Source organism: Myotis myotis, unplaced genomic scaffold (genome assembly GCF_014108235.1).
Source record: "Myotis myotis isolate mMyoMyo1 unplaced genomic scaffold, mMyoMyo1.p scaffold_m19_p_2, whole genome shotgun sequence".
NCBI classification, from domain to species: domain Eukaryota; kingdom Metazoa; phylum Chordata; class Mammalia; order Chiroptera; family Vespertilionidae; genus Myotis; species Myotis myotis.
In genome coordinates, this window is record NW_023416324.1 from 40,223,711 (window position 1) to 40,367,889 (window position 144,179).

At 44.9% G+C, this 144,179-nt stretch overlaps 1 protein-coding gene across 1 annotated transcript; it reads right to left on the reverse strand.

Annotated features, from left to right (window-relative positions):
* Positions 1-33,508: 33,508 nt before the first annotated feature.
* Positions 33,509-36,239, reverse strand: JUN (Jun proto-oncogene, AP-1 transcription factor subunit). Its single transcript, XM_036349447.1, has one exon. It carries the CDS (start codon positions 35,265-35,267, stop codon positions 34,263-34,265), a length of 1,005 nt encoding a protein of 334 aa, XP_036205340.1. The 5' UTR covers positions 35,268-36,239; the 3' UTR covers positions 33,509-34,262.
* Between the last annotated feature and the right edge of the window lie 107,940 nt (positions 36,240-144,179).

Sequence of the window (144,179 nt, forward strand, 5' to 3'; positions counted from 1 at the left end):
GCCAGGATACTGGGGTGTTATTTTCCAGACTCGGGAATTTCCTGAAAAGAGTTAAGAATATCTTTCCTGCCCCAAGCACCTTGGGAACCCGTACTCAGAGAAAGCACCCTGCTGGAGCAGAACCACTCCGCAAACTCTTGGCCCACCTTCTCCCCAGCCCCTCATCACACCCGTTCAGATTTGACAACTCTGTAGGAAACCAATTTGCTGTTAATCACAAGGGAGTTTTATTTACTCTGTTGAAAGAATTGAGAAGCAGTCATTTTTATTAGTGCCACAGCTGGTTCTTCCATCACAGAGGAAATACAATTATCCATCTTCCTATGGCTGAATGCAGACAGCTACAACCTCATTATTCATTTTGGTAGGAAGCAGGCCTTTCCAATGAATAGGGGGAAAAACACACTGACCCTTCATTTGTACAGGGAACAAATCTTAGTTTCTGGAATGACACCACCACTGCCACCATAGAAAAAAAGGCTTTTTATTTTTGATTACATAATGGGGTGCTATAGCATTAGAGGCCTAGCCACAGCAGGCATTACAGTAGAGTAGAAAGAGTGTGGGCTTTGGCTTCAGGCCAGTCTGGGTCAAAACCCTGGTTCCTCTTATCAGCTCAGGGTACAGAGCATGTTAATTCCTCTAAGCCTCCATTTTCTTATCTGTAAATTGGAAATAGTAATAGAAGCGCTTCCCTGGGTAGCAGCAAGCATTCCAGATTAAATTCCTACATGTATAGATGACATGACTAGATCCTCCTAACTCTCCAGATTCATTTCCAGAGTCTGCATCTCCACCGTGGCCATGCTGACCGACTACCAGTTCCCAACACGTCTCCGTACTCCCTGCCTCTGCACACGTGTCCCCTCTGCCTGAGTCACACACGCTCACTTCCCTTGTTCATCAGGCAAACTTCTTTTCTTAAGGGTGGCAGCTGCTCTGTGAAGCCTTCCCCTCTCAACCCTCCCCCACCCCCAGACAGACACAGCATCTTTCTGTTTCCAACACCCTTTGTGAATTCCCCACTGTAGGATGTTGCCACACATGGCAATGGACTTGTCTGCTTAGGAGTCTGTAAGCGCCTTAAAGAGCAAGAACTTTCACTTCTGTACATCTAATGTTGGCACAGTGCTGGGCAACATTGATGATCAATAAATGGTTTAGTGAATGAATGAATGAATGAATGAATGAAGACTTAGGTACAGTACCCATGGTCCTACATGGATGTGGCAGACATTGTTGATTGCTTAAAGGTATACAACTTTCATCTTCCCAACATGCCTGTTCCCAGCTGTTAGGGACTTTAGGAGAGCATGTCACTTAGTTTGGCTGATGAGAAGTTGGAGGAAGTCTGTTGGGGTGCTTGTGTTTCTGTTACCTGTTCTCAGGCATCCTAACTGGATCTTGGTACAGGGTGTTCAATTCTAAAGGCCGATTTGCCTTTACAGAGCCTTATCCCTTTGCACAATGAGCATGTGGCCTTTGTAGTCAGGCAAACTGGGGTTTGAATTTAACCTCCATTTCTTTGCTTCCCATAACAGAGATGATGTGGTATGATGGTTAAGAATACTGATCTGGGAGGCAGACAGTCTGGATTCAAGTGCTAACTCCATTTTAACTTATTTGACCTTGAGCTAAAAACCTAATCTTCCAATGTCTTAGTTTTTTCATCTCTAAAATCAGTACAGTGCTTTGGCCCATGTGGCTCAGTTGGTTGGACATCATCCCATGCACCAAAATGTTGCCAGTTCAAATCTGGATCAGGATACACGCTCCGGTTTGGGGCTCAATCCCTGGTAGGAGTCATGTAGGAGGCAGCCAGTCCACGTTTCACTCTCTCTTTCCCTCTCACTTCTTCTGTCTCTCAAAATCAATAAAAAGTCTTTAAAAACAAAATAAAATAAAATCAGTATAGTAATAGTACCTCCCTTATAGGGTCAAATAGGCTAATGAAAATAAAATACTTGGAATGGATTCTGACATGTACTTAGACTGTATTAATGTTAGCACTATTTTTACTAACAATACTAGTTGTGTAACCTCAGAGGCAATTTCATATGCTCTGTAGATTTGGTGTGCACATCTATAAAGAGGGGGTTAGGAATGCCTGCCTTGCAGATTGTGGTGAAGATGGCAATGAATGAATGAATGAATGAACGAATGAATGAACACATGAAGACTTAGGTACAGCACCTATCGTCCTACATGGATGCGGCAGACATTGTTGATTGCTTAAAGGTATATAATTTTCCACCTTCCCAACGTGCCTGCTCTGGAGCACTGGAGACAGCAGCTGGTACGAGGCCACAGCTGTGCAGAGGGAAGAAAGGCTGGGAAGGTGCCAAACCCTGGGACCTGGTATATCTGGACAGATGGTGCTCCCATCTTTGCTCCTTGTGACCCCCACTCCCTTCCTATGACACCTGAAGAGCTGTCCCTCCTCCTGGGGAAGGCCAATTGCTGTCCCTGAGCTCTGGACCCCTTCCTTTCTTGCTGTCTCAGAGACCTCGTGCTATAGATTCAGCCCCTGTCCCTTCAGCCTTTCCCTCTCTGCTTACTCCTTCCCAAAAGCATTTAAATGGGCTCTAGTCTCTCCCACTTTAAAACAAAGACCTCTAGATACCACACACAAAATCAGCTTTAATTCCAACTCTCCCCCTAGTGCCCTTCTTTCTCTTTACTACCTTTTACAGCCAAACTCTGTTGCAGTACTTATCTATTTAATACATCTTTACTTCCTCACCGCCCACTCACTCTACCTGATGGTGTGGCCTTGAAAATGTAGGTTGAGTACTTGGAGTCTGAAAGAAGCAAGGTAAAAGACACAAGGGCAAGAGTTGTTTTCAGCCTGAAAAGGGGGGTGGGCAGGGCTAGAGACAAGGGGACAGGGAGGGAAGGGGAGGTGATAGAGTTCCCCGGTTAAGAGACTGGTGAACCAGGAATGGGACCGCCCTGGCCCCTGCTGGCCTTCACTGTGTATGTATGATTGGGGCTCACAGCATGTTAGGTGAACTCACAGTTCTCTAGGCTCATGACCTGCATGCAGCTCCCTCCCAAATCATGAGCCCTTCACCTAGAAGCACCTGATTTCTAATCAAGCCTAGTCCAGCCAGTGCCAATCCCCTTGCCCCAGGGGAGGGGGTGTCCCATGACTTTGGTGCAGTCCAAGCAATGCCAACCAAGAAGAGAAGACTGTGGAAAAGGTAAAATACATATGTAGATGCGTGCTTTTAAACTTTCCCTGCATTTTCCCCTCCTGTTTCATAATCATCCAGCGCTCTGCTGTTGTGCATCTGGGAAATCACACAGGAGGTTCTGAAATGCCATAGCTGACAGCCCAGAAGATTGTAGCTAGCGTTTGCTAAGCAAACACTACAAAGCTCTGCCACATCCAAGAGCTTATTTTCTTTTCTTAACAAATATATGAGTCAACAAGAGCCCTTGCCAACCCCATTTACAGACAAAGAGACTGAGGTTCAGTGCGAATCAGTGTCAGCAGCATTTACCATTTGCAGGGCTTACCATGGGCCGGGTGACCTGGCTGAGCACTTTGAAGACATTATCTCATTCAGTTCTCACAGCCACAGCGTTATGCACGGGTATTATTGCCACTTTTACAGATGAAAAGCATAGGATTTGGTAGAGACAGGCTCCCTACTGATCAGATGGGTGACCTTCTTAAGCTCTGTCAAATATCAGGGCTAGACTGGATGGGCTGAAAGGTTTACCATCTATAACATATCAGGGCTATCGGAGCTCCAGTGGCGCAATCGGTTAGCGCGCGGTACTTATAAAACATATCAGGGCTAGATTGAATGGCCTGAAAAGTCCATTCCAGATTGAACTCCCTTTGCCTACTAATTGCTAAGCATCAACTCATAACTCTCAACTCTTAGTGTCAGCTTTCTAGATGGGAACAACAAAAAACAAGCCATTTCCATGTTAGGAGTGGAAATGAAGTGGGTAGAGAAAGAACAGGATGGTCTGTAGATGGCATTCCTTTTCCTTTTCATTAGGTTGTTTTTGTGGGCTGTTTAGAACACTTTCCAGATGCTTCTAAATTTTAAAAGCTAGGATGTTGGAATCTGAAAGAAGATCCAGATTCAGTATTGGCCATAGCCAATGTTCATCAACATTCCTGAGCCTTGGTTCCCTCATTTACAAAAGTGGGTGCTCCCAGGATTTTTGAGATGTTTACACAGAGAAGAGTGTGTGAAGCTGATTGACACAAACTAGGTGCCCAATAAATGATAATAAGTATTGTTTGTTTTTTGTTATTTTTTAAAAATTTATCTTTATTGTTGAAAGTATTACAGATGACCCCTTTTCTTTCCCTATATTTTATATATTTAATTTATTTTAAATAAATCTTTATTGTTTAAGTATTACATATAACCCCTTAATTATTGTTTGTTTTAAAAAATGTTGTTTAATCCATTGCACAAATAGAGTGATGCAGGAAGACCCTAGGAAATATTTACAGGTTTCGGATTTGGGATTTGCAAGAATGCAAAATATTTACCTTACTTCACTGAACCCTGTGTTCCTCTCGAAGTGCATGATTCTGTTCAGACTTCTAGTTTGCTGAACAATTGCAGAAGCAAGCTCGGTGAAGGTGGGTGGAATCAGGGTGTGTTTTCAGCAACAAGTGAGGAGAGGCGCTGAGCAGGTGGTTTTGAGAAGGAGGCCCAGGGAGTGACAGCAGAGGGGGAGTGATGCCGAAATGTTAATATTAGAGTACACAGAATAATTCACAGCTGCCAGGTCACCCAACTTGAGAGTTGCTTCAGAACAGTCAACTCTTCCATGTTGTTGCTAAGAGACGGAGAGGTGGAGAGGTGTTCGTGCCTCTCAAGAAAGGGAGGGAAGAAACAGGAACAGAGGCGAACGTTAGAGTTTGGAAATGATGTTATGAGCTCCTATTCATTGAATGCTAGTGACTTTGGCGATGTGTCATATTAAAGAAGTGTGTGCATGGTTTCTGGCCCTGGAAAGACAGCAAGAGTCAAAGTCCCTGACCTTGTGGAGCTTCTGTTAGGGTCAGTCCTGTTGAGGGGACGGCTGGAGGCCCTAGGAGGGGAGTAATCTGCCTACGGTCTCAAGGCAAGCCATTGGCAGCACTGATTTTATAAGCTGGGCCTCCTAAATTCTAGAATAAGACTTTTTCTGTCCACTACATTTACAAAAGAGATTCATCCACAGCAGATTTTAATGTTAGCTGAGACTTTGGCACTTTCACTGGATAAATAAAGGTCCTCACTGGAGAGATTTCTGGAAATGAGTCCAAAAATAGATGTGCCTGTCATTTCAAGTGTCCCTCTGAAAAATTTTACATTTATTCAGAGGCCCTATCCTGCATTATTAAACCCAGGTGAACAAGACTGCTGAGTGTGAATGGGGGTGGTAAGATTTAGGTATCTTATAACCGCTGAATATTACCAAGACTTGGAGAGCCAGAGATCTGGGTCATGAATCAGTTTCTGTCCCTTCCTACCCATGACATTCACCTCCCTGGGCCTCAGTTTTCCCACCTGTAAAATGAAGGATTCAATTAGAATGATCTCAAACTTCTTCTCAAGATCTAACTTCCATAATAATCACCCAACAATGTCATGCAGTAAACAAGGCCCAAAGGACCTAAACTGTAATTCCAGAAGGTGGCCATCATTTGAGGAAGGAGTCTTGAGTGTTAATCACCCCTTCCTTTGTGTCCCCTTAATCCTGTTGTGGGCTGCTGCTGCAGGGCGTGTCCCCTGGTGCCGAGCGAACAGCTGTCTCTGTGTTTACAACTCCTGAAATGTCTGTGCTCCTGGTGGCAAGGACTGGGTCCTACTCCTCTCTGTGTTGCTCCCCAGTGCCTAGAAACATGCCTGGCAAGGGTAGGCATTCCATCCATGTTTGTAGAAGTGTCTTTAATTGGGAAAGGGCAAGTTTGGGAAGAGATGTCAATAAAAGCTGCTGAGAAGAAGCACTTCAAAGGTTGCTGAGCTAGAGACTTGGGCTGGGGTCACAGCCAGAAAGTATCAGAGCTGAAGTCCAAACCCTGGACTGTGTGACTGCCAGGCCAATGCTGTTAACCCCTTCATGACCTTGCACTCATTCACTCACTTATTCAAAATGGCAGTGTCCCTGTCATTGGATGGTAAATGCGTAAGCTCTGGAGTCAGGCTGCTAGGGGCCCTGTGTCTTGATAGCTGTGTAACTTTGAGCAGAGATCTTAACCTTTCTTTGTTTTTAAAATACATTTTTATTGATTTCAGAGAGGAAGGGAGAGGGAGAGAGGGAGAGACAAATCAATGATGAGAGAGAATCATTGATCGGCTACCTCCGGCACACCCCCTGCTGGATTTGAGCCCATAACCCAGACATGTGCTCTGACTGGGAATCGAACTGTGACCTCCTGGTTCATAGGTTGATGCTCAACCACTGAGCCACACAAGTTGGGCATCTTAACCGTTCTGTACCTCTTTTTCCTCATCTGTACAAAAGGAATAATTTTGGTACTTCCCTCCAAGACTGTTGAAGGAAAATAGGTGAGGTAATATATATAATGCATGTGGCACAAAGCCTGGCATATAACAAGTACTTACTAAATGCTAAATGTTGCCTTTGCTTATGCTGTTTTGTTATTATTATTATTATTATTATTAGTAGTAGTAGTAGTAGCAGTAGTTGCCATACACTGGGCTAGGAGCTGGCAGATAAGCAGATACAGACTTTGTTCACATGGAATTCCCTGCCTGAATCGCTGAAATTCATTAGAGACCAGAGGTGGTCCCTGATACACAAACTAGAGATCAGAGTGGTCTTGGTGAGAGTAAGTTGTATATTAACCCAACTAGTGGGGAAACCATCCAGGACTCACAAAATGTCAGCAGAAAAAGAGGGAACTGCAGCTGGCATTGCTGCTGTGAAGGGCTAGGTGGTAAGAGAGCAAACTTTTATAATGACAAGATCTTCAGTCTTTCTCCATTTCCATGAAGAAGCCCTGAGCTGATGGGGACTTAGCCACAACCGTTCGATTGTTACAATAAGATAATGCCAACCCCTCGGCCTTAAAATAAAACCGTGTCAGAGATAGAAGGGGTCCTCACCATCAATACATTCACTGTTTTTTAGATGCATAACTGGAAGCCAGGGGCCATACTGACCATCTAGATGTCCCTGATCTGGTGGCTGGAGTCAGCTCCGGATTGGCCTCCACCCTCCCCAAGAGCAGTCCCACCTCAGCTCTTCTTACAGTTCTCAGCACGTGGAAAGCTCCACCGGTTTCAAAACCAACGAAACAGAAGCACAGACCGCCTAGATACGAGAGGACAGAAAGCACATTCATCTCATTTAATTCTTATTCATTCTCCCAAGCCTGGCTCAGCTGTCACCTCCTCTATATTTTCCCCAGTCGTTTGGACAGTTAGCTGTCCTGATTTCCGTGTTCTATCGCTGTCACATTTCCTCCCATCAGTCTCATTGCAGTGGGACTGTCTTTGGAGGCCTTTCTTCCCCACCAGAACATGATGACTTTAATGGCAGGGACTGTGTCTCACATGTTTCTAGAGCGAAGGAATAAATACATAATGAATGAATGAGAATTCCATACTTGTTCAGGGTCAATCAGGGAAATGGCACCCAAGAACGGCCCCCAACAAACTTCTCAAGTGATCTCAGGGTTAAACACTGAGGTGCGGGAGGTTATTAGAGACTTGCTCAAGGTCACACAGTTAAAAAGCAATGAAGGTAGGGCTTCCTCCCTCTCTCCCTTTCTTTATTCCATTTAACACCTAATAGGGTGTCTGGCTCCACGCTGGGGTATTACACACAGGTGGCTTTCCATAAAATCTCTCAGAACAAAAGGAATTTTGAAGTAGCTAAGAGCATGGGAGTCTGACAGATGTAGGTTCAAATGCCATGGGACCAGTGACTACTGGTGTCATCTGAGGCAACGTACCCTCTCAGAAGCTCAGTTTGTGTACAGTGGGAGTGACAGCCTTCCCAGCACTGCTCGTGCAGGCTGTTTCTGGGGGGTCATGGGAAGGCTGTAAGATTAACCTAAGTGAGCAATAGGATGAGCGTTTCCCACACGCCCAGTCTCTCATTGTCCTGCTTACTTGTTTTGCTACTCAGAGCAATGGGTTCTTTTCCTTCCTTATCTCTTTTGAAAGGCCTAGCTAACACACGCACTAGGTCATATATGTATTCTGCACGTACAACGTGCATGTGCATTCTCACTAGACCTGGGGGATGTGTTTCCATCAGCTCGTGCTGGTTTGTATTTCTGCCCTTTGCGCTGCCGCAGCATGAGCCGAAGCTGGGCCTCTGCGGCTCTCCATCGCACGACTGCTGTCTGCCAGCACCCAGACCCTTCTTGGGGCTGGCACTGAATGCGGCCAGCAGAGGCTGCACAGAGGCTCAGAGGACTGGCTTCCGGCGAGCTGCTGTGAGTCACAGGCGGTGGATGCACAGGATGGAGAGCTGGCACATGCCACCAGCAGATGCCCCGCAGAAACTCTAGCTGTTTTGCAGCCGGGAGAGAAGCAGGAGCTCTGGCGCCCAGGGGCAGCACCGCTGCTTTCTGAAGAGGAAGCTGCGGGCCGTGGGCTCCGCCTCGTGCACAGTGGCTTCACCCAGACCTGAATGACCCTTTCATTACTCACAGGAAGTGAGTTTGGACACTTCACACAGGAAGATGACTCGTTCCTCCGGCTTGTTCCTCCAAGGAAATGATTGGAAGTGTTTAAATATTCCATTTCTTAGTCTGCTTTTCCTCTGGCAAATCCCTCCGTTTGAACGGGAGCCTTTATTTGCAAATTGATCCGGTGGTAGCATCCTCTGAACACTTCGGAGGTTTTTCATCTGTCCATGCAGGTTGCAGTCCTTCATGGGCCACTCCCACTCCCTGTGTGCTCTGCAGCACTGCTGTCGGGAGGTCGGACTCGTCACAGCTGTGGGGACGACACAATGAGCGTGCTGCTTTTACGATTGGAAATAAACACAATGAAACAATCACAACTCATAGTTGTTATGGGTCAAGCTTGATACAGGCGTTATGGGTCCCTAGCATGCCTGAATGAGCAGGAGGATGAAACCCGGACACATCAGGATGAGGGATAGACCTCTCTGTCTCACTCAAGTCAGCTTAGGAGCTGGACAACCTAGGAGATCCAGCATAGCAACCAAGGGGTTGAGGAGTTTTCCTCTCACCCTCAAAGGTAGATGTGGGAACTCCTACTTGCATTCTTTGGAACCAAGTGGGGATTTGTCCCCTTTGGGGAAGATCTTCTCATGTGTAATACGTGTCCCAGCAGCAAGGACAGACTCCAGAACCCAGCCTCCAGGGAGGAAAGTCAGACATGGTTCCAGGCCAACAACCAATGTCTGGGACAATGGCAGGCTGTGGGCTCAGGGAAGGCACACTTGGGCCAAAGCTAGTCTATGAGATTGGGGAAGCAGCATGGTGTCATGGGGAGCACATGACTGTAGACTGGGAGGCTGTAGCTTTTAATCTCAGTGTTGGTACCTATAAGCTGTGTGATCTTGGGTAGGCACTTCACTTCTTGGGGCACACCTGAAAAATAGTTCCTAGAGAGGTGGCATCGTGACCTAGATCATAGTTGGACAGACTTGGGTTTGAGGCCCTGGTTCATCACTTATGAACCATAAGTTACTACACCTCCGTACTTACCTCCTATAAACTTGTCTTCCCACCTGTTGAAAGGAGATAAGAGTGCTTATCTCAGAGATCTGGTGTGAAGATTAATCAAAATACAACACAGAACATATTTAGCATCAGGCTCAGAACACATAAAGCATGCCATAAATCAGGGGAGGGGAACGTCCGGCCCACAGGCCATATAACACCTGCGAAATCACTTGGTCTGACCCTGCCAAAGCATTAGAGGTGAGTTAATTAAATGTTTGACCAAATATAGCGGGCTAATTTTTTAGTTGATAATTTTTGTATGGCCCATGAATGATTTTATTAATATCCAAATGTTCTTTGGCAGAAAAAAGTTTTCCCACCCCTGCCATAAATGGTAGCTGCTAATTGGTCTTGGGATGTCAGGTCCTGGTCTGGTTGGCAGTGAAGGCATAGGAAATTGGACCAGGTGGCGTGTGCTTGGTGAGCAGTGGCAGTTTAGGGGATACCCTCCTAGAGTGTCCCATTGTTTTCCAGGCAGCTTGATGTTGGTGCCATGCACTAGGCCTGGCACTGCTTGGTCCTGGCCAGGTGGCCAGATTCTGTGCTGAGAGCATCTTTTGTCAATGGCCTGTTGACTGCATATACAGTATTTTGGGGGGCATACGATAATTTTATATTGATTTTAGAAAAACCTTCTCAGTCTAAGAGAAAAAATAAATTATTTATTCAAATCTTCATGGCTCTTTTACTTTATTTTCTATTCTCTTCCACTGCTTTATCAGTCTAATATTTCTCAATTCCAAATTGTTGTAATATTTATAGCTTCATAATTTATTCTAATATCTGGTGTACATACCTACCTTTTTTGTCCTTTTTCAGCTTTTCCTTGGCTTCTCTTGCATAATCATTGTTTTCTTGAAAAAATTATACATATGATAGGTGCTTTTATAGAAATATGAGAAACACAGATGAGTATATAATTTAAAAACATGAATAATAATATCATCCAAAAGTTACTGATATTAATTTCTTGGAGTACTTCATTCCAATCTCTTCCTATGTACACACACACACACACACACACACACACACATCTTTTTTCTAACAACATTTAGATCATGTTATACTAGCACATATATGATCTGAAATCTGTATACTCATTGACTAGTTAGTATGTTCATTGCCTTATATGCTGTGTTTTATTTAATCATTCATCTATTTTTGAATATGCAAGTTATTTGTAATTTTCCACTCACACTATTCATATTCTTTTCTGTCTGAATGTGAATGAATCTTTTGCATGTTCCTCTAGCAAGCTGATCAATACGTGGTTTAAAATATTTCTTAGCACCTTGGTGTTGGGTTTGTGATGTCCACATCAGCTCATCAATATCTGCTCAAAGACTCCTTCACCCTCAAAGTGCCATTCCGACTTGCCCTGGGGGTAAAGGAGACACTCTTATTGTGGAGGAAGTTGGCATTGTGGTTAAGAGCATGAGCTTTGAAATCAGACAGAACTGTGTGAATTTGGAGAAGTTGTCTAAACACTGTTTCCTTGTCTATGAAATGTGGATACCAATAGCTACTCAGAGGGTTATATTGGGGATTAAATGGGTTTATACTTGTAAAGCCCTTAGCATTATGCCCAGCACATAGTAAGATGTTCAGGAAATGATATCACACACTCTGCCCCCTCCAACTACTCAACCACAGCTGCCCTCCCTTGACAGTATAAATTTTGCTACTTTTCAAATCCAGAACGGAGGCTGCTGAAAACCGAGTCCTATCTCCAGCAGCTTTGCTACAGAAGGTGTGGTCCCCAGACAAGGGGCATTTGCATCACCTTAGACAGTGGTTCTCAACCTGTGGGTCGCGACCCCTTTGGTGGTCGAACAACCCTTTCACAGGGGTCGCCTAAGACCATCCTGCATGTCAGATATTTACATTACGATTCAGAACAGTAGCAACATTACAGTTATGAAGTAGCAACAAAAATAATTTTATGGTTGGGTCACAACATGAGGAACTGTATTTAAAGGGCCAGAAGGTTGAGAACCACTGCCTTAGAATCTCAGAATCTGCAGAATTTCAGGCCCCACCCAAGATCTATGTGGTTATCATTTGTATTTGAGAAAGAACTCCAGGTGATTTGTATGTACAGTAAAGTTTGAGAAGCTATTGCTATAGGTATCCAGGGAGCTTCTGGTGGTTGTGCGTGGGTGGTAGGGGTGCAAGCATATGACATCTCTAGTCTAGAATTTGCATCTTTTTGTCTCAAACCCGCACTCAGTGGCAGCATTCTCTTCACTGAAGCCCCATTGAACTTGACACCATGGGGTGGTGGAAGAAGCTTTGTCTTCAGACTTGGAGCTGGCTTTCAATCCCAGCTTGGTTACATGGAGGACCTAATAAGCCCAGAGGTCATGAGACACATCATTTCAACTTGCTAAGCCCAGTTTCTTTGCCTGTAAAATGTGAATGATAAACCTTTCTTAAGGTGTTACTAGAGACAACCAGTGATAAAGTATTTAAGAAGCCTGGCACCTCGTAGGAGACATGAGAAATATTTTGACTCCAAAGACTTGAATTTGAATTTTAGCTTCAGAACCCACTGGGCCAGTCATTTTCTTATCTGTAAAACGGATGTGTAGGTCAAATAACCTCTGAAATCTCTCTCTGCTCCCAAACTTGGTAGCTCTAAAGCATATTTCAGTACACATATTTGAATCCTAATGTTAACTCTTTGTTAGAAAGTGATGAGGCTCCTACCATCCTGAAAAATTATCTAAACTACCTTTTAATTAGAGAACCTGAAAAGAGGGATGGATTTGCTATGTATCAATGCATGTATTTGACTGGTATAAACAAGAGACTCAATAAAAGTGTTGGCAGTTATTGAACTGAATTTCACTTTTAGACAATTACATGGTGGGTACTGAGCTCTCCAAAGCTGCATTTCAAACCTCTGAAGTATTTGGGTCAAATATCTGGTTCTGGAAGTTCTCTGATTTGAATTAGAAAGTTATTGAGATCATATGGATTGAAAATGCTTGACTGAGGGAAGGGAAACTAAGGGAAGGGAAACAAAAATCTGGCTTTTCACAATCAAGTCTTAATAAAAGATAGACAAGGAATTAAAGTAATTGAGAGTATCCTAAGTAATCTCTTCCCCAGCGTTTTAGAAGAGAAAGAGAATATAGGATCAGGAAACTCAGAAATACATCAAACTAACAGTCCGTGTGTGTGTGTGTGTGTGTGTGTGTGTGTGTGTGTGTGTGTGAGAGAGAGAGAGAGAGAGAGAGAGAGAGAGAGCTAATTCAACATTATTTATCATTCATTTGTGCATTCATTCATCTGCCAAATTTTATTTGAGCACTACCATAGGTAAATACTGTGCTAGGTTTTGGGGAGTAGAGGATCAGAGTGGGAATAAATTAGACAATTACAATGTGCTTTAAGAGCTAAGGCATATACCCGAATAACTCCAGTGCAAGATAACAACTATCATCAGAAAGGGAATGGTGAAATGCTCTGAACATATAAGGGGCAGAGAGATTATTTCTGGAGACAGGCACCCATTAAAAATGACTTCCTAGCAGATGTAGCATATAATCTGGGCCTTGAATGATGCTATTTTATCTATTGATTCAACAAATATTTGCTAGAAACCAGTTAACCGAAATGCCTCATAGAAGATGCATTGGGAATTGGCTGGTTAGGAGGGAACTGTTTATCAATTGCTAGTTTTCTAGGATTTGCTCTTCTTCCTCTTCTTTTTCCACAACTAGTTTGGGGAAGTTAAACTCACAGATCACATGGGTGGTTGCCAGGCATGGTCATTGTTAGAGGTTGATTTGTCCAAGCCAGACAAAACTGCATTTATATATGTTTACTTATCTTTTTCAAAGAGGAAGAGAGAGATTGAAACATCAATGATGAGAGAGAATCATTGAACGGCTGCCTTCTGCACATCCCACACCGGAGATTGAGCCTGCATCCCAGGCATGTGCCCTGACTGGGAATTGAACTGTTACCTCCTGGTTCATAGGTTGACGCTCAATTGGGCCAAACCTGCATTTTTCAATATATATTTATCAGCTACAGGACAGTATGCTAAGCAGCCAGAAGTACAGTATGTGCCCAGGCACCGTGTCATGCACCTTACAGCCTGGGTGGAGAGAGAGACAGTGTCAGATGATCTGATAGATACATGAGGAATTGTATCTGATGAGTACCACACAGGGAGGAAGGCCCTTATCACTGAGGGACTTATCATAAATAAGGGGTTCTGGCCAGTCAGGGGGATCAGGGAAGGCCTTGCTGAGGCACAATGCTTGAGAGTCAGACACCTGAAGTATGAATAGGAGTTAATAGCAAAAGGGCAGGGCCAGTGCTCTAGTAGCAGGAACAGCATATGCACGGCTGTTGTCCAGAGGAGCTGGGAGAAGAGAGCTGAAGGGAAGGCCATGCAAAATGAAGCTGGAGGCACAGGGAGGGGACTGATGGGCAGAGAAGGCTTACTCAAGGAATTTCTTCTTCATCTTAAGAGTCATGGAAAACCACTGAGAATATCAAGCAGGAAAGGGGATGACTACATTTTGAAAAGATCCTTCAATTTGCTAGCTCTCCGAGTTAAGCTAGTTGTGTTCATATACCCTCTGGCTGTGATGATGGGAATACACACAAGGCAGGACATTGTAGAGGGGAGAGGAGTAAGCCAGTTAGGAAGTTAGAGTTTCAAAGTTTCAAAGAAGGGAGGTAGGTTCTTTCTACTAGGGTTGTGGGGGTGGTGGTGATGGAGAACAATGGAAAAACCGAGAGATAAATAGGTTCTAAAACAATAGCATGGTGGGTAGATAAGAAAGATAAACGTAAAAAAAGGGTCAAGAATATCTCCTAGGTTCCTTTTGGCCAACATAATGGGATGGAGAAAGTACAATTCACTCAAATGAATCAATGGTTGGCCTAGTCCCAGGGCTGACACATATGAGCTGTATACTGCACAGGGCACCTGACTGAGTGAGGGGGAGGCAGGAGCTGAAAGTCTGTCCATGCTCTGTCCTCTAAGCCACTCATTTCAGTTCGGGGTTATGTCTACCCAAGTTGGAGAAGCACCTTCATATAATTTACATAAGAGGAGAGAGAATGTACAATGTTAAAAATGTATTTCTGAAATGCTTTATTCTTTGAATCAATACATGTTATATTAAGTATAGAATTTCCTTAAAAATTAACAAATAATTCTAAGTTTCACTGTTGGGACATTGATACATTTGGCTAGATAAAAAACAAAGACAAAGAGATCTTTAACTCAGCATGGCAGGCATCTAGAAAGCCTGGCTGGTGTGCCACAGATGGTGGGGCCGGAGGTGGTAAGGCCAGGAACAGAGTACCTGCATGGTGGAGGCAGGGGATGGAGAAGTTGGTGAGAAAATGAAAGCGTGCAATGAACACCAAAGCCAGTTTATTTATCCTGCGGTGTCTGTATCTGGCCTTTCCTGGACTCCTGACCCACAGGGAGGGATCCCGCTTGCGGCTCACCCTTCCTGTTATTTTGATTCTTTTGTTGGATGCCTTTGATGAAAGTAGATATGGAAACCCAGATTGCCAGAGAGCAGAAGCAGTTTAAGAACCAGCTGGCTCTACTCTCTCATTATACAGCTGAGAACGGGCGGCCCAGGGACATGAAATGCTTTGTCTCAGGTCCCCACCCTGGGACTGGATCCCTAGATTCCCGATTCACCACATCTTGCTGGCCTCCCCTCTAATAAAAAAAAATAGACTGAGCTTTCACAGACAGTGAGGTACACCTGAAAGAGCCCAGGTATTGGACTGGGTCAACCTGGATTTGGGTCCCCACTTACCATCTCTTTGCTGTGTGATCTTGGGCCAGCTACTTAATCTCTCTGAACTTCATTTTCTCCACCGGTAAGATGGAGGTAAAACCACTCACTTTGAAGGGGGCTGTGAGAATTCACATGAAGCCTCTGGGACAGTGTTTATTCACAAGACATGATCCAAACCCCAGTCTCCACTTCTGTTGCCTTTTCCAGCCCCTGTCTCATCACCTGACCTTTCTCCGTGCCTGAGATTTTGGCAGGGATCTGCAAAAAAATGTATTTTTTGGAAGGTCTTTGTGCATACATTCAGCATACCAAATAAACACAATACTGAGAAATGACTACATTTCCCTAACCTTGACTTGGGGGTTCTGGTCCGTAAGATGCAAATGGCGATTAAACTCTGGCTCCTAAACTAGCATTCTCCCACCCCCACCCCATTCCACCCCACCCCATGACAACTCCGAATGGATTTCAGGAAGTTTCATGTGAAAATAACACTGAAACCAGAAGCAAAAGGAATAGGAAAGGCTTCTGCAGGAAGCATAATATAAAAGCCAATTTTGAAAAAGGTGGAAGCTCAGAGGGAGGGTTTTGTGCTTTCTTTCAGAATGGTTTTTGATGGCACATGGCTCCTTTCCTCTGTTCCCTGACTTTGAGAGGCTGACAAATAGCAGTCTTATTTGGAATACCTATTGTGACTCCTGAGGTTTTATGCAGAGCAGAAAGGATCGCTTTGAACGCTTTCTCTTGGACAAGTGGAGGCTGTGTTCCTGCTACAAATGATTCACCCATAGAAACAATATGTAAACAAGACTGCCTGCCTGGAGAGCGGAAGGGAGGGCAAGGTGTTTCAGAAGGGCTGTTCACTCCCCTGCCAGGCAATGATAAAAGCTAGCTCTCCAAATGAGGACTTAGAAAATTTTTCAATCTTACATCTCATAGTCAACATCAAAGACTAAGACCAGTTACTTTCTCAGGGGGAGGATGTATCAATAGGTTGAGTCAATCGGAAGCCTGGTCCTGTCAGTGTGATGTGAAGGAGTGGCCTCTGGAAGCTGTTGTGGAGATGAGCAGAGTGAGGCAAGAGAAGCACCCTCCATGCAAAACTTAAGGAGGCATCTACTCTCAGAGTCATATAGTGCCAAGTCAACGCTTGCACAACCTTGAGAGTGAGTGCCTCCTTAAATTTTGCACCCCTGCATGTTTCTCTTGACTCACTCTAGTTCCAGCTCAGGAACTGAGTTAGAATCAGGGCTCCATCACTTATTGGTAGTGTAACCTTGGGGAGGATCCTATGGAATTAGACTGGCTATAATAGAACCCCCCCCCCCCCAAACAAGAGTGATCTTACCCGAGAGGAACTTATTTCTCTATTATATAAAAATCTAAAACAATGTAGGCCAGGGCTAACATAATTTCTCTTCTTCATAAAGTCATCAGAACCTGAGTTTTTTCTAGCACATTGTCCTGCCATTCCCGAGGTTTGGTTCTCATGATCCAAAATAGCAACATCTCAGGTCCCTGATAGAGGCATTATGTTCCAGGTGGCAGGATGGAGGAAGGTACCTGGACCATGTGAATCTATTACTAATTTTTTAATTAACAAAATTACAATTATAAAAATATAGATCAGACTAAAAAATAATACAAAAATAAAATCTTTGATTTTTGGATTGTTAAATCATCCATGATTATTATTTCTGTAAATCCCATTCCAAATTCCCAACTTAAGCATCAAGTTTATGATATGTGAGCCACCGTCTTACTCCCCACAGTTGTGAATGTTACCAGGAGGAAACATTCTTATAAATCCTCATGAAGTGTTCTTGAAGCCACAGCTTTGGGAATGGGAGAATTATCCAGAGTGGGGAGGTAGACATCTGTGTTTTGCCACTCCCCATTCTGGTAGTCACACCCCAATTTAGCTATGGGGAACTACCAGGTCCTATTGATCATGGATGTGGAAGAAATTGTCAATCAGACCATGCATGGGGAGTGGTAGAAATGTAACTCAAGCTAAGACAATATCTTCCCTCTCTCCCAGGATTTGTCTCTTGGAGAGAAAAAGCATAGAAATATGATTGAGGCATGCATTTCAGACAAAGTCCCTCAGTTGCTCTGGACTCTGTCCCTTTTGGAGCCTGACTGGTTAGCTTTTCCTTTAAATCTTATTCATGATGTCCCATATTTTTAGTTAGAGTCCGTTTCTGTTGCTGGCAGCCAACAGGAATTGACCTAAGTAGGTATGCATTTTTCTGCCTAAAGACTTGGAATTTTACAGGTTGGTCTCCTACCTTATTAACTCTCACTGTTTCTTCTCCAGCATCTACCCTGTTTCTGAGCCAGGACTAAAGAGGAATATGAAGAGTCTCAGTCTTCTACTGGGTGGGACTTAGAATTAAGTCATTTCTCTCCTATCTGGGTTTTAGTGACTAATAAGCCTGGTTTTGTTCTGAAGACTGAGACCAACAAGATGGTGAGTGAGTTGTACACAGGATACCAGAGAGGAAGTCCCAAGGGTCATGATAGCCAAGCTCTAGAGTCCCCATCTCCTTAGTACTGGCCACCGTTGGCATCCCTGACTCTGTTGGCTGCCTGTCATTTGCTTCCATCCATGTTGTTATTCCTTTCTCTCTGTACCTCTCTCTTTGGCCTGCAGAGACTAAAATACCACATGCCCAAGTCTTCGGCCTGACACTAAAATCTTAGAATTATGTCTAATATTGTAATTCTATCTTGGAATTTATTTTGAGTCTTGGCTGGTTGAGTTGTCCAATACTAAAAATGGCTCCTCAGCATCTGACTCCTATTTGGTCTTTGGCTAAAACAAAAAATTCAGAATTAATTTTCATCACTGGGTTTGTAGTATTTTTCTCTTTTCTTTCCTGAGCTCGGTGAAGAAAAAAGTGAGATGTGGCCATAATACTGTATCTGAATCATTCATCTTGGTGGGTTGGAACAACTTGCTCACAAGAAAAACTCATGTATTCAATAGCTGTTATGTTCCAGGGGCCCAGTAGATTCTGGGAATGCAAAGAGAATTTTACTGCACAGCCCTTACTTTGAAGGAGTACCCTATCTAATAACCTGTATAAATAAATAAAACGCATAAGAGTGTGATGAGCCCATGGAGAATTAGTGTGTATCAGACACGGTGGTGACACAAGTGAGGAGGCTGTTTTTTTCCACCTAAAGTGGTCCCCATTCCCATGTGAATGAGTTTTAGTGCCATGATGGGAGGAGGTTTTCAAAGACTGCTGAATATTGAATGTTGTACTAAGCATTTTGCATCAATCAACTATTCTTCCCTCCTTTACAACTATTACATTGATTCCAGGGATGAGTAAACTATTGTCCAGTGAAGGAAACAGACTTGCCCAGGGCCACACATGTAGGATTTTGACTAAGAACGTCAAAATTTCCCAGCATACCAAGCTGGTCCCTCTGGTAAGGCAGATGGGTTTATTCTGACAACGTAAGCCTCATTGTCGAATCCACTGAATTTTCTGCGCCAAGCCCTCAGCAGCTCGGGGCCAGTGTGGGTTTCTTGGAGATTTGGTGCTGATTCTCAAGGCCTCCCTACCTGCTGAGCCGTATTCTTCATTCTGAAATCAGAGATGCCCTGTACATAGCATCTGGTGCTCGCTTCCTGGCCTCGGGCTAGTGGAGCAAGTACATTTCCAGTGCATATGGTTTCCTATTCTGTTAAACAAAAAGAAAAAAGTGTTTATCCTTGGTCCCCTCTGAAGGCAGAAGACACCCATACTTTTGTCCCAGCTGCATCTGTTGGTTGGGCTTTTTCTAATCCTTCCAGTGGTTCTCAACCTTCCTAATGCTGCGACCCTTTAATACAGTTCCTCATGTTGTGGTGACCCCCAACCATAACATTATTTTCGTTGCTACTTCATAACTGTAATTTTGCTACTGTTATGAATAGTAATGTAAATATCTGATATGCAGGATGTATTTTCAGGGGTCGCGACCCACAGGTTGAGAACTGCTGCAAGCGAGGAGCACCGCGTCTGCCCTCTGGCGCCATCTAGTGGCACTGTTCAAGCCTGGATGAGCCCCCTGCAGAGAAACTCCGATGTATTTATGCGGTAATTAACTGGATGAATCCTGCCCCTTCATTAGCAGATTGTTTTTTTCTTCATGGACTAGAGAGTGACCGCTTAGTAAATAAAGTAGGTCGCAAATATATTGCTTTCAAGAGACCAGCACTTTTCTCACCCTACCATGGTGACATTCCTTCATCTTCAGGTTTTTTTCTTGCTTCTACAAATATTTAGTTTGTTATTATATAGAGATCATGGCATGGGGCACCCAGTCGCACACCTGAGCAAACAGAGGGGCTGAACGATTTGCCAGCATAATGAAAAACATTAGTTTTGAGTTCATTACTGTGATTCCACAACAGGCACCAAATCTCTCTTAAGACCCGCGGAGGACGTCTTCAAAGAGACGCTGGTCCAGGTCTGTGCTTGGGGAGCATGAAACTTCTCTGAGTTGTTGCAAAAGAATAACTCCCGTCTGGAGACCCAGATCTGTCAGATCAAAACCAGGCCTGGCCTCCAGACTTTGAAACAAGTCGCAACAGTGAACCTTACTCATCCATTTTCAAAATACGGCCTGTTCTCTTTACAAAACGGAGCAAAGCCTCTCAAATTGGCGCTGGCTGCAGTATTGGATATATTAGGGAGGATCCTGACTCCTTCCAGGTTTGTGCTGGTCTGTTTTAAATCCAAATGGCTTGGCTGAGCATGGTTTTCAGTGTGTGTGTGTGTGTGTGTGTGTGTGTGTGTGTGCGCACGCGCGCGCGCTCATGTGTGTGTTTCATTTGAAATGGAATTCAAAACAGCAGGGGCATGAAGCCTAGATATGGATGGGAGAGAAAATCAAGAGGTGTCTGGAGTTTCTGATTCACCTTTCTGATCCACATTAAGGAACCGGAATCAGCATTCATTTTAAGCCTACTATGTGTGAAAGTACCATGTGGGGAGGGTGATATTGCTTAGCATTGGAAGTTTACAAGATTTCCAGTGCTGTTGGTTTCCTTCAGAGGTGGATTGATGGAATGATTGGGAGCCGAACTTGAGAGCTAAATTCTTCTCCTGTCTGTTGCAGTCACGAGGCCTTGGCCATTTTCTGTAATCACTCTGAGTCTCAGTGTCCACACCTGGGAACAGGTCTGCGATAGTTGCCTGAAAAAACTATCGTGAGGCTGAAACAAGGTAATGCAGAAGGCAGTACCACCATCACAAGAGCTTCATCGATAGCTAATGTCATGATCCGTCTCTTGAAGCAGGGATCAGAGCTTGGGTCCTAAGAACAGTGTATGACCTTCATAAAAAGCCTGGGTTCTCTTTCTTCACTGTCACATAAGCTCTCAGATTGCTGAAGACGGAGGGTTTGGGTATTATATTCAGAAACGCCCCTTATACTGTACATCATCTGAATCCACCTGCCCCATGGCCTCCTCCTTCTCCATCCCTTTCCCCAGATCATTCTAACCACACTGGTATTCTCACTACTTTTATATATATATATATACACACAAACATACACTAGAAGCCCGGTGCACAAAAATTTGTGCACTCAGGGGGGTCCCTCAGCCTGGCCTGTGCCCTCTCACAGTCTGGGACCCCTCGGGGGATGTCCTCCTGCTGGCTTAGGCCTGCTCCCTGGGGGAGTGGGCCTAAGCTGGCAATCAGACATCCCTCTGGCAGCCCGGGAGCCCTCGGGGGATGTCTACTTGCCAGCAGGGAGCAGGCCTAAGCTGCAGTTGGACATCCTTAGCGCTGTGGAGGAGGCAGGAGAGGCTCCCACCACCACCACTGTACTGGCAGCCATCAGCCTGGCTTGTGGCTGAGCAGAGCTCCCCATGTGGGAGCGCACTGACCACCAGGAGGCAGCTCCTGCATTGAGCATCTGCCCCCTGGTGGGCAGTGTGTGTCATAGTGACCAGTCATTCCCAGTCGTTCTTCTGTTAGGGTCAATTTGAATATTATCCTTTTATTATATAGGATAGAGGCCTGGTGCATGGGTGGAGGCTGGCTGGTTTGCCCTGAAGGGTGTCCTGGATCAGGATGGGGATCCCGCTGGAGTGCCTGGCCAGCCTGGGTGAGGGGCTGAGGGCCGTCTGCAGGCTGGCCAAGTCCCCCAGCGGGGACCCTCACCCATGAGGGTGTGGCCATCCTGGGTGAGGGGCTGATGGCTGTTTGCAGGCTGGCCACAGCCCCCAGCCACCCAAACTCCCTGTGGAGGCTGGCTGGAAGCAGGTATCTGGGATTTATTTATCTTCTATAATTGAAACTTTGTTGCCTTTAGTGGAGGCTACAGCCGGCCAGGGCAGGCAGGAAGCTTGGCTTCCTTCATCACTGGGGCAACCAAGCCTCCTGCTTGCTCCAGCTCCGTGCTGCCGGCCGCCATCTTGGTTGGGTTAATTTGCATATAGTCGCTCTGATTGGCTGGTGGGCGTGTCTTATGAGTGTAGCGGAGGTACGGTCAATTTGCATGTTTCTCTTTTATTAGATAAGATATATATTTAATTGATTTCAGAGAGAAAGGAAGAGAGAAGTAGAAACATCAATGATGATAGAGAATCACTGATCGCTGCCTCCTGCATGCTCCGCACTGGAGATCGAGCCCCCAACTCAGGCATGTGCCCTGACGGGAATCAAACTGGGACTTCCTGATTCATAGGTCGATGCTCAACCACTGAGCCATGCTGGTTGCTCACTACTTCTAAAACAAGCTCTTTCCCAAGACAGGAATGCTTTCCCTATCCACCCCCATAAGCCCAGCTAATTCCTTCGGACTTGGTTTCAAGGTCACTGCCTTGGGAGGCCTTCCCTAATGGCCAGACTGCTCCCTTCCCCCCACTGAATGCTCTGCTAGCGCCTTCACAGGATCTGCAGTGATTCAGCTAGTACTTCTTTGCAGCACTTTGCAAAGTATTGGGCTAGATAAAATAACTGTGGTAATCTGTTTAATAATCTGTTTAATGGCACTTTTCCTTACCTGAACATAAGTGGGCAGGGTCTCCATTCATCTTGCCCATGAATAGTTGACACTTGACTGATGGACTCTGAGTCCTACTTGCCTTAGTCCCCCAATGTCCTTTCTCCCTGGAACGCCATCACCTATTTTTCTGTCAGACTGCCACTCATCTCTTTTAAGATACAATTCCAAATCATCTCCTTAGTGAAGCCATTGTTGAACTTCCTCAAGTGGGCTACTTGCTCCCAAGGTGCATTGTATTTGCCTCTGTCATGGTAATTAATATATTGAATGCCATCACTTTTTAAAGTAGGACCCAATGTTTTACATAGCTTCTCACCTCCTGTGCTTAGGGGCTGCCTGACACAGAGGAGGCATTCAATAAACATGGAGTAAATGAACAGAGAAACAGTGCCTTCTGAGAGTGATAATCAATCAATCCCAACTTACTATCTTAAGGTAGAAAGATGGTAAGACTATTTATGCCAAGAATTGGCCACCATGTTACTTCCTAAAAATGTTTTAAGTTGCACAGCGGATACTCATCAACCTTTCTTGCTATTTCATACTTGCAACACTGGATTCACTTCTTATACTAATAAACAGTTCTAGGAATTTTTGGAGATCTTGCCCACATCATTGGCTCCCAGGTAAAAAAAATCTTTGATTTGGTATGTGGGGGGAGAAGAATTCAGTCATGATAACAGTCTCTTTTCCATTTCTACTGCTTCAACAATTGAATTGTGGAGATACTGCTGCAGATCCTGGTCAAATGCAGTTCAATGAGCAGGTGAGTGGAGAAAATCATAGGCCAGAGTGTGTGTACTTGGGCTTCTTGACATTTCAAAGTCTTGCCTGGAGAATCTTCAACTCTCTATTTAATTGGCCTAGATAAGTCCCCCCACTCCCACCCCCACCACTACCTTTTTTTTTTTTTTTACAAAATCCATCAGAATAGCAAGTAATATTAATAAATAACTATTTTTACAGAGGATTTTTACATATGTCATATTGTTTAAAACAATCCTCCTGTGCATTTTCCACCCAGGGAAGTATGTTCTTGATTATTTATACCTGGAGCCCCAACCCATTAGAAGAGAGTGGACCTTGATTTCCAGGACCTGGGTTTTTGAAGGGTAGTAGATGCCCCTCTATCCTGGCCTGTAAAATTTGATAAAAGTGCCCTAACCAGTTTGGCTCAGTGGATAGAGCATCGGCCTGTGGACTGAAGGGTCCCAGGTTCGATTCCGGTCAAGTGCATGTACCTTGGTTGCAGGCACATCCCCAGTACGGGGTGTGCAGGAGGCAGCTGATCAAGGTTTCTCGCTCATCGATGTTTCTAACTCTCTATCCCTCTCCCTTCCTCTCTGTAAAAAATCAATAAAATATATTTTAAAAAATTGATAAAAGTAACAATAATAATCACAGAAGAGATGGGCCCTAGTCTATTTATTTTCTTTTGACCTCCAGCATCTACTCCTTCATGAATCCTTATTTCACTTTGAAGATCGCCTCCTTCCTCACTCTTTTCTCTGGCCATGTGGTTTAATGGGACTCCAAAACCCTAGTTTCAGAGCTGGGCAGTTGACCTATACCTAAGCCAATCAGCATATCCCACACCATCCCTAAGCCATGGTGATTGGCTCAGGGATGGATATGAGACCCAAGCAGGTCAGTGAAACACCATACTGGGAGGATGTGAGGAACTGCTGAAACCATCCCACTTCTTGCTATGGACAGAGAGTGGAGCTGCTGGACACTATCACATGGAGACTGGGGATGATGCTAACGCTCCCCACAGCAAGCTGAGTGATGGAGAGAAATCATAGCCTGAGGATGCCATTGGAGCCCCCCTACAGCTCTCTCTTATCCTCCCCACCATTCCCACTAGAGCTACCTCTACTGATGGGTTTTCACTTACATAAAATTCCTTTTTACTTAAACTGAATTTTCTGTCTTTGGCAACCATGAATCCTAACTGATACATCAATGGTTTTCCAGCACTAGGCTAAGCCCTGTCACATATATTAGCTTATTAAATACTTACATCAACCCTATGGGATAGGCATTGCTATCTCCATTTCTTAGCTAAGGAGTCTGAGCCTTAGAGAAAGGAATGAAACTGAGGCTCACAGGTAGGAGATTTGGAGTTGGGATTTAAAATTCGGTCTCAGCCACTGTTCTCTTTCCTGAACATGGGAACATGGCTAGAAAGTGGCCGCGTGTTCCTTCTCGGGATGCCACATCTTCTCAGGCACATCCATTTCTTCTCTACCCTACCTAACACTCCTAAGCCATTCCTTCATTTTACTCTCCTCCTCTTCTTCTCCCTTCCCCTCTCACACGTTGACTTCAAAACTCCAAAAAGATACACATTAGCTCCTCCACCCAGCAGGCTCTGGGAGCTCAGACTAAGTCATTCCCTGCCCAAGGCCGGCGGCTGGCTGAGATGACCCCTGCCTAGTCCTGCTGGTGGCTTTGGCGTGGAAGTCACTGTCCTCGTCTGGGTGTGAGTGACTGCTTCTTCCTCTTCTGGCCCCGAGCCATTCTCAGAGCTTCATTCACAGCACCCAGGGCAGCCGGCAGATAGGCACCCTAGGCGGATCAGGCGTTCCACTGCCCAGGCCTTTGTGTGCAGCTGGCTCTGTTTGAAATCCTGCCTCTCTCTGACTTCACTTCCTGAATGTGCTGACAGGCTCCCGAGCCAAGCCAAACAGGTTCCCAATGCCGTGCCTGCGGAGCAGTCCCCTGTGACTGCAGCTGGGGAAACAAAACTTCTCTCCAGCCCTCAGAGAGGACCTGCCAGCCCTTATGTGACCAAGAAGCAGGTCCTGGGAGACCTCCTTGAATCTTAATGGGAACCGCTTTCCTTTCAGCTAGGGTGTGTGTGTGTGTGTGTGTGTGTGTGTGTGTGTGTGTGTGTGTGTGTATTCACTGACTCACTGGCCCGGGGTGGGGGGATTCCTGAGCATTTTTTCTTAAATTAACAAGTCTACAGTGGAAAATGGCAAATCATTGCTTGCCTGCTCTTTGCAGGGGCTTTACATATATGATCCTCCTGACAGCTTTCTAAGACCCATGGTCGGCCTCATTTTTACAAAGGGAAGAATTGAAGCTTAGCAATATTAAGGGACTTGTTCCATGCTCCCTAGCTAGGAGCTGCAGAGCCGGATTTAACGTGTCCGGGCACTTGGCTCCAAAATCCGTGCATTTGCTCTAAGTCCTAATACCTTGATTCTCTTTTGTAACATGTAATACCTCGATTTTTCACGTGGTCAGAAGGGTAGCGAGGAACAATGGATAGGGCAGAAACTCTGGTGTCTTCCCAGTTCTGTGAAGTTCGGCAAGTTCGTTTTCTTCTCTGAATCTCAGTTACCTCATAGGCAACATGGGATGATAATAGTGCCTATGGCAGGGAGGTTGTGAGGCTCAACTGAGATATAAATTCACATGGCTACATCTCAGGAGCAAAATCATAAATGTACAGAAAGACCTAGACTCAGCACCAGCTTCCACCACTTATTCTGTGGCCTTGAACAAGATCTGAACCTCCATTTTCTCATATATAAAGCACAGCCCTAACATTTACCTTGTCAGTCCTAGCATAGTTCCTGCTATATCATAGTAACTTACTAAATGGTGTCTATTATGAATATTATACAGGTATTAGTTTTCATTATACTTGTGGCAGATACTGTTGGTTCCTACTGGAGCAGTTACAGGAAAGGCTAGGTAATGCTGCAACAACAAGCATCCCTTGAATCTCCATGTCTTAAAACAGGTGTAAATTTTTGCTCATGAATGTGCTGGGGGTGGTGAGGGACTAGGATGTACACCAACATCATTTAGGGACCCAGATTGTTGGATATTCCATTTCTGCCTTTACAGTTGTCAAGACTAAGGAAAGGAAACATGTTGAATCTTATACTCATTCTTTTTAAAAAAATCTTTATTGTTGAAAGTATTACATATGTCCCTCTTTTTCCTCCATTAACTCCCTCTAGCCAGCCCCAACCCCCTACCCCAGGCTTTCACCACCTAATTGTCCATGTCCATGAGTTATGCATATATACATACAAGGTCTTTGTTTGATTACCTCCCACCCACCCACTTTCTCCCTCTTTCCCTCTGAGATTCCACACTCTGTTCCATGCTTCCATGTCTCTGGATCCTCTTTGTTTATCAGTTTATTTTGTTAATTAGATTCCACATATGCTTACACTCAATTCTTAAGGCTTTCACCTGGGTGTGATGTAAGTCACTACTGTTCCCATTTCATTGGCTGACACAAATCACCAGGCTTCTCACCCAATGTCAAGGACTGTAGGAGACAGGTAAATACAACCCTACTTTGTGCCCAAGAGGAGAGCTGGAAATATTTGGTGTAGAGCACAAATGACTCTTCACCAACCTAAAAGCCATCCTCCCCGCCACTTCTTTCTCCTATCAGAGGCTTGATCTTTATTTATTTTTAAAATTTACTTTTGGTATTCACTCTCTTCTGTGCCTAGACAAAGGTGAGCCTAAGAGATGAATCATGGCTGTAGACCAATTATGGTGATTTCATTTTTTTCTTTTTTTATTTTGCCAGGGATGAGTTTAGGTATAAGCATGTGACCTGCTCATGGACAATGGGACCCAAAGGGAAGTCCACTGTGGTTGAGGTGGGAAGCTTCTAGGAAAGGTTTCTCTTGCTAATAAAAAGAGAAAGACTAAACATCCTTGAATTTCTAGTGATTATTTTGTTTATGATGCCAAGAACTGAGACAGTTATTTTGAGTCCCCACAAGGAACATCCTTGACCCAAGAATGGTGAACTGAAAAGATGGAAACCCCCGGGCCCATGATGATGTCATTTAGCCACTATATTTGCCCCTGACCTGTTTCATGTCTGAAATCCTTGTTTAAATTGTGTCTTCTATTACTATTTTCTGTAAACATCCTAACTTGTGGTGTGATCAATTATTTAGCAGCCCAGGTGCCTGTTAACCTTTTTCTAGACTTGAGGAAGGTCAGGCAAAGATGCTCTGTCTCAGTATGAATCTAGAATGAATCAATGCACTATGAAAGAGATTTGCTGATGCACAGACAGTCCTTAGGAGATTTGAGAAATACCCAAATTCTGTCTACATAGCCAGAAGGTAGTATCTTAATCAATGATCTCAAAACCCAATTTTCTGGAGCAGTAATGGTACAAAAATCAGGCAATGTTTTTTTTTAGTGGATATACATGAAGAAAGTTTATATAACAAGAAACTGTCAGGGCTTCTTCAGGGAGGAGGAGTTTGTAGCAGGACAAGGAGAGTTCATTCTGTGTTGCTGCGGTGTGGATGAAACATCCCAGGAGACTATCTGATTACCTTTGCTCAGATGCTGTGCACATCAAAGAACCTTCTGATGACTAATTCAGTTCCTCAGGGTACTTGATGTAGAACTAGGGTTGTGTTCTGGGTAAAGAGCACAGGATCACCAGGACATCTGCTTCCTGGAATAACATAGGAGAAGTATATGGCTGATGTCTGAGGAACTGATTGCAGCCTCACCAGTGACAAAGGCACTTAAAACTTACTGGAAGCCTCAGCTTCTGTTCCTGTGAAACACAATTATAACAATGAGTATCCTCAGAGTAGTGGGGGATAGAAGAAGCGAGAGCACTTTGGAAATGACAAGAGTATGAACTGGTGAGTGCAAATCTCATGCTCATCAATCTCCCCTTTGCTCACTCCACTCTAGGAATGCAGACCTTCTCTTAACTCCTAGGCTATCCCAAAGTCTTTCCCAAGCTTCCCCTCATGCTGACCCTCCACCTGTAATTCAATACCATACTCTTCTCTTCCCTGATGAACTCTTAGTCATCTAGTAAGTCTCAGTGCAAGTAATTCTCCAGAAAGACCCTCCCTTTTTTTCTTGCCATCAAACCAGTTTAGGTAGTTTTTCTCTTTCTTAGTGCCTAGTTTATCTTCTTAATTGTGCACTTGACCCTTGAACAACATGAGGGTTAGGGATACAGATCCCCCACGCAGTCAAAAATAATGTATAACTTTTGACTCCCCAAAACTTTAGTCCTAATCGCCTACTGTTGACTGGAAGCCTCACTGATAATATAAACAGTTGATTCACACATATTTTTTATGTTCCACGTATTATATACTATTCTGACAATGAAGTAAGCTAGATAAAAGAAAATGTTATTAAGAAAAGCATAAGGAAGAGAACATACATTTACAGTATTTATTGAAAAAATCTGTGTATAAGTGGATCCTCACACTTCAAAGCTGTGTTGTTCAAAGGCCAACTGTACTTATCAAAATGTAGAATCTCACATTTATTAGCATGTTTCCTTGTTTAGGGTGCCTCTTAGCAAATTATAAACTCCATGAGGGGAGGCATCTTGTGGATTTCTCCACTGCATCTCTAGTGCTTGGCACGAAATAGGAATTCAGTATTGCTTGCTCAATAAAATGAGTGTTATATGAATGTAAAGTGTTATAATTCAATCCTCCCAACATAAATAAAACCACCATCTCTTAGTTTATACATCAAAGAATTTGTATAGTTTGGGCCAGTTCAATCCACTGAACTTAATCAATCCTAGGTGATTAGATAAAATTAGGTTTTGGTCCTGCAGTGGGGAGGACCAACTCTGTACTGTGACCATCAAACCAGTTTAGGTAATTTAGGTAGTCACAAGCCTCTTCCTTTTACATCTGTGCATTTGAGGATACTGACGCTGAGCAGGGGAGCTCTGGACCATTTGGTAAGATGACTTTCCTTCCTTCATGTGCCAGATTGACACAGTAGAGAGGAAAACTTAAACATGGACAAGCAGCCTAGGTGAAAAGTGAACTTCTGATATCCCTCCTGAGGCCTAACTTCTCAGAAAGTTGTGTAGGAAGAACTGTGGTATGACCTAGCTTTGGATTAAGCCACCTTCTTCCCATTTCTCCCCAACTCTAGAACTACTTTAAATACCACAGGCACTTTAAATTAAACTAAAAACCTCTCTTTGGTATTACACACCTTCCCTAGCCTTTTCCCCACCAGTCCATAATCCAAATGGTTGCGAGCATGACTCTTAAGTTGAGAGAGTCATATTCCTGCTCTGCTTCTACTCCTACATTTCTCCATCACTTACGGGATAACATCCAAACTCTTAACAAGCTGACCCTTAATGTTTTTAAATACACCTGTTGATTTTATTTTCCCACAGTATTATTTTGTATTGGTTTCAGGTTAGATAATCATATACTTTACAAAGTGTTCCACTTGATATTTCCATTACCCACTTGGCACCATCCATACTTATCGCAATATTATTGACTAGATTCCCTATGCTGTACTTTACATCCCCGTGACTATTTTGTAAGTACCAATTTGTATTTCTTAATCTCTTCACCTCTTTCACCAAGTCCCTCAACCCCCCCTCCCCTCTGACAACCACCAGTCTGCTCTCTGTATCTATTTCAAGTTTGTTTGTTCATTTATTTTGTCTTAACCCTTAAACTTCCTCATTTCATCTCCCTTCATTTTCCCTCTCATATCTTCATTCCCAGCCTCCACAAGAAGCTTACAAGTCTCTAAACACACCATGTTTTTTTATGCCCCCGTGCCTTTGCACACAAGTTCCTCCTCCTACCTCTCCTGCCTGGTGAGTCCCACTGGGTCAGCCCAAATGTTACCTCTCCCATGAAGTCTTTCCTGATAATTGGCTCCTCCTCCCATCACTGGCACTTCCTTCTGCTTTATCTGCACACTCCTCCCCACTAGACCATGAGTTCCTTAAACTTAGGGATTGTGTCTTGCTCGTCATTGAATACCCACAGTTAGCACAGGGCCTCAAGGAGACCCAGGCCCAGGGAATGCCCTTCTTTGGGATGTCAGAAGTCCAACCAAATAACTAGGCCAGATTCCAGAGTAAGCAAGGGATAGTTTTACTTTCTGGGGCCAGCCCAGCTTCTAAGGCTCTTCCCTCTTCCATGACATTTCACATGACCAACTTAGAAGTAGGTGGTGGAGGCAAGGGACTGGGTGGACTAAAAGGCTTCGTCTTTTTCCTTGGCTCATCTTATGCACATATTCTCTAACAATAAAAGAACCTGGGCAATAGATACATTATCACAATCATTGTCGCTATCAAGCAAATATTGGGTACTGACTTCTGGACCCCTGAAATACATTAACTTTATAGACATAAAGTCCTCTCTGGCAATACCAATGAAGTGGTTGCTTTTAACAAAGCCACATCTGGAACTATTTTTTTGGTGCCTGCCAATGACCACTTATTATTCTTTCCCATCTCTACCTCCAAGCCCAATGTTTCAGGCAGACCCCTTTTATATAAGAAGGTGCCCACTTGCATTAGTGGGGAGTGAAGGGACTATGTGACTGGGAGAATGAATGTGCTGAGAGCTTAACTCTATTAAGATCACTCACTGAGAACTAGGCTTTGGAACTTGGTGATTGCCCAGATTTGGCTTTTCTGGGGGTCTTCAATCCATCTGGAACTGCGTACCTGGAAACAAATGAGGTATATTTCGCCCGAAGAAATTAAGACCTGGAATTATTTTGGAGGAGGATGTAAGCCCCATTGTTCATTCAGTCATCACACATTTACATCCTGTATATGTCAGGCAGTCTACTAGGAGTCTGGGTCCACAGATGAGGAGGATAGGGTTCTAGCCAGGAGATACAGAGGTTCATAATGTGCTATCATAGAAATTTTGTTAAAGTGTTATGGGTGCTCTATGGGGAATATTCATTCCCCCTGAAGATGGAATTAGCAAAAAAGTCTTTACAGAGAAGGTGCCACTTATGCCCACCCTTGAAAAATGGGTTGGATTCATCAGTGGAACCAGAAGGAAAAGTGTATCAGGCAGAGCAATGAGCACAAGCAGAAGCATGGAGAGGTGAAAAGGCATGGGATTCAGATGCACACAAAGATATGCTTCTTAGAGTGAATGTGTAGCTTGGGAATTATTAACTTCTTTTGAGTCATGGAACTCTGTGAGAACCAAATAAAAGCTAACGATCTCTCCCCCCAGGAGGTGAGTGTGTGAGAGCATGTGTGCACATTCAAACACACACACACATACACACACACACACACACACACACACACACACACACGCGCGTTTATAGGCATTTTCATTGCGTTCATGAACCCTCTGCTCCAATGGACACAAGGGGTTAAAATTTCCTAGTGGAAATATTCATATATTTGCATATAAAACAAATTAAAAGAGGATTGATGGCTTTATGTACTACTAACTTCGTTTTCTCCAACTATTAGTGTTATCCAAACAATAACACTGAATGCCAAAATAAAATTAACTTTGAGTGTCTATAGGTAATTAGCGGATTTTCTGTCTCCAAAGTTTATAGATCACCACAACTATTTTTTCTAACCTTTTTTTTTTTAGAATTTCAGGGATATACAGTTGGAACGTTATTTGAAATAAACAAGTGTGGAGATAAGCCTGAGTTTCAGGCTTTTTTTTTTTTTAAACCCTGGAGTCTAAAGCAAACGGGGGAGTGGTATGGCTTTTCTGTACTGCACTGTTGTCTGGGCTTAGTCTACCTTTGCAGGTAATTAATTCTCCAGCCTGCTTATTTTTTCTAGTTGGCTCTTGTTTAGCTTCCACAGAGCCCCACCCCAAAGTGCTTTATTGTCCCTCTGCTGACTATTTCTACATATGGTCAAAATCAACTCACCTTCCGGGTTGCTGACATCGGCAAATTCACTGTTTGGCAAACCCTGCTCTGCTCCCAGTAACCCTTTGTTAAAAAGTGTTATTAAGAATGGGGTGGATCTGATAGCTAACAAGCCTGTGCAGTCTCTTCCACCTCTAGATATACTAAGGAGAATCTCTTTGTGTCTCTGGATTTACAGCCATGGGCAGGAAATTAGTACTCCCAGACCTGTTGGGTACTAGAGCACTGCTAATGAGCAAACAGCCCTGCCTCAATTAGTGGTTTGTGAAATAAATATTCCTGGATATCAAATTGCTTTTGCTGCTTGATAATGACACTGGCTCTTGGGATGAAAAACAACTATGCAAAAATTATTCCCTTGTTGAGTGCTGCCTTGTTGATCTAAGTTATATCTGTAGACAGAATTCACGTTTGCCATTTCCCCAGAGTCAAGGTTTGATTTACACATGTAATCATCGTGATGCTGTTTGCGTTTTCTCTTGCAAATGTTTCCCATAGTATATAGATTACCATCTTTTGAGACTGATGCCAAAATAATTAAACAGGTTGATTATTTTAGAAATAAACTACGAAGTAAACTATAGGAGAATCCAAAATGGTCAACTGCTATACTGATAATTTGTCTAGGCATAGATGTTTATGAGAGAAAGAATTAATGTAACTGTTTCATCCATATTGCAATTCTGTGTTGACTCTTACTAAGTTCTTCAGATGGTAGTAATGTTAACCCCTGCAACTGAAAAGAAAAGCTTCAATACAGGGCTTGGGAAGAAAAAAAGTAGTAAAGGGAAAGCAATTCAAGATCTGTTACTGGTATTTGAATACGTTTATTGTGACAAGAATGCTGTTATAAATATTCATAAGCAACGACCATCTTTTTAATCTAGGAATTCTTAAAGTGAAGATTCCAAATTGGAAGGATACATCTTTTGTAAAAATCTGCCAGCTTTCCTGCTTTGAGAATAAGCATCTATTGTTAAATTTTTACTAACATTATAAATGGTCACAGCACATGCCACTTGATAATCCAAACTTTAAAGTGTTGGACTTCCCAGTGGGCTGTCCCTCTTCACCACAGCCTCCCCTCCCTCAGCCCCCTTAAAGGCCACACTATCATTTGTAAGCAACTTTACCTAGACAGTGGGGGAGGGAAGAGCTTAACTTGCTGAGAGCATCAGCCAGTTATTTCTCAAGCCCAGTAGAGAATAGTTTTTACTGCTTGTTAGTAAGACGCACTGAGAGTGATTTTAATGGACACTCTTAACTCCATCTAGATAGGGAATCTATAGATAATTCAGAAAAGAGGTGGGGGGAGGGGTACTTTTTCAATATTTTATTTTCTTAAATATCCTTTCTGGAATTTTCAGAAACAAAACATAAAAAAATTATATACTTTATTACAAATGGTAAACTCAGAGTGCTCCAAATCTCTTATTTACAAACAACACTGGGCAGGACGCCCAAACAAACAAACATGAAATAACTTACAAAGACATGAAGCTGTTTATTGACAGTAATCAGCTTTCATCAAATTAAAAAATATTTTTATGTACATACACAGTTAAGGAAGGCAGGCCAGAAAGAGTTCATCTGTAGGCTCAGCCTCATTTTCACAAACCTCCCTCCCGCCTCCCCCCCTCGACCCCTCCCGCTTTGTATTCTTAAGGAGCACTACAGAAGCAATCTACAGTCTCTATGGCAGCTTGCAACCCCTCCCCCTCCCCCTTTTAATACTGAATGAGATCGAATGTTAGGTCCATGCAGTTCTTGGTCAATGTTAAAGAAAAGTCTAAGGTTCTGTTTGCGCTGGGACAGCCAGTCCGCAAAGCGGGGCAGCCCGCAGGCGGCCGCTCCCTGGCTCCACGCCAAGGGAGGGCGCGCCAAGTCCTTCCCACTCGTGCACACTGGGGGCGCCGTCAGGACGCAACCCAGTCCAACTTGGATACCCTTGGCTTTAGTCCTCGGACACTTCTTTTCTCTCTCTCTCTCTCTTTCTCGCAACTTGTCAAGTTCTCAAGTCTGTGTTATTTTTCTTTCCTCTCCGTTGTCCCTCAGCCCCCGACAGTCTCTCCTCAAAACGTTTGCAACTGCTGCGTTAGCATGAGTTGGCACCCACTATTAACGTGGTTCATGACTTTCTGTTTAAGCTGTGCCACCTGTTCCCTGAGCATGTTGGCTGTAGACGCCAGCTCCGAGTTCTGCGCTTTCAAGGTTTTCACTTTTTCCTCCAGCCGGGCAATTCTCTCCAGCTTCCTTTTCCGGCACTTGGAGGCAGCGATGCGGTTCCTCATGCGCTTCCTCTCCGCCTTGATCCGCTCCTGGGACTCCATGTCGATGGGGGAGAGGGGCGGTGTTTCCCCGGGCATTTCGGGCACCGTCTGCGGCTCCTCCTTCAGGGCCTGCAGCCGTGGGTGCTGCACCGGGATCTGCTGGGGCAGGTGGTGCGGCGGTTGCGGTGGCGGCTGCTGCTGCTGGGGCTGCGCGGCGAACGCCAGGCCAGTCGCGCCGTAGGAGGGCGCCCCGCCGCCGCCGCTCAGCGCGCCCGGGTTGAAGTTGCTGAGGTTGGCGTAGACGGGCGGCTCGCTGTGCAGGCTGGCGCTGAAGCCGCCGCCGCCGCTGCCGCCCGCCACCGAAGCCACGGCCGGAGCCACCAGGCCTGCCCCGCTGACCGGCTGCGCCGCGGACGTGACGCTGGGCAGCGTGTTCTGGCTGTGCAGTTCGGCCAGGGCGCGCACGAAGCCCTCGGCGAAGCCCTCCTGCTCGTCCGTCACGTTCTTGGGGCACAGGAACTGGGTGGGGGTCGGCGTGGTGGTGATGTGCCCATTGCTGGACTGGATGATCAGGCGCTCCAGCTCGGGCGACGCCAGTTTAAGCAGCCCCACATCGGGCGAGGTGAGGAGGTCCGAGTTCTTGGCCCGCAGGTGCGGCTTCAGGCTGCCCACCGGATCGGCCAGGTTCAGGGTCATGCTCTGTTTCAGGATCTTGGGGTTACTGTAGCCATAGGCACCGCTCTCGGACTGGAGGAACGAGGCGTTGAGGGCATCGTCGTAGAAGGTCGTTTCCATCTTTGCAGTCATAGAACAGTCCGTCACTTCACGTGGGGTTCGTTTGGGCTGCACGCAGAAGTTTCGGGGCCGCAACAGCGCGCTGGCAAGCGGGGGGCACCCGCTCCTCCCGGGGCCTTTGGCGAGGAAAGTTTCTCTAAGAGCGCGCGCGCCCGCGGGCCGCCCTCCCCTCGGCGCCCTCCTCACCGGTCCGCTCCGGGGAGCGCTGGGTTAAGACGCCGCCCGCACTCTCACTTGTCCGCTCGCGCGCGCCGCCGGCTTTGAAAAGTCGCGGTCACTCCCGGAGCGCTCCTCCGCCCGGCGGCTTCTCGGCGCCCGCGAACAGACTCGCTCTCCGGAGGCAGCGGGTCTCCCGGAGGCGGCGCTCGGCGCGGACCCTGCAGATGGCCGGCCGACGGCGAGTCTCCGCCGCCCGGACTCCGACGACTGTCCCCTCCTCCGCGGCGAGAGGGAGGGGGCGTCCGGCGGCCGCGCTCGCGCTCCCCCAAGTTCAGCAACCGGTGCGAACGTAGCTGAGCGCTCGTCCCTCCGCGCGCTCCTCGCCGCCGTCTGCTTTCCTTGGTCGCCGCCGAAGCTGCGGGTGGAGAAAAGCTTTGCAAAAGTTCGCTCCGGGACCCAGGGGCCGCTGGTCCCCCGCCCTCCGGGCCAGGAAAGTTCTTGGCCGCGGCAGCGGCTCGCCGGACTTCTCCGGGCGACAGTCGCCGCTCTCCGCGCTGTCAGCGGCGCCCGGGCAGCGGGACGCTCCTCCAGGGGGCGGTTGGAGAAGGGGCTCTTCGGGCGCTCCCCAAAACACCAACCCAGGAGCCACAGGCGCTAGCTCTGGGCAGTTGGAGAGAAACTGGAAAAGGAAATAAGATCTGCAGCTCGGACTGGTGCCGTCCTGACAGTGTCTGCCTGTCTCCCGGAGTCCCAGCACCTCCACTCGCGCCTCGCAGCGACCGCCACACTCAGTGCAACTCTGAGTCCTTATCCAGCCCGAGCTCAACACTTATCTGCTACCAGTCAACCCCTAAAAATAGCCCATGATGTCACCCCAAGGCCTTCGCATTGGCTCGCGTCGCTCTCAAGGGGGCGGGCCCGCCCGTCGCCATGGAGACCCCACCCTAGAAGATTCTTCTCCGGACCCGCGGAGGCTCACGGGATGAGGTAATGCTCTGCTGCCCTCCTACAGTTGGGCCCTTCTTTCTCCTCACCCCCCGCCCCCCTCCTGCGCGGCTCGCGTCCCACTCCTCGCCCTCCCCTCCCCGGCGCGTCTTTCCCGGCCCGCCCGGTGCATTGTGGGCTGACGTCTTGGGGTTTGACTGTCTAGTGACGGCTTCAACCGCGAACCGGGCAGACGCGCGGGCGCTCGCAGCCTCAGACGGAGGCGGGCTCCAGTTGGGGGCTCGGGGCGGGAATGTGGAGGCTGCGGGGACCCGGCCAGATGTCTGGGACCGAGGGTGCGGGACGTGTGGTATCTCCCAACTTCGCGGGGCTCGCTGCCATCTGTGGGCACTTGGCCGCCGCGCGCGCGAGGCGGGGAGGCCGAGCGCCGGAGTCCTTCCCCCCGCCCCGCACTTCCGGGGGGCGGGGCGCCGCCCTTAAGGTGGCCTTGTTAAGTCCCCCGTCGGGGGGAATGAAAGTGGGCTTAAGTTTAGGGGCGGCCCCCCACGTTGAGGACGCTAGGAAGTTTGTCTCCCGGTCAAGTTCACGGGCGCCGTCCGCCCGGCTGTCTGGCTGCGCTGGGAAGCCCAGTGATTTGCTTTGCTCGAAATGAGGTGCCCGGCCAAGTCCCCGCTGTACCCCCACTTCGCCCTCCGGACCACGGGAGAAAGGGTGTGGGGCCACAGCTTCGTCTCGGAAGCGGCTTGTTTGTTTTGTTTGATTTGGGGGGAGGGGGGCAACTCTGCGTCCAATTGAGAACCCCAGCGTACAGGGAATCCGAAACTTGGAGAACCCCGGTGATAGTCTACCCCCTGCCCTCGCATAACAAGAACACGCACACCCCACATCGCTGAAACGACCGCGCGCGCGCACACACACACACACACACACACACACACACACACACGCACACTCCTCCCGCCTAGAGTTGCTTCCCGGAAAATAAGTCCGAGACACTGGCCGAAAGTCACGCAGCAAGGACTCTGCTCCGGGCCGGTGCCGGGCCCATATCTGGCGTAGCCTGTAGGAAGCGCTAGACACATATAAGTGGCTCCTTTTTTGCGGTGGCGCTTTTATCCTCCCCGATCCCGCGCCCCTTAAGGACAAAGTGTCTGGTGGAAAGAATACTGAAGTCGGGAATCGTGGATTCTGTCGTGGCCAGCCCTGCCACGGGGTGAAGCGAGCTTCTCTGAGCTGCAGTTCCTTTCCCGGCAAGAGGAACCCCGGAGAGCCACCTCAGTGGGCTGAGCTCCTGTAGCATCATCACCTTCAGGGCCGAGAGGTGGTTGCCAAAGGGGCCCCTTCCCCGAGTTTCCCAGAGCCTCCGTGGAATGCCAGCATCTGAGTGTGACTAGGCAGGAACAGGTGTACATACTCTGTGAGGAGCAGTGAGGGGGAGGAAGGGGAGGGAGGAAAGGGTCAGAAGTCAGCTCTTTCCCAGGCAGAAGGCCTAATACTGGGGCTTGCAGGTGGGCCTGCAGCAGTTTATGCTCCTGGGTTCTATTTCTGGCTTTTCAGAACTTGGGGGAATTCAGCCTTGGGTTCAGAGCCCAGAGCTTTAAGGGTTTTGTGGCTTTGAGAGGTCAGACTCAACAGCCCAACAAGCAGCCGGGGGTAGGGAAATCTTGACTTTTCTTCACTCCAGGCACTCACCTCTCATTCTCTCATGCAGCAGAGGAAAACTGAGTGGCTACTATGAGCCAGGTACTATGCTGGGTGTGGGGTTGGGGGTACGGATACAGTGATGACGACAAGACCAGTTACTTTCCTCAAGGAGAGAACATTCTCCATACTGTTGCCCTGAGTCATTTTCTTTAGTAATCAGGGGAGCTGGTATTCTTAATAATGTTTATGATGAGAGTCATAAAAACAAATTTCATGTATTAAAAATCTATCAGCCAGGCATTTGCCTCAGCAGTTTAAATAGGTGGTTTCTCCCATAGTCACAGAGCTATGCATGTTATTTGGGTGGATTTAACATGTGGGGAGCTAGGCCCAGAGAGGTTAAATATCTTGCTCTGTCCACACAGGCGGCTGGAAATTGGCCTCACGTTTGTGTTACAGTCCCTGTAGCTTCTCTGCTCTGGGAGACTTTCTTACAACATTGCAGAGGAAATAGAGCTTATCAGCGGTTCTCAACCTGTGGGTCGCGACCCCTTTGGCGGTCGAACGACCCTTTCACAGGGGTCGCCTAAGACCATCCTGCATATCAGATATTTACATTACGATTCATAACAGTAGCAACATTGCAGTTACGAAAATAATTTTATGGTTGGGTCACAACATGAGGAACTGTATTTAAAGGGCCAGAAGGCTGAGAACCACTGGCTTAGATGGTGGGACAGAAGACATTTGCCTTGCCTTGTCTTCTGTAACTCCTTTCAGAGCTCCTGTGTTTAGAAAATTCAAGACTTAGGACTTTGTGTAAATATATATCTTTTGCCTAAGGGTTCTGTGTGTTCCTCTCTGCCTTATGTGGTTTAGTAGGCTGATTTTCTCCTTATGTTGAGAAATAGCATATTTCATCCAAAAAATAGCAGATCTGTTTATGTTAATGCCCCTGCTTGGAAGCCTTCATTGGCTTCTCCTTCCCACCAGGAGAGATTTTGGACACCTTTGCCTAGGAGAAGGGGCGGTTCACAGCCTAGCTCCTGCTCTCAGGCCTCCTCTCTCACTCCCTTACCAGTCAGGAAAGGCTGAGCTATGCTCCCCTAACGAACAACCCCAACATCTCAGTGGCTTACCCCAGGGAAGTTCATTTCTTACAGATGCTGTGTCCACTGTGGGCCTGCGGGGAGTACTGTTTGCTGTGGTCACTTGAGGATTCCAGTTGAAGAAGGTTTCATCTTAAAGCATGTGTATTACTGTCTTGGCTGGGTGGTGGTGGGGGTGCGGTGGTGGAGAGGAGATGGGAAATTATTCACTGGCTCTCAGAATATCCACCTGGAAGTGACACACTGCATTCTGCTCGTGTATTATTGGCCAAAGCAAGTCATGTCGCCATGCCTGTCTTTGAATCTCTGTAATCCTGCCAGGTGTCTTGAAAGAGCCAGGAAGATTTGTGGAACAATACCAATGATTCTAACAGCATTTCTTTCTGTTCACCAAGTGTTTGGCTTAGTGTCCTCCCTCAGGCAGCATTCCTGCCTTCTTTCCTCAAGGGGGACAACACTAAAGACCCATTTAGTCACAGAATGCCAAGCTCACTTTCCAGATTCTGGCGGATGCGTATTAGACCCTGTATCAGCTCCAGATGTGACTTTGTCTACCCTGCACTCCCTCAGTATAGAACAGTGGGACAGAGACAGGATAACTGAACGGACACCCATTTGGGAAGAGAAGAAATAGGAGACCACAGGTAGACACTAGTCCACTGAGCAGACATGTTGAGGACCCCCAGCTAGCACCCCAGTTAGACCCTGATTCTGCTCCCCCATTGGAGCTGCCCCATCTATTGTTTTCCATGACCCCTGGCTTTGCCCAGGAGAGACAATTTCTCTTCTATATCTAGAGCAGGAATAGGAAAACACGTTTTAAAATAAGCTTTTAAACCAGCGGTTCTAAACCTGTGGGTCTTGACCCCTTTGGCGGTCGAATGACCCTTTCACAGGGATCACCTAAGACCATCCTGCATATCAGATATTTACATTACGATTCATAACAGTAGCAACATTACAGTTATGAAGTAGCAACGAAAATAATTTTATGGTTGGGTCACAACATGAGGAACTGTATTTAAAGGGCCAGAAGGTTGAGAACCACTGTTTTAAACATTGGGGTGATATATAGAGTGATATTAAGTCTCCAATATAGTGTCCTTTAATCCAGGCTGATGTGCTTTTGGCAGTAGAACTCTCACATAAATGTAGGCTTCTTATCGATTTGATTCCAGCCTTTCACTTCGAATAGCCTGGCCAGCTCTTTTGTAGACATAGTCCTATGGTCTGCCATATTGCTTTGCTTTCTTGCTCTCATGCCTGCTGATCTCTCTGTCTCTCATTCATTCTCCTGCCCTCCTACCCCCTAACTTGGTTTTGAGTGCTTTGGACTTATTGGCCTTTGGTGTAAGGGACACTTTTCCTCCCTTTTCCAGAGCCATTTTGTTCAATTGAAAGCATATGCTGGGTAACACAATTTATCCAGAGATTTTAACAATAGGGTGAATATACTTGACCCATACTTCAAGGCTGATTTTACCTGGCCTTTTCTTGTTGAAAACACTTCTTAATTGTATATTTTACTAGTTGAGATTGAGAAATAGTAGCCTCTTCTAGCCCTACAAATCTCTGAATTTCTAGATGGTCTCTCCTGTCTTTCATTCCTGCTTGCAAACTGGCCAATTCTTCTCTGAGCTCATTTCTTTCCTTTTTTTTTGTAATAAGTTTCCAAATGCATCCAACAGCAACCAGCACATGCTACTAACATTTTGTTTTATGGTCTCTTATTCTGAATTCATTAGATTAATGATATGCCTTCTAATTCTCACAAGTGATATATTCACCAAATAGATCGCTATCGTTTTAGCCTCTGTTAACAGTGTTCTTAATTACTGTCCTCTAAACAAATGTTTAATTTTATTGTTATCACATTACCCCATGTCTAGGTGCCAGTTTTTTAAAAATATATTTTATTGATTTTTTACAGAGAGGAAGGGAGAGAGATAGAGAGTTAGAAACATCAATGAGAGAGAAATATCGATCAGCTGCCTCCTGCACACCTCCTACTGGGGATGTGCCTGCAACCAAGGTACATGCCCTTGACCGGAATCGAACTTGGGACCTTTCAGTCCGCAGGCCGACGCTCTATCCATTGAGCCAAACCGGTTACTCCTAGGTGCCAGTTTTTATATCAGGATAGGGCAGGTTTGCCACAATAACAAACAATCCTAAAATTTTAGTGGCTTAACAAAAACAAACCATAAACTTTATTTCTTGCTCATACTACATGTTCAAAGTCAAAGGGACTCTGCACAGTGTACTCACTCAGAAACCAAGTCTGAGGAAGGTTTCATCTAGATAAATGCTTTCATAACATCCCAACCATTTCAATGGGGGAAAGAAAGCATGGCGAATTCACATTGGCTTTAAAAGCTTCCTCCCAGAAATAAGACACATTACTTATATTTATACGTTATTGGTCAAAAACTAGTCATGTGACCATGTCTTCCAGGGTTCAGGAGAGTGGCTGGAAGTCAAGAGCTGGACACTCTTGCCTCTGTATAGTTGAGGTTACACAAAGGTAGAAATCCAAAAATTGTACTGGATGACAACCACGGAATTATTTCTCATTCACACTACACACCCATTACGGGTTGGCTGTGTCTCTGCTTCCCACACATCATCCTTGCTCTTGTGCCCTTTCTGGAACACTGCTGATTGTTATGGCAGAGAGGAAAGAGCATGGTGTTTAAAGAGCATGGCAAGAACAGTGCACATGGCCAAGCCTGATGTCAGTGGGGAGGGGCAGCAAGTATTTGCAAATAGCAATATAGTCTACCACACCCTTCACTACACATTCCCCCCATTCCTATGAGTCTCAGCTATCCTAAACATTTTCCAGTCCTTTGACATTTTCCTGTCTTTCCATTTACTTATATCCAGAATGAAAATGCTACCTGGCAAACTCCTATTCACCCTTCAAGACCCAGCTCAAATAAGCTCCCTCTGATGCTTTCTATTACCCTTGACTACCCTTCCCTCAAATGGTTATTATATTCTTTGGCTCTCACCACACTGGACACATACCTGAAGCAGAGAATGTTTATCATGTGTTATAAATGTTTTCTAATATTCCTGACTCCAGATCCAGGAACTGTCTTATTCATTTTTGTACCACCTGTGCTTAATGCAGTGCCTGGCACATGGAAGGATAGAAGGTGTTCAATAAATGCTTGTTGATGTGTTTTTTTAAACAGCTATTTCTATAATGGAATTAAGTGGGTGATTTAATAGGTCAAATAACAGTACCTTGTTTTAATACATAAAGGTTGGAACATTTCAAACTCACTGAAACCTTCTTGAGCACATCGTGTTGGATTTGGGATAAAACCTAAATTCTTTACCTTGTCTATAAGATCTCACATGATCTGGGCTATCCTTCCTCACCAGCCTGAATGAAATAGCTAGTACTTCTCCCCTCAGTTACTGTTGTGCAGCCACACTGGCTGTGGCTGTACCAGTCAGGGCAGATTAGGTTATGCTACAGTAAAAAACAATTCCAAATTTCAGTACTCAAGACAGAAACATTTTATTTCTTGCTCCTACTCCATGTCTATCAGGGATTGGCAGGGACTCTGATTACATTGTCTTCCTCTGGGACACAGCCTAGTGTATCACCCTTTATCAAGAACATTACAGATATTGATCAAGGCAGAGGGAAAGAATGTTTTGAAGGGTCTTAGGCACGCGCATTTAAGTACCTTTGCCAGAGAATGTCACGTGTGGCTTCTCGGGATACACTGCCTAAAAGTAGTCTCATGGCCCCACCCAGGCACAAGGAGACCAGGAAGTGCAATCCTATTTGCCTGGAAGGCAGAGAGCTGAAGGTATTTGGTGACCACATGACTCCCACATTGGACTTCTTTGGTTCCTCAAACAAGACAAACTGTTTCTTGCCTAAGAACCTTTATGGGAGCCCTCCTACTTCTTCCCTGTTCCTTGGCCAATTTCTGTTTCTTTTGGATGTTAGCTTAAATGTCACTTAAAGAGACTTTATTTTTTCATACCACATCCTCCCCCATCTGAATTATATTTCCCTCTTATACTTCCTCATAAATCCCTATGTTATTTTTTAAAATAGCATTGGGATTTCAGGAGGGTGATAAAATAATACCCCTCCCTGCCCCCCTCTTGAGTTCAGAACCAGCTGAAATTTGGATACAGGAAGCAGATGAATGGAGATCACAATGTCAGCTTAATAGCTGATATAGGATTGGAGGGCATGGCAGACATGAGGCCATCATGGATTGCCTAATGCTTCACCCTGAACTGAACTTACCCACCAGTCCCTGGCAAAGGTGGGCAGTTGCCGGCCTCTTCCAAATGGACAGTGAGTGTGTACATCCTGCAGACAAATTGATTCTGAAAAGAGAAAGTGGCTGAGATGGGCATGCTGGGTCTTCTGAACTCAGAGACCAGATAACCCACTCCTCTCCCCATGGGGGATAAATAAGGGATGGAGAAAGTTAACAAATATCACTTCATGAAAACCCAAAGCCTGGGAAATGAAGATTTCCTTATCAAAACAGAATTTATCTTAATTTGTTATTCCATATCTCTTCGTGTTATTGTTGAGTTTTTTTGTTTGTTTGTTTGCTTGTTTTTGTTTAAGATCAGTCTTGTCCACCAGAAGCGAAGCATCAAGAGGGTAGGGTAAGCACAGCTTGTTGTCTTCACTATATCCACAGCATTTAGCCCAATGCTTGGCACATAGAGGGTGTTCAGTAAATCTTCCTTGTACATCAGAGCCCCTGTGGAAGTCCTTCTCTTGGATTAACTCTCAACAAAGTTAGTTCTCATTTGCTTGAGACTGGTTCCCAATTTTGGAGTGTCTCATTCTCTTCCTTACCCCTGCCCCCCGCCTTTATTTTTCCAGGTTGTCAACGTGGATACATGCATCCACATCACAGTTGGAGTAAATGAAATGAAAATTGAAATACAAGTAAGTAAGTACATTGAGTTGTTGCAGAGGTTGTTAAGGAGGAATGTGGAATTCTTGTACACATCATCACCCTTATGGTGATGTCTTTTCAGCAGTAAGAACGCCCACAAAACTTATGTAGGATCATAAAGGGGCAAAGGCCTTAGAAGTCATCTTCCTAGTCCTGCCCTTCCCCTAGTGCAGGAATTATTTTGGCAGCTTCTTCTTTACTTAAATACTTCTGGTGACACTCAGAGCTGGGGAGGGACAATTTCAGTGAATACTGCTGGTTGGACTGTGTTGGGAAAGCTGTGGACATGAAACTAGAAAGCAATTTTGACCAATTTGGGAGATCTCAGAGAAGATAGGCCAAGTGGTGAGAAGCCTGAAACTATGCTCCATGGAGAAGAAATAAAGGAACTGAAAGTATTTACCCAGAGGGGAAAATAAAAGACTGTGGGAACGTATGTAGAAATCTCCAAGTAGTTGTGCAACTGTCACTTGGAGGAGTTGACTTATTCTGTAGGTTTGTGTTTTTTAAAAAAAATATTTTTATTGATTTTAGAGAGGAAGGGGGAGGGGGAGATAAATAGAAACATCAATGATGAGAGAGAATCATTGATTGGCTGCCTCCTGCACACCCCAAATTGGGGATCTAGCCCACAACCTGGGCATGTGTCCCGACTGGGAATTGAACTGTGACCTCTTGGTTCATAGGTTAATACTCAACCACAGCTGCGAGGGCCGGGCTATTCTGTAGGCTTTGAGGTCAGAGTGAGGGTAATGGTTTGAAGTTAGAAGGAAAAACTGCTATATTTATGGAAGAATTTTCTGAAATTACGGGTTTTTTTAACCAATGGGATAGTTGCCTTAAGAGTACAATTGAAGCTCATCACTCAATACATATTTATTGTCTATAACCGGGGTGGGCAAACTTTTTTTTTTTTTTTTTTTAAATATATTTTATTGGCTTTTTTACAGAGAGGAAGGGAGAGAGATAGAGAGTTAGAAACATCGATGAAAGAGAAACATCGATCAGCTGCCTCCTGCACATCTCCTACTGGGGATGTGCCCGCAACCCAGGTACATGCCCTTGACCGGAATCGAACCTGGGACCTTTCAGTCCGCAGGCTGATGCTCTATCCACTGAGCCAAACCGGTTTCGGCGTGGGCAAACTTTGACTCGAGGGCCACAATGGGTTCTTAAACTGGACCGGAGGGCCGGAACAAAAGCATGGATGGAGTGTTTGTGTGAACTAATATAAATTCAAAGTAAACATCATTACATAAAAGGGTATGGTCTTTTTTCTTCAATAGTTTTATTCATTTCAAACGGGCCGGATCCGGCCCGCGGGCCGTAGTTTGCCCACGGCTGGTCTATAATGTGCTGGACGCTATGTTTGGTTAGTTATGATGATTCCTATTGAGCCCATAGTAACTTGTAATAATCACCACTTCATTTTCAAAGTTTATACAAAAGCCATCTTTAAATGTTCTCTTTTAGAATCTGCGTGGGAGTGGTCATCAACATTGGTTTCTCAATTCTGGAATTGACCCCTTTTTTTACTCTCAAAATTTAAAAACTTGTGATGATATTTTCTCAAGTCCAATATGAGTTAAATGGACATTCTCTACCAAAACAGTATCCATAAATCACAATTACCTGTACTTGGGATCACTTAAAACTAGATACTTGCTTTCCATTTATTGTAGAAGAACTATGAAGTGTTCACCAAACTCCTTTCCCTTTTCTTCCTGTGCCTACAGCTAAACTACATTTTTTTTGGCCTCCTTTATTAATAGGTGTGACCACTTGGCTGAGTTTTAGCCAAAGCAAAGGGGGTGAATGTAATGTGTACTGTGTACAGGCCTGGCTCATAAAACCATCTTTCTCCATCTCCTAGTTAAAAGTAAGGGTCATAGAGAAGGGCAGGGCCACAAATAGAAAGACTGGATCTCTGAATGACCATGTGGAAGATTGCCCACTGACCCAGAATATTCTCATTGGACTTTGCCTGAATGAGAAATAAACTACACTGTGTTGAACCACTGAGATTTTGGAGTATATATGTTAGAGCTGCTAGTGTCTTCTTATTCCGGCTGGTGCTGCAGGATGCCCTCAAAGAGAGAATAAGTGTGGAATTGAAGTTAGGTAGTTTTGTTCTTCCCTTTCCTGTTTGAAAGAATTAGTGGAGGGGGCAGGAGTAAAGGACATAGCACTTAATCACACACCCATTCTTCCTGTTGGTAATGTTTTCTATGTAAAATTCATAAACTTCATAGGACATGTTGCCATGTCTTACATCCTCTTCTATATTCAATCTTTCAGTTGATATTTATTGAGAAGTGCCCGGTGCTTTGGGGATTTCTGAAGACACATAAGTAGCATATATTGTTAAATATGTTATTCATTTACTCAACAATTTTTAGCATGTACTAAGGGCCAGCCCCTGGTAAACATTGGTGGGCAAAAGGTACAGTACCCGCCCAAAAATTGGGGTACAACAAGGAAAATACATAATAAAGAGGCAAGATGAGTCAAGTATGATAATACTATGAGAAGGAAGGTCAGGATGTTCTGGGTACACAGAGAAGGAACATCTGACAACGTAGAGGTCAGAGAATTATCCTCTAAGGAGGAGTAGCCAGAAGAAGAGGAGACAGTGGAGAAAGAGTGTTCTAGAAAGGAGGACTGTATGTACAAAGGTCTGACTATGGGGCCAGACTATGGTGAATGTTTAGAGGGATCAGAAGTTTAGCTGGATACGAACAATGGAGAAGATGAGCATGAGAGAAGGATCTTGTAAAATATATGTGCACATACTTAATAAATGCATACAGAAGGCCTTGTATTATAATATGTATATGCATTTACCTAGGAGGAAATATGGCCAATTAACCATCAAGATGTCAACATTGTGATATTTGAGTAGTTTCCAATTTCCTCCCTATGTTTCTGTTTGTACTAGAACTGTCTAAAATAAATGTGTGTTTCACTTAAAAAATCAAAATATAAATGTTTTTTCTTATTAGTTGTGCCTGCACCTGTTGTCTTTCAGAGGATCCTCACAGCAGTCTTCTGAGTAAACTGAGGTTCAGAGTTGGTAAGTCCCATTCAGTCTACTTTCTCCCCAAGGTGCCTGCCTTCCTTGCGGTTTTCTAAGCAGTGATGATGGCTTTCTTGGAACTAGTGACTTTAGTGATCTGTTGAGTGTTCATGTGATGGAGTTTGCAACCTGGAAAAAAATTGGGTCAATGTTGTCATGATCCTGACTTACCTAGAGGTTTCCCACGTACAAAGGATAGTCCTTAACCTACTGGACCATGTCACTAGAGTTCTCTTTTTGTGGATGCTGTCATGTCCTTTGCCTAGTGATTTTGCATTGGGGTAGAGAGCTACTGATAATTTTGAAAAATGTAGTTCAGGAAGGAGATTGTTCCCCATTATTTTGTCAACCTACATCTTGATTGACTAGCATGTCGGTGCTTGGCCTAACTAGTGAGGATGAATATTTGCAGTGGACATCCAAACACTTGAAAGCCTTGAAACACTGCATCAGCATTCTCTACATTATGTTATGGCAATAAACTGCCCCTCAGATTTCAGAAGCTTAAAACAACATGAATTTATTTCATGTGCATGTTACATTTTCATCCTGATTCAGGCCTAACTCTTTACTCTGAGACTCAGGCTGAAGGAGCAACTCGCATCTGAGATATTGCTGGTGTGTATCACAGGGAAGAGGGAGGCAACACCAGGGACAGCTCTTAAAGCTTTGCCCCAAGTCACTTCCACTTACCTTTGATTGCCCAAGTGTGTCACAGGGCAGCCAAACTTTTGCCAAACACCTCAACATTCTGAGTCTCAGTTTCTTTATCTACAAAATGGAAATAGATAAAATACATTATGGTATATTCAAACCATGGAATATCATGTAGCCATTTAAAAAGATAGAGAAATGCCCATGATACAGTGTTATATGAAGAAAGCAAGTTGTAATGTTTGTAGTATGGTTTTATTTTTGCATAAATTTAAAAACCTTGCCCTTGCTGGTTTGGCTCAGTAGATAGAGTATTGGCCTGCAGACTGAAGGGTCTCGGTCAATTTGATTCCAGTCAAGGGCACATGCCTGGGTTTTGGGTTCAATCCCCAGTAGGGGGTGTGCAGGAGGCAGCCGATCAGTGATTCTCTCTCATCATTGATGTTTCTATCTCTCTCGCCCTCTCCCTTCCTCTCTGAAATCAATAAAGATATATTTTAAAAAATAAAATAAAAACCTATGAATATAGAGTATATTTGTTTGCATGAGAATATTAATAAAAATAGCTAATGTTTATTTAAAATATTTTTTATTTATTTTTAGAGAAAGAGAAAGGGAGAGGGAGGGAGGGAAAGAGATAAACATTGATTGGTGCCTCCTGCACACCCCCTACTGGGGATTGAGCCCACAACCCAGGCCTATGCCCTGACCAGTATCGAACCAGCAACCTTTTGGTGCACAGGATGATGCCCAACCAACTGAGCCACACCGGCCAGGGCAAAAAAAAAGCTAATGTTTAATGAGTGCTTATAGCATATGCCCATTACTGTGCTAAGTGCTTATTATATACATTTGATCATTTAGTCCTTACGAAACCCAGAGAGAGGAGTAGAAAGTTATATATCAAATGGTCATTATCAGCTACCTTACTTGTGGGTGTGTTAGAAAGATTTTATTCACTCTTAAAAATATATGATTTTTGTACATTTTTGCTCATCACAAAAGATGAATTAATCAGCTTTTGTTGTGAAAGAAACCACCACAAAATCTGTGTTATACAATGTTAGGTAAATGCCTAACATTTCCTGTTTATCGGTCTGCAGGCCAGGTGAGGTGGCATAGCCTTCCTAAGGCCCCATTCAGTCTTCTTTCCTCTCCATTGCTCTTCCTCCCCTGCAGTGTTCTAAGCAGTGATGATGGCTTTTCCTGGAGGAATAGGGCTGAGGGTTAAATTCAGGTCTGCTCCATGCGTCTCACTGTAGAACCCATCCTATAGAAGCAAACTCTACCAGGGATATGTTATTCTCCTGGCAAAGATTGTGTCAAATGGTCACACTTGAGGCTTTTTGAGGACTAGGCTTCAAACTGGTACATTGTCATTTTTGCCCACATTCTATTAGCTGAAGCCCATCACATGGCCAAGTCCAATGTCAGTGAGCAGGGAGTCATGGGTGTTGTGGAAGGAGGAAGTGACTATTTTCTTTATAGTACTCTACTGCAATAAGCATTCATTGTTAACAATATAAAGTGAGGAAACAAAAACATGTACCAGGGGTAGTTTAAATTGTGTTTAATATATTCCAAAGTCACATTATGCATTTCTTAAAAATACAAACTCCACATCTACAATTATAATGAGCACAGTGATATTCACATGGACATTTAATTAACCAGAGTACCTAGTAGGGCAGGTGGGAGTTTACAGTAGCTTGGCTTATGCTGCCCGTGGTGTGACATTCTAAGCATAATCTAGAGACTGTTTAATGTCTCTCTGTATGCATCACTGCTACTTGTGTGGCCATCTGCAATCCAAGGAACTTAAATCATGAATCACAGATTCTCAGACCTGGAAGGACTTTGGTGCCTGGGGTAGGCAGGTGCTTCCTAAGTTCCATGGATAGCTACTCTTGCCAATTACAGTCATTCTTGACTGGGTATGTCTCACGTCACTGGAGAATGGGTATAGAAATCAAAATTCCTTCATTTATCCAAGGGGGATAGTGTGCCTCCACCCCCTGCTGTGGCTTTCCTGAGTGATACAGTAAGCTAGTGGCCAAAGATGGGATGGAAACCAGGTGTCTGGAGTGGGCCCAGGGCCTTTGACTTTGTTTCTCTGCGTGACACAAATATCAAGCATATGGGTCATTAGGGAATTGTCACTGGGCTCTGACATTTCCATTACCCTTTACAGAAATATATGAAGTCTCCTTCTTCTCCTGCTTCCCCTGTTTTAAGAGAACCCACGTACTGCTCAGAGCAGCTACGTCTGAGTCCTGCAAAGAAACATTAGATGGCACAGATGCAGAAATAGAGGGTAGCATGTTAAATTCCTTGAACACTGGCCAGGGAATCACCCCTGCTTCAATTTCCTTTCTATTCTTGGTAATTTAGAAAATATCTGCTGATACAACTCATGAGAATCTATTTACAAAAAGAAAATGTTTTATTAAGGAATTTATTTGTTAGGATTAAGAGTCATGTTCTGCAAGTTTCAGTCATTTACCGATCACTTTTTCCCCCCCATTTTTTAATGTCCACTCTATCCCTAAAATCTATTTACTTAATATTTTTCTTTAAATAGTTTCATATTTTTAAAACTTAAAGACATTTTTATAGGAGATGATACATTACTATTATAGATGGATAACAATATGACTTGCTATAAACATTTAGACAACTGTAAAAGTAAATACACAACCTTTAAAATAAATAGATTTGTCCATGTACCATTTAAGGTTGTTTCTTATTCTACAAGCAGCAGGCATTCCCCACTTATATAATGGAATAGTATGGGCTTTGGCATCAAATCTAAACTCATTCTCTTCTCAGTGGTGTGATTTGGGGAAGTTTCCTTTAAATTGCTCAGTTTCTCATCCATAAAATGGATCAAAGGTTATCTCACTGTGTGTGTGTGTGTGTTCAAAAGCATCTAGTGTCATTCTATGTCATAATAGGAACTCAGAACACTTAGTTACCTTCTTCCTTTCCTTTTTTTTTTTTTTTTTTCCCAAAATTAGGCTCATGAACTCTGTTGTCAGAGAGATGAATGATCTGGAGGCACTATTAATTTTTCCCAGAATAACTTATTGATAAATTGCTTGCAGTGTGCTAGGAAACGTGCTAAGTGCTGTGGATACAATGGAGACTGGGTAGATGGACTGGGTAAATGAGTTGAAGACCTGGTTCAAGTCCCATTTCATGTCCTCCAGATAAGTCACTTTATACCTCTGAGTCCAGTTCCCACATCTGAAAATGAGTGTGGTGAACACCATATATGCCTACTTCAAGGAACATGTGTAAGGAATACCATAATAGCTACCAGCAAAGCCTTTAGTGAACCGATACAGGTGATTCTGCTGTAATGGGACATGTATGTTCCTGAAACACTTTGTGTCCTGCAGACACAAAGTAAAGTAAAAACGGGACATTTTGCAAAAATAGGGTTGAGGCAGATTATTGAAAACCTATACAATATTTTGACCACAATGCCAAGATAAAACTTTTTATCCTAATAAAAATAATAAAGCTAAAAGACCTGTTAAAATTTGACGAAGTAAATAAATATACACACCTATACATACTACAGCAAACATAAGACCTTACTTTAAAACTGGCAGAGGTGGCTTGATGAAGGCACAGGGTGGGGTTGAGGCTGCTGAGTTATGGAGCTGAGGGCAAATGCTCAAAGATGGGAGGTGCCATGAAATATGCCCTTTCAGGAAAGGACATGTGGGTGAACAGCCAAGCAGGAGGAGGAGGTAGAAAGGGTATCTCACCAGTACCCCTAGTACCGTGTGCCTCTGTGTCAGCCACACTCAGCTGTGTTAGTATTGTTTCCACTCAGTTGCTGCTGCTCGGTGCAATACTAAAACATTAACATCCTGGGGAAAATCAGTGTGAAATAAAGACACTTGCATGTTATGTTGTTCTCATCCCCCCAGTTACCAGTCTTACTTGTCTTACAGTAACACATATCAAAGTATCATGTATTACAGCAAAGCAGTCCACCTATGCAGATGGAGGGGGGTCTGTAGGCTTTGTGAGCAGAACAAGCAGAGACTCCCAGAGGTAGAATTCATTCAGAGACTCGAGTCTCTCTCTCTGGGCCTTCTGCCTTCCCTTCCAGTGTGATTGTCTACTTCTACTTCCCTTCCTCTCCTCGGTTGCAGGGTTCCTCTTCCTCACTAGCCTGTGAGCTCCTTGAGAGAGGGCTGTCATATTTATCGATGTGCTCTGACAGCCCCCATAGGGGCCCTGGAGCAGAATGGCTGTGTTACGGCTGAGGCTCCTTTTGTAGGCTTAACCTCTGGAGCCAGATCACTGGGATCTGATCTCGCGTTCTGTCCTTAACTTGCAAAGAACTTGGCCACATTCCTCTCTAAATCTCCATGTCCTCATCTGTAAAACCGGGCTCATGATAGAACTGATTTTAGAGGGTTGCTGTGAATATTAATTGAATTGATATGTAAAGTACTTAGAAAGAGTACTGGACACAGTAAGTGTCCAATAAATATTAATTGTAATTACTAGTGTTTTGATTGCAGTATATAGATAATAGGTAAACAAATTAATACAAAATCACAATATACAATAAATGTTATGAGTGAAAAGAACTGGGTAGGAACTATGTTTTCTCTGTGGAGTAGCTAGTAGGATACGGAAGTGTTATCTGACAGGGAGCTGGGAAATGATTGAGCCTACAGACCTAGAAGATCTACACCCTTCTGTTTTTGAAGAACAACAACAGTGGGGATTTTTTAAAAGCGGATGATCAGAAAGAGCCTCTCTGAAGAGGGGCTACAGTATAAAGGATATAAACACTAATACTGGGAGGAGAGGGCAGGAGGGGCATTCCAAGCAGAGGGAAGGCAAGAAGGAGAGATCCCCAACCAGCAGGTGGGAGGACTTTCCCCTATGGGCTCTGCACTTGGCTGATTTTGTTACAAGACCCTTTGTTCCAAGATGGGTAGTTAAAGTGTCACTTTATGGGGAGCCCTCCATGTGGCTTTTAAGCACTGGAGACTGGACACTGGTACCATCCATAACCTGAGGATTCTAGAACTCCATGTCTTCTCAGGCTATTACTGTGGCCCCTCTACATCGCTGTGTCTGCTGAGCCATTGTTTTATTTCTCACGTTACACTTGAGCAAATTAAAGAATAGTAACACCATGACCAGGCATTTCTAGGTACAGTCTAAATTCACTTCCAGTCTGAGTTTTAATCAGTATATGTTACCAACCACATATAGTGTGGGTGATCTCGGTCACCTCATCTCATTTGCCTAGTCATTCACGAATACTCACTCAGCGAATACCGATTGAGCAAGAAGTGTGTGCTAGCATGACAGGAAGAAAGGTCATGTGGGGTTCAGCTTCTCCATCAATAGCTTGGAGGCTTGGGCCAGATTTCTGGTGTTCAACTGCACTGTTGCCTCTCAGTCCCCATTTTATTAAACAAATTAGAATGGATTTAAGTTTATTCCTTTAACAGCATCAGCCTCACTCCCTGGTATACTGAGAAGCTTTCTCAAGTGGGAGAAAAAACAGTGGAGTGACAGCTAGCAGCTGGGAATTTTATTATTATTACCCAGAACTTAATTTTTCTCTGCCTACATCATTAGGATATGTGAACCTCACTTGCCACAAGGTCTCTGTGGAAAGGGTGGAACAATACTAAACTGGCTGTTGTCCCAGGTCCTTTTAGCTCGACATTCTCTGAGTCCTGTGATCCTTTTTCCTTGTTTCTTTTCATTTAGTACCACTTCATATGCATGTTTCTAAGTATCTATGTAGTTTTCTCTTGTCAATCACTCTCAGGGATTATGCTTTAGTTTGCTTAACAGTTTCCCTGTTGATCCCTCCCTTTTGATCCATTCTCCTTTACAGACCTTTTCAGAGCCTTCATTTGAATGAATCCTGATTGTGTGTGTGTGTGTGTGTGTGTGTAACTCCTCACACTCAATGTCTTTATTCCCTGGTACAGTAGGCACTGAGCGACTATTGGATGAATTAGTGAATTTTAATGATTATCAAGAACCTCACCATAAACACACATACACATACACGCTATTACCTTTAGATTATTTGCCTTCTTTTGCGAGAGTGTAAATTCTTAAAATGGCATTGCTAGGTTCAAAGTTATAGGCAGGTTTCGTGTTTTTATTACCACCTGCCAGATTGCTGTGGCGCTTTTATGTGAACGGTAGTATTACTGATAACACTTGTGGTAATTATTTATAACATTATCTTAAATAATTAATCAAGTCAAAGAGTACTTCCTCTCCTTTTTTTTTATCCCCATGGGTATCAATATCCTTTTGCATCCCAAACTCTAGCTACTCAGATCAGTGCTGTGTGCCCTGAATTTAGTCAGAGAAAAAGAAATGGCTGCTCCCGCTCTAGGCCCCAGCGGTGTTTGTGTCTCCTTAGACTCTCCTAGGCCCTAGCAAGGTTTGTGTCTTAGACACCCCACTGTTTTGCCAGTTCAGCACCAGCTTGGTTTGGGTTTTCTTCGATGATGCTGATGATAAAGATACAGAGAACTATATCAACCCTGTGAGGATATTATTAACCCCATTTTATAGATAAGGAAAACTAAGGCTCAGAGAGGTGGCACAGTTTGCCTTTAGTCACACAGCTAGAAATTAGCAAAGACAGGATTTACTTCCCGTGCCATCTGATTCAAAGTCAGTCTCCCTCCACTAAACTACCCTACACCACTCCCCCAGTGGATGTTCAGGGTCAAGAGCCTCCTGGGAGCAGCAGGTCTGTCAAGTTTTGCAGGACTGAGCTGTTTATCATTACAGAGGACACTCATCACTGTGCTAATTACATTAATTGCTGCCCACTCTTTGGCTAGGTGGGTGGCTTAACAACACCTAGCAACATGGTAATGATGCCTGGGCCTGCCTTTCCACCTGAAAACATCTGACTGCTTTTTTTTTTTTTTTTTTTTTTTTTTTTGTTCTTGTTAATTTACATCTCCTTCCTGTGGTGGCCAAAGATGGTAATTATAGGTTCTGTTGGTTGGACGTTAGCAACTCTCTACCTTATAGGGGAAAGGTCAAGACTCTAAAATCTGCCCTGCCTTGGCACCACCTGTGTGCTTGACACTTTATTTAAGGGCTCTTTTATAATCCTCATGATAGCTCAGAAGTAGATATTATGTTATCCGCCTTTTGTTTATACGGGAACCCAGTCACCTGCTTGGATCATATAGCTAGGAAAGGGTAGATCTCTGGCTGTCACATTTCTCTACACCACAGAGACCGATTCCTTTTGATGTTTGGAATCGAATTACACAGCAGTGGGGGCCCAGTCTGTATTTCCAGAGAAGCAAGGCATCAGGAATCATCAGTGTTTGGAGGAGGTCTCTAGCACTAAGGGTTGAATATTTGACATTTCAACCTTTCAACTCCCACTGCTTCCCCAGGCTTCTCAAGGAAATGTTAACAGAGGGTTCCAATGGACTTCTTAATAAGTAATTTGAAGACTAGGTCCATGTACTGCTTGGGAATGGACGATGGCTTTGGCAATTCATCATAATTGGGTAAATGACTTACCTTCCCCAGAGACCCAGATGACAGAGCCTAATTTAGGAAGCAATTGACTTTGGAATGTTGTGTATGCATACGCTTTATGGGTGTGTCTGTATCTATATGTGTGTGTATATGTCAATAAATGTGTGTGCATGTTTGCAGGAAGTCTTGGCGAATGGGTAGACTTAAATGACTTGATTCCTTTCTCACCTATCTTCTATCTATAAATGAGGTTTAAAAGTATATTTTACTAATGTTGAAAACAACTACATTACATAGTGTCACAGAGTAGTGGTTAGGATATTTGCTGCTAAACCATTGATTGATCTTGGCTCTGCCACTTACCAGCTGTTGTGACTTGGGCAAGTCACTTAACCTCTCTAGGCATCAGTTTTCTCATTTCTAAAAATAGGGATAATAACAGTTCTGACCTCATGGGGTTGTTATATGTCAGGGAAGTTTCAGAGAGCAGGGAGTGTGTCTATATACCTCTTTGCACTGGCCAGAATAAGATTTCGAAAGAGCAGGTTTAGGGCTTAATCCCTCGACTTTGATCCCAGCACTTCCATATTGGCTGTGTGACCTTGGAGGAATTACTTAACTTTTCTGTGCCTCAGATGCCTCATCTATAAAGTAGAGGCTCTTTATTTCTACCTCGAGTGATTGTTATACAATGAAGTGGGTGGTTAGCACATAGGGGGTACCTGTTTCCCTTATTCCCATCCCAGAGTCTTACATTCACTAATTGATTATCTGAGGTCTTGTTTACTACATAAAACATTCTTTTCTCTCTCACTCCACCTTCATTTTCTCCTTCCTAGCCTTATTCTTTCTTTCCTGACCATTCCCTTCACTTTCCTTTCTTTGGTCAGTTTTGATCTGCTATGGCTCAACCCCTGTGTGCAGGCTCAGCTGCTCCCTGGATTGTTGCAGCAGCCTTCTCACTGGCCTCCTCTTCTCCGTCTGGCCCCCTGTGTTATTCTTCAAACATGGTATTCCTCCACAACCTGATCCAGTCCTTGCTACTTCTCTGTGCCACTCCCTTCAGTGGCTTCTCATCACACTCAGAGCTGAATACTTAAGTGTGTGTGACCTCTCTCTGAAATGGCAAGGAAGAGCCTACACAGACGATCCAGGTGATTCCTGGCCTGGATGGCTCACTGACCAGCATTTGTCTTACCCAAACCAAGGAGAGGAGTACTGAGAGGAGAATTCGTGGTCACTTAGGGGCCTACTCCTTTCACACATGCGCCTTTGGGATCAGTGTTGTTTCATCTGCGACAGTGACGTGCCTGCTGTCACACTTGTACTTTATGCCATGGTTGCAATGTTGTCTAGAATTATCATGGTAGCTTTACCATATGATTCACTTTGCCTGTGGAAAGATGCACATGGATCAGATAACGATCACTCAAGGCTTAAATTTAGCACCACTAGAAAAAAATCGAAAGTTAGAGGTGTGATATCTAATTGTTTCTAGACAATGAAAACAAAAACACAATCTTCCAGCACTGAATCACTCTTTGGCACCTGGCCTCCCCCTCCCCCATCCTCCCTGTCCTTATCCTCCTCCTGTCATAAAGAGTGCTAGCTTAGTGAACAGAAACAGCCCTGAGAGCCCAGGGTTCCAGTCCCAACACCACCACTTACTCATTGTGACATCTCAGGCATGTTACCCCACCTCCCTGAGCCTCCGCTGGAACCCTCTATTAACATTTCCTTGAGAAGGCCCTCTAAAATGGGCCTTAAGAACAGGTACTCAATAATACATGGTGATTGAAAGATGACTAAACTAGATGCCAGGAGTAGAGCAGCTAGCCCACCCTAGAGTGAGCCTGCAGGAGGTGCTAGTGCCTTCCATGCTCACTGATTGGCGCAGCTGTGGTGTTTTCATAACCTTTCTTTGGCTTTGGTCAATCTTTAGGATAGCCAATTCAGCTAAAAATGGAGACAAGGCCTTTCCAATTAGTACATCCTATGGCTTTCATGGAGGTCCTACTGTTTGCACAGTGAGGTTGAAGATTCTGGAGCAGGTGGGTAGGCTTGATATCCCACTAGTGAGAGGCACAGTTCCTGCTCATATCACAGTTTCTAGGGCTACGTAACAAATGCCACATCCTTGGTGGCTTCAAGCAACAGGAATTTATTCTCGCACAGTTCTGATAGCCAAAGAGTGCGAAATTAAAGTGTCAGGCGGGCTGCAGTCTCTCTGAAGTCTCTAATGAAGAATCCATTCTTTGCCTCTTCTCTCTTCCGGAGACTCCAAGTGTTTCATGGCTCATGGTCATTCTGATCTCGGCCCCCCTCCTCACAGGGCTTTCCTTCCTGGGCATCTCTTTCCTAAGTCTCCCTCTCCTTTCTGTTATAAGGACACTAGTCATTGGATTTTGGGCCCACCCTAGAGCCAAAATGATCACATCTTAAGACCCTTGACCTAATTATATCTGGGAAGATCCTGTTTCCAAATAGGGTCACAGAGTACTGAAGATGGGGCATATCTTTTGGGGCACACAATTCAGTCCACTACCATGCCCTCCAGAAATTTCAGATTAGGCAAAGGGACAGAGCACACACAACTGAGCAACGTTTCAAGTAAAGAGTAAAACAAACCCTCTGGAAGGTGGGTAGGGGGTCAGTCATTCATTCTCTGATCCAGAAACATTCCTGAGCCTCTGCTGAGCTGGGTGCTGGGAAGCAGAAATGACATGGCACAGTCCCTGCCTGCAAGGAGTTGACAGACTGGTAGAAGGAGACAGAGAAACAGGCACTTCAGCCCAGTAGAGTAAGGCTGTGTGGAAGTGGGTCCTGATACTGTGGGGGTTTAGCAGGTCTGGTTACAACCCTGGAGGAGTGGTGGTCTTACCTGCTGCCTGAAGGATGAGGGAGTAGGAGGCAGTCATGCCTCAAAGGAGCAGAGTTCTAGAAAGAAGGAACAGAGGAAAGAAAGCCTGGCCCCTGTGGGTCCTGCACAAACTAGGGGGCAGTGGGCTGGACAGGCAGGCAAGGGTAGGATTGTATAGGTTGCCAGAAGCCATCCAGAGAGCAGGGGAGAGCCACAAGACTATTTTAGGGAGAGGAGTGACATGACCAGGTCTGTTTATTAAAAATAAGAATTAGAGAAAGCCTTTAGTGAAAAATGATTTTCCAGTAGATTTTAAACTGCATGTACTATAGTTTTGTGTTTGTTTTTGTTTTGTTTTTAAAGAAGTATAGCATATGTACAAATCAAAAGAGGGCAACTTGATAAGAGACCAGTCCAGTGTGTACACCACTTAGATTGTTTTGAGTGGAGGCAGAAGAGAGTTTGAGGTGGGTCAATGATTCAGAATTTCTCTTCTTTGTTCTGTGGAGAAATGACCCCCTCAATAGGAAGAACCTGAGATTTGGAGTAGAAACACTCAGTTTTGAGCCTCATATCCGGTATTTCCCTGCTGTGTGATCGCAGGCAAATAACTGCACATTTCTTATCCTCAGTTTTACCATCTATGGAATGGGCTAACAGTATCTGCCTCACCAAGATGGTATGAAGGCAAAATAGGATAAAGCTGGAGGAAGCTCTCTGTGCTATGCAAAAACAGTTGGTAATATGATTCTCAAATTCTAATCTGTCTCAGATCTGTATTTCTTCACTTCACCTTCTTCCTTCTCCACCTGACAGTGTTTCAGATAAACAAAGAGAGGAGGAAGGGATGATTTCTCTTTTCACAGCACATTTTTTGTTTGTTCCCTATTCCAAAATATCTATACCAGCTCTGGAATGTCACACCTATACCCTTCTTTGTCCCTGCCCTTCCTGTTCACTACTGGCCATCTCACACACACAGGCTCACAGAGGCAGAGGGTGGAGGGCAGGGAATTAGGGCCATGGAAAGAGGTTTGAGGGTGGAAATAAATCTGATTCTTCCTTCCCAGCCTTCACCTGGGAACTGCTGTCTCTCAGCTCTGCACTGGGCATTTAGGGTTGTGGGTGGGAGGTGGGGAGAGACACAGAGGGAACATGGCATTAACACTCAGTCTGCTGGCTCATTTATTGAGGCAAAATGAAAGCAGGGCCATGACAGAGCAAAGCCAGCTAAGGTCAAGGTCTTACTGTACAGAGGCAAAAAGCCCTTAAGGAGTTGAGAAATAGAAGAGACCACTCAATTGGGTAAAACCCCGTAAAGAAGGTGAGCTCAGTGTGAGACTTTTCCTCTCTTCTCCTATTTCAGATTCTTGGCATTTCTGCAATAATTATCTTAAGCATCTATAGCTTATCAGACCATTCTATTATGTACATTGTCTTATGTGATCCTTGCAACAAGATCAAAAGCTGAGGATGGATTGTAATTACCACTTTTCAGACGAGGAAACTGAGATTTCCAGTGACTTGCTCCAGGTCATACCGTTATTAAAAGAAGGAAAAGAAGCTTTGAACCCACATTCATCCAGCTCCAAAGCTCCTGCTCTACCTTTTTACTGAATGTACGTGGAAGGAAGCCATGTGTTTATCGGGCTGCATCGCATTGCATGCATTTTTAGTATTTGTGTGCGCATGTCAACAGGCACGTTGACATGCCTGCTGGGTGAGTTGTAACAATTGAGTTTTGAGCGGCTGAGTGCATTTTTGCTGGCAGGGTCTGACTCAAGGAGAACAGGACAGGAAGCATACAAGCCCACTGTGTGGGAGGTGTGAGGGCTGATCTTGAACGACTTATTGGGAAATGTCTTTGTTTAGCGCTACTTCTCTAGGGGAGGCCTTGGGTTTTTCCATGACTATTTCCAAAGTACAATTTATTCTCCATTTTTTTCCCTAAGGAACTAAGATTTGTTTAGCACCCACTATGTGCCAGGCATGGCACTTGGTGCTTTACATCTATCACATCATTTAATTCCGACAAGCCCTGCCAGAGGGGCAGCATTCGTGTCACTGTTCAGCCCAGGAGACAGATTCAGGAAGATGGACATTTGCTCAAGTCACTCAGCTGGTGTGGAGCAGGTCTGGGCTTCCGCCCGGTGCAGTGCAAATCACAGGCCACACTGGCATTTTAAAGTTATTGGTAGAACATTTTCTTCTTTTGATAAAGTTGTAAATTATCTCTAATGCATGAAGCAGGATACCTGCATACCAACTTTGCCCCTGCTCTTTTAGTAAATGAAATGCTTTTTCTTTTCATTATTGAGTAGCTGAGCTGCTTGGTTTCAGAGATAAAATCTTCACTCCAGGCAGGGGAGAACACATGGCCACTCTCACCCATTGGCCTTTTTTCTTTTTCTTTTTCTTTTTCCTGGCTTCCTTTTAAGACCTTCCCCTACCATCACCATTGTGTGTGGCTGCTGAGACAGCTCCAGCCATGACAGGAAGGCAGGAACTGTGGCCTGGATGAGCCTGTGGCTAGAGAGACCTGGTGTCCATGAAGTCCAGAGAGACCTCTGAGATTGGAGATGGGCTCTAATAGTCTCCTGAAGACCCTTGGTCCCCACTCACCCAGCATCACAACCGGAAGCAGATGTCCTTTGTGTCAGATAAGAACCTTTGGCCTCTGAGACAAGTGTTTGGGCCACTAGTCCCCTTTAAGAGATGATCACAATTTTGAATACCTGAATGGTCCTCATTTTTTTTGCACTGGGCAGACACATGGACCAAACCTTCCAGAAGCTGAATGAATAATAAAGATGAAGGTCTTTGCAACCTTAGGACCTGTCTTTTCAAATTTCCTTCAAGGGTCACAGAAGCAGGGAGCAGTGGGGAGAGAGCTCAGGAAGAATGAGCTCTTAGCAGGGGGTGCGGTTCTGGCTGTGAGACCTTGGTGCACTCAGCTTCACCTCTCTGAGCCCCAGGTTTCCCTTCCCTGCTCCAGGTCCCAGATAGTTGCAGTGAGAATTAAATGGGAATATCTTTATGCTTTTATTGCAGGGTCCCAACACAGAGAAGGTGCTTAGGCAAAAGTCAAGAGGCCTGGGTTGTACTTTACACTCTTCCCTGAACTGCTGTCTCTCCTTTCTCTGGGTCTCTCTTTCTATAAAATGGGGGAATTAGAGTAGGAATTTTTCCTCTATGGTCCCTTGTGACCCTAACATACCATAATTCCTATCTCTCAGCGGAGGGCTGAAAGCAGCTTTTTAAGAGATGAATAGATCTTTTAATATTTAGCCACTCAACAAATATTTAATAAGGGCCTTTCATATGTCAGGCACAGCACTAGGTGATGGGTATAGAGTGACAAACAAAACAGATGTACCCCTGCCCTCATGGAACTTCTAGTCTAGTCTAAACAGCTTGGGAACTTTCTCATCTCAGATAGCTGAAGAATGCCAGGCTCCAAGGGGAACACTGCCAGCTAAAAGTGCTATATAGTAGATGTAATAGATGGGCAAACTTGGGTGAACAAATCAATCAGTGCCAGCACTTTATGGAAGCTCTTTGGGTGACCCTAGGGTTGGAGAGCAGTTTCTAGGAGAAGGGAAAAGTTGTGGGAGCTCTGGCCAAGGGTGTATGTAATTGCTAAATAGTTTGTTTGTTGAGACACCTGAGAATGGGCGGGCCTGCCCCTACCTGCCCGGTTCTCAAGGGGGCATTTACTAGGAACCATCACAGCTTCCCATGCGCTGTCTTTTCCCTGGAGGAGGAGCCAGTGCGGATGCTGGAACCCAAGGGGAGAAGAGAAGAGAGGCCAGAGAAAAATGCCAGTGTTAGCATGACACTTGGGCCAAGCCCAGAGGACCCTGAGAGGCTGTGGAGTCTTCATCTGTACCCCTTCAAGGGAGACGTAGAGCCCAGTTGGGGTGTAAGGCTACCTAACAGTTGGCCCCATAGCCATGGTCGGAAGGGTGCCTGGGAGGTGGAAAGAACCTGGGCTTAGGAGTTAGAGACTGACTTGGGTTTGAAGGCTGTTGGAATCTGGGGCAAATAACTTACCCTCCTTGAACCAGCTTTCTCTTCTGTTAAATAGACATCACAACATTGGCTTTTCTAAGATGTCATGCGGTTTCAAGCACCCAAAATAAGTACCAGGGACTAACTATAGACTTGATGATTGCCATTGATAAGTATTACATTATCAGGACCCAGATCCTATTTCTGTGCAATATTGAAAGAGCTAGGAATAATTGATGATAAAACTTACAAGGAGATTGTATGACCTTCAATGCAAGTGAAATAGTGAAACAAGACTGAGTTATTAAACAGTTATTAATGTCTATTATGAGCCACACTATTCTTGGTTCTAAGGACACAGGAACGGAACATAGTCCCTGTCCCTAAGAAGCTCACCATCTATAGGGGCACATCTTTACACAGAAACTTATGGAGTGTACACGGCCTAGCTCTATCTGAGTAGAGAGGGAAGGCTTCCTGGAGGAGGAGACATCTAAAGCTGAGAGCTGAAGGATGAAGACTACTTAAGCAAGTGAAATTAGACAAGGGCCCTAACCTGTTTGGCTCAGTGGATGGTGCATCGGCCTGCGGGCTGAGGGGTCCCAGGTTCGATTCCGGTCAAGGGCATGTACCTTGGTTGTGGGCACATCCCCAGTGGGAGGTATGCAGGAGGCAGCTGATCGATGTTTCTCTCTCATCGATGTTTCTGGCTCTCTATCCCTCTCCCTTCCTCTCTGTATAAAATCAATAAAATATATTAAAAAAAAAAAGTAGGCAAGGAAGTAAGGAAGGAAGCTGGGAAGGACATTACAGAGAAGGAACTGCACGTGCAAAGGCCAGGAGGTCAGTGGGCACAGTAGATGTGATCATGTGGCCAGCTGAGTATGCCTTTCCTCAGTGTGAACTTGGTATAAAGGCAGCAGGAGTCCAAGGAGAGATTTTTAAGCAAGGAAGGTGGAGTGACATCATCAAATTTGCATTTTAGGAAGAATACTCAGGGTTATAAGTGCATGTGTCAAATTATATTGGAGAACTATTGGGATAAGTTGATTCTTTCCTCTTCCTGCTCCTCGTTTTCCTCCTTCTCCTGCCCACATATGATGGCTCACATAAGATGGAATAACCCACATGAGCATGCCTGGTGTAGTGTCTAGCACATAGTAGGTGTAAAGTTAGCATACATCCATTCCCCTTTTAAATATAGTCCTTGAAAGAAAAATCCTCTAGCATGAAGTGCAAGTTGGGGCAAAATAGTTGAGGGTGTGGCTGTTTGTATTTTCTGGCTGCTGTTCAGGTATAGCCGACAAGATTTAGGTCAAAGGAAGTTCCCCAGACAGTTCAGTCCCAACCAGTCATCTAGGGCTTCAGGGAGGGCAGGTGAAGGTCATAATATCTTCCCTATTTCAAGAGGTCACTCCTCCGCAGGGTCCTGGTCTTGAAAACTTACAAGACATGGACAATCCTGTTAATTTGTCGGAGTCAGCTTTCTCACCTGTAACATGGGGATGAAGTTACCTGTGCTGCCAACCACATAGGGGATGTCATGAGGATTAGAAGAGTGTGAACCACAACAAAAGAATACAATAGATTCCATTCATTAATGCCCACCTTGTGCCAGGACTTGTTCTGTGAAGCAGGTATTATCATCATCTCTCTTTTATAGATAAAGAAACGAAAGTTCAGAGAAATGATGTGAATAAACAGGGGGCGCAGAGTAATTGGCTGTAGCTAGAGCCCTGGCCTCTAACCACTGCACTATGACACGACTACAATATGACCCGCTTTCCCTTGAAAACCACCAACTGCTGCCCTGAGTTCTTAGCACGATGCAGGTGTTGCAGAAATTTGTGCGGAAAGGTGGACGAGAAAAGAGAAGGGGTAGTATCTGAAGTCAGAAAGTCTATCCTAATGCTGCCTGACCCCACCCGTCAACCAGCATAGGGTCTTTTCCCAGATGCACTCCTGGAAATGAACCCTTGCCCCATATTAAAATGACCTGTTACCTATCTGACTTCTCATTAGGCTGGCACTGGTGAGGGCAGGGACTGTGTCTGGGTTATGGGTTTGTCCCCAGGGCCTAGTTTAGTACCTGGCACTCAATAAATATTTGTGAATAAATCTCTTCTGTTGTTTGCCTGCATTTTCTGCCCTAACTTTCCTCTTGGCCAAGAGATCTAAAGCAAAGGAGCTGAGACTTCTGTGACAGGCCTCTGAAAGTTGTTGGGCACATGCTGATGGTGAGCCAGTGAGAGGTCAGTGGGCAAGCCCTGGGTCAAGCCTGACACTCTCCCCCCATACCCCGCACTGCTGGTTGGACCTGGGAGACTGGGATGGTCCATCCCACTCTGCCCACCATCTCCATGGGACCTGATGCTGGTGGTCTGAGCTCGTGTCACATGAGGAACCCTAGGGGTTTGCCGAGTGGGTCACAAACCCTAGGTATGTGACCCACTGCATGTGCCAGGTGGCTTAAGTTGGCCTCACTTGGCTCATGGCTGGTCAACAAATCATATGAGAACCAGAACAATCCTTAGGCACATTGAGCAACCTTAGGCACAGGAGCCGGGCCAGGGAAAGTGAAGAAACCTGTTCAGGGCCTTGCGGGGTGGGCGTGGGTGAGGCCCTGCCAGGAAGGGGCAGCTGAACCAGTTTCCATTGCTCCCAGACCGGATGCAGCCTCCTAACTTGTGACTGGGGCAGAGGCAGGAGAAATGGGTGCCCTGGGCACACCCCTGTGCCCTCCAGGGCAATGATAGGACTAGGGGCTCTAGGTCAGCAGTCACTGGGTGTGTGACTTCCGGCTGCTAAATCAGGCAAGAGGGCTTCGCAGCAGTGAATCAGCTGACAGGTTGAACCGTAAGAGACTTTGGACTTCCAGTGAGCAGGTGGAGGACAATTCGGTAAGGGGCGGTGCCCAGAAACAGCTGGGTAATCGACCTGCTTCCAACGTCACAACCTGAGTGTTGTGCCTTACCCCGTGCCTTCCCAGGGCAGGGCCTTTGGATGGGAAGAGCCTGGGAAAGACTGTCGTTTTGAGTCCCAGCTGTTCCACTTACAGCCTTTGTGTTCTTGGGCCAGTGACTTCGCCTATCTGAGCCAAAGTTTCCCCAGATGAATATGGGAATAGCTACCTAAAAGAATGGTATGAAAAGTCAATGAAATAGATCAGTGTCTAGTTGCTAGCACATAGCAGGTGCTCATAAAAAGGGGCTCCCTTTCCCTTCTTGGTTTAGGACCCAGATCTCACTCCAGGTCCTGAAGTCATGCCCCTCAGCGACTCTAGGAAGGTGGGATCTGGGTGACAGGAGGCCACCATTTGGGCCTCTATTTGCCAGACTATCAATGAGAGGGCACAGGGCGTTTGGGAGGATTCCGAAGGCCGCCTTTGGTTCGAGTTTTGTGATCCTAGGAAAGCAGTTCAATGCATTCTTTCATTCAGGTATTTTATTTATTCAGATTCCTATCAGGTGCTGGCTGCCTTTTACTAGTACTGCCTCCCCCAGCTACGTTCTGGCCCGCCAGCGTTTAGTCCATACAAGGCAAGCTCCACTGGCTGCTTTTTGTTTAAATAAAGCCCACGGCCTTCCGCCTGCAAGTCGCCGCGGGTCCCGCCTGCCCAGGCGGCCCTTGGGGGAGACAGGAACCGGTGCCCCCGCTGTGGTGCAGGCCTCCAAGAGTCTGGGAACCAGCCACACCCAGCTCTCCCGCAGGTGCGGGGATTTGGGGCCAAAAGTAGGAGTAGAGGGAGGAAATCCAGGCTTAGACCTGCAGAGTTCCCACCCATTAGCACCCTCATCCATTGATCACCCAGCACCAGGCAGGCCCATTATTCCAAATACTCTCAGCAACCCTGCAAGGAGTATTCTCCCCATTTTATAGACGGGAGACTGAGGCTCACCGAGTTTAAATCGCTTGACCAAGAAGGTCCTGCGGGTTAAAAAGAACAAAAGTGTGTGTGTGGGGGGGAGGGAGGGCAGAATGAGAAATTCCAATTGAAACTGTCTGGTTGGAAAACCCAGTTTTTTCCCACCCCACCTGCCATCAGTGAGAATGTAAAAGTCTTAATGGGGAAGAAAACCCCCCACAAAAAACCAACAACAACCCCACAGCAAATCAGATGAACAGACCAGTGGGAAAATAAAGGACCTTCTTGCAGAGCTTCCTTGGCTTCTCAAACAGGTGGGGTAGAGGAGAGGGCGATTAAGCCACAGGATAAGCCACAGATTACTTTCCCTGAAAGTTTACTCCTTTGTAAATTAAAAAGTATAGATTGTTAGTAAAACACATGATGATGGAGAAGAGTATAAAACTCCCAGAACTATTTTAGCTGAAAATAGGAGACTTCAAAGAAATTTCAGGCATTTCCACACGTTCACCTTTGCTGGGTTGTTAACGCCCTTTACACAGCTGGACGAACTGAGCCCCAACCTGAGTCCCCAACCAGAGCCAGAGGCAGAGCAGGAGAACCGAGAATTCCAGACTTCCGTCTGCACAGCTGTCTGCTGGGGGCAGGGGCAGTGTTTGCAAATGCTTTCCTCGGACATCTACTGCAGATCTTTGTCACTCAACCAACCAAGTCGGGGAGATTCTGAGTAATAGCAGGCTAGCAGCCTGGCTGGGGAAAGCGAAAGGGACTCGCAGGCATCGGCTGGGGAGGGCGACTGGTGGAGAGCCCAGGCCTCAAGCAGGCGGGGGTGTGGGGGAGTGCGGAGGTGGCGGGGGGGGGGGGGGGGGGGGGGTTAGGGTTAGGGTTCCTGTGCGAGCACCGGATGCATCCCGCCGGGCAACTCTCTCTCAATCTTCCACCGCAGCCTTAGAGTGCCGCGGACCACGCCCCAGCTCTCGGCCCACCCCGCTAGAACCTTCCGGGCCTAAGTAACCTGGGTCCCAATCCTCAGCCCCGCAGGGGACTCATTGGACTGCTGGCCCAACCTCTCAGCCTCAGGCACTGGGACCTTGCTTGTGGGGACAGTCAGGTGGTCAGGCCTAAGCTGAAATCCTACCCTGATACTTGCTGACTGTAAGGCCTTGAGAAAAGTATTTAACCTCTCTCACTCTCAGTTTCTGCATCTGTAAAATGGGGGTTGGCAACACTTACCTCATATAATTGCTGTGAGAAGTAAATGTGTGCCTATCTGTAAAGGCCTAATTTACAAAACCCATTAAATGCTGTTTGCTATTGTTAGGCGGGCCAGGGTAGGAATCTCAGGCCAATTAAGAACTGGGTGACCTGTGCAGGTGCACTTTCTTAAGTCCCCCCCACCTGGAAAAGGGAGCCTCCTTACACTTCAGGTGTCAGGGTGGAGGAGAGGACACAGGAGCTCCAGCACCTGGCAAGTCCACAATTGTTATGTTTGCAGCTCTCTTTATTTGCCAGCCATTGTCTTAAGCACTTGGCACTCATTGTTCATTTAATTCTGCAATTACAGTGTGAAGAAGACATTACTGTTATCCCGTGTCACAAGTAGGAAACCTAGGCACAGAGAGGTTAAGTGATTTGTCTGTAGCCCCGCAGCCACTACATAGGATTTGCATCCATAACACTTGGCTTCATACTCCATGTTCCTAACCCCTGGGCAATGCACCAGACACCATGCTTAGGCCATGGGGATGCAGCCAGAGGAACCGCACAGTCACCTCCTTCACAAAGGGCAGGGTCTCCTTTCTCAGGTTATTGACCTTCCTTCACATATGCTTAAGCAATGAATGCACTTTCTTATATTTCATATGCGCAATGTGTGCACCTTGGACACAGATGGTATTCAACATTATTAGTTTCCCTCTCCCTGTATTTTTGGGGGGGTCCAGTTGCAAGTACCTGCACAGAGTGTGGATGGTGGATGTTCTCGGTGTTAGAGCAGTGGTGTCTAGTAGGTGCTCTATTAACCTGAATTCCTCTTTCCCTGTACTTAGTGATCTTCCAGTTAAATACACAGAAACAGCACACACTTAATGTTTACATCTTTTAATAATAAGAATTGCTTCTGCCTTGGACAATTACTGCCTGTGCTGTGGGGTTCCCAGAACTGAGGGTAAGTTTACTGCATTTATCACTTAATCATTTCCAAAACAGGGTATTACTATGACATCTTTAGACGAAGGTGCCGGATTCTCCCTCTCCTACTTTCCCTCTTTGGGGTCCCTGTGACAACTCTTGCTGTAAACGGCTAAAGCTATTAAATTTAGAATATAGATCTTCCTGTGATGCAAGTGTAAGTTGTCATTATATTCATTGCTTAAATGTTATGATTATTTAAAGCTTGGCTTTTGCATTTAAAGCCTTGAGTTAAATGTGGAAGAAGTAAGAGAGAAAAAAAGCATAACAGTTGGAAATGAAAATGGGCACTAGGTAGGTTTCCAGAGTAATAAAAAAACAGCTTTAATTTAAAAAATTTTTAAGCCTGGTCTGGTTCCAGGCAGCATCCCCTAAGTGCCCATCATTCATTGTGGCTGTATTCTAAGGGTCAAAACCACCTTTAGACAACTCAGTGAACTTAGTAGATGACATAGTATTAAATTGTGCGTTTCTTTCTCTAAAGGAGGTAGCCTGTGGAAAGCATTCAGCACATGGCAGGGGAAGCTATTATGATTAGGGATTGGGATGCAGTTGAAAACGTTATACTCATCGGACATTTATTGAGCACCAACTATGTGCCAGTTGTTGCAAGTTTATTATTTCAAACCTCACAATAAGCCTGAGAGGAAAACATCATGTTACAGAAGAGGAAGTTGACATTTCAAGAAGTTCATTCTCTTGCTTGTCTCACTGGAGAATAAGGGGCAGATTCTGCATTGGAATCAAGTTTAGTGTCTGAACCACTGCACTGCACTGCTTTTTCCTGTTTGTCCAACTGTCAGTCACCTTAGAACTGGAGGCTGGAATTAGAGAGGACTTTCTCTCTAGCCAGGGTTTCTCTGCCTCTTCTGTAATCCAGATTTCACTAGATAAACACAGAACCTCACACTCTTTGAATGAGTTTTAAATTCAAACTAATTTAAATATGACTCAAAAGCAAAGGCACAAAGTTTTCAGCATTTTGTTTATTCAAAAATGAGCCTCCTCAAAGCTTCTGGTTCAGGCATCTCACTCCACCACTGCAGTGGAGAGCTGCTGATCTGGGGCACGACCCTGGGCATTTACATCCCAAAAGTTGAGTCCAGAGAGGGTGACTTGCTATGGACATGGTCAGAACTTGAACTCAGGTCTGTGTGACTGCAAATGCAGTCTTTTGTCTAACCCCCATGCTTACCTCTCACTTGGTCTCTCACCACAACCTGACTTAGGGTTCACACTTCAGCTTGACTTTATCACTGTAGTTGCAGAAGGTGTCATCCTTCTAGGCCTTTGCTCAGACTCTCCCTCTGTTTGAATGCCCTCACTGCCCTCTGCCCTTTTTGCCCATTCATCCAAGGTCAGCTGAAATGAAGTTCCCTCAGGGAAGTTTTCTAGACTCCCACCTATATTCCAATGAAGGGGGCTGATTCCTCTTTCCTGCCTGAATGTGTAGAAGTATCTCCTGGCAGTTGTTAACACAAATGTTGTTTACAAGTCTCTCTCTCACTATGACCATCCTGGTATCCCACTACTAAAATTGTAGTGGTTGGGTTGGACCATATCTCTCTATTTTTTTCAGTGGAGTGCCTGGCATGTAGCATGTGTCTGGCATATAGCAAGTGCCTGGCATATAGCAAGCACTCAGTAAATGTGCATGAAATAAATATGTGCACACACACATACACATTGAATGTCACCATCCGGTTATTTTATTTTAATAGTTTTAAGTCTTCACCCAGGCTGCAAGCTTTCATAGAAAGCTGTCTGTCTTCTGTTGAAGCAATTGGGAGCTACTGCAGGTTTTTGAGGTAGAGAGTTCCTTGGTGCACAGGTAACAGAGAGACTTGCTCATGGGATTGAAGCTATAGATCTCCCAGTTTCCAGCCCTTTGCCTTTGTAATCTTTCCCTGGAAATGTTTTATTTTATAAATAAGAGGCTGGGGTGGAGACGTTTTTTCATTCATTCTTTGTTTATTCAAAAAATATTGCCTACTACCCCCCAGGTGCTATTTTGGGCACCATGGATATAGCAGGGAGTAAGGTACACAAAATATCTTCTCATGGCATTTACATTCTCCCGGGGTAGAAAGACCATTATAAAGTAAATAATAAATATATCAGTTCAGATGATAATAAATATGAAGAAAGATCAAGAACACAAGACAGATGGAGTGGGAAATGGGCAGATTATTTTATTTTATTTTTATTGATTGCAGAGAGAGGAAGGGAGAGGGAGATAGGGATAGAAACATCAATGACAAGAGAGAATAATTGATCAGCTGCCTTCTGCACACCCCCTACTGGGGGTCGAGTTGCAACCCTGGCATGTGCCATGACCTCCTGGTTCATAGGTTGACGCTCAACCACAGAGCCAGACCAGCTGGGCAGGCAGATTATTTTAGATGGCGAGGTCCAGAAAGGCTCTTCGAAGAAGTGATGGTTGACAGAGCTGTGAATGCAGTGAGGGAGGGAGCCAGGTGAAGATCTGCGGGAAGTGCATTACAAGTAGAGGGAGCAGCACGTGCAAAGGCCCAGGTAGAAAGAACTGGGCACATTAGAGGAACAACAAGATGGCTGACATGACAGCATGAACAGTGGGGTAGGTTCTGGGTTGTTCCCAGTGGCAGCTCCTGGGATCAGATAAGATTGGCCGTGGCAGCTTGTTTTGAGTGCAACCTAGTTATTGAATGAATGAATGAATGAATGGAGCATGGCTTACCAGCCAGGAAGTTGGAGTGAACACCTTGGTCAGATTTTTATAGCTTTTAGTCAGCAACAAATGAAAGTTTTTTTGGAAGCAAAATATAAGAACAATATAATCTTTAAAATGAGTTTAAATGATCAAAATAGAACAAAGTCAGAGTGATATTCTGAGTGTAAAATAGGTGGCATTTTGGTGTTAATTCCGTAAAGAGGAATCTGCCAAATTCATCCCAAGATTGTTTTAACTGAAATGTAGAAGTTACTTGCACTGTAATTTTGGAGTAGCACTAACATGCTACCTGCAGAGGGTAGGTAGCTTTCACTTAATCCTGCTAAGGTACTTGGGAGTATGGGTTACAACTCAGAGTTATGCCTTCCCAAGGCTAGGATACTATATAGCACCTGATGGTTCTCCTGAGAGTAGCTGCTGACACTGGCCATTGAAGGCACACCAGAGTCCTTACTAAAGTGTCCACTTTTTCATCTGTAAAATGGAGGTAATACCTCTCCTGTCAAATTTGTAGGGGTTCCATGAGACAGTGGATGAAGAAGCATCTTGTGAATTGTAAAGTGCCAATAGAAAAATAAGGAATTACTATTTTCCTCTTCCTCATCCTTTTTGTCATCTGTATTTCCTGGTCACTAAGAAGACCTCAGTGTGGAGGTCTTACCCCCTCTTCATCAGGGTGCTATAGTGCCCAGAGGACAGGCTCTTTGAGTCAGAGAGACTTCTCCTGAAATCACTGCTCTACTGGTTACCAGCTGCTGTGTGATCCTGGGTGAATCACTTAACCTCTCTGAGTCTCTTCTAAGGACTCAAGTGAGTGAGACTCAACTCAGAGGTGTTTGTGGTAAGAATCAAGCAGGAGAGCATGTGCATCTGTCCAGAATTGAATCTGGTATAAGTTCAATCAGGGCTGAACACTTCTCTTGCCAAACTCCTCCCCGACCTGGATCTTCAATGAGATGGCCCTAGTTGGGGGTTCGCCTGGCTTATTTCTACACATGCCAAGCTGAATCATGGTGAGTTGCATGAGTTCCTTTCTCCATTAGATTGAACTCCTTGAGGAGAGGAAGTGTGTCTTGCAGTTCTCACCCCTGGTATGGGGTGTGCTGTTGTAGGCACTGGGGAAAGAGGACTGGGCTCAGAGGTCTGGGTTCAAATTGTCCTCTACCACTTCCTTGTGATAGGGTCCTGGATAAATCATTTAACTATTTTTTAGATGCAGTTTCTTCATTTGATAAATAGCTGAATAGAGATGCATATATTTAGAGGTTGTTGGGAAGATTGGATATAATGCATGCAAAATGGCCAGCATGATACCAGGCACATATGAGCCTTCATAAGTAACTGTTGACTGACAGCTCTGCCCAGCATTAGATTCTATCATTGATAGAATGGCCTTTTCCTGACAGAAGTGATTGGGAAATGTTCACAGGAGTGGGTTTGCCACTTGCCCATATGCCATTTGCCCTGCAGAGGAAAAGTATTTTATCCCTGACATTGTTCAAAATGACTTGCACATGGTAATCATAGAAAAAGAGACTGACTCATTCAATTTTCAGTACAGATAATGCACCCCTCTCATACCTGCACCCAGGGTGGACTTCCCCTACCTCCCCATCTTTGGTTTACTGCTGGCTTACAGCATTGAGAGCTATGGGGGTGGTTAGGGGTGCTGTAATTACAAGGCAGTGCGATGAATGTAATAGAGGTGGGTCTGTGTAGGAGCACTGAGGTCAAAGCCACCCACCTACTGGGGTATTGGGGCTGGGGTTTGAGGGTGCCACCAGGGAAGGCTCATGGAGGAGGAGTCTTTAGGCTGATCTTTCAGGAGGAGTGGGACCATGCCAACACAGGGAGGAGGAGGAAGGGCTGTCAGGCCAAGGCACAGGGTTTGCACACTGCATGAGTGTGATATTCTGGGAACCTCAAGCAGGAGGGTTTGGTGGGGCAGAACCAACAGGACATATTACTTGTATTGAAAATATCCCAGGGAGTAACTTGGAATTGCTATTTTCTTGCAGTCTCTGGAGAAGATTCCAGTTTGCTGCTCTATTGTTCTCTGACAGCAGAGCCTGGTGGAACCCTGTCTTGGCCCATAGCCATTAGGATATTTCTCAGGGAAAGCCCTTGGACCAAGAAGTCTGTTTTTTCTTTTCTTTGGAAACTATGGTGCTCTCTGTGAAATCAAAGGAATTTGGATTCTGTTCAGGAAAAATGTAACCTACAAACAAATAGCCTTGGAAAATCTGTGCCTCACCCTCAGTGCCTGGGTCAGGCACAGGGAGAGCCCCACCCTCCACTGCTTTCTAGCTGGAGGCCCTTCCTTTTTCCTCTTCTGTATGTTGTCTCTGGCTGCCCAAAGGCAATGCCTCCTTTTCTAGCCTCTCCCTTCCCTGCTGCTCAGGGGCCAAGTCTTGGCAAGTGCCTGTTCTACCTGGCATGTCCTTCCCTCCCCGTCTGTGAGCCCTTAATTGTTCTTTAACATCCAGCTTCAGCATCTCTCCCTTGGTCCCAGGTTCCCTTGTGGTTAGTTGCTCCTCTACTGTGTTGTTCTGGACACTTTAAAATTTAAATATTCTTCCCTTTTCTTTTCAGATAACAATTCCCAATTTCATTTTTTAAACTATAATGATAATAATAATAATATTAATAATGGCTGCCAACTATTAAACTGTTGCAATGTGCCAGGCAGTGTGGTACATAATGCTACCCATCCCATATGCAAAGTGCTTAGGACAGAAACTGCACATAGTCAGTGCTAAATAATTTACTTATTATCCTCATTATTTATCTTAATTCTCTCATAGCACTTGCAGCAAATACGATTTGTCATGCTCATTACAATGATTGAGTTTCTGGTCTGTGAGGTTCTGAGGACAGGGACTGTCTTCTTCCTCTGGGATCTTCAAACATGTGGGTATCCTAAGGAAATTTTGGTGAGTGAACATGTAGCCATTGAAGTGGATGACTGAGTACAGAGGTTTATTTTAGTAGTCTCTAAATCAATTTAGGGTAGCTGCAGCCTAAAGGATGTAGGGCAGGGAATCAGAAGATCTGGGCTCAATTCTGTTCTGACTACCTCCTCGCATGGTGAACTTGGGTAAGTTAGCAGTCTTTCTGAAACCCAAATACTTATTTTCCAAAATGGGGATAATAGCCCCTATCTTGCCCCATTTAGAGTTTTGCCTTGTGTATCATATCAGCCCAGAGAGCGTGGTGAATTATATTTTACTCTTGTGAATCTTTATTGTTAGAATCATTTTGGTCCCCAATTTTATGATCACCATACTTGAGAGAACATGAGCCCACAGGTAGCTCTACTTGGACAAATATCAAAGTATCATTTTTGTTTTTCATAGTGTCTAAAAATGACTTTCCTTCATATCTGGGATACTACCATTTCTTTTCCTCAAAGCATGCATCCAAGGTATTAGTTTCAATCTTCTTAAAGGGTTTTAAAAGGTTCTTGATTTTGCCACTTGCTGCTTTAAAAAATCTATGACCCTAAATTTCACAGTTACACACTCTCTCAGGAAATATTCTTTGAGAATCATAATCGAACAATCATAGTATTTACTGGAACTATATAATAAGGAAGAATGAGAAGTATAAGGCATGGCCTTATTCTCAAGGAGCTTACAGTCTAGTTTGGGAGTCAGGGCTGAGTCCTAGACTTGTGGGAACAGAATATGATCTGAGAAAGGGGAGAGATCCCCCTCACCCCCCTGAAGTAAGGTGAGTTGAGGAGGTTGGAGGGAGAAAGTGGGTCTTATCTTAAGCTTAAAAGAAGACTAATGTTTAGACTGAAATCCTGGGAAAATAATTTATAAGCCAAGGCCAGAGACATAGACTAGTGCTGTTAACACTTCCTCTTTCAGCAGGTTGTTGATTTCTTTAGTTATTGGTGGAGCTCTGGAGGAGGATTTGAGATCATTCCAAAAATGTGCTCACCGACAAATGTCTGATTTCAAAAAGCTGCTGTTGCTTTTATGATGAGAAAATAAATACTCCCTACATTTTTTTTTTTTTACAGCCATGATATATTTGTGTTAAAAGATTGCAGAGAGAAAGCTGTTTACAGAAAATTGTAATACTCTGGCTTCAGCATAACAACAAGTGCTCCTATTGTTGTCAGTAAGGGCAACTTAGACTGCTGAGAATAGGATGATAGTAACATAAACTCAAAGAAGAAAATTTTGATAATACACAGTTGTGAACTACTAAGAAAAGAAAAGAAAAAGAAAATGAGAACACAGACCTGAAAATGTATATAATGCAGCCAAATCCATAGTCAGAGGTAAATTTATAGCCTTCATGCTTTTACTTAAAAATAAGAATAAATTAAAAGAAATCAACTAACAGTCTAACCTAAGAATTTAGAAAGTGGGTACCAAAACAAAACCAAAAAAGAAAGACAATAAAAAGTACAAGAATAATAACTGAATTATAAAATCAAGAAAATAATAAAATTTATAAATAAATTCAAAAGATGGTCCTTTGAGGTAAAAAATAAAATAGACAAACCTTTAAGAAATCTACTTAAAAGAAAAAAAAATCAAATAACTGATATCTGAAAAGTTTCTATAGTTTTTAAAGCACTTTTCATTCCTTAACACTCTTGAGCCCCAAACTAATTCTGTGGGTTATATATTTGCATCCATATATTGCTAGTGATCAAAATGAGGATTGAAGTGAGGTTATTTTGTTAGAGTCACATAACTAATGAGTGGTAAAACCACTGAACTCTTACTAATCCAACCACAGTTGAAGGAACTGTTAAATGGATAAGAAAATCTTAGGTGTATATATGGGGGTGGGAAGTGGTATGAGAAGTAAGAGGCGTGAGAATGCTCTTCTAATGCTTGAAGGAGGCTGCCAGCTATAGGAGTCTGAGTTTGTGTTTTGTGTCTCTGGCTAGAAGGATCCCAACCAGTAGGTAGAAGCTTCAGAGATTTCTATTTCACATCAGTTTATAGGTAAAACTAGGATTGGCTGAAAACAACTGCATATGTGTGATTATTAGGTCCTAAGTTGCCATAGCTGCTGACAGTTGCTCATCTGCCAGAGGGGCTAGAGGGAGACTTGGAGAGGAGGAGGGTTGTTAATGGATCTTATTACTTGCTAAACCTTCCCAACTAGATACTAGATAGAGATTTGTGTTTAAAAATTATAGACACACATACTTTAAATAGTTTTGCATAAATTTATACTGTTTCTCAATAAAAACACAGTGGTTTACATAAAATTACGTTATTTTCATGATCCAGACACTGTCCTCGGGCCTAGCAATGCAAGGCTGAAATAGAAGACATGGGCCTCAACCCCCAGGGGCTCACAGTATAGTGGGAGAGATTTAACATAAAGTAGAGGCAACCAGCTAGAATATTGTAACAATTAGGTGCTCAGTAAATATTCAAAGAATGAACAATTGAGTGATTTTCTTCTAGTAATCTTTGTTGTTGTTGTTGTAATAGCATTGATTTTATAGTAGAGTGAGAAACTGCTCCAATTTTCTGAGGCCTGAGAAGTTCCTTAGGACATAATACATTCAGTGGTAAGCCCAGGAAAGTCCCAAGCACACTGAGATGAGTTGGTCACGCTAGTTTACAGGTTGTTGTGTTGTTTTTTTTAAGGAAGGAAGACATAAAAGCAATGTCAGTAACAGCAGCAACAACAGTTATGGGAGCAGAGAGAGGAAGTACATTTCATCTTTAGGGGGGAACCAGGTAAGGCTCAAAGCTTCATTAGAACAGGATGATGTCTGTCTTGGTCACCACTATATTCCCAGCACCCAGCATAGTGTTTGGCACATAGCTGGAATTCAGTTGATATTAGTCAAATACATGAATTAATTAATACAAGTTAAAAGCATTTGAGCTGAGCCTTGAAGGCTATGTAGAATTTTGACCATAAGAGAAAGGGGTGTGTGGAAGAAGATTCCAAAATTAGAGAACTGGGGTATAGTAATTGGTAAATATGATGTTTAATGGAGTCTAGTCTTTTCCTATGGCTATTAATATAGTTCTTGGGGAAAGCCCTTGAAAAAAATAAGTCTGTTGTATTTCCTCTATTCTTTTTTTTTTTTTTCTTCATCTGTAGACCCTTCCCCACCTTTCCTTTCTGTTTCCTTCCCTTTTCTCTGTTGGAAGAGATAACACTCTTGCAGAAAAGACTCTGTTAGAATGTCTTTCAGGGCAAGGTTAACTCATAGGCAACTAAACCATCCAGGGAAGCCTCCTGTTTGGGAATGCATCGAGGGGTAGGCTAAGCACGAAGGATGAGATTTGGCCAAAGAAGGACAAACAATCTAGATAGTGTTAGTGACATGGGAGGAGGAAGAGGTGAAGGGGCATGAAGGCCTGGGAAGGCACTTGGGCCACAGAGTGGAAGGTCCAGTTGCTGAATCACAGTGCCCTGTGTCCTACTCTGCCTCGGGTCACACAGGTGTTTCCTACTGGATTCTTGTTATGGAAGACAAAGTGTGCGCATTACTCATGTGAGGGAAAGAGAAACATTTATTGAGCGACTACTGGGGTACTTTTATATGCATGAGCCATATGCATGCATTTTGAAAGAAGGTATTGTTATCCCCATTTTGCAAATGAAGAGACAGAGGCTTAAGAGATTCAGTGACTTGCACAGATGTTAACTCGTACTTGGTGCAAGCTAGATTTGAGCTCGAGTCTGTTTGGCTTTATAGTGGCGGTTTCCCATCCCCATCTACAGTACTGCCAGAGCCCTGTCTGTCTTCTTCCTCTCTGACTCACTACATATTTGCCTCAGTCTCCTGCTCTTGTGTGCTTCCTACATGTGATGACACCATGGTTGCTGAAGCTCCATGGTTGCCTTCCCACTTTTTAAATTTGTGAAATATAACATATACAGAAACGTACATAATGATATATGTACATCTTAGGCTTCCATTTTTCTCAGCTTGCTATCAGAGAGGGAAGGACATTTTCCCCCCTATAATGTGAGGTAGAAAAATTCCCTGAGAGCCCTGTGATTGGCCTGGCGTGGTCATGTGCATGCCGAGGACAATCACTGTGGCCAAGGGTGGATGTTACCATTGGCCCTCCTCAGGACTTGAGACCTGTGGCCAAGGGGTGGAGAAAGCATAGGCATGTCTATGCCCATTTGTATTCCTAAAAATGAAATGTAAATAAAAAAGATATGGACAGGGCATATCTGTAAGCTTCTGGTTCCTCTAGGATGCTCCAGCTCTGGGGGTGCAGGCCTGCCTAGAGGTGTAAGGGGTGCACTGATTATACTAGGGATATCTTGTCACTTCTTGCTTAAGGTAAGTTTGGCTAAATGTAATGTACAGAATAAGCACCTCCTTATTTTGTTGAACTTAGTATAGGAAATGGAGTGGCTCATGGGTGAACTTTGACCTGTGCTCACACACATCCCAGTGTAGCAGGAAAGGCAGAAATCTATGCTACAGAAGAGAAGCACAGGGTACCCAGCAGCGCAGAGGCCAAGGGATGCACTGACATCAGCTCAGTGAAGGGTCACATGGGAGGAAGGCCTTCTGTCTAGCATGTGCAACAGTCCTGGGGTTAGAAAGAACAACTGGAGAAAACAGAAGAGGGCCAGTGGAACTTGATATACTAGAGAACCAGGGGGAGGATGACTCAAGATACCCAGAGTTACTAAGTACTAAGTACTTAGAGTGATCACTTGCCAGTACTCTCCCTGCATCTTGAGCTAGCATTGGCCTGTGATCATGATAGGAGCCAACTCCTAAGCCCACCCTGTCCTGTCATGGATCCCTCTAAAAGCAAAGTGTGTGATGGATGGAGCCTCAGCAGTCAGAAAATAGTTGCAGGTCCATTTCTCCTTTTCAAAAGAGCGAAAACCTGCTGCTAATAATACTTATTATTAATGCTAATCATTGTCTTTGACACCTCTATTGCCACAGAGCATACCAACCTTCAAAGCTCCCAGGAGCAATAATTACTCCTCTCCACTCCCCTATGAAAAAGGCAAATAGAGGTCTGAATACAGGGTGAGGAGCCATAAAGTCCTGAAAGTCAGACTCCTTCTCCAAGGCCTGGAGCAGAAAAGGGAATAGGGCACCCCAAAGCCCCTTTTGACTGTAAAAAGGAAAGGCGGACAGGGGTGGGGGGGGGGGCGGTTGTGGCCTCACAGGTGTGCTGAGAGATTTAATTAGAAGGTGTGAGGTTCACTTTCATGAGGGATAGGGCTGCTGAGCATTAATTTTCCAGACTTCAGATTCCCCTTTATGCATATGGAACACCAGGGTATAGGCAACGGTGCTGGGAAGACTGGGGTGGGGAGAGCAAACCTTCCCACTAGTGGCACTTGTCTGGCTTAAAGAAGGCCAAGCCAGGCCAAATTGCTTGGCTCTCTTGGGCCTGGTGCTGCTAGATAGGGAGGCCCAAACCCTGATGTCATTCAAGCCCTCTCTCTCCCTGTGCTGAAATGCTCTCCGGACCTGCTAGATCTTCAGTGGCTCAGGCATCCTTCCCAGGGCTTTGCTTGGCTCAAATATGGCTTTTAACTTTGGTTCTATGTGCTCACCTCCCCACCCCCTACCCCACTGCATTTATTCAGCCTTCACTGTGTCATAGGTCCTGTGCTAGGGAGTAGGGATGCAGCAATGGAGAAACATGACCCCCAATGTCATGGTCTGTTGAGAAAATGGAAGCACAAACAGGTAATTCCCATTCAGCATGATGCGCATTGAGAGAAATGCAGGGAACTGTGGGAGCCCAGAGGAAGGGTGTCCACCGGACTAGGGAGATGGGGAATGCTCTCTGGAGGGGCTCAGCCAGCCCATCCACGTTCATCCCATTGAGCCCAGTTCTCTGCCAAATAAGCATTCAGACCACACCAGCCCATGCGCACCACCTCTTCTCAAAAGAACCGTACAGCTCCGAGTGCCCCTCCAATCCCACAGCACTTCCAAGGGCCTTGTGTGCTTGGCTCTCTCTTTAGGCATGAAGTTTTATGTCCTGAATGAGAGAATGAATAACGACAGCTACAGTTCCTTACTTTTGATTGGCAGTTTTCAAAGCACATTCACAGCCATCACTTCATTGCACTCCCTCCCTCTCCCAGCCCCCTTCCCATCCCATATTACTAAGAGAGAACTCCAACTCCGAGTTTTAGGGAACCAGCTCATTGCACCCGCCCGCCCGCCTCTCAGTCCTGTGCTCTCTCTGTGGTATTCCGGCTGCAGATGGACAGGCAGGGAAGCATTAAGATCTAGGACACACCTGCTGTTTACCTGCTAAACACCTCACATGTGTGGTCCCATTCAATCTTCCCATCAGTCCAGTGAGGGTGGCATCATATGACCTTTTATAGATGAGGAAACTGAAGCTCCAAGAGGCAAGGTCATTGGCCAGTGCCCCACAGCTCATAGGGAACAGAGCTGGGGTTTCTGTGAGTGTGGGCTTAACCTCCAGCCTCTTCACTCTTGGCTGCACCATGCGACTTGGTATTTACATTGGTATTTCTCTCTCAGTTCCAGGCAGATAGTAGGGCTTAGTAAAGGTTGGGAATCTGACTTATTCATTTGTGTTCTCTTTCTACCTCACCTTCTTGTTCTCAGAAGTGAGAGGAGGAAGTTTTGTCTCTGGAGTACTGGCTCCGAGGCCACTAAAGAAACACCAGTCCCTGATTGGGCACCTGTTCTTTTTTGCCACCTGGAATGTGTCCAGTGAGGAGCAGGATGTTAGGGTGTCACCACATGACTGCCCAAGGTGGATGGTTCCTTCCTATTCCCCTCATCCCTGGGCCTGAATGTGGTTGGGGTGGCTGCCCAACAATTGGGAATAGCTCTGCCAACCAGATAGCCATTCCCTTGGCCAGAGCCAGGGCCACACTGTCCAGGCCTTTCCCTCAGGCCCCCGTTTTCCCAGCCTCCTGGCAGATCAGCATTCTTGGATCCATGTCATGACCTCCATGTCTATTCGAAGTCAAGGCTTTCTTCTCATTTACCCAGGAATCTCTGGTTGTCTTCATTCTATACCTGTCTTCCGGGCCAGGCACCCGCAGGTCTCTCAGAGTATGGAGTTGAACGCTGCCTCTGCCCTGGCGGCATTCTCAGGCTGGGGCCCTTGAACTCACCACCCAAGGTGGAAAGGATGGATGGAAAGAAGTCCAGAACTTCGCAGATTCGTGGAGGAGGGGCCCCTGAGCAGGTTGGGGAGGCTTTGTGGGGAGTGGTGCATGGGTTCGGTTTTAAAGGATGCAAGGAGATTTTCCAGGCAGAGAGATAGAGGGAAGGCATTCAACGAAGAGGGTTTTTATGCATTTATCGGCCCGTGTGCCACGAGGAAACACACAGATGTGCACATGGACAGCCTGTGGGTGTGGAAACAGCTCAGTTGCTGTGTTGAGTGTAGTTTGGTTCCTCCTTGGTGAGCATCTCTGTCCTCCCTGACTAGTGTCGTGGTTCCCACTCCCTTCTTATCTTTGAGCATTTTCCCTGAACTTGTTCCATTTTGACAGCCAGAGCTGGACTGTTGCCTTCTGGCCCGACACTGGCCTTTTGGCAGGTGCGTCCCCTGCTGACTCACCCCAGGTTGCCTTGTCCCTGGAAACCTTGGGCCTCAGGCTCATGGCGGCTAAGTCACGTCTCCCCAACCATTTGCTGGAGGCGTTGGTGTTAAGGAGTCTTTTCCAGGGCCTGACATTTAGGCTTGTGAAATTCTGTGGGTACATTTAGTCCATCCATCAAGCCTGTCTGGAATCTTGGTTCTGTTTCCTAACATTTGCCAGCCCGTGTCCTAGCAGGATTTCCTCTCTGCCCATCCACCAACAGACTGCAGCTAGACAAGCTTTTTGAAAATGCTATCTTCCTCATATTCCTTCTCTTGTTCCAAACCATTACTGCTGAATGGATAGAGTTCAAATTCTTTAGCTCAGCACACACAACTTCATGATATAGCACCAATCTACTTTTTGGACTGTTTTATTCTATTTTTCCTGCCCAAATAAGGATGATAATCATTTCTGTATCATAGGACTTTTGTGAGGATTAAGTGAGCTCATACTACAAAAGTGCTCAGAACTGGTTTTGCAAGAATTGTGAGGGGTCTGTGATCTTATGCCACTTGCAAATTAATAGGTTAGCCTGGCACAGCTTCATGGCTGCTAAGTCAGAGACAAGGATTTTGTCACTCACTGCAAGAGCAGTGGCCAGAGTTATCAGTGTTTCCTTATGACCATTTCCTGGGCTCCAGCTCCCACAGGAGGAGGGCCAGGCGACAGCCTGACATCTGTGGGTTGCATTAAGAAGAGAAGCCCTGAGCTCAAGGAACCCGAATTTTTTTTTTTAATGGGCTCTAAGCAAACCTGCCCTCTGATAGAGGGGGTTACTATCTCTTTCTTCCAAGTCTTTCCTATACAAACCTCCTTGAAAAGATGGTCTGGAACCAGGACAATCAGTGCCTCTGCTCACAAAACGTGCAGAAATGCCAGATACCATGGTGAATTGTTGCCCCACAAGGGCCATGTGTGGTAAGTGCTGTGTAAGCATTAGTCATGCTGAGGGTGGTGGTGGTGTGTGCACTTAGCTTCGGTATCGTGGGCCTTCTCCTTGACCCCAGAACATGACTTCTGCCCTTGGTACCTCCAGTTACACAGTTCCTCACACCTCTCCCTCCTCCACCCCTTTCTACATACTCTGCATCCAGCTCTAGCTGCTCCAACACATCTCTCCTGACCACCCCAATTCAAATGGAGCGCCCTCTCTAAACTCTGACAGTATCATGTGTCCCATTCTCTCAGCACTTAGCAAATACTGTTTCCCTTCCATCAAGACTTTTGCAAAGCTCTTCCTGCCACTTGGAATTCCTTCTCTCTCTTTAGATGAACGCTACCTCATCCCTTGTTTATCAGTTTGGAGGACATTTTCTCCAAGAAAACTTTCTGTACCCGTCTACATCAGGGGTCTCCATTTGCTCTCATGGCGTCAGTGGTGACCTCCAAGTGGCATTTCTTGTCTGGATTTTCCTCAAGACTTGGAAATTCTGAAAGACCCTTGTGTGCCTAGCACCTGCCCGAGTGCCTGGCACAGAGGCATTTAATGAGCATTTACAGGTGAATGGGTGATTGCATGAACGCATGATTGCCCATCTCACATATTCACGCAAATTTAACCAATGAGTCTAACCATGCTGGAAGCTCCTGGAAAGTGTCCCGTGGACACAGACACTTCAGTAGGTGTTTACTATCTTTATTGATGGGTGAGAAAGGCAGTCAGTCATTCCGTTCCCTTTCAGATGTGTCAATGTCGTCTTGCTTTAAAGGACATCTGTGAGGCCAAGGGGACCTCTACGTGAGGACGCACACATACATTGTCAAAGATACTATTCATTCTGACTTTATAGAAGGGAAAATTCTGGTAAGCCTCCTCAAAGCAATTTAAAAACCATAAACTTCATGTTCCTCTAACTTAGTAAATATCAAACTCATTTTGTCCTTAATAGTCTACAAAATCAACACTAGTTTAAACTAATGGTGTGTTTATAGTGTTCATGGCAAGTTTCAAATTGCAAATGCATTTTTACAGTGGCTTTTGAAGGTTGATTTTGGAAAGAATGACAGAACAGTCACCGTGAGACCTGGAGCTGAGTCTGAGGCTAGCTCCCCGTTTTCCATAAAGTGATTAAGTTATACGGATTGCGAACTCAACCCCGGGGGATATGAGCCCTGAGGACACGTGCGGAGGTAGGGGTCACTGGTTAAAAACTAGCCCTCTGGGGCAAGTGAGCCTGCCTTTGAATTCTCCTTCTCTTAGTTACTGAGCCTCAGTTTCTTCCTTTGTAAAGGGAGGAAAATGACATACAGCATAGGATTGTCATGAGAATTAAATGAGGTAACATGTGCTTAAGAACACATAGCTTAACACAGCATGTGGCACATGATAAGCCCTTAAATGGTAGCTGTTACTATTAATGAATTATAGTCAGAAAGACCTAGATTTGTATCCCACCTTAGTCACTAAGAGCTCTGTGCTGGGCATCTCAAGCTGAGGGACAGGAGGAGTTGCTTAACGTCCCTGCCTCAGTTTCCTTATCTGTAGTACAGAGACCATAGTAACACCTGGGTCATAGGGTTGATGTGATGATAAATTGGCAGATGACATGTAAAGTGCTTCAGGAACGTATGGTGTATGGTAAGCACTCAGTAACTGTTAAGTTGAAAAATGGTGTTAGTAATAATTATTATTCCCTTAATCTCTTTTTCCTCATTTGTTGGGAATACATGGTAAGAATTGAAAGTATTTGCAAAGCACCTACCCCTGTGGCAGGCACATAGTAAGTAGGTCCTCAGGAGATGGAAGCTATTGTTTCTAGACCCTCTTCCTGCCTCTGCCTGGTTTTCAGCTCTGAATCAATGGCTGAAGCAATTTTGAATTTCAGGGGCTTCTCTGACAGCACTGGGTGGGGGCGAGGGACAACCCAGGGCTCCAGCAAAGCAACTGGGAACCGCAACCTGGAAGTGAACTTCCCTAATCAGCGCAGCGGGATTCTAACAGCTGGTTCTACTTTGGAAGCAATTGGAACCTCCTGGGCCCCTTGCTCTTTTTCTGCAAGGAGCAAATGCCATCCCTCAGCTAAGATTTAGAAATTTGCCACACCGTATCAGAAACAGATCCAGCCTCCGGCAAGGTCAAGGTTCCCCAGGCTGCGGCCCCAGCTCCGGAGCCTCCGCAGCCTTCCTGGCAGCCTTGGAGACTGAGCCTCTGGCCCGAGGTTCAGGCTGCCTGGGGTTCTGTCAACAAGCACTGTCCTGGTGCTGGCTGACTAGAAACCACCACCCAAACCGCCCAGATTTCCACTTCAAAGAGTGAGTCAAGTTCGGATGTGGAGAGCACGTTAAATAACAATTTTTAGGATATGAGTGTGAGAGTGCAGCAGCAAGAATGCATTTGATTTGGAGAGGAACTGCTTCCTAAATGCCCGCCTTATAATTTCTTCCATCTGTCTGTATTTTTGGTGGCCCCCTGAGGCTTCTTTAGTGCCTTCAGAGTGGCCAGCTAGCCTGGGTGCTGTAGGTACCAGAGGATGTTGGTTGAATGGCTGTTATCACCACACCACTGCCTGAGGTTTGATGAGTCACCTGGTTATTGAGTCCTAATTCTGAGTTTGCTAGCTGTGTGACCTCAGGAAAATCCCTTGCCTTCTCTGAGCTTCCTTTCCTCATCTGAAAGATGAGGGCCTGACTATGTGCTCTTGAAGCTCCCTTGCAGCACTTTGATTTTCTAATCACAAGTGATCACAGATGCTATGATTGCTCAAGGCATGAAAAATAGCAACTGCCATTAATTAAGCTGTCATGCTGCAGACTTTACTATATCAGTGAGTGAACTGAATGAATGGATACAAAGATCTATTATCTCTTTTGAAAGAGAGAGTAAAAAGGGTGGTGGTTGCTAAGAGGGTGGGAGGTGGAGGAGGGTGTGGGGAGATCAATAGTGATGGACAGAGACTTGACTTGGAGTGGTGAGCACACAATACAGTGTACAGATGATGTGTTGTAGAATTGTGCACCTAAAACCTGTATAATTTTGTTAACCAGTGTCACCCCAATAAATTCAATAAAAGTGAAAAAAAAAAGGGAGGTAAAGTGACGTGTTGAGCACCTATTAGGTAACAGACATTACCCTAGATGCCTTAACACCTAGTTTTGTTCTCTTTTCCAGTCGGGTATTATTACAATAATTTGTAAATGCTTAAAGAGGTTAAGTAACTTGTCACATACCTACGATAGCCAAGGATTTCAACCCACTTTTGCATCTTGGAAAGGATATATGGATCTGATTTCCTGCGGGATTTTGAACCCCCTTCCTAAGTGTTGTTGACAATCAGGAAGGGCTCAGGCTGAGGAAATCCTGAGTAGACACTGGGTAAATGGATGAGGAGGGTCTTAGTGATCTGCTTGGAGCAGGGTGGGGCTCTGCCCAGGCCACCAGTGCTGTGAGGAGGGTGGGACATAATAGAACCCAAGCTCTTGAGTCCCCTAGCCTTTGGGCTGCAGTGTCTGCCTAGCATCAGCCGGCCCACCACATGAGCATGCCTGGGCCAGCCCTGCCCCCTTTTTCTTGAGCAGGGAATTCAATGATCAGGATGGTAAAAGGCACCTTGGGCCCAAGCTGGTTTGGCTCAGTGGATAGAGCATCGGCCTGAGGACTGAAAGGTCCCAGGTTCGATTCCAGCCCAGGGCACATGCTTGGGTTGCTGGCTCGATCCTCAGTAGGGGGCATGCAGGAGGCAGCCAATCAATGATTCTTTCTCATCATTGATGTTTCTATCTCTCTCTCTCTCCTCTCCCTTCCTCTCTGAAATCAATAAATATATATATTTAAAAAATAAAATAAAAAGGCACCTTGGTTTGGCTACTGGAGAACAGAAAGAAGTGGCAGAAAGACCGGAAGTAAAAGAGGAGGAGAAGAAAACAGGGTGCAGAGACTGGGCCCAACTGGACTGGGGGCTGGAATTCCAGGGAGTTGTTTCCCTTTGGGCAGGACACCCACCACTCCTGCTTCAGGTACCTGTGTTGGTGGATAAGCCTGGGGCCAGCCTGCAGAGTTTCCTGGGAGGAAGCCCCTGCCCATTTTCTAAACTGAGAGATGGACACCCACATGCCTTCCCTTCCCCTCCCCCTCCCCCCAGGCTTTCTTCCCACTGGACAGAGCCTCCGGAAACACATGGGCTTTGCAGAATGAGGTGAAGCTAGTCCCAGGGAACTGTCCCGGTGAGAGCAAGAGAACAGAGCACCCAGGATTCCTTGCTCCCACTCAAGAGGCTTTTCTGGCTCAAGCACCTGAAATTTCGCTAGTCATGCTTTAATTAATGCAACAAATATTTGCCAAACTCCTGCTTTGATCCTGGCACTTCTAGACACTAGATATAAAATAGTGAGCAAAAGAGAATTTATTTCTGCCCTTGTGGCACTAATGGTCTAATTGGAGGGTGGAGTGGAGGTTGGGGGGCATATTAGTTTCCATAACAAATAGCTAAGAACTGGGTGTTATGAAATAACAGAAAAGTATTTCTTCACAGTGGTGGAGGCCAAAAGTCGGACACCAAGGTGTTGATGGAGTTGGTTCCTTTTGAAGCTCTGAGGGAGAATTGGTTCTATGCCTCTCTCCCAGCTACTGGCAATCCTCAGTGTTCCTTGGCTTGTCGCTGCATTGCTCCATTCTCTACCTCTGCCTTCTCATCACCCTCTCCTCTGTGTGTCTTGTCTCCTTCTCTCTTCTTATAAGGACATTTACTACTGGATTTAAAGCCTATTCTGATCAAGGATATCTCACTTCAAGGTCCTTGTCTATGTCTACAAAAATCCTTTTCCAAATGAAGTCATCTTTACCAGGTTCCATGTGGACATATCATTGGGGGGAAGAGGGTGGGTGTGCAACCCACTGCAGAGGACAGTAATAAATTTAAACAATTGCATAATAGCATATTGTGGTGAGTGGTGAGAGGAGACGAGAAACCTGGAAAGTTGTGGAATGGAGATAACATGCCCATTGAATACTTAGCTTTTCTGAACCTCACATTCTTTATGAGAATCCTCACAGTTGATGTTAGGATTCAGTTATTTGAGAGTTAAATATGTAATTCTTGATTGAAAAAATATGATGAGAATGTTTCTGACAAATAGTTACATATAGAATTTCTTCTTCCACTGGCCTCAAATTGCCCTATTCATTCATCTATCCAGTATGTTTTGCGACCTTATTCTGTGCTAGACTTTTGTTTTAATAGGCTCTGGGAATACTCCAGGGAATAATATAGACAAAAATTTGGTTTTGTCATTGAGTTTGCATTTTTATCATTGTGATGGTTAATTTTATTTTTCAACTTGACTGAGCCCCAGGATGCCCAGATATTTGGTTAAACATTATTCTGAGTTTGTGACAGTGTTTTTTTAATTGAAAGTCACATTTAAATCAGTAGATTGAGTAAAGCAGATTACTCTCACTAATGTGGGTGGGCCTCGTTTAATCAGGTGAAGGCCTGGCTAGAACAAAAAGACTGACTCTCCCTGAATAAGAGAATTCTTCCTACTTGATGGTCTCTGAACTGAGACCTCAGCTTTTCTCCTGCCTTATGACTGAAACTGAGGCATCAGCTCTTCCTGGGGCTGAGCCTGTCAGCTTTCAGGTTGGAACTCATCCCATTGGCTCTCCTGGTCTCAGGCCTTTGGCCTCAGATCGGAACTAAACCATTGGCTCTCCTTGGTTTCCAGTTTGCTGATGGTGTATCTTGGGACTTGTCAGCCTCCATACTCACATGAACCAATTTTTTAAATCTCTCTCTCTCATTCTGTTTCTCTAGAGTGCCCTGACAACTACTAATCATAATCACCATAATCTTATTTGTATCTGTCTAGCACCTTCTTCATCCGTTTTAAATTCACAAAACAACATTGGGAAGTAGGCAGAGCAAACACTGTGAATATAGAGGAGGGGACTGGGGCCTAAGAAGGATCCCCTTTCATTGACTGGTCCCCCCACCAGAGAAACAGCCTCAGGTCTCTGCAGCCAGAGGACATGTAGGAAGCTGGATGGAAAGGTTGTCCTCAGGTCAGGTTTTCTAAGCCTCTTTAACAAGAGAGCAGCATTTCAATTATTATTATCATTTTTTCATTTTGTGGCCAGGGTGGAAAAATAGTCACTCTCCTCTTTGATTTTTAATATAGCATTGGTCATCAGTTAGAAACTTCTTAAGATTCCCTCAGGGGGAAATATGAGACTGCTAAAACATGGGGTAGGCAAATCTTGTGAAATAATATATCTGTAAGATCTTTTAGGAAAGCTTCAACTGGACTTAAAAAAAAAAGTCTAGATGAGTCATGGAGACTCCAGTTTAAAATGATTTTGAATTTATAAATCCCTTCCTTATGGAGCAAGGACACTGAAGCCCAGAGGTCCACTGACTTCCTGAGGCCCACAGTTTGAATGTACTGACATTGTTGCTCAGATGCCTTGACTGAACAGATGCCCAGTGCTTTGTTCATGATTTTATGTTCATACAGTGAATGCAAGGACTCTCTTTTCCCTCCCCCCAGCTCTCGGGGTCATTTCATGCCAACCCCGTGGAGTGGGGATGGAATGGCAGTGAAAAGTGTGTTCACACTCATGTTTTCTCTACACTCTTTGCTCACAGATGATCCTTTAAAACACAGGTTACCACTAATGGCCCTGCATTTGTGAGCAAACTAATTTGGAGTCTGATAGACTTAGGTTTCAATCATAGCTCTCTTGCTTGCTACCTTTAGAAACTTAGACAAAATCCATACCATGTCAGACATCAGTTTCTTCCTCTATAAGTAGGCATAGTACCACTCTAATTTTTACAGGAAGACTAAATAAGATAATGCATGTAAGTCACTCAACACAGTGCCCAACATAGTAAGTGATCAAAAGCACTACCAATTATTATTAAGGTGAAATTCACCATCAAGACCATATACTAGTTTCAAGGCTAAGTTCAAGGCTGCCTCCCATACCCACTCCAGCTAGGAGTGAGTGCATTCTTCTCTGAATTTAAAGTTATTTTATGGGCCTTTCATGGCCTTTTATGTTGTCTTGCATTGTCCCTGTATCACCATGGGAAGTCTCTTTCTTCTCTGGGCCAGGTTTTTCTATCTGTGAAATGGAGGGTGGGGGAGGAGAAACACCTCCCTCAGAGGGGTTTTGAGAGATTTAAAAATTATAAAAGTGCTCAGCAAACTGAGAAAATTTAAACATTCATTCATTCATTTATTCATTTGCGTGTTTATCAAGGAAAAGCTGCTGTGTGCTTGGCATTGTAGTTGGTACTGAGAAAATATTGGCAAAGAAGACCTTGTCTCTGTCTTTGAGGACTTAACAATCAGGTACATTTCAGTATATGAGATGATGATGATGATTTTATTAATTATCGTCATCAAATCTCCTGGGATAGATGAGAGCTCTTGGGTGGCAGGGAACTTCATGAATATTAATCACAAAACATGTCAGGGGTCAGATCAGAAATGGCACAAATGAAATTCTCAGAATATGATCATCCCATTTTCCTGCTTAAGGTTCAGTGGCTCTGAGGATAAAATCCTAGTGTTTGAAGCAGGGCAGTTTTTAAAGTTCTTTTTCAGGTGAGCAATGTGTCACTGCTCAGCCCTCTGTAAATCTCCCTTGATGCTCCAGCACACAAAACTCCATTTAGATCTCTCATACCCCAATCTCTTCCTCGTGCTGTTAACTATGCCATTCCTCCCTTTTCCTCTGTGTAGCAAACTCTTGCCTGTCCTCTCAGGACCTTCTTTACCACTCCTTAGGGAGGCTCAGAGACCTGTGTGCTCAGTGGCCTTCTGTGACCACCTCCATTGAAGTGGCAGATGCTACGATCTGCATTTTTGTCTGTATCCCTGATAGATGGAGACCTTTATGCTAGTGACTCCTGTCCCTGACATCCAGCAGAGAACCTGGGACAGAAGGGCTTAGTGTGTGTTGGGGGAGTTAATGAGTGTCATTCATCATTCATTCTCGGCTACCTTCTCAAGTCTTGGGTTGAATACATTAATCAAGCATCCATTCATTCAAAGAGGGTTGGGAAACAGAAATTGCTATTCTGCCACTTCCAAGAGGGTGAGTTTGATTTTTACCCAGGGCCTCTTGGAGCTGTCTGAATCTGTTGCCACAATAAAGATGGGTGTGGATTCCAAGGATACCAAGGGAAGCCAGAGACTGCCAAAGGAAAGATTTTTGGAGACTCCTCTCTATCCCAAGAGGGCTCAGAAGTGGTTCTCAGTGTTGTCAGTGTCAGGAGAGGAGAGGACTGCCCCATTTCACCAAGTGTTTGCAGTCCTAGATGAACGACTTCCAGCCTGTTGTCTAAGAAGTACCTTCTTCAACTTAATTTTCTCCTGGGATCCCCATGGCATAATTCGAAGAAAGACTGGACCGGCATCCTGGTTCTTCCATTTGCTGGTTGTGTGACTTGGGGACCCCTCTGAGTCTTGGTTCCTTCTCTGTAGGAATCTACCTCACATGGTGGTGGAACAGGTTCAATAGGATGACACCTGTAGTGTGTAGCCCAGTGTCCAGTGCCTCAAACATATCTATGAAGTGTGAGTTCTCATTTTGCCCTGTCACAAACACTCACTCTGAACATGCTTCCAGTTGTTAACACTGACTAGTTGACTAGCGATGTCTGAGCCAGCAAGATGTTTCCTGAAATCTGCTAACAAGAATAGTGACACCAGGGGAGTGATTACTATGGACCAGGCGCTGTCCTAGGTGCTTACATATATGATTCTTTCCAGTATCCCTATGGGGAGATACTATTGTTATCAATATTGCTATTCCTAATTTTCGGAGGAGGAGACTGAGGCACAGAGAGGATACTAGTCTTGCCTATGGCTGCACAGCTGACAAGTGGGGAGGCAGGGATTCTGGGTCCATAGCTCCACAGGACTAATAGAGCTGGTGCACCACTCACACTTCAGCCAATTGGAGATTCGGGTGAATAGTTAACCAGTGGTACCAAACCAAGCCCTATAATCTCATACTAAAGCAAAGAAACTTGTTCTTCTAGGAAGTTTGTGGAAGTCACATTCTCAACAAGTGTAGGATTTCCAATACCTTTTGGAATGTTAAAAACACTTCAAGGAACCCCTCTCTCACTATCTTTATACCTTCCCAGACCTTTGAAGTCCAGGTGTCTGAGGTTAGAAATCCCAGTGTGACCTAACTTCTCATGCAAAGGAAGAGAGAGAGAGACAGACAATGTGGTAAGACTAATTACCACATTTAGCTTGAGTATAGTAAGCAATACATTTTATCAAAAAAACATACTAAGCCCAGCTAGTGTGCCTCAGTGGTTGGGCATTAAACTATGAACCAGGAGGTCATGGTTCGATTCCCGGTCAGGGCACACGATCAGGTTGCAGCTTGATCCCCAGTATGGGACATGCAGGAGGCAGCCGATCAATGATTCTCCCTCATCATTGTTGTTTCTATCTCTCTCTCCTTATCCCTTCTTCTCTGAAATCAATAAAAATATATTTTAAAAAAAGAACTTCTTAAAATTTACCAATAACTTTCCATGTAATGACTCATGGTGCCAATAATAATAATAATAATGATCATAAATATTTGATGCTAATATTAATAACCATGATTCATTAGAACATTGATATTGTATTAGGCCATGTTTAAATGTTATTTACTTTTTACAACAATGAAAGATGTATATTATTTTCTTTGGTTTACAAATGAGGAAGCTGGTTCATACATTACCTCACTTAATCTCTGTCATAATCCTTTCAGGTTGGTTCTCTTATGGTTCACATAACAGATGAGGAAACTGAAGCTCAGAGGAGCTAAGAAACTTGTGCAAGTTCACACAGTGAGTTGGAAACAGAGCTGGTTCTCAAATTCAGATTTTTCTGACTCAAAAGTCTAGGTTTTGAATCACTGTGCTGAAGTTCTCAAAATAACCCCTGATATAGGCAGATATCATCCCCATTTTTCAGTGGGAAAACTGAGGGAATGGGGGGAGGGACTGGCTTATCTAACATTCTCTCAGTTCCATTGTCCTCTCTGGTCATAATGTCTGGTAGTTGCACATAAGGGCTTTGGAGCAGTTGGTGCTTAACACAGTGCTGGGACCTGGTGAGCTATCAGTAAATGATCACCGCTGTCATTTCAGTGTGGGAGTTGAGCAGCCCACAATCTTGGGCACACACCTGGTACCTATGTCCTAGACTGTCTGTATCCCGTTGGATGCCAGCTTGTGCTCAGCCCACAGGACTTTTTTATCATTTCCTGTCAATGCCCACTGATGACACACCACCCTGCTAAAGGCCACCTGAGTCTTTGTGGGAGGCCTGTCTGAATGGATGCGTCCCGGAGGAGACCCTTGGAGCAGAGACCCAGCCCCTGACTCACTCTGAGCTGTCCCCATCTGGCTGAGGCTGGCCCTGGAGCCACCCACCACTCCAGCACCCGCTGCTGCTGTCTTCTTGGCACAGAGCTCTGGCTGCAGGCTTTGGACTCCGGGCTGCAGTATTACTCACTCACTGATTCTTCCGTTGGCATCTGCCAGTATCCAGGAAGAGGCTTTGTATTCTCTCTTCCTCACTCCGCTTTTCCCCGTCTCCTTTATTACTGCGTGAATTGCTGGGGCCAAAGTTGGATTGCTCTCCCCTTTCCTCCAAGGACCAGGATCCTGCAAGGATCACCCCTGCACTGGCGAGGCTGGGAGAGTGGGACGCCAGGCCTGGCTCTGTGCCCCTGCAGGAAGACTTAGTCACTGGCTACCACAGGCTGAAATGGATTGGAGATGTCACGGGGAGGAAATGTACTTCCTATGAGTTAGCAGAGGTTGGTCTTTAAAAAAAAAGCCTTTTTATTGCACAGAGAAAGTTAGTGGCAGATTGATTTCCCCTTCTGAGAGTTCCGACTCAAAGCCCCTGGATGCTGCCTTTGGCAGGCCCCTTCCACTCAGCACTCGGAAGTCACAGGAGGCATGTGACAAAACGGGCTGGGGAGAAGGAAAACTAGATGCTTTACACACATCGTCTCACTTTATTCCCACAACCACCTAGGCATTGTCCGCACTTTGCAAGGGTTAAAAAATGTGGCCCTCAGAGTGCTGTCTGAATCTGTCCTTGCCTGTCTGAGGTCACACGGTACATGGCAGAGCTGACATATGGACTCAAGCCTCTCTAATGCCAAACTCACGGTAGGGGAAGCGGCTCTTCTGTCTCTTTCTCTCTCTCCGTTTCCCATTTTCTTCTCTTTTCCATTTGTCACCTGCTCCCACCCTCCAAGGAGTCAGAGATTTTCCAAAGGATTGAATAACTCCAATACTGCCTTGCATACAGTAGGTATTCAATAAATACACACTGACTCTGAATTGCTGTGCCATGACTTTTAAGAGCATTTGCATTTTCACAAAGAGTTCCTGGAAAAGATAATACCCAACACTGACAACTAAATGGTGAAAATCCAGCCCAGGGCATCTCCATTGGGGTAATTCTTCCCTGCCTTCCTCCCTTCCTCATGTTTTTTTCTCTCTTTCAAAACAAACAATGGCACTAATCTAAGTGCTTTATACTTATTTACTGATCTAACCCTCAGTACCCCTGTATGAGGTAGGCACCTTTATTATTAGCAGCATCCCGTTTTGCAAATAAGCAAATGGTGCACAGAGGGGCTTAGTTTTCTATTCAGGAACACACAGCTTTTCATCAGTAGAGTTGGAGTTTGCAGGTGGGCAGTGAGGCTAACCACTTTCAGTGGACAATTCGTCCTGGTCAGTTTCCTGAAGCCACTTCCGTCTCTTACATCCGCCTGACACTGTATGGTTTCCAAGATATGTCCATGTGTCTCATGGCACTGGATCCTCACCATCAACTGTGAAGTGAGGACCATTATTTCCATTCACAACAGAGGAAACCCAAGCTCCAGGAATTTAAGTGAATCAATCACCCAAGGTCACACAACTAGTAAGCTGGCCGAGCTTGGGAGCTGAAACCGATGTGTGGTCCACTTATTTCCATGAACGAGGCTAGTGCGGAGACCTGGGGAACTGGGGCTGACCAAAGCAAAGACAGCTCTGAGCAGGAAAAAAAAATTGCTTAATGTGCTCTTTTTTTCTTGACAATTGGGCAGGGGAAGTGTGTGTGTGTGTGTGTGTGTGTGTGTGTGTGTGTGTGTGTAATAGTCATAACATATTCCTCAGACCTTGAGGTTTTAATAAAATGTGAAAACATTTTTACCAGCACCCTCCCTTCCCTCCTGGTTTGTAGGCTCTGCATAATTTAAGGAAATGTAATCCATATGTTTGATTATTCATACTTCCATCATCAAAAATATTGTTGATTATTTGAGGGCGTTTGATGTTCTGGAAATCTTGCTGGGGGGGCAGTAGAGAAGGGAGAATAATTTTTTTTAAAAGCATCCTTTCTTTTCCTACTTTCATTTTCCTTGAAGAATGCCTTATGGCATTTCACTGGCAGATGAATGAGTGGTTACTAGAATATTCCACCTTTTCCTGTAGATGTTTAACATAGCGATGAATCCAGGGATACAGTTCTCAGTCTTAGGGCTCTTGTGTGGAGGGGAGGAGAGTTAATATTTATGGACTTCCTACCCTGTGCAGATACTTTACCTACAGCGTCTTATGTAGTGTTCATAGCACCCCTGGGAGGAGGTGCCATGGCTCCATTTTATAGAAGAGGGGAGCAAGGCTTTGAGGCCAGGAAGTGGTTGGGCTGGAATGCAAATCGAGCTTTGCCTGACCCCAAAGCTGTGGTGCTCATACCTTTCAGCTTCTTCAAGGGAATTCAAGGGTATTTGCCACCCAAATCAGAACATTACCCAATTTCCTTGCATCCCCACCCCTATATCACCGACCAACCTCTGCACCCAAATCACTTCCCTCTCAGAGCCCTTGCTCATCTGTACAGGTAGTGAGAGCTAAGTTCGGATTCAGTGTCCCCATTCACTGAGCATCTACTATGTGTGGGGTACAGAGTTAGGTGCATGGAGGGACTGGCATGAAACACACAAGTCCCCTCTTCCCTGGAACTAAAGCAAGTCGGGGCAGCTGATGTACCCCCAGCACTGACCACCCTTCCAGGGCATGATGACACTGAAGCCTACAAGCTCCAAGCTCAAAGAGGTCATCCATCTAAAGGAACCTCTCAGTGACACCCACTCATCTTTTAATTAGCAACATCGCACTTTTTACAGGATGACATTTTTCTTGTTTATTTTTTTTATTTTTTATTATTTATCTCTATTCCTCTTCCTTTCCCTCTAGAAGTGTAACAGTTCCTGGCATATAGAAGGCACTTAAGAAATATTTGTTGGAGGAAAGCATGTCTTACTCATCATTGCATCCCTAGGCCTTAAAACAGACTAGGGATTTAGTACTAATTCCATCCAGTATTTACTGAGCGCTTATCACATGCCACGCACTCTTGGAAGGATGTTACTGGTACTATCTCAGCCTTACAGGAAACCTCTGAGGTAGATACAATTATTATTCCCATTTTACAAATGAGGAAATGGAGGCACAGAAAGGCCATGATGACAGAGCTAGCAAGAAGTGGGACAGAGTTCTAAACCCACAGAGTCTCCACCCCAGAGCTGGAGCTCTTGACCTTGATTCTAAGTGTTAATGAATCCATGAATGCTTCGGAGAATTATCGCTAAGTGGAGTGTGGAGTCTAGAAGCATGGTGCTCAGTGTAAGGAGAATAGAATCAATGCATTACATCTGACAGAATCAAACTTTTCAGAGAAGTTGACAATGAGTCTTAGCCTTAGAATGGTTGGGTGTCAACATGTGCACTCCAGAATCGAGAGTCCAGAGTCAGAACCATGGCTGAGATTGAGGCAAGGACAGATTATGCAGAGAGATGTGAGGGAGGGGTGAAAAGGGTGGGGAATAAGGCTGGATAGGTGAGAGTTTTGAATGCCAGGTAAACAGATGTGGTCTTGGTGCTGTGGGAAAGGCATACCATGGCAGGTTTCCACACACGGAAATGACATGATCCGAGCCTCTTAGCTCAGGTGTGGTTAGCCTTGTGCTTGAGCTGCAGGGACTCTGGTTCAGATTGCATATCACATCTCATTAAATTGTCCCAGGAATCCCTGGAGGTCCAAAGTGCTGTTCCACTTTACAGATGACACCATGGATGCTCAGAGAGTTGAATTTTCCCAAGTTGATCAGCTGATATGTCAGAACTAGAGCTTTAATTCCGGTCTGCCCAGACTTTTCCACTCCCAACTAGGTAAACATTCCCACAACTCCATGAAGAAAGGAATGAACCCCCTTCAACTTCCAAGGGAAAGGAGGATTCCCTGGGCACTTCTCCCTTCTCAACATTCAGGCTGTTTCCAGGGGAGAGAGTTTCCCATGCGGAGGGAGGAGCAATAGGGTGGGGATAGTGGGACAGGCAGGGGCATTAGTGGAGAGAGAGCCTTTGGAGGAGGGGAGGACGGAAGAAAGGCAGCAAATTGTTTCTGGATGGAATTTTCCAGACAGGGCCTCAGTCAGAGAACAAATGTGCCTTCTGAATTTTCACTCTAATTGTTACTGACCTTTAGTGCGATGAGCAAAATTACTCTCCCGCGCCCCTCCACCCCCACCCCTTTTTACAAAATCCATTTTCCCTGACTTCTCAAAAATGAAGTTTGGCCAGCCTGGCCCTGACTACCGACTATGGGAAAACAATGCATCTCCTTATGGCCCCAAACTGAGCCTTTGCAATTAATCCATTGATCTCAGTAGAAAACCCTATTGTATCAGGGTCTGCTGGGAGAAAGCTGCATCCTGCCCCTCTCCCGCCCTGCACAGAATGCTCATTGAAGTCAGCCCCCGAATTGATGGCAGGATATGGCCCCAACAGCCTCCAAATTAAAGGGGCCCAGAAAATAACATTGGCTGGGCAGGGAGAGTAGGGGAGGGTCTGCTTCCTTTACAAGCTGTGGGTAAGGGTCTGCTTGTGCTCAGAACTCTTGGAATTTTGATGGTTTCTGCTTGCCCCTGAGCCTCAGTTCTCCATAGTGTGTTCTGCAGCTTTAGACCCTTAGCTCTCTAGATTGCCGAGTATTTGGCTTTTTGTCAATGCTGATAACATTGACGATAATGATACTGCCTGTGATCTATTGGGCACTGAACACTAGGTAGCACCAGTCCCTCTGCCTCACCTCATTTACTTCTCACACAACCTTTAATGAGGGTGATGGAGATTGTGAGGACTCTCTTGTTGAGTGGGTCCCATGTTCCAGGTGCTTTACACCTTCTTTTTTCATTTAATCCTTCAAATGGTAGAAGTGAGCAGAGCTGGCTAGCTGGACCCAGTCCACTTGTCTTCAAAATGCATTACGTAGTAAGCATCACTGGAAGCACAAGACATATTTCCCAGAGCTCCTCTGAGGTGGAACATATTGCTGGAAGGAAGAGTTACATGAGCCACCTCGGCTGATGCGTGAGCCCTGAGGGTTCTAACCTTTCTTCCATGAGAGATGGGGAATGATTGCAGGACTTTTGCTGAATGGAGAACTGGTGGGATGCTGCCATCCTGGGCACCATGCATGCTTGTAAGGTTGCACACTGCTTCCATATACTGTGTACATTATGTATAGCGTGTGTGTATGTCACACATGAGCCCTGTTACATACACTGTCATGGAGACAATTCTACATGGCAGACCTGCCATGGTCCTTCTTTTCAGCTCTTCCCTCATCCAATAAGCCCTCTTTCTTCTAAATGAATAAACAAGTAGTCAAAGCATGTTAAACCCTCAGGGTGCACCTACATTGTCAGTCTAGCCCTGTAGGTGGGTATTATTTTCATTTTACAGATAAAGACAGCACTACAAGGTGAAATGACATGTTATAGGACCCACAACTAAGTAGTTTATTCAGAACCAACAAGAATGTAAGCTCTAGGAAAACTGGATTCTTTCTTTCTTACTCAAAATATACCTCCAATATCTATAGAACTACATACCACCTATATCTAGTATAATGCCTGGCATGTAGACAGTGCTCAATAGATATTTGTTGCATAAAAGAAAAAATGTGACTTTTTGCTCTTTTCTAAAAGATTCCTCTCCGCCCTCCTGACTACTACACTGCTATTTGTCTGGTCCTTGTGTTTTTAGATAATCCTTCTACAAAGACCTGTTGATGAATGCCACAAAAAGTCCAGGAGGAAAGGGGGATTCCTCAGATATTAAAAAAGGTATGCTTCCTTTCATCAGAAAACAAGAGCTATAGAATTCCTCATACTTCCCATTTAACTTGGCTTCCAAGGAAGTCAGAATTAAATCTGGTGCTCAATTTTTATATTATAGTTGGGTTAGATTCAGAGTAAAGTGTTGTGTGTTTTTTTCACATACTATGTGTTTTCAGCTTTTTCTCTCTCTCTGTACGTGGCTCATCTTTACAGGTGTCTTTGAGGTATAGAAAAGACATAGTCTAATAATAGTTTTCATGATGTCACTAGAGCAGTGGTTCCCAACCTTCCTAATGCTGTGACCCTTTAATACAGTTCCTCATGTTGTGGTGACCCCCCACCATAAAAATTTTTTCGATGCTACTTCATAACTGTAATTTTGCTACTATTATGAATCATAATGTAAATATCTGATATGCAGGATGTATTTAGGCGACCCCTGTGAAAGGGTCGTTCGACCCCCAAAGGGGCTGCGACCCACAGGTTGAGAACCGCTGCACTAGAGCCTTGTGTTGTCTGGAGCCACCACCTCTGTTCCAAGATCTCTACTGGGAAGCTACACCTAGTCCCGCACTTTTGCTGTAAACTTCACACTTCATCTATATTAGTAGTTTTCAACCAGGATGGGGTGGGTTCAGTAATTTCACCCTCAGGGGACATTTGGCAATGTCTAGAGGTGTTTTTGGTTGTCACTGGCATCTAGAGGGTAGAGGCCAGAGATGCTGCTTAATGTCCTACAATGCATAGGACTACTGCCCCCACAGCAAAGAATCATCCAGCTCCAAATGTCAATAGGATCAAGTGTTGAGAAACCTTGATCTATACCTGTCAGACCTCTATCTGTGCTTCTCAACTGTCATGACGCATGTCATGGAAATAATCTGGACTTCACCCCTTTTTCTCTTCCTTTGACTAAGGCTCCTCAAGGGAAGCCTTTGATCAGCTTACCATATATTCTCTCCTGAGAAGGCTATTCATTGTCTCCTCTCCTCCCTGCTTCCACCTCGCTCACATACTAAAGGAACCCAGACAAACAAGGACCCCATCTTACTCATCTTTGGATCTTTGATTTCGACACAAGTTCTAGCATGGAGACTTTTCTATTTAAGTTACAGGGTCATCTCGCCTTTTTAGCAGTGGGAGGAGAGATATAATTTCAGAATGAAATAGTTTTCTTCTTCTGATTGCCTGTAATTACACAGTCCCATAGAGGAAGTTAATAAAAACATAGCTCCCCGGAGGTCTGTGCTGATAGCCTTTGGACAGAGCCTGGGTATTTTTGCTGTGAAGGCATTCCCCACATCTGCCCCTGCCATCCTGTGTTCTCTTAGTTGACTGAATAGCATCAGTCCTTTGGGTCAAGGGCCAATTTTATTGCCAACAACTCTACTCTGTCCTGGCATCCTAATAATCTGTTATAACTTTCCTTCCTCATATCAAGCTACCTTCTTTAAATTTCTGCATACCTACCTCAGTTTCCCTGCTTGACACCTCAAGTTCTTCCTGGCGTGGAGCTCAGGTTTGCACACAAGCCTTATGGGTTGAAAGCAGGCTGCCAAGTCTCCTTTTCTCTGGTGAGGGCAGAGGGAGGGAAGGTTCTGGGTCCTGCTTTTCCTCCTCATCCAAGGGTCCTTCCTGCCGTGACCATGATGGTTTCTGCAGCCCCATGTGGTGACCTCCACCCCAGTTGTGAACATTGCTTCTGGCTGTGTCCCAGTGAGGGATAGCACCCCCTTGGCACTGCCACTGGGGGAGGTGAACTCAGGCTTACTCCATCAGTTAGATACCTATTCATTCCACAGCATTTAACGCTTGCGGCAGAAGTACTGGGTGCTAGGCACCATGCTGGCCATTGGGTTCACACGATTAGTAAGATCCCATCACTAGCTCACAGAGAGACCAAATGACAACATACTGTGCTCTGAACACAGGGTGTTAGTATTATACTCCTGAGGACAGCCAACCAGACTGAGGGAAGGTGGTCAGGGTGGCCTTCCTGGAGGAGGGGATGCCTGAGCCAGGTTTTAGGCGGCTTCTACTGGCTTACCCAGCTGCTTCAGCCAGACTGGTCTCCCAGCAACTGCCTCCCACTGGTTGTCCTCCTCCTCATTCCTCTCAGCCCCCAGCTTCCCAGACATCTGTGTTGCGCTGCTTGTGGCAATTCTCTTTTCTTAGAGAAAAAAAAAATGAAAATGGAAAAGAGAATGGTGCACCCATTGGGGAAACTTTTGTCGTCTGTAAAGTTATCACTCAGCTTATAAGTAAGCTGGGGATCCCAAAGGTTTGACTTCGGGTTATCAGCTGCTTCAAGGTGCTCACACTGAAGGCTTCTGTTTCCTGCTGGGGTGGAGGTGGGATCACCACACCAATCACCCAGCTCCAATACCACCAGAGAGAGACCAGGCCAAACCCTGGCGGGGGGGTGGGGGGGAGGAGGTATTATTTGAATGCTCACAATAGCTCTGAGCGGTGGCTCTCATCGTCCCCATTGCATTGCTAAAGCAACTGAGAATCAGATGGGCTAAGTTGCTTGCTAATAGAGGCAGAAGCCAGGATGCTAAAGTGGGCATTTCAGTCCAAATCCACGTTCTTCACACCCCATTCTAAGTCTTAGCACAGCTGAGGCTCCTGGACCAGCGAGCAGCCTCTCCTGTTTTCCTCAGGCTTGCTCTCTCGGAGCTTCTTCCAGATAAAACGGGACCAGAACAGAGCTTATGCATTGTGTTATGTCTCACCTCCTTCTCTCCAGATTCAGAGCATGGGTCCATTTACCGAGAGACTCAGATTCTCCACAGGGGCATTAGATAAATGCTGGAGCCCGAAATGCTGTTTTGGAAAAGATGAAACAACCCTTGCTGTGTTTATATTCAATTCCGGAGACCTGGTTAGAAAAATATTTTTAAAAAACGGAAGGAAGAGTAACTCTGCACTCACAAAATGTGGGCTCCTCCTGGGGCGGGGGAGGGAACCTCTGCCCTCGGATTCTGTTCCCAGGAGTGGACATGTCCAGCCCCCAAACTGCCGTTGCGAGATGAAAGGGAATCTTTCAACATTTCCTCCTATTGTCTGAGCTTTCTCCCTGCTTTGTTACCATAACATTCTTTTTTGGAATTCCATTAATGTGGGGGTTTCCCCTCCCCCAGAAACAATTAGAAGAGAACAGTTGGCAAAGACAGCCAGGAAAGACCTGTGGCTCACTCTGAAGTGAGTAACTATCACGTGTCTTGGAATGGCTGGCTGCTGCCAGGGGAAGGAGTTTGAGCCTAAAGAGGAAAACACGAGTACCCAGTGAAGTGGAAGATGGGCTGTCTGGCTGCGGTGGTGGAGACGGAGACACTGCGAGGCACGGGGAGGGCTGAGAAGGACCTGGGGATCAGAAGACCTGGGCTCACATCCCGGTTTCATCTTTAACTAGTTGCATGAACCTGAGCAGGGTATTTAACTTTTCTAAACCTCCCCAAGTCCGTCAGTGAAAGTAGGGATTCTACCTCGGTTATGTGGATTCTGGTGAAGATGAAACAAGAGAGGGGGTAGAAAAGGAACTGGCGCATGGTAGCTTCCACAGTCTTCTTTCTTCCTTCCTCTCGTCATACTCCCTTCCACCTTGCACAGTCTTCAACATGGAGATTTTGAGTTGGCTGAGTAAAAGACAGGAATACCTGAAACAGGAAACTTCAAGCACTGCACCTTCACTTACTAGTAACTAGTGAGTAATTGTATGTTTGAAGCAAGTAGTTTGCAAGAGAAGAGTTCTTGATTGAGGCTGTCTGTCCATGTGGATTTTCAACATCGCTCTGATCACTAGTCATATGTACATATAATGTGTAAAATAAACCTACCATTTATAAAGTACCTGTGCACCTGTTATATCCTGGGTACTTTGTGAATTTCATCTTGTTTAATCCTTACAATCACATTAGTGGTAGGGATTGTTATTCGGATGTTCACCTAGGAATGAAGAGCTACTCAGTAGTGAATTAGTATTTTTAAAAGACTATTTTTAAGAAGAGTTTTATATTTACCACAAAATTGAGAATGAAGTACAGAGATCATACACCCCTGCCCCCACACATGAATAGCTTGTCTCATCAACATCAACCACCAGATGGTACTTTTATTTTTCTTTACAAAGGATGGATCTATATCAACACATTATTATCATCCAAAGTTAATAGTTTACCTCAGTATTCACTCTTAGTATTGTACATTCTTTGGGTTTGAACAAATGTATAATGACACATATCCATTATTATACTATATACAGATATTACATGTCACTGCTTTAAAAATCCTCTGTGCTCTGCCTATTCATCTCTTCTCCCCCACCCTTACCTGCCCCTGGCAATCACTGATTTTTTTCTTATTGTCTACATAGTTTTGCATTTTCCAGATTATCCTATAGTTGAAATCACGTAGTATGTAACCTTTTTGGATTGGCTTCTTTCCCTTAGTAATATGCATTTAAGGTTCTTCCCTGTCTTTACATGTCTTGACAACTCATTTCATTTCAGCACTGAATAATAATCCACTATCTGTGTGCACCACAGTTGTGTGTGTGTGTGTGTGTGTGTGTGTGTGTGTGTGTGTGTGTGTTTTATTTGTTTGTTTAATTCATCAACTGAAGGACTTTTTGGTTGCTTCCAAGTTCTGGCAATTATGAATAAAGCTGCTATAAACAACCATGTGCAGGCTTTAGTGTGGACATAAGTTTTCATGTCCTTTGGGTAAATACCAAGGAATATGATGGCTGGGGCATAAGGTACGAGTATGTTTAGTTTTGTAAGAAACTGACAAACTGTCTTCTGAAGTGGCTGTCCCATTTTGCAATTCCTGCCAACAGTGAATGAGCAGGGTTCCTGTTCTACATCCTTCCAGCATTTGGTGGTGTCAATGTTTTGGATTTTGGCCATGTTAATAAATGTGTAGTGGTACGTCATTGTTTTAATTTGCAATTCCCTGATGACATATGATGTGGAGTATCTCTTCATATGACTATTAGCCATTTGTATATCTACTTTGTGAAGTCTCTATTAAGGTCTTGGCCCATTTTTAAATTGGGCTGTTTGTTTTTCATTGTTGAGTTTTTGTATATTTTGGATAACAGTCCTTTATCAGGTGTATCTTTTGCGAACATTTCCTCTCAGTCTCTGGCTTTTCTCATTCTCTTGATATTGTCTTTTGCAGAACAGAAATTTTAACTTTTTTTTTTTTTTTAAATATATTTTATTGATTTTTTACAGAGAGGAAGGGAGAGAGATAGAGAGCCAGAAACATCGATGGGAGAGAAACATTGATCAGCCGCCTCCTGCACATCTCCCACTGGGGATGTGCCTGCAACCCAGGTACATGCCCTTGACCGGAATCGAACCTGGGACCCCTCAGTCCGCAGGCCGACGCTCTATCCACTGAGCCAAACCGGTTTTGGCCAGAAATTTTAACTTTTAATGAAGTCCAGCTTATCGATTATTTCTTTCATGGATTGTGTCTTTGAAAAGTATCTAAAAAGGCATCACCATTCCCAAGGTCATGTAGGTTTTCTTCTATGTTTATCTTATAGGAATTTTATAGTTTTGCATTTTGCATTTAGATCTATGATTCACTTTGAATTAGTTTTTGCTATGTGTAAGGTTTGTGCCAAGATTCTTTCTCCCTTCCTTCCTTTCTCTCTCCCTCTCTCTCTCTCTCTCTCTCTCTCTCTCTCTCTCTCTCTCTCTCTCCCTCCCTCTGTCCCTCCCTCCCTTTCTCTCTCTCCCTTCCTTCCTTCCTTCCTTCCTTCCTTCCTTCCTTCCTTCCTTCCTTCCTTCCTTCCTTCCTTCCTTCCTTTTTCTTTCTTGCATGTGGATTGTCCAGCACCATTTGTTGAAAAGATTACAATTTCTTCACTGTATTGCCTTTGCTCCTTTGTCAAAGATCAGTTGCCTATATTTATGGGAGTTTATTTCTTGGGCTCTTTATTTTGTTCCATTCATTTATTTGCCAATTTTTTTTTTTTGCCAATACCACTCTGTCTTGATAATTGTGGCTTTATAGTATATCTTTAAATTGGGTATTTTTAGTCTTTCAACTTTGTTCTTCTTTTACAAAATTATGCTGGCTATTCTGGGTATTTTGCCTCTCCATATAATCTCTAGAGTCAGTTTGTTGATATTCACAAAATAAGTTACTGGAATTTTGATTGAGATTGTATTGAATCTATAGATTGAGTTGGGAAGAACTGATAACTTGACATATTGAATCTCCCTATCCATAAACATGAAATACCTCTCCATTATTTAGTTCTTCTTTGATTTCATTCATCAAAGTTTTATAGATTTTCTCACATAAATCTTGTATGTATTTTGTTAGATTTATACAAAAATATTTCACTTTGGGGAATGCTTTTGTAAATGACATTGTGTTTTTAATTTCAAATTTCATTTGTTTACTGTTGGCATATTGGAAAGCAATTGACTTTTATGTACATAATTGTGTATCCTGCAACCTTGCTCTTAAGAACTGATAGTCTTCTTGGGATTAGAAGTCTTTTACTAGGGCTTTTCTCCTCTATACTGTGGGTGTCCTGAGGATAGTGAATCTGTTTAATTATCTTTGTACTCAATGCTTAGCAAATATGTGGCACAGAAGTCTTTCAGAAAATGTGAGGCTATAGTAGAATCAAAGATAGAGAGGGTGAGGAAGGAAGAAAAGAACTAAATAATTTATTCCCAATTATTTGCTCAGTGCTTAAAATGTCCCAGGCTCAGATATATAATGAATAGCACAGTCATGACTAGCACAGGCTACACATGTAGATGTGTGTGTGTGTGTGTGTGAGTGTGTGTGTGTGTGTACATGAAGAATGATGAATTGATGGTGAATGTTTGCAGAGCCCTGAGGACCAATCACAGAGGATGCCTCTGCACTTTAGCTTTCTGAACGGAAGCTTTCAGAATCCAGAAGAAGGAAGAGAAGGAACCTATTTAGATGCCCAACTGAGCTGTTGAGTGGAGATGGCTCGAGAGGGCTCCTCAAACTATTTCTGAGAGCAGGTGATTTTTGCAAATGCGGGCTTGTGGGCATATGGTATATGGATGATATAATTTCTTTAATTAAAAGTGTTATCTTAACCAGAGAGTTTTATAAAACCCCCAAACAAAGACATCTGTTGCTGTTTTTGTTCTTTTCCCCAGCAAACAATCTGGTAGTGAAAAATAGGAATGACTAAATGGAACACCAGGGAAGATTATGGACTTGAAAAACAAACCCCTAGATCTTAAAGAGGGGGGCAATCAACCAAGGTACAAGGCAGGCAGAGTCTTCTGTGAGACCTTGAATCATTATAATTATTAAGACAGAATCAATGGGGATGAGCTTATGGCAAATTTAATACCTTTTTATGTTGTCCATGAACCTTAACTACTAGCTCTGTGCTGCTGGTGCCTTGGCTAAATCTCCAGGTCAGAGGCTTTGATCCAGTAGGTCTCCTGAACATCTTCTTCTGACCTCCCACAGGCACCTCAAACTCAGCTGATCAAAACTAACCTCATTAGTCCCCAGGAACCTGTTTCTTCTTCTCCTCCATTTTGGGGAGTGTCCCACAACCCACTCAGTTCCCCAGGACCTCCCCCCTCCTGGAGACGCTGTACAAGCTGAAATCAAGGCCTGTGGCTTTCCCCTTGTAAAAATTGCTGCCTCTTCTTCACCCCTATTACCTCTGCACCCCCCTCTCAGATTTCTGTAATGGCCCTGTCTCTCTCCAGGCCCTTATTTAATCTTGACCCCTATATCAGAATTCAGAAGCAGAATTCACCTCACATGGCTCAAATGAAGAGCCATTAATGAAGGGACTCCATAGGGTTTTATGGGCATGGGTAATGGAATGAACAAGAGATGAACAAGAGGCACCAGAGACTAGCAATGGCTAGAAACTCTTATCATATCTAGGACTGAAGGGACAGGGTGAAAAAATAAAGATTGAAACCCAGTGACAACTAGAACTATGGAGGAAGGGCTGCCCCATCTGGAAATACCAGAGAAGAATGTAGAAGTTAGGGGTGGGGTGGGGAAGGTAGTCAGGGATGAGAGGGAAGAAATCACACAATGCTCTCTCCACTCACCTTCCTTCTCCTTACTGGTGTTTCCCATTGTTTGAAACCCGAATTCAGGTTCAAGGGAGCCCAGAAGATGCAGTAAGCAGGGTTCAGTCTCCTGGGGCACAAAGGGGCTGAGAATGGATTTGGGAACATGGAAGAGGAGGACAGAGAATAACCAGTTTCTCCTTTCTTATCTATTCTACACTCTGATACCTAAGTGTTATTTCTAAAACCCTGGCAATGTTTTTCTTTGGACTAAACCACTTTGGAAACTCCCCATTGCATTCAGGATAAAAATCAAACCTCTGTAAGCTGTCGTTGAATCTTCTCATTGACTCTTCTGACCTCTCTATTCCTATCTCTTGCCACTCCTGGTCCTTACTCCACACTTCTATTGCATTATTTCCAACCCCTAAATACACCATACTGTTCCAAATATCCATGCCTTAGTAAATGTTCCTCTCCCTCCTCCCCCGGAATACCTTCTTCTCCCCACCCAAATCTCCTCAGCATCACCTGCCTGGTGAAGTGCAAGTTCTAAACCTACAGATGTCACCACCTCTGGATAATCTTCTCTTACTATAACTCTCCATTACCTGAGTTATTCATTTCTACATATTTTTATTTTTGCATTACTGACATACTTTTTGACTTATTCTTAAGCATTCTGTATCTCCCAGCCAGACTGGCAGCTCCTTGAAAGTGAATACTGTTATGCATCTTGGCATCACAGCTGATTGTCATTGTGTCTGGAACATTAAACTTGCTCAATAACATTTAAGGAAGAAAGGAAAGAAGAAAGCAAGAGAGAGAGAGAGGGAGGAAGGACAGATGGAAAGGAAGGGAGTAAGGAAGGAAAGAAGGAAGGAAGGAAGGAAGGAAGGAAGGAAGGAAGGAAGGAAGGAAGGAAGGAAGGAAGGAAATCATCCCGGCTATCATTCAAAGCATTTTTAAGTGCCTTGCCACATCTGACCTTAATAAGTGCTGGGGTAAGATGGTTGGTTCCCTAGGATAAAGATGCTGAATCTTAGAGAGGGTGGGAGGAGGCTGGGCAGTTAGAAGATCTTGGGGTTGGGAATGAGTGGATTGGATTTGGGCCCCAATTTATGGGGTGTGAGTTCTTTATAAAACTAGGAACTCCTCAGAGCTTTTGCTTCATCTCTGTGAATTGGGGCTAATAAAAATATTTGCATCTCAGAGCTATGGGTGAGGCAGTATGTGAAGATGTTTCATATACTATACAGGGCTAGACAAATAAAAGGGATGTTAGGACCACTTTTCAGCACACAATGCCACTTTTAGTAGTTCTGATTGATTGATTGACATCTTCCCAGTTGTCCTACCTTGCATGCCCAAGCTAATGGAAGGCTGAGGAGGCTCTTCCCACGGTGAGGAAGTTGCTTCATGGATTTTTTAGAGTTGTAAGGGCAGGTCCAGAAAGCACCTGGAAACCGCCTAGACCAGGGGTGGGCAAACTTTTTGATTCGAGGGCCACAATGGGTTCTTAAACTGGACCAGAGGGCCGGAACAAAAGCATGGATGGAGTGTTTGTGTGAACTAATATAAATTCAAAGTAAACATCATTACATAAAAGGGTACGGTCTTTTTTTTTTTTTTTTTTTTTTTTTTTTTTTTTTTTTTTTAGTTTTATTCATTTCAAATGGGCCGGATCTGGCCCGCGGGCCGTAGTTTGCCCACGGCTGGCCTAGACCAAGCATGTCAAACTCAAAGGCTAACACTGGCCAAATAAACAAGATTTAAGTTTATGTGGGCTGCAAAAAAACAAATGCTTCAATTTTCATAGAAAGGTAGGTTTGTTTCGATAGAGACGTGCTGAATACAATGAGCTGAAATAAATGAGTAATCGTTGAACAGTAATGTTCCCAGTTGTCCTACCTTGCATGCCCAAGCTAATGGAAGGCTGAGGAGGCTCTTCCCACGGTGAGGAAGTTGCTTCATGGATTTTTTAGAGTTGTAACCTACCTATATAGTTTAAGTACTGTTGTAACCTACCTATATAGTTTAAGTACTGTTGATATTAACCTACCTATATAGTTTAAGTACTGTTGATATTTGGTGCCTCCCCCGCGCTGCGTATCCCGCGGCCTGCCTGCGCCGCGTCTCCTGTCACCCGACCGACTGACACCCCCCACTTCTTCTAATGCCACTTCTTCAAAATAGACTCCCCCAGGCCAAAAATCAACTTCTGCGCATGAGCCATGAAGTTTCAATCGCACTGTACATGCACGCCTGCACGTGGTATTTTGTGGAAGAGCCACACTCAAGGGGCCAAAGAGCCACATGTGGCTCACGAGCCGTGGTTTGCCGACCATTGACCTAGAACCAACCTTTGATCTGTTGCTAGGGACACCCGTTACAGGCTTCCCTGACAAGTAGACAGACAGGCTTCCAACACCAGTGGCAACTCCACAGTAAAGTCAGCCCCTTCCATCTTTGGAAGACTCTGGCTGCCAGAAACTTCTTCCATTGAGCAGAAATCTGTCTCCATACTTACATACTGGTTGTGGTTCTAGGCTTTGGGGCCACCCAAGGAGGCCTAAGCTCACTTCCACACAACTATTCTGAAAGGAAGGCAGGTCTACTGTCCTTGGAATTGTTTCTCTTCCAGGCAAACCATCTCTTGCCCTTTACCTGTTATTTATCATGGAGCTTTTAAGGCCTTCACTACTTTGAAGGTCTCATCAGAACTTTTCTCTCTACTGGTATTCCTCATTAGAGCTTGTGACAAACCATACAATTGCCTCTCTTGACCATATTGACACCATAACTAGCCATCGTACATCTAAAACAATACGTTCAGATAGGGAAATCAAGTTCTGTGAGGTGGAGGCCACTTGCCCTAATTCATATGGATGGTACATTATAATTACATGTAAATTTCCTCTGAGGATAAAGGAATAATATCACTAATAATAATAAAAAACAATGTTTCTGTATATTTTATAAATAAAAAACTACTTTCACATCCATTATGTTGTTTCATTTTCATAACAGCCCTATAAGGCAGGTAATCTTATGCCCATTTTCCATAAAAGGAAAATGAGGCCAAGAGTCACTCAAGGCACCCACTTACTGGTAGAGCCAGTAAGTGGCAGAGCCAAAGCTAGAATGCAATCTTCCATCTCCATATCTGCCCTGCTTTTAACAATACAATAAATGATACTGTGGCTACTTTTACCATTTTCATTACACAGCTCTATCTGATGTAAACTCATTATAGCCATGTATTCCCATTGGCGAAATTTTTGATAGAAATCTGTTGTGGAGCTCCAGTTCCCCAGGTGATAGCTCATTAGGTTATTATGATTAATAGGCAGCCAACAGACAACTATCAGTAATGTTTCCCCTGGAGGTAAATGAACTACAAAGATGAATAAAGTTACCCAAGAATGGAGAGGACTGTCTTCCTGGCCATTAGGCAGGGCTCTTAGGGGGCAAGTAGACAGACCCTTACACTAGGAGGTAAACAATGTATTTTTTGATACTTACTAGTAGATGGCCCAGACAGGTCCTAGGCATGCTTAGTCTGATGCCATCTATGAGCCATGAATGGGATACTGACCCACTGACCTGGTCAGGTGACTGTGAGGTCCAAAGGAGATGCATTACATTTGTCCTACATAAAAAGCCCCTCTGAAGTATGGACTATCACTGGGCTCGCGACTGTTCCCAACTCCTGATCCCCTTCTAACTTAGGCTCACTTGCAAGGGAAATTGATTTCTACAAACAGTTCCCCGTGGCATGAAGTTTCCATTGGTGGGAAAAATCAATGGGGTGAAAAGCTTTTCCACCAGCCAAATTTCCTTGAGAACCCAGGGGAGCTTATACCTTTCTTTGTGTCCGTTCAATTTAGCTGAGCAATGGGAAACACTCAATTTCACTCTTTAAAGCTGGTTAGGTGGCTGCTTTCTCTGTGAAGCCTCCCTTGGTCTCTTTAGATAGAGTTTAGCATTGTTTTAATTTTACTTATCTTGTGGCATGGTGCCACTTGTTGACTTGGCAGTTTGTCCCACTGAACCATGAGTCCCTAAAGCCAGGAGCTGCAGAGTCCTCAGGGGGTTTGTATTGAGCAGGTATTCAGATGGATGGAAGGACAGGTAAATAACTGAGTGACTAACATTAGAAGAGCCTGGATGGCAATTCACCAGCTGTGTGTGACTTGGGTGCATCAAAACTTACCTGGGTCTGACTTTCCCTTTCAGGTAAAATGGACAAAATAATGCCTTTCTATTATGGTCAAAGGGGTAATGGATGGTGGAAATACTGTGAAACAGTAAAGTTATGTAATGCAAAATAATGTTTTACATGTCAGCAAATATAAGGAGTAAGCACAGTGTAACTGGCACAGTCTAGGCAATTCAATGGAAAAGAAGATAAGTCTTGCCCTAGCAGCTTTGGCTCACTGAATAGAGCGTTAGCCTGCGGACTGAAGGGTCCCAGGTTCAATTCCAGTCAAGGGCACATGCCAGGGTTGCAGGCTCAATCCCACGTTGGGGGCCTGCAAGAGGCAGCCCATAAGTGATTCTCTCTCATCATTGATGTTTTTATCTCTCTCTTCCTCTCCCTTCCTCTCTGAAATCAATAAAAATATATTTTCAAAAAAAGAAAAGAAGGTAAGTCTTGCAATGGCAGCCTGAAGGTGTGTCTATGTCGTACTTCTTAATTTGATGAAGATATGAGAATGAGGGGAATGGTTGTCATTGATTAGCTTTGAAACATTTAGTCTATCAGTCTTGGACTTGAAGTCACTTTATAATGTCCTCTCCATGGCATCCTGCAGTCCATGTCTCCCTGTGATGGGAAACTCGCATTCAGGGCTGGTACAATTAATGTAGTCTCACCACTTTGTTTTTTTAAAGCTATGCTGCTGCCATCTTGAAAGTCTTAATAATTTTGAACAAGGAACCCCATATTTTCATTTTGCACTGGTTCCCACAAATTAAGTAGCAGATTCTGCATGTACTTTCCAGAGCCAGTTGCATACCTCTTTGAACTAGGTTGACAACTATAATGCTTTTCTATCTATTGAACAGAAATCTCCCTTCCTGGTGCTTATTCATTCTAATCCGGCCTTTGAAGCCTACACTTGGAGAAGGATTCCTCTTTAAGCCAATGGTTCTAAGATATTTAAAGATAGCTATGATCCTCCTCGCCGCCTGACCCATATCCTCTCCTATTTTTCCCTCCACCTGTGATGTCATCATCATACATTCCATTTGAATGAGACGGGCCTATTTCTCATGTTCACTGTATTCCATTTGTTTGCCTGTGTTTTTTTGGGGGGACTGATATTACAAGATTTTATTAATTATGGTCCTCTGATATGTTTTAAAATTTGTCAAGATTAGTTCTTCCCTATTATTATTGTATAAATCATGTTTTTATCTCTCCCTCCTTTATCAAGATGTACTTTAGAATCATTGCATTTCTGAGATAAACCCTACTAGTCATGGTGGATTATTCTTTTTGACATACTATTGAATTTAATTCACTACTATCTTATTTAGAAGTTTCACAAAGATAGTAATATGTGAGATTGAACTATAATTACCCATTTTTTGTATTATTGGTCAGATTTTAATATAAGGATTTGTGATAGCTTTATAAGATAAATGATATAACTTTTCATATTTATCTTTGTTCTGGAACATTTCAGATTGCATGAAAATTCCTGAGTCTGAGGGAGAGGGTGATCCTAAAAAAACATATATTTATTTCTTGTTGAACCAATTTTTGTAATCTGTATTTTCATCCAATTTATCAAAATTAATAAAAATTTTCAAAAAATATCTGTATATAGTTGTAGATAGCATTATTTTGACATTTACATCTTCTATATGTATTGTATGCCTTATGCATTTCTAATTTGTTTCTTTTTTCTTGAATAGATTTGTCACAAGTTTGTAAAGATATTTTATTTTTACCACAAAGAAACAGCTTTTGGATCAAAGTCACTGTATGCTTTATTTCAGCTTTCAAATTAATTAATTTCTAGTCTTTATAGTTTCTTTTCTATTACCCATCATTCTTTCTCTGGTATGGAGGATTCATTAAAGTGAACTTTTTTGTGTAAAAATATTTGTTCATTCAATTTTCTTATTTAAAAATAGTGAATTACCTAATAGAGCTTTGGTGAATATCTGAAAACTTCAACTTCTTGTGCTATTTTTCAGAATTTCTGTGTATTAATTTTAATGAGTTTGTTACTATTATGTCCTCCTCGGGGATTGTAAATTTTATCAATATGGAACAATTATTATTACTTTTCCCCCTTTTGAAATTGCTTTGTCTAATACTTAACATTTGGGCTTTGTCTTTATGTTTGTTTGACTTCTAATGTTGCAATTTATTATTTTAAACTCTCTGTGACAGTTTGTGTACTGGTTTTTAATAGAGACAAGTTACTGGCTTAAGTTTTAAAATCCAACCCAAGAGTTTCTATGCTTTACAAGCTCATTTCTGTTTCTCCATGTATGTTTCACAGCTCCTTCTCCACCCTGGTTAATAGTGGGTTTATAAAAGCTTCATGTTTCTTTTAATTTTAAGTTTTGTGAAATCTCATTTTATTACCTCCAACTCTCTTTTCTCTCTTCCCTCTGCTTCCAAATCTCTGCCTGTTTCCCCAAGTAAACCTCCCAGATGGAACAGGATCAATATGATAATATGCTTATGTGAGGGTTGTACTTCTGACTTATGTATCTAAGACACTTTAAAATAATAGTTTCTTGATGGGATGCCAAAAGAACTTACAAATATAATGTACATTTCAATTAGACAGGAATAAAAACACTTTTCTGATGATTTAATTATTGTAAGAAATAATCACATCTTGATTCATATGTTTAATGCATAAAAACATTGAATAATATCAGAAATATATGTAACATAGTCCAACAATCATCCAACAGGCAATACTCATGAGTAGGTTAGAGCTGCCGATGCATCAGGATATCATGGAACGTTCCAGGTTTGTGAATCAGGAATTTCTCATAAGACCACCAGGCATTTGAATGTAGAGTGAGCCATTTCTCTGTTTCTTCTGACCAGAGCATCATGTTTCATATGCCATAATAATAAGGAAAACACATAAATACACTCACTTCTTATGTATATGTATTAAATTACATTTTAGGGAAAAAAAATCCCAAGAATTATTTTTATATCTTACTTTTTGGGGACAACAGCTATTTCATGGATTGCTAGTATTTCACAAAATATAATCTGGGAAAATCTGCCTTGGGAGCAACTGGGTTATAGTGAGAAAAATAAAACCAGTGTGCTGATAGATACCGCCTTCTAACAAATACTTATGAAGCACTCACTCTGGGCCAGACACTGCTCGCATACTGGAGCGATGATGTTGAATAAGATGTACTCCTAGCCCGTGTGAAGCTTACTGTTTCTAGTGTGTGGCTATAAGAAGAGGGGCAATATCATGCCTGAGGGACTCACAAGGGATTAGGGGAGCATGGAGAAGGGGCCTCACCCAACTGGAGTATGCGAGGGTGGTCTCAGAGAAAGCTTGAATGACTTAAGGAAGTTTTCAGTAGAAGAGAACACCAGAGCCACCACTCAAGCACAGGGAGAGAGAACCTCTAGCTGTGGAGGGTCCTTGAGGGCATGCCTAGTTGTACATGGACTAGGGGACATATAAGCTGAATGTTAGAGAGAACCCCAAACCTTTTCTGGTGACCCAGACTCATGGAGGAGTTTCAAGAAGTTAGAGTGACCTCAGTGGCCTAAGAAGTTGGTGATGGCTCCCAGTGGCCTTGAGCATATGATGATGTAAGATATTGGTGATGTCTATTCCTTAACCTTCAGAGGCAGCTGAAAAAGGCTGACTAGTGGGTGGGACTGTTCTAGTCAATGGAAGTATATTTTCTCAGATGCTGGATGGGGCTTGACCCAAGTGAAGTATGGGATCTCTGCTGACTGAGACCCTTTATGCCAAGGCTTTTCTATGCCTATAGATTGAATAATTGGATTTCTGTAGCTCATAAAAATGGTCTAATAACCCTAGCCTGTTTGGCTCAGTGGATAGAGCATCAGCCTGCGGACTGAAGGGTCTCAAGTTTGATTCTGGTCAAGGGCATGTACCTCAGTTGCAGGCTCAATCCCTGGCCCTGGTCAGGGTGGGTGTGGGAGGCAACCAATCGATGTGTCTTTCTCACATCAATGTTTCTCTCTGTGTGTCCCTCCCTCTCCTTTTCACTCTCTCTAAAAATCAATGGAAAAATAGCCCTGGGTGAGGATTTTAAAAAAAAAAAAGGTCTAATAATTATATCTATGCAATTCCAAGCCCTTTGAACAGAAGTTCACTCTGGGACCTTAGATAAGTCAGTTCATCTCTCTGGGCCTCAGTTTCATTAGTTATAAATTGAGGCTTTCAAACAGGATCTGGGATGGCAAATACATGTGGGCGTGTCCCTAGTTTGCACATCCAGGACAGACTTCCCTACTGAATGCCTTCGCCTGAATTCAAACAAGGCCTCACACAGACTCCTCATAATGCTCCACACGCTCACTGCCAGGTAAAACCCTTGTTTTCCCTGATTTCCGATACTACTTTTGGGTCTAACATTTTGTTTTAAGAAAAGTAGACAAATATTTAGGGCAGGGGTCCTCAAACTTTTTAAACAGGGGGCCAGTTCACTGTCCCTCAGACCGTTGGAGGGCCGGACTATAGTTTAAAAAAAAACTATGAACAAATTCCTATGCACACTGCACATATCTTATTTTGAAGTAAAAAACCAAAACGGAAACTAATACAATATTTGTATTTGCATGTGGCCCGCGGGCCGTAGTTTGAGGACCCCTGATTTAGGGCATGTAGTTTGTAGGTGAACAAAGAAAAGTCAAATCATCATGGCATGCTGAAGTCTTGAAGGTAAGAATGATTTACTCTTCTGTGCATTCAGCAAAGAACGGTAGATAATTATCTATTTGTTTGCTTGAAATTGTGTTGTGCAATGGTGGGACATTCAGATACCACTGGCCTCCCCAGTGTGTGTCCGGTGTTTCTTGAGAGTATCGCGTTTTTGAAATCCAGATGTTGCTTGCCACTTAGAGGAAGTCATGGTGATTCTATTTGTAAATAGAGAACTCATCTGTATTTCAGGTAAGGACCCTGGGATATTTCTGTCATGTTTTGAGGTCTGTTGTTTCATAAATGGAGCATATTGAATTTTAGCTGAATTGAGTGGGTTCCCCACTGAGAACAGGAAATCTGTTGGTTTTCATCTTTTTTGTTTTTTAAAAAATGACCTTTAAAAAGGCTTATACTCTCAAAATGTCAGCCTTTGGTAATGATGTGGGAGGCATGGCAAACTGGCCTTTGTGTCTGAGGGTTCAAAATTGCCCTTCTCCATGGAGGTTGAGTGGCTTCTGATCCTTCTCAGGAATCCAAGCCCAGAGCATTCTCCCAGCCGTGGCACCTTGCCTGGCCAGGAAGAGTGGATTGGAACAGCCCTCACAGGAAACACCTGGCCCGACAGAACCTGAAATTACACACTGAATTTTTCTTCAAGAATGACTTCCAGGTTTTAGGAAGAACCCCAAAAGTGAGGAAAATCTGCAAAAGGAAAAAAAGAAAAAAGAAGGAGTTTTTTTTTTTTTTCCCCTTCACCCATTGGCACCATCTTGTTCTTCTGGTATCGACATCTTTCTCTTAGAACCTTGGCTTATTCCAACTCTCACAGGGCAACATGGTCCTGTCTATGGGGAACTTAAAATTCAATCCTATCAGAGGAAACTACCCTCAACATGGATCTATGAAGACCTCCTACATTCCAGGCATAGAGGGAGGCATAGACAACTGAATTGTGCTTTCTGCTGTAAAAAAGATCAGCCTAAAAGGGCAGATGAGGGACTAAAAGGCTTAGAGTGAGATGGGAGCACAGAGGGGGGCGGCAGCTTCAGCAATCAGGGAAAATTTCCTGGTGAGATGCTGCCCATCTGAGTTTGATGGGCAAATAGGAATCAGCCGCTGTGGAATACGGGCATTAAAATGATTGGCTTGCCTTTAGTTTTAAGAAGCTTGCAATCTTCTTGCAGGACTAGATTTCATCATTCAGTTCAGATGGGCCAACGGACATTTATGGAGCTTCTGTCATGCACAATCTTTATGTGAAACTGTTAAATGATAACACTGCATACTGTCTGATTAGGCACCTGTTCCAGGGGTAACATTCAGGACTAAATGGAGGAAACTGTGTGGTTGGACCTTTGCCATCCTGAATGTGTAGGCCATCCGTCTGCTCTGAAGATCTAGCCAGAGCCATATGGTCTATTGAGGGGCCAGTCCATGATGGAATTCAAGTCCAGCTCAGGTCACTGCTTTTAGCACAGCACGGGGGCTGACTTCCCATCCCGCAGCAAGTTCATCTCTTCTGCCTGTACACATTTCTGTTGTTTCAGGAGTCACAGTGTCTGAATAGTATGTGTTCAGCGTCTGCTTCTCCAGCAGCAGTACGTGCCTTGTTCCTCCTGCACCTAGTGGGAGACCAGGGCAAGTGTATCGAGTAGGGAAGAATGCAGGAAGTGGAAAGGGTTTTACAAACACATGGCAATCCTGTTTTTATACATTGCAAAGCTAAGACTTCCTCCTTGATGAAAACAACAGCAATAATCATAAAATCCTATAGCATCGGCAACAAAGAACGACAAAGGTAGATCACTCCTAATACTGAATAAGATGAAGCTGAGCTCCTTGAAGAGACTGAGCACCTCCTTGGAGAAGTGCATCAGATTGGTTCCTGGATCCCTGCAGTAAGCACCTGGCTTTTGGACCAAACTTGCTGCTAGATATCAACTGGACCATGAGTATGGAAATAGGGACACAATGGTAGAAACTCCTGAAGTTCTTAACATATTTAACAGACACACTTTGTTGTTGTTTTTAATCCTCTCCTGAGGACATTTTTCCATTGAGTTTTTAGAGAGAGTGGAAGGGTGGGGGAGAGACACATTGTCCTGAGAGAGACACATTGATTGGTTGCCTCCACATGTACCTTGACCAGGGCTGGTGATTGAGCCTGCAACTGAAGTACATGCCCTTGACTGGAATCGAACATGTGACCCTTCAATCTGCTGGCCGATACTCTAACCACTGAGCATCCAGGGCTACAACATTTACTATGAGCTACAGGATGCTACAGATGAGAGGGTTAAAAGCAGCCTCTGTTTGGGTCTACAAAGAACTTCTAGGACCTACTCTGTGTCAGACACTCTATGGGATGCATTTTTACATCTGTTTGCTCTTTTAACGATGTTAACAACTTATGTAAGAAGCTGGTGATGGAAGGTGAGCCACTGTGGTATAAGTTAAGGGCAATGGCCTTTACTTTTGGCATTTACTTTCCCCCACCACATGTGCTGGTGCCAAGGAAGTTTCTGGTTGCACCAATAATAGTTGAGTGACTGTAGGTTGAGCTCACAGAGTTCCCATTTCAGAGATGAAGACACTGAGCCTGGTGTGATTGGGAGACATGCAGAGCCACGCTGCTTCAAACACTAAACAATACTGGTCTGAGGTCAGTCATTGTTTATTCCTCTGTCTTCCATCATGACTCTTCTGTCTGGGGAAAGCCAGGCCCTCTGTCTTTACGGCCCCACCTGTTCAGGGTGCAGTGGTGACTATACTAAGAGCTTGGCCCTCTGGGTGTCTGCAAACAGCTATATGGCTCATGGAAAGTCACTCAACATTCTGGTCATTCTGGCTAGGAGTCACTTCTTTATAAAAGAGGAATGGTGATACGCAGATTTAAGTCTTGATTTGGTCACCTGCTGGCTTTGTTTCCTTGGACTTAGGTTTCCTTGTGTGTGAAATGCAGCAAAATCACATTGGATGGGTGAAATGGGCAAAGGTATATGAAAGTGTCCTGTTCAAATCCTGCCACATGGTTGACACTCATTAATGTGCATTTCTCTCCAGTTTTAGGAAACCAGGCTTTCAGAGAATTTACTAGCACTTTCAGGAATTATTTAGACTAAGTGTGACTCTTTTTTCACTTCCCTCCCATTCTGCCCTTTCTCTCCTGCTCCACTCCACTCCACTCGGGATGCCTTTGTTTCTTATCTTCATTGTGGGCCTAAGCATTGATCAGGCAGGGAGAGAGCAAACCATAAAAAAGTCCTCCAGGCATGTTGGGCCCTGGGGAGGAAGGGGGTGGGCAGGCCTTATTCTGTTTGTACAGGTGCATTATAATGCTGCCTGTGGTGTGAACATTTTCCACTTCATTACTCCTGGCTCTGGCCCAGGCCCCTTCTGCTCCCCTGGCCCCTAGCTTGGTTTAATTTCAGTGGTTCCTGGCCTTTGGAAGGCAGCAGTAACCGAAAGGAAAACAAATGAGGTCGCCATAAACATTTCTGCACATTGCCCAATGAGGGCAGATGGGTACACTCATGGAGCAGGAGGGGGGCCAGTTTGGCTGGGGTCACTGGGACCCCCATCAAATCACCTTAGTCCCCTGGGGCTTCTATCTGCTGAGCCCAGTTCTTCTAACTGGAATTGGCTTTGATTTAATGTGGGCCTTAACAGATACCCACAGGTCCTAGGACACTGTGTGTGCAGCCTATAAGAGATGGATAAACGGAATAAATAATAGCTAACAATTTATTGAGCACTTACTATGTGTTAGATGATGTTCTAAGCACGTTAGATGGATTTTGAGTGAGGCATATCCTTTTATTATTCTCATTTTTGTAGATAAGGAAGCTCATCCATGAATTTCCAAACTATGAGGCACATTGTATGGTAGTAGCAGAGCCCGATTTTGTGCCTGGCAGTCTGACTTCACAATTTATGTGTTTAAGTACTATGCTATTGTGCCTCCTGATATAGCAATTCTGTGTGCTTATATTTTGATGATGAATTGTAGAATAATATAACTTGGACTCATTGACTCCCAGGGTTGAATTGGACCATAGGTGGCAAAGCCTGATGACCATTAGATGCCGGGATTTCCCACAGGCATTATCTAGTCTCTGTTTATGTACCTACACTGATAGGAAGCTCATTACTGAATGAGGAATCCCATCCCATTACATGACTATTTAACTCAATAGTAGTGCTAATGACTCTGTGTGTGCAAAATAAAGCTTTTTTCCTACTCCTGTCGGTTACTCAATAAATCCTTTCCTTTGCCTTTCACAGATTAAAAAGAAAAGAAAGCACTTGTTTACTCACCATGCTGTCAGGAAGGTATATTTATAAAATAATATCAAGTTCATGCCTCATTTGAAAGGTGAGAGTTTTATTAGAGCAGGAATATGCAGTTCTCACCTTCTTTCTTTTTACTCCTTCTCGTTACTTTCCTAAGTGATTGGTGAATACACACATGCCAGTCATTTGTTAGCCATGGGGCTGCAGAAAGGAACAGAGCACAGTCCTTGCCCGTGAGGAGTTCACTTCTACCATGGGAGCCTGCCTGTTAAATAACCTGCAGTTAGAGATGTGTACACACGTTAGGGAAAGCAGCAGGAGGAGTGGCTAACGCATTGTGCTACCAAGGCAGGCTCTCCAAGAATCATTGGGCAATATTTTTACCACCTCCTGGTAAACTTACTCTATGTAATTGAAAGAAATGTTTACATTTGAAAAGCATTTTAAAATCATCCCCAAATGTATAATTTTATTAATTGGGGGTCAGGTTATAGTGGAAGACACATCAGGGATTGAAATCGATCCCATCGCTCTCTTATCCAAGAGCATGGCTCCTAGAAAAGCTCCTCTCTCTCCTGCCCATCAATCCATCCCTCTCCAGTAGCCCATCCCATCAGTACACAATCATGCTGTGAAGTCAATCATATTTTAAAAGAAACTCCAAAAAGAAAGAAAGGAAGGAAGGAAGGAGGAAGGAAAGGAAGGAAGGAACCATCCATTGATCCCCCATTTCCCCTCATTTCTCTGTTCCTCTTTCCAGACAAACTCTCCAAAGATTTGATCCTACTTGCAGTCTCCACTTTCTCTCCCCCATTCTCTCTTGAACCCACTTATTCAGGCTTTTGCCCTTACCACTTCACTGTAATAGAGATTGTGAAGGTGGCAAAGGACCCCTCTTGGCCAAATCAGGTCAACTCTCAGTCCTTGCCTTAATCTATCACTAGTTTGACCCTAAGGGTCACTCCTTTCTTGAAGCTCTTCCTTCACTAACCTCCCAGGGCAGGTGTGCACCCTGACAGGCCCCTCCTGCAGAGCTGATGGCTGGTCCTCTTTATTAGCTCCATCCATTAGAATGTTCAAAGGTTGGCCCTCTCCTCTATCCCCACTCATTCCCTCGGGGATGTTAATCCATGCCAGTGGCTTTAAATAATGTGCTCCAAAGAATGGTAAATGTATATATCTAGCTTGCCTCTCTTCATCTTCTCTGGCTCCTCCTTTTGGAGCTCCAATGTGTACCTCAAATGTACCATATTTAAAACAAAACTCTGTATTATTATCCCCCAGTGTGCTCCTCCCCAGAGTTTCCCATCTCTGGACATGGCAACTTTATGCTTCTAGTTACTCAGTCCAGAGGCCAAGGAGTCATCATTGACTCTTTTTTTTTTCATCATTGACTCTTCTTCAACCATCAGCCATCCTGTTACCTCCTTCTGAGAAATGGATCCAAAATCCACCCCTCATCACTAGCTCCCTGTTACCACTCTCCCTGAGCAACCATTCGTTTCCTGCCTGGACCATTGCAACGGCTGCTCTCCCTGTCCATCCTTGCCATTTTTCAGACTGTGGCCTATGTGGGTACCAAAGGGAATTTTTAGCATGCCAGGTAACATCATGTCACTCCTTTGTCCAAAGCCCTCCAATGGCTTCATTCTCAGTCAGGTTGAAACCCAAAGGTCATTCCACCTCCTAAGAGGCCCTCACACTTTCTTTGGCCTCATCTCCTGCCAGTCTCCCCACCCCTCTCTGCCTAGCTGCACTGGTCTTCTGTCTGTTCCACAAACATGCCAACATGTTCCTACCTTGGGGCCTCGAGCCTTGCTCTTCTTCCTGCCGAGAGACTCTCTCACAATGGTATCCACAGAGCCAGCCCCTCAGTTCTTTTGATCTCCTTGGAAAGAACTCACCAGAAGGCTCTATAGAAAATAGTAGCCTGTACCACTGCTTTCTTTACTCTGCTTATTTTTTCTCCATATTGCTTATTTCTACCTGATATAATATATATTTATGTGATTATTAATAGTCATCTTCTCTCCTCTAGAACTTAAGCTCTTTAACAGAAATTTGTTTTGTTCATTGCTTTAACCTTAGTGTCTAGATTCTAGAACAATGTTGGCACCTGGTAGCTGCTCAAGAAATATTTATTAAAATGATAATTTGGGAAATATGTGTTTGAATTCCTTCTCTGCCCCTAATTCCCTTTGTGGCCTGGCAAATCACTTTGCCTTTGTGCCTTAGTACCTTCACTCTAGAGTGAAAAACAATTCTTGCCCTTCCAAATCCAACAGATAGTTATGAAACTATAGTCCAATGAGATATGGGTTGTGCCCTGACCAGTTTGTCTCAGTGGATAAAGCATTGGCCTGGGGACTAAAGGGTCCCAGGTTCGATTCCGGTCAAGGGCATGTACCTTGGTTGTGGGCACATCCCCAGTGGGGGGTGTGCAGGAGGCAGCTGATCGATGTTTCTCTCTCATCGATGTTTCTAACTCTCTCCCCCTCTCCCTTCCTCTCTGTAAAACAATCAATAAAAATATTAAAAAAAGAGAGATGGGTTGTGAAAGCATGTTGTAATGAAGACAAAATGTATAAAATCGATAAAAGTTCAGTTCATTCCCAGTTATGTTCAGACTGGTAAGTTTACCTTGGATGTGAGAAGAATGTTATGAAAGTAGCTGGGCTCTTGTTAATCTTTCAGGGCTATCTTTGGAGTAGCCCAGTATGAAGAAGGAAGGGAAATCAACTTTTATAGTATGTCTGGTCCCCACTGGGGGCTGGGCAGTGGGCGCCTGGTGTGATGCAACCTGCTGTTTAACACAGCTCTGCCTGGTAGGTTCTATGAGCTCCCCGAGAACAATAGCCATGTGTTTTTAGCTTTGCAGTAGCCCAGGGTAGATGTCAGTAAGAGTTGACTGAACTGGGAATTGGGCTTGACCCCCCCCCCCCCCCTCCCCCCCCCCCCAGCCCAACCCCGGAAAGGTCTCTGTGACTGTAAGTGACTTACAGTCACACGTAAGTAGGTAGTGTCACTGTCCCAGGCCACTCCATGTGATGTAAATCTCTTGAAAGCTGTCCTGGGAAATTTGGTACAGTCTCTGCACAAACATCTTTCGTTACAGCAGGCATCAGACTGTGTACAGCCAGCATAATAGCTTGTCTTTAGTGCCCTTTGAAAGGAGCTGGAAAGCTGCTCAGAGAGAGAGCAGAGGGGAAGTCCAGGGGAAAGCCTTCTCCCAATCAGGCCTGACTTTGCAGCACCTCCCAAGTTTCGATGTGCAGTTTCAAGGTTTCACTATGGCCACTGCAGTTGCTATGGCGATAGAGCAACAAATATTTGGAGGCCGGTAACACCTCCCTCCCCACCCCCATGCCTAGTCAAGAATGTTTGGGACATGGCCCCTGCCCATCAGGCTGCTGTTTGCAGCTGAATGCAGCCTTTGTGACCAGCCTTCTGGCCTGCCACCAGACTCCAGAGAGACGACTCGCCCAGATCTTTCCAAATAGTGTTTGTGTGAGTTGTCCACAAGGAGGGGAAAGAAAGCTCTCCACAACTCTAAGAAAATCATCCAGCCTATGGCTGACCTCAAGACAAAAATAATACGAAGGCTCATTTTGCAACTGGGGAGAGCCTGCAGGTTCAGTGAGGGAACAATGCAAGTGAGCAGTCACTGAGCATGGGTGTGTGCCGGGGAACTCTGCTCTTACAGAGTCCTCGCAAGGGCCTGGCCAGACATCTGTGCCGTCACTCCCAGCCTGCACACGGGCAAGTTCATGCTCATGGGCGGGACACAGGTTGCTTCAGGTCATCAAGGTTGTGAGCAGAGATGCCGAGGCTGAAATGCCCCATCGTTGTGATTATAACTGACCTAATGCAAAGTTTTCTTACTAGATTTCTGTTGCACAATGCCTGGCAGGTTTTTGGAGCCTCTCACCTTGTGCATTGCTGAGTTGATCTTGAAAGAAAATGAATAAAGTGAGAGAGAGCAATTAGGCCTTCTTTGGGAGTTAACTTTATTTCTTTATGGGAACTTGATATGCTTGCCTATCACTGCAGGCCAGGCATTGGGGGATCTCTCCCGAATGTGCAGGCCCACGGCTTCCCATCTGGCTCCAGTTTTGTTTTGGGGGAAGGAGGTGGTGAAGGAAACTTGACTTAATGGCAGGTGTTACCTTCAGGGCTAGAAAGGTACCATTGTCTCCCCTGCAATAAACTGCCTGGTTTTCACCTGCTGGCAAATCACAAACTCACTTACCATTAAAATACCGGGTCGTTACTTCATTAATTTAATAAGTCTTTATTAAATGCCTACTGAGGGTCAAGCACTGGGCTGGGTATTTGGGGTAGAGAACTGAATAATATTTGTTTAACAAGTATTTATTAAGTGTCTGCTCTGTGCTAGGTACTATGTCAGGCCCTGGGGATACCACTCATTCCCTCTCCTTACGGGAATTGCTTGCAGGTAAGTCAAGTAGAAACGCTTGCCATGGGAAGGGTTATTTCTTCCCTTGTAAGCACAGGTGCCAGGGGAGCACCCAGCAAGGGCACTTACATGAGTCCCGACCCACACTGTCTACCTCAGTAGCCACCAGCCGCCTGTGGTTATTCAACACTTGAAACGTGCCTGGTTTGGATTGAGATGTGTTATGAATATGAAACACACACTGGATTTCAAAGTCTTAGTATGAAGAATAGAATGTCTCATTAGCCATGTCAATTGAGTAGGTGTTGAATTGATAATATTTTGGATAGAATGGGTAAATAAAGCATATTGTCAAAATTATTTTCTTATGTTTTTCACAATGTCTGTTAAGCCACCCAGCAATCCTGTGAGGTGGATATGATTGTATTCTTATCTCCATTTAACTGATAGAGAATGGGCTTCAGTGGTAAAATGACTTGCCCAAGGTCATATGACTTAGGGAGGGTTACTCATTTTCTCAAAATCACACAACTGGACCTTCCCTCAGAGAAAGCCCTTAGTTTAGAAATTGGGTCTTTGACGAGCAGTTAGTTGTTTTCCCTCAGTGTGTATTAATCTCCTCTATAGAGAACCTAAGAGTATGTGAGAAGCATGAGGTGTAATCAGGAGGGCCTTGAAGGCCACACTGACTTTATTCCCTATGTACTAGGGAGCTGTTAAAGATTTTTTTGAACATAAGCATGTCATAGTTATAATGTGTGACTGTAGCAGGCCACTCAAGTTCTTAGGTTAATAGAGTGGAGCTGGGAGCCCAGTCAAGACAAAAGATGGTAGGATGGATGTTAGGGTGTTAGCACTGGGAGTGGGGAGGAAGGGATGCCTCTGAGTGACGGCCCACTGGGGACAGTTAGGTGTTGTCCTTCAGACGCTCTTGTGAAAGAGGGGAGTGGACCTAGCATGACGTCTCTGTACTTGCCCCATCTTCACCCTGCATGAGGGATTTCCTAGGTGATGTGCTGGCCTGAGGGAATCCCTGGCACACCTATTCAACAGGGCAGCTCTGCTTTCTCCTCAGGTCTCAGGTCCACCTCGGTCCATGACTCAGTGTGAGAGGTTGGTGGGTTGGCTCAGTGACCTACGGAGAAAGGTTAATCGTGTCCGCCCGAGCAGTGGCTCCCCACCCCAGCCAGAGTGACCTGTGTGGTGGAATCTAGTGGAAAGGTCATCAGAGCAGGTCTGAAGGTGCCTGGCTCAGTCACTGGTTGCCAGGCAACTCTTTGAACTCTGTGCTCTGATTTCTCACCATCTATAAAATAGGGAAACCTCTTGGGATCTGCAGGGATAAGATTAGGTCATAAATTCTTATAACAGTTCACTCATCCACTGTGGACCTGCTCTGTACTAATGTGCTGGGGATAGGCCCTCCCTCAGTGGATTCAAGTATAATGAGGAACCAGATAAATAAATAGAGAACAGAACTCAACTTTCCAATATAGTTTCACATTTACTAACTCACTGAGTCATCTCATGTGAGATAGAAACAAATTGCACCCCTTTGACAGATGCAGCAACTGAGGGCGGGCCAGACAAAGTGATTTGACCTTCCTGGTGTTCCCACATTGCCTTGGACATAAGTCCATCAGAGTCCTTAGCACTTTTCTGTTTGGGTTGAAATGTTTATCCCCCCAAAACTTTACACTCTCTATGGACTTCTCATTAACCTCTTGGCCACCAGCATCTAGCCCAAGCTTGGCATATGATAGTAGAGGACTGACAGGCAGAGGGAGTGGTGGGGAAATGCAGCTAAAAGTTATGGAGCATTCGCCAAATTCGAGCGTGGCTGGTCACTTTACATATGTCACTGTTTAATCTACTACAGAAAACTCAGCTCTGTGGGTATTACTATCTGTTTTATAAGAAATGTGCCAGAGGCTATGAGTTATAGGATTTGTGGAAGGTCACATTGAGAGTAATCTGAGAAGCTTCAAACTCAAAAATGGCCCAGGAGAAGGTGTGTGTGTGTGTGTGTGTGTGTGTGTGTGTGTGTGTGTAGAGGGGGGCGTGAAATGGGTGTTGTGGCCAGCAGTCCAAACCCAGAACCAGAGAGTTTTTTGTAGAGCATTTAGCTGGTTCCCTGGAAGCATCTTTAGCTTCCAGAGCTGAGCTTGCTCTCAGGCTTTTGTTAGCATCTGCATTTTCCCTCTGCAGCACCCAGCTGCCCCTGCCCACTCTCAGTGAATACTTGCTGAAGAAATGCTGGAATGAGAGAACACAGGCTTGAAGAAGTCATCACAAAAGCTGAGCTCCCACCATGGACCAAGGCCCTGGGGTAAGTCATTTACTCATGGTTTTTGTTTTGTTTTGTTTTGCTTTTCACTCTGTCAACATCACGATGGGGTACCATTATGGCCTCAGTTTTACAGAGAGAAATTGAGGCTTAGAGATGTTGTCCTTGGCCTGAAGTCATAAAGTTGGTAAGTGGCTTTGAGTCCAAGCTTGTTGGGTTCCAGCCTCGACGACCAATCACTACTCTGAAGTATGAATGGACTGTGGCTCCCAAGCTCTTCTGAAAGTGACAAGATGGCAGCAGCATTTGCTCCTCTAGAAGGAGTATCTTCCAGTCACTTACGGATCTGACTCTTGATGAAATAGCCCTCTGTCTGCTGGCTCCCCTGGGGTCAGAGAGCCTTTTCCAGTCCCCTCTGGATCCAACTATCTTTGAGATTTTGAAGGCCTTCAATTGAGGGTGTGGATTAACTAGCCCCAAAGCTGAGGGCTTCTCCAAGTTACTTGCTAAAGGGATTCTTCAAGCATCTCAGCGTAATGTAACCAGAGAGGTCTTAAGAAATCAGGCCAAGTAGAAGAAAGGATAATGAATAGGAAATCAGGACATGAGGGAGTCGTGAGTCAGCAGTGTGGAGGTGGCTGCCAAAAGAGATAATGTGAACTTGGGATGTATCACTAGGAGCATAGTGTCAAAACGTAAGGTGACATTGCACTTCCTCTGAAGTCAGACTAGAGCTGGAATGTGGGGTTAAATTCTAGTTCCACATTTTCAGATTGTCATAATCAAACCAGAACTTGTCCTAAAGCTCAGAACCAGAACACAGAAGGGGGTGATGTTGTCCTCCTTGTCAAGGCTGACGGATCTGCATTGCTTTTTCCTGAGGAACAGAAGGGAGAAGAAGTGGGAGACTGGGATTTGGGTATCCCAGACGTTTCCCTATGGATGAGGCTGTAGATTTCTTCTTTCTGACCCAAAGGAAAAAGTAAGTTTCAAGCAAGAAAGTAATAGGAAGCTAGATTTAGACTCAAATTGAATAATATCTTCTATCATTTAAAAAGATAGCCAAAGAAGGAAATACTTTTGAAGAAAAAACAAAAAACTGGAGGAACCTCTTCTCCCTCCTTTGTGTGAGCCTAATTTCCCTGAGCCTCAGTTTCCTTGTCTGAAAGGGGCAGGTATGGAGACTCCAACAAGATGCAGACTATGGGAGCAGGGTTGTGCGATGGTCACACGCAGGGCCCCAGGAGGCACACAGCTGGGATGCAAACCTCAGCTTAGGGTGACCCTGCTGACTTATTATAACTTCTCTTGTCTCAGTTTCCTCATCTACAAAATGGGGTTAATATGTATAAAGCACTGAGAACTGTGCCTGTTGATAAAGTTTGCCATCATCATCACCATCTCTTTTCATGTATGAAAGTGACTATCACAGTAACTAGTACATTACAGGTGTTCAAAGAATGTGTCCCCTTTCTCTCCTTCCCCAGCCCCTCTTTCTCCAGGGTGTCTCTGGGAGACCAGCTTCTCCTAATCTCCTGACTTCTGGAGGATGTTTCCAAGTAGCACAACATAGATTTACAGAGATTCAAAGGCAGCTGCCTTCATCCCTCTATCTAAATACCCTTTTGATGAAGAAAGAGGCTGAACAAGAGAAAGGCAAGCCCCTACTTTTAGGAGTTTCCCATTCTTTACTAAGTATTACTAAGTGTGTACTTCATTTACTAAGTGTTTTTACCTCCCCTGACTCATTCTCTCACTGGTTCATGATGTGGCAGGCAGAGAGAGCACCGATGTGGAAACTGAGGTGCAGAGTTTCATTGACTTACCCAGGGCCACTAACACCAAGTGGGTGAGCCAGGATTCGAATGCAAGGCTTTCTCACTCTACATTCAGCATTTGCCTCAGGTATTCCCAGCCATTTGCCTCTGGCTGCACACCTCCTTCCTCCCTGGGATTTTGCTCTAGGAAGCATGGGAGAGGCACTCGGCCAGGTTCCAAAGCTGAAGCCAAATCCTTGCAGCATTAGAGAGGACCACGGAAGAGAGAGGAGCCTGGAACCCTGGGTGTCTCCTCATGAGCCTGAGCCCTGAGAGCTGGAGACCTCACCTGGGCCAGCCCTGTTTTCAGGTGGCTCAGGAGGGCGAGATCCAGCACCAGGCACCCCTGTCAACAGCCCAGCGCCCCTACCAGCATCGGCCAACAGAACTTTCTTTGATAATCGTGTACCTGTGCTATCCAATATATCCATGTGTCATTATAACACATGGCTGATGGGACTGAGTGATGGTGATCTCTGCTTCATAGCCCGGTCAGGGAGCTTGTGGAAGTTGCACAGTTGGCAAGTAAGGCTGTGGGAACTTGAGCCCATCTTGTCTGCCGCAAAGCCAAGCCCTTCACCAGCACACTGGCCTCTTGTCCCACTCCCCGAGGAAAGCCTGTGTACCCTTCTGAACCCAGACAGGTGATTGGGTCATGTCTGCCTGTGCGCAGGGGCTCACTTCCTGCCCCACTCCACCTGGGCCCAACTCTAGAAGCCACCTGTGTTATTTTACTGATAGCAGTGTTTGCCCTTCCAAAGCCAGAACCATAAAAGGCAGCTTTCAAAGTCACTGCCGCCGAAATGTCAACACGAAGGGGAGGCCAGCCGTGGTTTCTGAGGTGGAATGTCACCTCTGGGCTGCCTCAAAGGCTGCTGGGAGTCCAGGAGCCTGGGGTCTAGACTTGCTTCTACCACAAACATGCTGTGCTATGTTTGGCATATTTCTTACCTTCTCTGGGCCTTGTTTTTATCATCAATTTAAGGAGAGGGTTGGACTTAACTTGAAGGCCTTAAAAGGCTCTTCTATGCCTAAAATGTTCAGTGTCCTCTGCTGTGGGACCTGGGGAGCAATGTCCAGACTCCCCTATAATGACTGTGAAATGCTTTATGCAGCAATCTTCAAAACAACACCACCCCCAACCACGGACTTGGATTTTTTTCAAAACCTCCAACAATATCGCCATTGAAGCAGTAAAGCTATTCATTAATATCTCATAAAAAGTGATTTTGTGATTTTCTTAATGTATGAAAAACGTCCCCCACCCCCAGCACTAGGCCCAGAGCCCCAGAATGTAAAACCACAGGCAGACCACTAGGATTCTACAGAGCTCAGGTGTTTGGACAAATTGCCTGCACTTGAGAACACAGGGCAATTTTCTCAACTTTTAAAATGTTTTCACCCCTCCTCCCCCCTTTTCTGGGGTTTCGCCCTTGCTTGTAACTTAAACCACAAATAACGCTTTAAGCCTCTGGCTGTGAGGAGTGGAGTAGTGGCTGCCAAGAACAGCATGGTTCACGTGGGCCCTTTTTCTGCCGCGCAGGAAAACTCTGCCGAGGACAGCAAAACCTGCTTTTTTTCTTTCTTCTCTCATCGATACAAAAGATCACCTTTTTTTTTATAGGCTGGGGCAGGGGCAGATTGGTATTGATTCCTGGTGGGTACATAGGAATCAGCCGTTTGAGGTGAATCAAAACCCAGCCATGGCAGCCCCAAAGCTTTCACAGATGCCAGATGAACCCCCTCACACTGGCTTCTGTTTAAGTCCTTTATCCAGAACTTGGTACATGTAGGTATTCACTCCCTGTTTGTGGTTGAGTGAATGGCCTTGTACATTCTTTCTTACTCTCAGCTCTCAGATGAACATTCATACCCTCATTTTGTAGCTGAGGGAACCGAGACTCTGACAGGCAAGCCCAACTCATTCGGGTCATTCATGGGCTGGTGTGTAAATCCGGGCTGGCACCAGATTGAACTCCTACACCCAAGCTCTTTCAGTGCCTGCGCTCAGCCACACAGGCCAAAGAAACATTGTGTTCTCAGCTCACAGGTGAAGCCCAGGCTCGATAGACAAGGCCTGTAGAACTAGACTTCTCTTCTCTGAGAGCTTTCTCCCACAAATTCCATAAGTATCTCTCTGGGGATGATGCTTCCAACAGAAATGCCAGGTCACACCTCTTTCCAGATGCCTGCTGGACATCACTGCCTGGATTTGTGCTCAGTTCTATAGGCAGTGCATGGGCCATAGTTGGTGCTTACTGTTGGCTCAGTAATTAAGTCAATGATGGCCTACAGATACTATCCAAATCGGAGCTCACCTTATCCACTATTGATTCTCCAGTGTCTAGATAGGGCTTGGAAAAACAATTGTTCAGTGAATGAGAGAATAACTGAAGGATTACATTTTCCTTTCCTCCAGACCCCCACCTTACCCTCCATACAGTTTATCTTCTGAATTGTCTACTTCTGCTAAAGACACCACCATCTCTCTCCAATCTCTCAAGCCTATAGCTTGGGACTTCCCCTTGGACACCCCTTCACTTACATGACTCATCAAATTGGTGACCATATTCTTTCAGTTCTGCCTCTGGCCCATCTTCCTTGCTTGTCCCCTCCTTTCCAAATTGGAACTCAGGAACTTCTTGCCTTTATTACTTAAAGCTGTCACAAGGATCAAAATCCTGAATTAAATTTGCTTAAGCAAAAAAGTGAGGTTTAAGTTAGAAGAATAGAGGGACAATCACAGAATTGAAGGTGAAACCAAATTACCAAGCCCCAGGAAGGGCCCAGTTGGCTGGAACAGGGGTCTTCCACCTCCCTTTTCTGAGTCAGGTGATATACTGGCTTCATTCTCTCTCATCTGTTTCCTCCCTATCATAGGGGCATGGATGCCTCTATACTTACATCTTTCTTTCCAGGTCAGTCACTTCATAAAGGCAGGAACTTTATTCATTTCTTCTTTGTAGCCTTCCCCACAGTACCTAGTATAGAGTCTGGAACTACAGAGTGCTCAGTTGTGGAATCTCTAGAAGGCTCCTAGAGTTGGAGGAGGTGGGCATGGTCTGTTGAGGCAGATGAAATGATTAATCATGTAAGGCCAGACTACATGGGTTTGAATCTTGGACCTTTCACTCACCAGTATGCCCTAAGAAAGTTATTTCAAAGTGTCTCAATTTGCTCATCTGTAAATTGGGAACAATAATTGAGCCCAGATCATTAGGTAGTTATGAAGAACTAGGGGTCCAGTGCACAAATTCGTGCACCTTGAAAGGAATTGTGGGCTGTGGTGGGCACAGGGGCGGGTCTCAGCCCATCCTCTGTTCCCCTGCCCAGCCCCTCCCACCATGGCCCCCAGTCCCCTCTCTGCTGGCAGCCCCGATCCCGCCACTGCCGCTCCCATGCACTGATGGTGCCAGTCCCGCTCACACCCGCTGATGGTGCCGAATGATTGGGCATGGCGCTGGGTGCTGGCAGTGGGTGTGAGCAGTGGCTCCTATACCTGCAGCGGGTGCGAGCGGGGCTGTTGCTGGCAGTGGGTACATGAGGTGACTGCCAGCCCCGATCACCCCTCAGGAGCAGGGGGAGGTGAAGAAGCCATGAGGGGCGATTAGGGCTGGCAGCCACTGCTTGCACCGGCTGATGGCGCTGAGTGGTCAGGGCCGGTGGCGGGTGCTGGCAGCAGGTGCGAGCACCAGGCAGGACTGCAGCATACGGGAGCAAAGAATTTTCAGTAACCACCAGAGGCTCGCCCTGATGACAGCGATCGGTGCCCAACCTTGGTCAGCACCCCCACTCACCTGCTCCACCATCCCACCATGGCCGACACCCCCTGGTGGTCAGTGCACATCATAGCGACTGGTTGTTCGGTTGTTCTGCCGTTTGGTCTATTTGCATATTAGGGTTTTTGTATATATATAGATGAGTTAACAAGTATAGAGTTCTTAGAAATAGAAAGGTGCCTGGCATAGAGTGAGTACTCATTGAAATTTGGCTGCCATAAAAATGATGAAGAAGATGATGATGATGGAGTTCATTGTTAAAGTTGGTGATGATGATCTGTCTTCTGGACTTAGTCTCTTCTTGAATGGTTTTACAGGCCTATGTGGAGAAGGCACAGGCTTTCGACTTAGGAGAACTGAGCTCAAGTCTTTCCTCTGCCAGCCGAGTGTACTTCACCAAGCTGATTCCCCTTCTCTGAGATTTTTTCTTCATTCATAAAGTGAGTGTGACCTCACTGACTGGTAAGGAAGTCGTGAACTAGGGAATGTTGAAGGAGGGCAAATTTTGGAACGCCATGCTCCTGGCCAAGCCTCTTCCTCCAGGAAGTCTTCTGTGACCCCTACCCCTCTACTGGGCTAAGCAGCCACAACCCTCTGTGCTTTCTCAAGCCATGCACTCATTCACAAATACTTCTTAAGTGAGCACCTACTATGTGCTGAGAGTATGTTTAATGGGGCAAAGCCTGAACTAGTAGTGGTGCCAACAGGTGAAGAAGCTGGACACACAGGATAGGACCTTCTCATGTCTTGCCTTTTTAGAGTTTATACTCTTGTGGGAATACAGAGTACAAATCCTATATAATAAAAGCCTAGGTGGCGTCGCGCAATGTCGTCACAAGATGGCTGTGGCGACATCATCACAAGATGGCCGCCACAAGATGGCCACCACAAGATGGCTGGCAGGGGAGGGCAGTTGGGGGCCATCAGGCCGGCAGGGGAGCAGTTAGGTGTCAATCAGGCTGGCAGGGGCGTGGTTAGGGGGCGATCAGGCAGGCAGGCAGGTGAGCGGTTAGGAGCCAGCAGTCCTGGATTGTGAGAGGGATGTCCGACTGCCGGTTTAGGCCTGATCCCACAGGGATCCCAGATTGGAGAGAGTGTAGGCCGGGCTGAAGGACAACCCTCCCCCCCCCCCCCCCCCCGCATGAATGTTGTGCACTGGGCCTCTAGTAATTAAATAACAATATAACTTCAGGTTGGTAAGTGCTAGAGGAATTGGGGGTGCCTCCCTAAGTGCAGCTCCTCAATCCATGGCACATTGTGTTGTCTTTCCCTGTCTATGTATCCATCTTTTCCTCTGCTGTGAGCTCCTGGAGGCCAGGGCCCCCTTTCACCCAGGTCTGTAGCTTGGGTAGCCAGCACACTCCCTGTGTATTATAGGAACTCCAAGTTCATTACTCTCCCCCATGGTAGAATCCAATGATCACTATGACACCTGGCATTTTCTAATCATAATTCTTCCTTCATTAAATAGTCTACCTGAGCAGACTGTCCCCCAGGGAGCCAAGGTGAGACATTAGCCTGGCAGCTGGGCAAGTTCTAGAGAACTGCTTGTCCGTCTGTGAGCCAACAACAGTCACTGGACATCAACAAGGGAAATGGAAAGGGAGAGACCCAGGCTCCGCAGGGAGCACGCCCTGGGACCTGCGCCAGTGTGAACACGGTTTTCCGGGTGAGGATTTCCCCTCCTGGAATGGGAATAGCAGCTGAGGGTGAGGAGAGATAGGGAACTGCCTGTGCTTTCTAAAGGGCTTCCTTCCACAGCGTCTTATTTATTTAAGCGTCATAACAACTCTTGGTTTGTGCGCATTTGCGAATGTACACACACACACACACACACACACACACACACACACACACGAACACACTTTCTCTGAGTCACAGATGAAGAAAATAAAGCCACATAGGCTAAAGGACTTGCCTAAATCCACCCATCTACTAAGAGACAGAAGGCGGGGGAGGAGGAGGCTTGGGAATGAGCACATCCCTGGGAACCCTTCAGGTTCCTCAGGTCAGGGGTGAGTTAGAAGGAGGGATCAGGGATAAAGGCGGTGCCCTGGGGCCAGAAGAGTGGTTTCCCATGAGGTGTCCCTGCCACTGTTCTCTCCTTTCTCAGCCCAGCCTCCATGTCTTTGCTGCGGTCAGCTTCTTTGCCTTTAGCCTTCACTGGGTGGCACCACTACCCGTTCAGGCTGTGCCCCATTAAACATGCAGTTTCTGTTGTTTAGTGAGCAGGGGATGGGGAGAAAAGGAGCACCTCGTTCTTTACTACCTTCTCCTGAAGTGTCCCCTTCTAATTAAGGTTCAGGTAACACATTACATGGCACTAAAAAGAGTGAACTCAGGACCTTGAGACAGTAGAGAAGGTGGTCAAAGCTTCCTCAACCAACCAGGAGTGCTGCCCTGGCCCCCACCCACCAGGCTAATTGGCCCTGGCCATGCCTCTGAGTAGTTGAGTTGTTGGCCAGTGCCTGGCACATCAGAGGCCACCAGGATACCTTTGTGGACTAAGAAGCAGAGACACAGACCACGGGAAGTCAGTCTCTCTCCCCTGTTCTGGGACTTCCCCTTTAGGAATATAGTAGGCTCTCAGTTGGGTCAAAAGCACAGCTGTGGGGGAGAGCAGCAGGAGGAGGAGGGGGGTGGATATGAGGAAGAGGAGGAAGTGGAGGAGGGGAAGGAAAAGGGCTGGGGAGAGGAAGTGGGAAACAGGAGGCGGGGGACGGAGGCAGGGGGAGGATGCATTGGTGGGGATTTAGTGCCTCTGATATCAATCCCTGAACCTCTTTCAGTCTCTGGAGAAGTCCAGCCTGCCCACGGGACAGAGTGGGAAGGCACTTCCTCTGAGGAGCTTGGAGCCCTTGCAGGCTTGTCACATCTGGGAAAGCTTGGAGGGGGGCTGGGCTGCCTGGGTCCAGTTTCCTACCCAGCCTGCTAGCTTGGGGCCAGACCCTGAGAAGACTAGATCACCCGGGTCAGGTCCAGTTGCTCTGGGTCTGGATGATGTTTCTCCAGAGCTAGTGGGGTGGGGTCCAGATGTGCAGCCTGCCCGGGAAGCCACAGAGCTGTGACTCAGAGAAGGGGCCTCTGCGGTCCGCTACCAGGCTCCTGACCATGGCGGGACCGGCCTGCAGGGCTGGAGAGAAGGAATAAATACTTAATTTTAAAGAGCTCATAGCTGGAGGAGAGATTTTGTGTAGACTTAAAGGTGAAAGAGCCCTGAGCTATAAGAATAAGGAGAGCATTCCCGGTGGAGAACTTCCTTTGTGCCTATGGAAATGATTACCAATGGTCCTATGACTTGCATGCCCACTGTGTGCCAGGGCTTTCCCTTACTGTCCTATTTAATACCCGCTGTCACCCCCCATGAGTGAGGCCCAAGTATTCTCACCTAATGATCGAGGAGGCTCAGACAGGCATTGAATGCAGAGCCGGCACTGTTCAAAGCCTCCTCGCTCTCCAGCTGCAGAAAGGGAGGCTCAGGAAGATGAGCAACTTGTCACAGTACAGAGTGTGGCACATGGTGAGAGCGGCAGGCAGAGCTGAGCTCCCACCTGCCCTGTGCCTCCTCATCTGCCACTTCCATGCTCTCCGAGGCTCCCAGGCCTTTGCTCAGAAGTCACAGAGAGTGAGCTTCCATAACTGCTCCAGAGAGATGCCTATTACAGGACTCCCAGCCCATTGCCCACTGCCAGGGCCATCTTCTCCACTCATGGCAACATCCTGCTCTTCTCCAGTGCCAGGGCACAGCTGGCCTCCCAGGAGGCTCTCAGGGTGAGAATGACAGTGCACCATGTGCTGATTGATAGAGATGACAGGAAAGGAGCAGCCAGGAGGGAGGAAGGAAGGGCTGGCGGGAGTCTGGGCGGTGGGAGGAGCTGGTGGCCAGTGTTTCCCTGTAGGGAGAGGGCAGGTGCAGTGGACTGGCTTCCTTGTAAACAGTGTGGCCAGCTCTAAAAATACCCGTCCTAGACTGGGGACACTGAGCTCCTCCAGTCTCCTCCAGAGCCTTCCCAGGGCCCTCAGCCCCTTTCCTGAAAGGTCAAGGGGTTGGGAAGAAAGTCTTGTGAAGAGTAGGATTTCCTTGGCAAGGAAAGTATAACAATATTGTGTGTGTGTGTGTGTGTGTGTGTGTGTGTGTGTGTGGTGTGCGCGCGTGCAAAACAGAAGGAGGATACTCTGTGGGTTTTGTTTTCCTGAGCCCCTGTCCCTCATTAGTAATCAGAGGCCTGGGCCCAGCTCAGGGGCCAGTCCTGGAGCTTAATTCACAGCCTAGGGTCATGGACAGAGAAGGCCCTGGACGGGAGTCTCCAGCTATTCCCCTTTATGAGGTGAGTGACTTCTGACTCAACCTCAGTACCTCAGTTCCCACAATTATGAGAGGGAGTAATAGTAGTGTTTACTTCACTGGGGTGCAGAGAGGATTAAATGAGATGCTATATAAAGCTCTTATCACAGTGCCTGACACATGGTAAACACTCCAGAAACACTTATTGTGATGATTTATATGGGAGGATATTCTATTTCCTGAATTTGAATTTAATTTAAGTCCTGGTTTAAAAGAAAATTTCATAGGTAGGTGAAGAGAGTGGGGTGGATAAGAAGAAGTAGAAAGAGGCTGAATCATAGAAAACTCAAATCTGTTTTTTGACAGATGGGGAAACTGAGGCCCAGGGAGGAGAAAGGAGTTGCCCTAGGCTGGACATGTTTTAGCAGCTACCTGTGGGTCAGTACAAAATAGCAGTATGAAGAGACCATGAACACTCCGTCCCTCTAAGTTTGCCTCACTGAGTGTCAGGAGAATGAGGTCTTTCATTGATATAGCACTTTCAAGTTGGGAAAGCCCTTTGCAAGGGGGAACAGACCTCAGCAGATCCTGGTCAGAGGGTTGAGCTCCCTGAAGGGCCGCTTGATGGACATATGCAAGTACATAGCCAAACAGAACTCATCCTTGGGCATGGTGTCTGAGTTACGCATCCATTTACTGTGCCTTGAATCCAAGGACCATGGGGAAGAGGCTCAGGCTGGAAAAGCTCAGGTTGACCTGAAGAAGAAGAGTCTTCAGACCCTGTGCTCTCTAGTCGGGTGGGCACTAGTCAAGTGAGCACTTGCAATGTGACTAGCCTGGATTTCAAAGATTTAATTTAAAAAATGTAAACTGTCTCAATCAGTTTCTATTGATTCCATGTTAACTGATAAATTTAAATTCATTTAATATATATTATTTAATATATAGTATTACAATTAGTGTCACCTGGTCCTTTATACTTTTTTCCTGTGGCTTCTAGAAAATTTAGAATCACATATGGCTTGCAGTATCTCTCTGTTGGGCAGTGCTGTTCTGACCAAAGCTTCTGTGCCACGATGGAGCAGGCTGTCCCACCCGTAAGCAGCCTCGCATCACTGGGATGTTACAAAAGCCTTGTTAATGGAAGTCTGTAGCTAGGTGGATACACTCTGTCAGCCCTCCAGTTCTGATTCAACCGTGATTCCAGGCCATCCTCTGAGGAGCACTTGTTCCTTGGAATATGAATAAGTGTTATAGGAAAAAAAGACTGAAGATCAGTTTCATGTGGGGAGTACTTGGTTTAAAAAAAGGTAAGTTCCTTTATTCTAAAACTTCCCAGGACCTTCTAGACACAAAGTCCCCCGTGAGTTTTGGATGACAAGGACACTGGATGAAGCAAGTATTCCCCGTGTTGATTGGACACAGCGCCGTCTCTTTGCAGAGCATGACCGGGAAACGACTTATTATTAAGCGCATTCCTTGAGAAGTTCTGTTGTCAGCACTGAGTTCAAATTCTGGCTCAAATCCTAGGTGACCATGGACACATTGCTTCACCTTCACTAACTATAAAAACTGACCTCTCAGTAAAACTTTGTTACTTTTAAAATCGCAGAGAAAATGTAGTGGGGTGGCTGATGCATAGTAGGTCTTCAAGAAATGGTAGCTTTCATTATGAAAGCCCAGAAAGAGAAGCCGGCTTCACAAGTTCCCAGGAGAATGAGTGATCGCTGGGCTCTGGGCCTTGGCTATTGGCTTCGCTTCTCTTTACTAAGCAACAGCACATTAGAAAAACAAACAAGCAAACAAACAGAAACATTTCATAGGGTGAAATAGGAAGCTTCCTCAAATCTGGTGTGATTTTCTAGATCAAGTCGGTTTTAAACTGAAGACACTGTTTCCTCCTCTCCCTCCCTGCCTTGTCCCTCTGTGGGGCCTGGCAGGCTCTCCTCTTGGCCCCTGTCTGCTGGGTTCCTGTCCCCACTGTCCGTGGAGCCCCCAGCAGATGGTTCGCCCTTATCAGCAGGCTCCAAGCCAGAGGAGGAATCCTCCGGTCACATGCGGTCACATGCAGCTTTCTGGAGGGAGGGAGACCTTGTAAATAAACACAGCCCATACTGAGGAAGGGGGAGGGGGGAGGGGGGAGGGGGGAGGGGGGAGGGGGGAGGGAAGAGAATCCTTGACATTTGGTGACTGGGCCAGGATTAAAGGCCACGGGACATGGCAGAGCCCTCATTGGCCATTTCTGAGAGGGATCGCCAATCCGCTCAGCTTCCCTGGATGACAGGGTGGCTGTAAATAGCCCTGCGGGCTGGGCATTCCCAGTGTGCTGTGGGCTGGATCCAGGCCTAATCCCCTGCCCAGGACTAACCTTTCACAGTTTACAGAGCACTTTACCTCCTGGCTCAGTGGAGTCTCACAGATCTCTCCCGAGAGAAGAGAGGTCTATCATCACCCCCAAATTTACGAAAGAAGAAACTGAGGCTCAGCTTGGAGGTGACTCACTCCTGGCTGCACAGCTGGCAGTGGTCAGTCTGGGCTGAGACCTGTGTGTATCTTCTGCGGCCAGATCCAGAGGTCTGCCCCCCCACCTCAGGCTCCTCTACCGTGGGTCTCTGTGCCCAGTACCAAGCTCCATGCCCTGTGCGAGCCCTGCTCCTCCCCAGGGCAGCCCATATGCCAGGGAGGTGGATATGTCCACCATCTTGGTGGTGGTGATGGTCTCACAGGTCTGTGCCTATCGAACTGTGCACTTCAAATTGTATTTGAATTGTTTATTGTATGCTGACTAGGCATACTTCCATGAAGTTATTTAAAATGTAGAAGAGGCAGAAAAGGATGGAAGAAATTGGCAGGCATATCATTCAAGAGCTCCATAAGAAGTCTTAAAATGGGGACACAATATTCTACGGGCACATGGGGAAGAAGAGAGCTTCTTCCCCAAATTGGAGATCTGGAAAGACTTCTTCAAAGAGGTGTCTGATGGGACTCAAGGTATGGATGAGGAGGTATTCGATTTAGAAAGATTAAGGGGGAAGATACAGGTAGAATTTGTTTTGGGGAATAGAGATCAATGTACTCCTTCTCCCCCACCCCCCCATGTCTGTTGCCACACACACTTTCTTTCGATTCTTTGAGGCCTGAGGTTGAAACTAACAGCTGCAATTCTCTCTTTTCTTCAGAAACTCAGACACACACCCTACTTGGCAGGCAGCTGGTTTTGCTAATGAGGGTTCTGCCTCTCTCCCACCCCCACTATGCAGCTCATCCCCAGGTCCCACTGAGCCTTGCCCTCTCCGATTTCCTCTCTGAACTCAACTGCCAAATGCTTTCGGGGTGAGCCACTGACAACTCTGCTCCCAGGGCCCAGGGCACCCTCATTTCATCTTCTTCCAAATCCCACAAAAAATAAAAGGAGGTTTGGGGCAATTTGTGTGGGAGTGTGATAGGGTCCTAGGTCCAAATAAAAATACCTTATTTCTCTTCCATACCCTTTGGCTTAGTAATAGACATGCGACCCTTGGAGATTTTTGAATAATGAATTTATTAGAATATATTGTGATAAGCATAGAAAATTCAAGAATTATTAGAATGCTGTGCACTGATTATTGGTTAATTTGCTCCAAAAGCAATTCTGATCATTGCTCTTATGGTTTGTAAAGCATTAAATTGGTTTGGATATCCCATTATTCATGCCTTTATATCGGGGACTATTCCAATAACATAGGAAACCCATGTATGAAATTGTGGGTTATTGCCTGCTTTTCAATTTCCTTGACATGTTTGTTGATTTTAAACTGCCCCTTTTCACAAGTTTTCTTATTAATTAAATAAACCAGTCAGCCACATTCCCTGCATCCAATGCAGCACTCCAATGTAAGCTTAGTTCTGGAGTCAGCTTTCCAACCTCGGCTTACGGGACATTAGTCACTGAGAGCAAAATGTGCCATTTGAACAGCTGTTTCGGGAACTCAGAGTCCAGGGCCTACAGGTTTGGAGAAGGTGGGGGGAGGGAACCAATTTTATTTACAAAATACCTATACCAGCTGCCCAGGTCTTTACAAAGAACATTTCTTAATTCTCTGAATAGCCCATTCATTCTTTTTTGGTTTAAGATAGGTCTTCTCTAGGCATGGCAAGTTTAAGAACTTGTCAGTGAATCATACAGTACATGTGTGGTGGAGCCAGGACATGAACCAAATAGTCTTATTCTAGAGCTCCTACACTTGAACACTGTCCTATATGGACCTCATCTATGGACCTCACCCTTCCAAACCCAAGACATAGGGACCATTATTATCAGAACTGTTTTCCAGGTGAGAAGCCAGAAGATTTAAAAAAAAAAAAGTAATTTTTCCCAACTTAAACTAAGCATAGACTCCAGATTTGAACTCCGTAATCCTTGGTTAATCATTTCACCCATCTATGGGTCACCCATCCATTCATTAATTCAAGAAAGAGCGGCAAGTGCTTTTTCTGTCCCGGGGACTGTCTTCTCCCTAGAGATGAAAATATGTATAAAGTATGGCCTCTGCTCTCCAAGAACTCATAATCCAGTGAGTAAGAAAAAGATCTTAAACAGTGGGAAACGTGATTGCAGTATGAGAGGTGCTGTAAGAGGTGTAGAAAAACAGCTAGAGGGATATAAAGCAAAAGCATCAAATTGCTTGGTGAAATAAAAGTAAGGAAGGCTCTGGAGAGGAGGGGTCATTGCATTCATAACCCTATGGTCCCCAGGTGGAGAAAGGGAAGGGGGCATCCCAGGCACAGAGAGCATCAAAGGCAAAAAATATAATAATAAAAGCATAATATGCTAATTAGACCAGACGCCCTTCCAGGATGACCTTCCTGACTAAGCCGGGGCTGCGAAGGAAGCCTAGGTCCTGGGTGCCTGTGCCGGCAGCCAGGGGAAGGAAGACCTACTCTTGCATGAATTTCGTGCACCAGGCCTCTAGTGGTATAATAACAGTCACAGTGATATTGAGTGCCTGCCTCCTGCTTTAGGTACCATCTCTTACAAGACTGGGAAGTGGGTACTAATATTCAGTCCACTTTACTGAAGGGGAAACATAGGCACATGGAGGTCTTGCCTGTGGGCCTGTGATCACATAGTAACTTGCTCGATATCCCACAGCTAATAAGGAACGGAGCTGGAATTCAACCCCAGGCATCCTGGCTTTAGAGACCACACTGTTAGCCACTGTGCTCAGAGAGTTTGGGGGTGCTTGCCAGTGGTTCTTCAAGGGGGTGGCAGGTGATGGGACTGGCCACATAGCAGGAATTAGGCTCAAAGGTTCTTCCTTTTTTCACAAGGCCTTAGAACTTAGATCTTAGATGTTCTTGAGATAAGGACCCTGGACCTCTTGGGAGCCTTTAAGTAATAACATCGTAGTGTGTGTAGGTCTGTGTGTGTTGAGGAGTGACATCCACCTCTCTCTATAATGAGGCCAATATGGAAGAAGGTTCATGAACTGCTTGCTTTTGACTGGCGCTGTACCTGCTCCTGTAGGACTGTTGCATGTCTTAGGCTCAGTGGGATTCTCCTGGCTTCAGTGTCAGTGTTTGAATCCTTGTCTTGTTCTGCGTTCCCTTGCTGGACTGGAGAGCCCATGAGGACAAAGCTTGTCCACCTTCTCCGTCCCCAGTACCCAGCACAGTCCCCACCCCCAGTACCCAGCACAGTGCCTGGCACATAGTAGTTACCCAAATAAATATCGATGGAATGAATTACTATTTATTGAATTGAACTCTTGAGTCTTTGGGTAATAGTTTATGTATAGGGCAGTGATGGCGAACCTATGACACGCGTGTCAGAGGTGACACACAAACTCATTTTTTTGGTTGATTTTTCTTTGTTAAATGGCATTTAAATATATAAAATAAATATCAAAAATATAAGTCTTTGTTTTACTATGGTTGCAAATATCAAAAAATTTCTGTATGTGACACGGCACCAGAGTTAAGTTAGGGTTTTTCAAAATGCTGACACACCGAGCTCAAAAGGTTCGCCATCACTGGTCTAGGGTGATTACATTAATTATGAGTTAAATCTGGTTTGGTCAATAAAACATTTCACACTGTGCAATCAGTGAAGTAGGAGGGTCTTTTGAAGGTGGAAACTGTAGGGATTAGTGGCCCAGATCAGTAGTTTACAAAACGAAGCTGAACTTTCCAAAGAACTGGCTTTCAGGGGTTTTGCTCCAGTGGGTCTGAGGTGGTGCTTGACCTTCCTCGGTGATGCAGAAGTGCCTGGGTCTTTTATCTGGGGTGGCAAGGATGAGTCCCTTCATCATCTCTTCTTTCTTGTCTTTCCCTTGTTCAGCTTGTTCTTGGACACTTGGAGTGGTGGGTGCTTACCACCTCACAAGGCAGGCTGCCCAACCCACTGTAACCACAGCAGCAGCAACGTATGATGAGGACACCAATACAGTGAGCATATACTGAGCACTCCTTTACACGTTATGGAGTCCAAAGGCTAAGCATTATGTATCCCCGTTTTACAGTGAAAAACAAAACAATACCGAAAACTCAGAGGTTTGGTGGTTTACCCAGTGTCTCAGAGGTGGTGAGGGGCAGGGGATGTACTCAAGCCACCAGGCTAGTCTACCCACCTGCCCTCCCCCAACCCCAATCTGAAGCTGGTCCCTGGCAGGGAGGGCAGGGGGCGACTCTCTGGAAGGAGGAAGGAGGAAGGAGGAAGGAGGAGGGGGAGGAGAGGAGCCGGCTGCCAAGTGGCAGGCTCTGCCCAGACTCTGCTCGCTCCGCCCAGCCCTCCAGGGCCTCCCCATAGAAGGTAAACCCGGGCAGGATCCCAGGAGGGCTGGCTGGCGGGGCCTGGAGTCCCGGCCGGTTTCAGTTTCTGAAGGGGGGGCGGGGGGAGCGGGGTGCACTGAGCAAACAAGGGCGGGGAGGAGGTTCTGGAAGCCTTCCCAACAGATAGCAGATTAACTCCCTGCTGCCTGGGAGCCACCCACGTGGGAATGGGCGGGTTACAGGCGCAGGGCCTCCCTGGCAGTCCCGCAGTCTCCGCAGTGGGCGGGCACCCCTGCTCCCAGGCCATCTGAAGCCCAAGAAGGCACCCAAGGGGCGGCCTGGACGCCACGACTTGGGGCGCCTCAAGTCCAGCTCAAGTAGGGCTCTCTCTAGGGGGTGAAGGCTGGGCGAAAGGCTGAGGGGGTGCCCTAGCCCCCGCTTCCAAATATGGGCTTCTCTTCCTGCTCTGGCATGCCGCTCCCTCCCTTACTGGGACATTCCTGTTCCAACGTGTTAGCAGACCTCTTTAAATGTTTGTTTTCTTTCTGAGAAAGAGACTGAAGGACATTGCCAAGACCAACATGAACTCCAAACACAGGGCATTCTCTGTCTGTCGGACACTTGTCTGGACAGATGGACCTGGGACTGAATACTAGTTCTGCCACTTCCCAGCTGGTGACCTTTGTGTAAATTTCCTAATCTCGCTGAGCCTCATTATCCTCATCTATAAAATGGGCATAATGTAGATTAGGTAAATGTAGATTATACATACTAAGCATTTAGTGCCTTCAGTTAATGGCAATTAACATTATCAATTATATTGTTATTTTGAGTGACTAATAATGACACAAGATTATTACTAATGCTGCTGTTGAGCATAAGTGTAAAAAATAGGCTCAATTAA

What these genes read in the sequence shown, in the direction of transcription:
- JUN (XM_036349447.1), bottom strand. Translation starts at nt 35,267, where the DNA reads ATGACTGCAAAGATGGAAACGACCTTCTACGACGATGCCCTCAACGCC.